We start from the raw sequence: 135,000 nt of genomic DNA on the forward strand, positions 1-135,000 counted from the left end.
GTGTTTAGAAACTTGTGTACGTTTCTCTTAACTATATGCTCAGGTGCATATTTACACTGTATATTTTGGAATGCTTAAATATATATATATATATATATATATATATATATATATATATATATATATTTATATGTGTAAATATATATATATATTTATATATATATATATATATATATATATATATATATATATATATATATATATATATATATATAAATATATATATATATATATATATATATATATATATATATATAAATAAATATATGTATATATATGTATTGTTCTGGATTTCAGAATCCGGTCTGATGAATTCATCCATACATCCAGGTCCTCAGACAGTTATTTCCTTAAATGCATGTTCAGATTAGCCCCATCCCCATGTCTAATGGGATCTTCAATGTAATGCGTTGAAAATGGTAAAAGATAGATCCCCTCTCTTATGGGAAGCTTTTTTCTTTACGACAGACACGTTTAAACACATTTCTTTCACGAGCTCTAAAGCCCGCCCCCATTCTTCCTCAGCGGCAATCTTTCGTGACCTCCGACACCCGCCTTTTTTGAGAGCGAACAGGTCATCATGGTAACTGTGCGCCAGAGGGGTGGGGTGAGCTTACGGGGGACGGCACCCCACGGAGATGGACCGGAGATATAAAAACGAACGGGAGGTACGTTCTGGGGAGAGAAAAGCGTTCAGAGAGAAAAAGCATGGGGAGAAAAGCGTGAGGAGAGAAAAAGTTGTAGAGAAAAGCGTGAGAACAGAATGCGAAAGAGGAAAAAAAAGCAAAAGGAGGGAGGAAAAAGCAAAGGGTGAGAGAAGCGAGCAAGAAGCGGGTGTCTGACCAGCGCCGATGAGACAATTCGTCCTTCTATTCCAAGTGCTTTGGCAAATGAGTGTGTGGTTGTGAGCAGCACCGCCAACAAGTGAGACACCGGTCAGTCACCAACAACACCAGGGTCTAAACCCCCGACGGACGATCTGCGTGCCCTCCAGACTTCGACTGAGGTTCATGGCTGCCCCGTGAGAGGGTGCACGGCAAAGCTGGGTGCTGGCGACGGACGTGATACGCACGCATTGCAGGATGTTTGCGCTTCACGGATGACTTTCTGCTGAGCGAGACTATTCTTCCCCCCCCGCCCGCCCCCCCCCCCCCCGCCGCCTGAATGATCCGTTGGGTGCCCATGTCTGTGTTTAGCTGTAAGTTAGTCGACCCCTCGATAAGCATCTGCTCATTGTCTTTTTTCTGCCATTTTGATTGATTTTTGCTTTGAAATTCATTCTTTTCAGCAAATATAAAGTTCTTTTTATTTATTTATTTTATTATTAATAAATTATTTGTCGATTTCCAACCTCTCAGTGCTTGTCCTTTCCTTCCATTGGTCTGGCATTGTCCGAACCTAGATAGACTGGGAGGTAATTACCACAGATTTGACCAAAAATCGGCGGCACGCACCAGCGGTTAAAACGCTCGGCCGCCCTAATTAAAATCTAATCGAGATAACATTGTTGCTTTGCCGAGGGCGTGCTCCCCGCTCAGGTAACCACGTGACCTCGAGTTAAACGGAATAATTAGATGGTGGACACTGGAACTCGTGGTTGACTGGGTGGCGTTCATGGTTCTAAAACAACCCACCGTACCGCAACGTTAATTGTGAGCGGTGGCCACAGGTCCAGCTCTAACGAGGACAACCGGGCATTAATCCCCATGAATGACAAGCTGGTGTCTCGGTACCCGTGGCCGCCACTATATATATATATATATATATATATATATATATATATATATATATATATATATATATATATATATATATATATATATATATATATATATATATATATATATATATATATATATATATATATATATATATATATATATACACACACACATATATCCCCTCTGCTCTTCCAACCAAATAAAGCTGCCTCAAGCATCCAAGAAAAGTTACATAAGATAAGCCCTTTGCTGTTTCAAACCCTACCTGGATTCCTCAACTGCTGCAGAAAGCTGCAGAAAATGTATGTAGCACATACATTAATTTTCTTTTTTCCAGTTTTTGCTTCTTGGAGTTTCCTTCTCCATGCATGCGTGTTTTGCATCTTGTTTTTGACTTATGTCCTGATCCTATCAGTGTTCCAGCTCTTCCAAGAGCCTCGACTATTGACACAGAAAAAATAATTCCCAATACTGTTTGCTGTGGTCATGCATCAGCTGCTGGATCAATTGCCAGACTAGTTTCATCACTCATTGCCAGTCATCAGCGACAGAATAGACAGAAACATGCACCACCGAGGCTCCGAAACATGTACTACCTTCATTGTCAACAGCAGTCAACAAATAAATGAAAACAAAACCCAATCACACCTCTCACCTGTAATTCGAGTTAACAACCAATCAGCTCTCACCATACCAATTATCATCAGGTGGCTGGGATCTATATAATTAATCCCCCCCTTCTCTTCTAACCAAAGAAAACTACCAAAAGCAAGCATGAAAAGCTACACAAGGTATGCTCTTTATGATCGACTTCATTCAAAGGCATCAGATTCGACATTTTGTCTAATGCCTTCATTTCACCAGTGAGTTTCAATTAGTTCTCACTACACCTGTAGCATCTCAACTCACCAGAATCCTGCACTATGGACATCTGCTAATGGGAAACATTTTGCTCCAGCTCAAACTATTTTAGAACTTGCTTGTGTAGAAAGGGTATTTGTTATTTTGCCCATTGTAAAGTATGTCCTCACCCTTTACTGGTTAATGAATACCTTCAAGCTCTTGTATAAGATGCATCACGTGCAAGAGTATAATATGTTTTTACTTTATCTGATTAATAATATTGTGATGGCCGCAGCAGCGGATAACTTTGAACCCACGTGTCTATAAAAGACCATGGATGCCATCGACAACACTCACCTCTGGCTGGATCTATGAGCCCAGGGTCAGTTTGCCATACCTGTGAGATGAATGAAGCAGAACTGTGTCAGTGACTCCGTGGCACCTACTTAATTGGCTGAGCGAACTGGTGCCACAGCCCATACTCTATGGGTTACAATTATGTGCTTGGACCAATCTTCCCTGGAGCACTATCCCTGATCAGATCAAAAAAGTCAAGACATGGTTTAAATCGTCCATATACTTTATTATAACACGAGCAATTGAGCAGGAAATGATGGAAAGAATGGTGGTTGGGAGAATTCTAATGGGAAATTGGCAGGAAGGATGGCAGTTGGGGAATTCAAATTTGAAAATGGTGGGATAATTTAAAGGAGGACAAAGCAAAGCATATCCAATAATTCACAGCATGCATACATTCCTTCTTTTCCCCTTGGCGAACATTCCTGCCCTCGGATACCTTAGTACCTTCACATTTAATGAATCCAGACAGCTGAAGGAAGAACAGATAGTTTTGGAAGAGGGGGAGAGAGATAGAGTGTGTGAGTGAGAAGTATGGGGACTACCACGTGCCCCGGCGCAACATCAGCAACATCGGTAGAGGCGACCATGCCCACTGTTCGGCAGTTGAGGCTCGCCTCCATTGCAGTCCCTCCTTTCTCCTGTGGCAGTGCCTGGTCTTATGTGGAGGCAGTGGAAGGTCCATACATCCTAACATGATGACCTGCGTGACTTTTGGTAATCTCATTCCGTCTGGTGAGAGCAGATATCTCCGAGGCAGCATGGCAATGAACATGGTGCCGAGAAGGCATGCCAGGTCCGTAGGTGTATCAGTGAATGAAAAAGCCATGGACAGTATGGAGGAAAGGGAAAAAAGTTAAAAAGCATGAAAGAACAAAAGGGAGAAGAGAGAGGAGGCAGAACAAGAAGAGGAAGAGGCCTTGTGGTCTGTGTTAAAGTATGCGAGTGGAAAAGTGTAACTTTCCGAGGAATGTAGCGAAGGTTGAAGCAAATGAAAGGCAAAGCGACTGGAAGGGCAAAAGAGATCCGTATACATTGACAGATCCAAGCAGACTGTGCAGACGAACTGCTCAGGCAACGACTAATGTCCTCCCCAAGCGAACGACGCAGACGAACTGATCTGCTGTGCATCTCCTTTTATTCGCTCTCTCCCCACCCCCACAATTGGGCCGGTATAGTGCATTCCCAACATTGGTGTGACCGTTGTGGGCTTTGCCACTCCTGCTGTGGCATACTGGATTGGCGAAGCCGGACCGCAGACACATCCCACCCTGGAAAGGGGGGAGGGGTTTGGCTCTTTGTTCTTATTCCTTGGCTCTTTATCTTTGCTTTGCCACGTTCACTCCATCATCGAACATTGAAGCACTTTGAGATTGGAAAGGTGTGTGGCAGGGCATTGGTTGTGGGATGCTGAGAAGAGAGAAGGTAGAGAGGGTGAAGGGATATTAGCTTCTGCTAACTCACACTCGCAATGCATATTTATCCCCATATATACGATCTAACTTACTGTAAATGTGAAACGGAACACTATGATATACCTGACTCTAAACTTACATGTATGTGCTTTCACTCACCCGGGAGGTACACAATGTCCTCTTCGGGCCCAAAACGGTCACAATATTGTACAGGGTGGCCACAAAGTGGGGGATCAATTCAATAATATTCAGTTATATTTGTCTGAATAATCACTGCCATTATCCAAACACACTTGCACGTTTTCTTTCATAACTTTCTGCATAGTGCTTCTGGAGATACCCAGTTCCTTGGTGTCAGTGCATCCTTTCCAAAACGTTAAACAAACGCATGCCTGATGTCTGTGACTGTTTGGTCAGTGTTCGTTTGTGCATTTACACCAAGACTACAAGCCTCTCCATTACTGTATGGACTTTCATTGTGAAAAATAAAAAAAAATTGTTTTTTTTAAAAAACATTCACTTTCATCCTGAAAAATGATGAAAAAATGAAAATTCACTTTCATCAGTTTGCCTTTGAAAAGCAGTAAGTATGCCAAAAAATTTATAATAAGTGGACCAAAACGACCTCTCACAATGACAGATTGGTCAGCCTTCTCTGTCATCATAAGCAAAGCAAGGCATTATACGAAGTTGCGTCTCATCTCTTCGATAATTTCCTGATTTCTTATTATTTGAAATGGCCACACATCGACTCAGGTTACATTTTTTATGTTTTTAAAGTATCAGCGTTTAACAAAGATTAAGGTATCACTTGATGTGCGTAACCTCATCCCATGTTTCTCTGCTGCCAAATCCATGCAGCTTCAAAGGATTCATCCTGGAAAGAAGATACAATGGGTATTATAAGCGCAGAAGCTAAACATTCGATAAAATACACTAAATATTTACATGACTCTGCAATTGCACGCGATTTCCTGTGCTCCGTCCATTAGTTAAATTTAAAAGTGACTCACACACTGAATGAAACCAACGACCCATTGAATGCCTATACTTCAGTGCATCTTTTCCACATTTTAATTGCAGTATTAATTGATACTAGCTGAAACCCCATCACAGACGGATTCCGTTCATTCAACCACCCTCACCAGCTCACACACACTCGAGGGACATGGACTGGACAGGGTGTGCTTGCCCCCGCCTACTCCATCCCCCGCCCCTGCCCCATTCAATCTGCTTACCCCCACCCAAAAATGTTGATTTAAACAACTGAACCAAGATTCAAAATATTAAATAATTCTGGCTGCCAGAGCATGTGCTCAATCATTTTGGAATTTAAAACATATTCCCCATGATTACTAGATCTCAATTGTGAAGTTTCACGTCGATTGATGAAGCAGTCCAAGATAAATATTTTTTTTCAAGATTTTCGTTCATTCCAATATTGCTTGCTGCCAGACCATGTGACCTATTGATTATTTGTGAACACCATGGTATCCACAAGGGTTGGGGAATATGTGGGTGAAGTTTCTCCTCGATCCGTCAGACACTTCTGCAGCAGAAGAAGATTAAGGTTTATTCTTCAAAAAATCAAACTGCCAAACCATGTGACCTATGACATGGTGGAGAACGTTTTTTCCTCATGGATAAGCAATAGGGTGTTCCACTTTTGCAAAAGTAGTTGCTGGAATGAAGCACTATGTGCCTATCGATTCCACTAGTGAAGTTAGGTGATCGACCAAAGTTTGAAATGTTTTCCGCCTTTTTTGACCGTGGGCCGGCATTTTGAAATTTCAGGAAAAATCCATATTTTTGGAAATAATATTGATTTTTGAATATTTTTTAAAATATATTTCTCTGTGTTTTGATGGCCGAATGCACTTCAGTAGGCACCAGTATGATAGTAAGTACCCGTAAATATTATTCACAACTTGTCCCAACATTTTGAGAAGGGGTTGCCATTTTGGAATTTCACTGAAAATCCCATATTTTGACAATAATTGCATGGCACATTGTTCGGCATTTACAGAATATCATTAGTAGCGTTTTCATAAAGAAATGAGAGCATGATCAATTAATTATGAGAACAACCAAATATGTTTTAAGCGACATGGTTTTCATATATGACAAAATAACAATCTAGCAAACAAGCAACCACACAGATATCTTATAGAGAACATATCGTTTGTTTTGTATAGTCTGGGTAAAGCTTCCTGTGCTCTTCCACGCACTGTAGCAATGCTTGATGTTGTTTCTCATCATTGCACATATGAATAAAGCCAGACACTAGCTTAATTCCTCTTTCAGCTAGATCATTTACGACACGCAAAGAATTAGCACTTTCGCAAAATTTCCTGTAACTAGCGAACTTGTCCCATATAGCCACAGGAGCCCTGACCATTGGTCTATCAAGGTTTATCTGCATGTACACAAAGAATAAAAAATATATATATATTTCATTAGATGTACACAAAATATACGATTTTCACTGAATTTCCAAAATGGCAACCCCTTCTCAAAATGTCGGGACAAGTTTGTGAATAATATTTACGGGTACTTACTATCAGAATGATGCCTAATGAAGTGCATTCGCCCATCTAAACAGAGAAATATATTTTTTTAAATATTCAAAAATCAATATTATTTCCAAAAATATGGATTTTTCCTGAAATTTTAAAATGCCGGCCCGTGGTCACAAAAGGTGGGAAAATTTTCAAACTGGTCGATCACCTAACTTCACTAGTGGAATCGATAGGCACATAGTGCTTCATTCCAGCAACTACTTTTGCAAAAGTGGAACACCCTAATAAGCAATCATGCCTGGAAAGTTTTGCCTCGATCCGAGAAAATTTTGAAGGAGTTTATGTTAAAAAATAAGGATTCCGAACCACATGACTGATGATGTCACCAATTTCACACACACGCACACACACATGCAAACACATTTTCATACCAATCAGATAAATCATTTGACATATGCAATGATGTCATAATGAAGCTACCGATGACATCATCAAAAAAAATCACATTTCCCATGTGGAGTACTTCACATGTGCCAAGTTTGAATTTTTTCAATGGAACGGTTTCAGATATAGAGGTCTGAAGTTTTCCTTTTTTTTTCCAACAAAGTTGCCACACAACATGGCTAATGACATCATAATTATTAAAACATTCTACATGAGTAGTCGCACCAATGGTGAAAATTTCGTGTCAATCGGAAAAGCAGTTGCAGAGAAAACAGAGAAAATTATCATGGACAGACAACCCGTAAACACTTCGTCAGCATAGGCAAAAATGAAGTTATTTTATGATGCAACACCTTGCAAGTACTAGGTCCCATGTTGCATCATCCCAATACTGTAAAGCCTAATTATGCTGTTTTTGGAAGATATTTAAACAGTATATATTTAGTAAACCCTCCAATATAGTGGGGGTTAGGTTCCTGGAAAATGTCACAATAGCTAAAACCATGATCGTGGAAACCAAGGGCCAATTGGGAGAGGGGGAGGTTAGGTTCTTGGATTTTGAGAAAATGTCGAGGAAGATCAACGGCAACCAGACATACACACATTACAATTGAAATACACACACACAGTATTATCATTGAAATAAACATGTAAATATAATAAGTACAGTGCAAATCAATGATCTTCACTTTTTTTTTAGAAGGGGGCCACTTTTGACGAGAAGACATCAGTGTTCGAGCCACCACACCGCCTGTCGGACTCCAAAATGGCTGCTGTTAGGCCCCGCCTGTACATACTCTTTTTGTTGTTGTTGTGGTTACTGGGCTACAAGCATAATTGTTTGCATGCTGTCATAGACTGATTTAGTGATGTTTTTTATGCTTCGCATTCGAACACTCATATGAAACCATTTGGTCAATTTGATAACATTTATGGTGGATTATGATGGGGTGTTTTCACATTTGTGGATTATCAGCTGCGTGCCAGGGGCCGCACTTAAGGCCACCAAGGGCCGCCAGTGGCTTGCAGGACACAGAATGAAGAGAACAGGGGTGTAAATTAACCCAAAACACAAGTGTGACCATTTAAATTTACGACAAAAACAGCGAGGTGGGTGAGGGTAAACATATATTACTGTTTGTACTATAAATAGACACAAGAATTAGCTCAGCGATGATGATGAAGCTGCTATAGTGGGGGGGGGGGAGGGTGGAGTTTAAAAGATGTGGATGAGGAACTTGCGATGGCTATTAGATCATCGGAAGCACGATGAAGGTGCCTGCTGCATTGCCACAAAGAAGAAGGATAAAACGATCCTTATCCACCTTGATCCAGAGCAGACCTTCCCTGCTTGGGCAGCAAGGTATGAGATGGCATCCTATTCCAAAATAATCCCATCTCTTTAGCCTTAAAAACCTGCTCTGGTATGAATCCCTTTGTCTCGATTCGATCCAAGAGCCATGGTTGAACTGGAGTCTTCGGCCCTGGGTGTCATGAAAAAGTTGGTAAATCTGCAATGCTTTCTCCCATACACAGTTCCACTCAAAGGCATTTTTTTCCGTTTGATCCTCAATACAAACATTAAACGTTTTTACCAACCTTTCGAATAGGATCATGGGGTTGGAACAAGCCTTTTGTGCTTTGCAAGCAGGAACACTTGCTCGGATATTTGACCCACGTTTACACACAGTTGATTCCTTGATCCTTTAATGGTGGCCCGAAGATGCCGCACTTTTACTTCTTGCCGATGTATCTAACAACTCGATTTATTTGGACAATGTCATAACTCATAACCTTTCTCTGTCCTTTTGGCACACTATGAATTTTGTCCATAGTTTTATGTTTGGGCGCCATATTTACCTCTGCCACCGAAGGTGAAAGAGGTTATGTTTCCATCCCTTTGTGTCTGTTTGTTACTTACGAAATCTAAAGATTTTGTAAGTATATTGATCACTTCCGTCCTCTGTTTGTGTGTTTGTTTGTGTGTGTGTGTGTTTGTGTGTTTGTTTGTAGACACGATAACTCGAGAACGGAAGAAGCTACCACTGTCAAGTTACACCATGTGATTCAGGAGGGTAATGGCTAGCGCTGATTAGATTGTTGTCAAAATCGGTCAAAGGTCAAGGTCACAGTGAGGTCAAACATTCAATTTTTGATGGTTTTGTACAGAATCATCGTAGAAACTTCTGGTTTGCGTCGCTACCTTCTCTAGAAACAGCTTTTATTAGACAAGGTGAGAGGTCAAGTTGACGATTTCGTAAGTACCAGTCTATGACTGCTTGTTACTTATGAAATCTAAAGATTTCATAAGTATATTGGTGACTTCCGTCATGTGTTTGTGTGTTTGTTTGTGTGTTTGTGTGTTTGTTTGTAGGCACGATAACTCGAGAACAGAAGAAGCTACCAATGTCAAATTACACCACGTGATTCAGGAGGGTGATGGCTCGTGCTGATTAGATTTTGGTCAAAATCGGTCAAAGGTCAAGGTCACAGTGAGGTCAAACATTCGATTTTTGATGGTTTGGTACAGAATAATCGTAGAAACTTCTGGTTTGCGTCGCTACCTTCTCTAAAGACAGCTTTTATTAGACAAGGTCAGAGGTCAAGTTGACGATTTCGTAAGTACCAGTCTATGACTGCTTGTTTGTTTGTCTGTTTGTTTGTGTGGAGGATATCTCAAAATGTTTTGGACGAATCCAGATAAAATTTTGTGGACCAGTTCAGTGTATGACAAGGACAAACTCATTAGATTTTTGTGAAGATCCAGATCCGGATATGACTACTTGAATTTTTTGTGATTCTTCACCATTGAAGAGATATTTCCAAAATCGATATGTAGAACGATATCTCAAAAAGTTGGTGACAGACTCGGATGAAACTTAGTGGACATGTTGGGTGTGTAATGAGGAATAATTGATTCAATTTTGGTAAAGATCCAAATCCACATCTGGACACGAGAATTATTTAATTTTTAAAGTGATTTTTTTCATCATTGAGAGATAGGGCCAAAAACGATATAGTACTGTATGTATAGCATGATACACTACATGGCCAAAAGTATGCGGACACCCCTTCTAATTCGTGTATTCGGCTATTTCAGCCACACCCATTGCTGACAGGTGTATAAAATCAAGCACACAGCCATGCAATCTCCATAGACAAACCTTGGCAGTGGAATGAGCCGTATTGAATAGCTCAGTGACTTTCAATGTAGCACCCTCATAGGATGCCACCTTTCTAACAAGTCAGTTCATCAAATTTCTGCCCTGCTGGAGCTGCCACGGTCAACTGTAAGTGCTGTTGTTGTGAAGTGGAAACGTGGAGGAGCAACAGCAGCTCAGCCGTGAAGTGGTCAGCCACACAAGCTCACAGAATGGGACCACCGAGTGTTGAAGCGTGTAGTGCGGAAAAATCGTCTGTCATCGGTTGCAACACTCACTAATGAGCTCCAAACTGTCTGTACAAGCAACATCTGCACAAGCACTGTTCGTCGAGAGCTTCATGAAATGGGTTTCCATGGCCGAGCAGCGACACACAAGCCTAAGTTTTCCATGCACAATGCTAAGCGTCAGCTGGAGTGGTGTTAAGCTCACCGCCATTGGACTCTGGAGCAATGGAAATGTGTTCTTTGGAGTGATGAATCACGCTTCACCATCTGGAAGTCCAAAGGATGAATCTGGATTTGGCGGATGCGAGGACGCGACCTGCCTGGGGCTGGTCTGGGGCTGTTTTTCATGATTCGAGCTCGGCCCCTTCGTTCCAGTGAAGGGAAATCTTAACGCTACAGCATACAATTACATTTTGGACGATTTTGTGCTTCCAACTTTGTGCTAACAGTTTGGTGAAGGCCCTTTCCTGTTTCAGCATGACAATGCCCCCGTGCACAAACGAGGTTCATACAGAAATGGTTTGACAAGATTGGTTTGGAAGAACTTGGCTGGCCTACACAGATCCCTGACCTCAACCCCATCAAACACCTTTTGGATGAATTGGAATGGCAACTGTGAGCCAGACCTAATTGCCCAACTTCAGTGCCTGACCTCACTACTGCTTATGTGGCTGAATGGAAGCAAAATGTCCCAACATCTAGTGTAAAACCTTCCCAGAAGAGAGGAGGTTGTTACAGCAGTATAGGGGTGTGGGGTGGGTGCGACCAACTCCATATTAATGCCCATGATTTTGGAATGAGATGTTGGACGAGCAGGTATCCATATACTTTTGGCGATGTAGTCTATTTCAAAAATGTATTGGGCCCGATATGATCTTGTGTATCAGGTATTACATGGCGGTGGTATGTGCTCTGCCGAGTGCCCTTCTAGTTAACTGTTGTGTCTACTAAATCTTGTAGATCTATGATTACACTATTACAGGATCTCCGTATGTGAAGAGGCAGTGCTAGGAGGTGGAGAGGCAGGGCGAAGAAGTGGAGAGGAAGCACGAGGGGGAGGGAAGCAGCGCGATGGGGTGGGGAGGCAGCGCGAGTGGGTGGGTACCCAGCACGAGGGGGTGGGGAGGCAGCACGAGGGGATTAGGAGCAGCACGAGGGGGTGGGGAAGCGTGATAAAACACAACCAAACTGCAACATTTTCTTTTCAGCTGGGTTCAATATAAAACCCGGTGGGGGCTTTGAAAAACCCATGCAATCCACCTGGCAAATTCAAGTCAGTCTTTAACAGTCCCCTAAACAGAGGAGGAGGGTGGAGGAACAGGGGGAGAGAGGCAGAGTGATAGAGATAGGGATGGGAGGGATATTGGGGTGACGTCCAGTTTAACGGAACACACAATGATGAATCGCCCTGCCTATGAAACACCAGGATGACAGTTTATAGCTGGGTTGAGATTGTAACCGAGGGTAGACAGCTTATAGTGAGTGTGGTTACATCTCAGTTATCCTGATGTGATGTTAACAATGCGTTTCATCCTTATTATTTATATTTATCTACGCCGATGTGATGGCTCATATAATGAAAGAATATCTCTACAAAAATGGGAAATTGCACATTTTCAGTGAGCCATCACCCGATACATCACAGAACAACATGGGGCCAACGCAGGCAAGTGGTCCCTGAACAGTGTACAAGTCGATCGACATTCAGTATTCAGTGACTGAATATTGTAGCGCGCTCGTGAAGTGGCTTAAGCACTCCGACTAAATGGTTGAAAAGGAATGGCTCATTTGAGAAGCAATTAGCAAGCTCCAAACCGTCACATTAAACATCCACCTCTCGAAGATGCCCAAAATATCAAATATGTTCGAATTGGACAAATATACACTATTTTAGCAGTCAGAAATGCTGCTAAGTTCAATTCTGGAACTTAAATTTTATAATTTGGCCTGGTTTAAGAGATTCTCGAAGTTATGGCATGTGCTGAAATGAAATAAAGCCACAAAGGCTGGCGTCTCCAGGCGTTTATAAGCACTGCATTTTCCACAAGCCATGTAATGACCCTTCTTTTCTATTGGTTGGCATTTTCTACAAGTTATGCAATGGCCCTTCTTTTCTATAGTTTGCCACATGGCACCTACCATATGAAGGGGCCTATTCTTTGCCGTGGCATTTTTTCTAAGAATGGAGTGGTTTCTCTGTATTACATATGGTATTCTATGTTTCAGTCAGTTTTCTTCTAGAATTAGAGCATCTGAAAAACATTTTTTCCAAAGTCCACTTTTGCAGTGTCCCTAATTTTTGCCATGTCCCTCATTATTTGGCTGTGGATAACCTTGAAGTCTCAACAAGTGTCTCTCTATTCATATTCAAAACTTAACAAACCTTCATTCAACATTTCATACGTTATGAGCCATTGTGTTTGACTATTTTACTACCAGAGTCAAAAAATTTCCTTCAAATTTTTGTGGTTCACCCCTATGAGCAAACACTAGCAAAAAACCAAACACGATGGCACTTACGCGGATTTTGTTTCGAAAGACACAAATAAGATGTATTAGCCGATGTGTGTTCCATGTTTCTGCTAGTTTCAATATATAGCGTTTGAGATATGAGTGCCAACACTGATTGAGTACTGCTCTCCCCTCTTGGCTGGTGCTCCTGCCTCTCACTTTTCTCGACTTCATGCTGTGGAAACCAAGGCATTTCGGATCATTGGTATCTCCCATGATGAGGCTGAGTCTTTGGGCCTCTCATTCTCTCACCGCAGGCAGGTCGGTGGTCTTTCTGTCTTCTACCGTCTCCTCTCCAGTCTCGCCCCCCCCCCCCACCGCTCTGTCTGCGATTTGACCCTCACCATATTTCCGCAGGGTACTCAAGGTCTGCCAACAATCCCCTTCTGGTAAAACTACCAAAATCACGAATCACTGCTCACCTTCACTCTTCCATTCCTCTTTTTTCCCGCCTTTGGAATAAACTCCCTCACTCTGTTCACCACCACCTATCGTCCCCCATCTAAATCCTCGATCTTTTCTACCCCCGTTAATCCACCCCAAACCCACCTCCTTCAAATTCCCTGCTTTCCTTCCTGAAAGTCCCTGTAATGTCAATCTTGTATACCCCATGTTCCCCACCCCATCCCACAGATCTCCTAATGTGGCTGTTCCCCACTGGTTTGTCCTTCCCACTCCCGCCCCTCTTGTCTCATGTGCGTTGTGTGTTAGCTCTCACACGAGCCTCGACAAGGTATACAAAAATAAAAACAAATAAAAAACACATTTCGGGTGGATCGACAAACACCAACGTTGATTTTGAGGGTTTTCATTAAAAACTCAAGAATGTGGAAATGGACGTTCCTGAAATTTGGAACATATTACTTCGACATAAAAAAGGATTTACTTCTGAAATTTGCAGCCGATTTTGTGCAGTAGAAGCCGAGAAACGGATTTTCAGAACCCTGTGTTGAAGTTTCTTTCAGGGAAACCATTCCATATCAGCGTGCAGAGATTGAAGCTTGCAGAGTACTCCAAGCAAGCACTCAAATGAAATGATTGAAGAAACTTTTGAAAACGAAACGTTTCATTTTTTTCTGTATCTATCGATGTTGAAGTGATGGGTCGTGTAATGACAGAAAATCATACAAAAAGGGGAAATGTCGAAACTGACGGCTGATTTTTGAAAGTTCTATAGGATAATATATATATATATATATATATATATATATATATATATATATATATATATATATATATATATAGTGTTACGAGTTCTGGCCCGCCCGGCGTGCGATTGGCCGCGTACCTCTAATGGCAGCCGCGTCACCCACCGGACGGACAATTCAGTCGTGACCCTCCTGGAACTACCGCCAGGAGCCAGTCATGGGTGGGGGTTTAACCTCACCACAACCCAGTCCGCATTCTACCCGCGTGAAATAGGGTGAATCGCCGAATGTCGATATACCTAAATACCCGCCCGGGTAACCTACCGAGGGGTTGCACCACGCCGCAGGTCGGCTTAGGACACGAACCGCTTCGTGGTTCGTTCCGTGCTACAGGGATAACCGAGCGGTGTTATCGCCGATCTCGACGGTTCAGATTATTTATCGGGTGTTTAAAACCCACTACTCATTCCACAATGCAAGATGGCATTTAAATGGGGTGAAAGGAGGACGCGACGAACGGGATACATTGCACACAAGGACAATTATTATAAAGCACATATTACACACACTACACAAGCAAGGAATCATGCACATATTTACAAGCAAGGCAAATAAAAAAGCAATACAACCGACTACAATGAGAATGTACATGCACTTAACAGGGACACGGCGCCACAGCATGCATACAAAAAAACAGGAAAACCCTCCTAATAGGCAGGGTGGTAGACGTAGTTCGTAAACTTTTATGGTCGTGGGCTGTGGATGACCGAAAAGGCCCACGAGACCATGCTGGTTACCTGCCCCCTCGAGGTGTGACGGTGGGCAGGTCGCGACGCCTTGTTCCCACGGCAGCTAGCGTAGCCACGCCTGCTCTCGGGCCTTTGCGATGATGTGGTCGGTGAGTTCTCTCCGGCATCCTTCGCCAGATGCGCAGATTCGCACCACACAGCTGGCAGGGCTGCGCCTCCCGTCTGCATCTCTGAGGCGTCGCCCGGACTCGCCACCGGCATGCGCCTTCACCGACAGGTCGCCCAACGCCAAGACGAGAGAGCCCAACCTCGACCACCAAGAGAGAACTCGAAGATGAAGCGAGAGGAAGACGTCCACCAAGAGAGTGAGTAGAATCCAACACGACCCCAACAGAGAGAGAGTGACGTCTATGACCCAGACAGAGAGAGTGACATCGACGACCCAAACAGAGAAAGAGGATGACGTCGACGACCCAGACAAAGAGAGTGACGTCGGTGACCCCAACAGAGAGAGTGAGCCTCGCGCGCAGTCCGCCTTATATAGTGCGGGGCTCCGCCATTCGCTCCTCCCCGTTTTCGGCTCCACCTTCCTTCGAGAAGGTTCCCGAAAAGGGGCGTTCCTCATTCCGACCGCTTCACCCCTCGCGTCTACCAATCGGGGGCGAGCCGCCCCACCCGCCTCCATCACACACCTCGGAGAAACAGGCGGAAAAAATCCGCGCGCCCATCGGAACTCCTCTGGTTTCCTTTTGCGTTCGACGGTTTTCAACACAGCTTGTTGTTTGCGTGGAGGTTTGTTCAAAATAACAATAGAAAAAGAAAAACGGCTATCTCAAAGAGTCGCAGCCCGGTGAACATGAAGTATCCCCTTTAAACAACGGTGGGGACCTATCTGCACATAAACTTAGCATCATAACTGATCTAAGGACCCTTTATGGTGTATTGCGAATTTCCACAGCCGTAACAATACATATATACATACATACACGCAGACACCACACACACACACACACACACACACACACACACACACACACACACACACACACACACACACACACACACACACACACACACACACACACGGCTGACAAGACAGCTGAGAGATATGAATGCATCCTCACCTCTGAACTTTCTCACCTTGCTTCAAATCACGGGCCAGCTATAAATAGTCACCTGGTTTTTCTACAGGCGTTGGTTAGTGGACATTAAATATCCCATGGTGTCATTAGCTAAAAGTGAGTGAGCTCTCATCAGCACCCTGAACAAAATCGAAATTCCTACATACTCAGTAGAGTATCCTGAGTCAGTGACATCCTGTTCCGGACTGTAACACCTCGCCAAATGAAACTGCCTCCGCAGCCTTATGTGCCTAATGGTGCGAGAAGGATAAAACATTATCCTTCCGATTAAAGTGTACATTTACAAATACAGAATAATTCGGCTTTACTGCACTAGGATCAGTTTGGTAAAGAAAAAAAAGTTTTAATTGTGACCTTTGATCAACTTGTGCAACATGACACTACTTGCTTGGTGTTGCATTCATGCATCAACATTGTCAAAACTTAATCTTCATGCAGTATCTTTGCCATTTTTCTCTGCTATTTTCCATGTCCTTCTCTGAGGAACACCGGCCTGCAGCACCGGAAGTTGCATCACAGTTATGATTAAGCTGACTCTTTCAATGACAGATTGGTATGCCTCCACCGCATCAAAATACAAAGCAAGTCAATCCAGCAGACTTCAAGACTCATCTCTTCTGTCGTTCTCTGATCTCTAATTATTGGTTTTCCTTCCATCCAAGTCATTGCACACTGGACATTCCACTTCTATCATGTCAACAATGTGTGGATGCTCTCAATCTGAAACGAGAGGTGAGGGAAATGTCACTGGACATCCTCCTTGCATTGGATACTCTGGCACCTCTTACCCTACTTTCCAAGTTATAAGATAATGTTTTCCAAGTGCCCCCCTAGACTTGCAATAAGATTTCCTCCACGATCACAGGTATCAGGTTTCTTTGAATGTGATACAGAATAGTGATGATGATGCCTCGACACAATTGAAATGACTGTTGACTTCATAATTTTAACTTTTTCAACTTCTGGCTCCTTTTCCTATTACTACTGTATTGTCTTAAATGCAATATGGATCTTTCCCTACTTGGATCTCAGATGGAAGAACATGGTTGATTGTTTAAATTTTGCCATTGCGCATATGACATTTGATGGTCAACAACTGTCAAATTTACTTGCTAGCTATGTTTCGAAGTACAGTTGTTTTCCATTATATTTGATTAATATTGATGTTATATACCATGCGTGTTTCACAACATATCAGCAGCATATATCTCCTTCAAAATGACAATGTTCGAGTGTGCATTGTTCTGCTCGAAGCACAAAGTGGCCTTTACAATACTGCATGGGATGCATGGCGTTTGAGTGGGAGCATTCATGCACAAATAGAAATGGAATTAATCTGTGTTCATGTCGCTAGAGGCAACAAGATCCAGAGCAACTTGTGCTTGCGCAATGTGCTGCTGAAATTGCGTGGGTGACTTTTGGAAAACTGAGAGGCAACGTCACCGGAAGATGAGCGATGCGTCATGAAAGGCTCTGAAACAAGTTTATGAGATGAGCCAGAGGGGAAAAGGGTAGGATGGGGAATCATTTAATTGGCATTCCTATGCACGTTTTGCATCGATTTTCTCATCAAACAATTTATATAGGTCAGACATCAAACAGGCTGACGTCAAAAAAAAAGTATGAACATAAATTGAAATTACAACAAAGGGATTTAGCTTGACGCTACTTTATTATTACCAGCAAGGCATTTACTCTTGACATCAGGAGTTATGTCAAAATATAAGTGTGCTGACATATAGTTTAGGTTCCATAAATTTTAGTTAAACAAATGCTGGAATATTCCTATGACTAACATATATATATATATATATATATATATATATATATATATATATATATATATATATATATATACATATACAATTTATACATACATCAGACACACCTGACTTTTATGGTGTACATCACCGCAGATTATGTCTCACACGATAAACCGCATAATCCACACAGAACAACCATCCATCTGCCACAGACCATTCAACCAGAAGGCAGGTTATGTGATCGGCAGGAAAATCGAAGCATGTGGAGTGTGACCAGCACTCTGCCGATCCCCATTGGTCACAATCAACACTATCTTCATATATGTATGTAAAGATGGAAAATCCAGATGCAACTAAACGTTGTTATTGTTATTGTTATGTGTGCCGTTTCAAGTACACTGGATCTGATGAAGAGTAAATCAAACTTAGGGCACAAATAACTCCAATATGGTGCCCCATACTATGATCAAGTTCACTTCCATTGCGTGCAAGGGTATTCAGTCCTTTCAGTAGGACCGACTGGAGTTACATTTGCTGTTATAATCCTCGCAAAGACCGACACAATCATTTGATTATTTTCCATCCAGCTGAACAAAAAGCAACGTCTTTGACAAATAGAATCAACAAACGAGCCAGTCTTCTGGCAAAGCGTGACCCGAGCAAAACTTGATTCCTTTTATGTTTTATTAACTAGTCTTTTGTTTCGTGGGATGATATCAGAATCTTCGAACTGAACACAACACACGTTAGCTCGGATTATGGTTATGGTGAGAGTTAAGGAGTGGATTGAGTCAGGGTTAGAGACAGGATTACGATTAGGGTCAGTGTTTATTTGCTGTATACAAAGTCGTGGCTCATGAAAGGCTAAACCACAGAACACGAGAAAAGAACAAAACAGAGTGGATAGTTTGGAAACAAAGCAACAGCAGGATAGGGAGATGCAACAGAGGGACACTTAAAGAATGGGCGAAAAGGGGGGAATAAGCTGGATATAAGCTCAAATGACAAAGAAGGCTGAAAGAAAAAGAAAGAGAAAAACATGGGGATGAAATAGCAATGGAACAATTAAACCAAAAGGTGAGTTGTGGGAGAGGAGAGTAAGTGGTGGGTTTGGTGAGGGTTAATGAAGATAGAAACGTTCATACTTTTGGGTGGGGGGGATGAACTGAGAAGGTGAACAGCCATATTGAAGCTGTGAAGGGAAGACTGAGATTGAACAGACTGAAAAGGTTAGTTCCAAATGAAACAAAAGATGAACACAAGAGTGGTGGTGAGCAGTGAGCATGAATTTTGGGAGTTTCACCACAAGTGGGTTACTGGAAGAATATGTGCACCGCAGATATACCTTAGTGGGGAATGAGATGGGGGTGGGGTGGGGGGCAGGTGACAATAGAGATGGCAGAGGGTGAAACACGAGAAAGGAGGTGGTAGACTACAGAGGACATTAACCTGCCTGGGATGCGGGAGTAACAGGTGCAGAGATTTGGCTTGATCACAGGATGTTCCAATGATTATAAGGCCTTGGGCTCTATATAATCAAGGTGTGAGGCAGGTGCACCAGCTCAAAGGGAAGAGCAATAGTCCATAAAACCAAGGATGAAGGCCTTGTATGTTGTTAGAAGTTCAGATTTGCCAAGCAAAGACTTGGCATGATGGAAAATGCCCGGTCATCAGTTGGCTTTGGAGGCCAACTCTGATGTATGGTTTTCAAAGAGAAATTGTGGCTCATTGTGAGGCCCAAATGTTGGAGGACCTGAATGTGGTCAGGGTTATAGTTCACAACAGTTCACATGAGGCCCTGTGGTTCCAGCATTGTGCTCATTTATTACCCCGTGCATGCGAAGCGTAAAGCGTGGTTCTGCAATTGGTTCACTTTATCTGTCTGTCTGTCTGTCTACAGTCATCGGTTTATGATTCAGGAACTAACTTAATTTCAATTGAATGTTATATTTTGAATACAAATCGGAACATGACTCGGGACATGAACCTGCAATTCAGGAGTACTCTCTGCATTGGGCAAAATGTATTTTATTTCAATTGAATTATATATTTGAACATTGAAAAACACAAATCGCGTTCTTGGCACTTTCAAAAACTTTTCATATACTAGTAGAACCAAATATTACAGCATTTTATATCATCTTGACCAATCAAATTTTCCACTCGCTCTCTCACACAAAATGGCGGATCGCAGGAAATATAGATCGTGCTCGGAAACGCAATAAATAAGTGTTTGTAAGACCATTCGCATGTACTTTTTTAATCTCAAGATGGTGTTTGGTGTCCTATGAACTCTCTTGTTAAGAAAGCTTTGTTTGTTCAAAAGGAAGTTATTTATAACATAGTCATCACTCAACCATCTGCATTCACCAACAGTGACAATTAAAAGGAAGGGGGAAAGGTCCACAATTTCACTTGCATTCCTCGCTTGCCTAAAGGTGTTACTGAAACCGGACACTCTTTCCCCACTGTTGTATGCGAAAGGAATGCGCATTAGGGCACTCGCTTTGAAGTCAGACTTAGTAATGTGTGAAACACACCGCAGCATGGCACAACCCCACCCTTTAATCCCACATCGTCAGTCCCCTCGTTTTTCATCCAACTGTATGAGCTTGAAACAAACGATCATGGTCCCAAGATGTCTGAATCAAGCAAGCAGAGTTTTGTTTCATTTTCTTTCAAAAGATCTCAATTTCAAGGAAAAGTGTTATCATGCCCAAGTATTGCACATTCCACCGGGACACATTTCTGCACATAGATGGAGAACATAGAACCTACTGAACTGGCAGGATGGCCTTTGAGGTATGCACGCTCACCACTGAGTCATATCGCTTTGGTTCTAAATCTTGGCCCAGCTTCAAACTGTCATCCTGGGTGAGGTATCAATGCGTGTACAGTCCCTCGGATTGACATTAAACTGGGTGTTTCATCTGCCAGAATTGTTTGGTGGACATCAAAGATCCCACCTTTTCCTTCGCAAAGAATAGGCGAGCGATTGCTGGCACCCTGGCCAAATTCGAAATTCCTGCCTCAACCCTGCAGAGGGCGTAGCATCAGTGGCATCACCACCCTCTTTCAGCCAAGAATTCCGCTTCCAGCCATGTGCTGTCTCGTTAAGCAGAAGAAGAATAAAAATCGATCCTACAAGGGGTGTTAAAAATTATCTAAGAATGAGATATTCACAACTGTCCCAAAAATGCTAATGTTGTATTTTCATTTATAATTACAAGTGTAGCTCCTACACGACCTGCTTAAGTATACAATATCCAGTGAAATCAATTTACATATTAGGGACACAAAGTGGATAAATGTTGTGCCCCATCCACTAAAGCATATCTATCATGTATGTGGTTCTTAAGAGGTGTGATATGTGGGGTTATGTTTCCAGGAGATTCTGTTTTGTCCCTTCTCCTTCCATCCACCTTTCATTTTTTCAGTTCCATTATCGTTTCATCCCCGGTTTCCCCTTGCTGTTCTTTCAGCCCCCTCATTGGTGTTATTGAGCTTATATCCAGTTTTATTCAAAGCCCTACGTCCTCCTTCCCCTCCCCTCATTTTATCATTCTTTCCCTCATCCATTCTTCCTCCAAGTGTCCCTCTGCATTGTGTTCATCTACCCTGCAGTCGGTGTGTTTCTCCAGGTTTCCATTATGTTCTGATCAGTTCAGTTCTTTTTTTGTTACATTCTTTTCCATGTTCTAGTTCTTCCACGAGCCTCTACTCTATATACAAAATAAGCCTATAATCAAGTGATCTTTTTCCCCCTTGTAATGTGGACTTAACCATACTCGGTTGCGTAATAGTTAGTGTCCACTCTGAGTCTGGGATGTCGGTGGTTGAAACACCAGCCAAGTCCTTCTAAAGACTTTAAAAAATGGTTCATGATGCTTCTTTTCTTTTGACACCCAGCATTTAAAAGGATAGAGCATGGATAGACAATGGCAAACCAGCCAGTATAATCCATGCCTAGAAACTGCTTTCGAAGCACCATATGCTCGGGAGTATGATGCAGCACATCAAATCAAATCAACTTGGCCTCGTGTTCATAGGACAATCAGCGTTTACATTTCGATTTCCCGAATTTCTAAGTTGTTTCCGAAAAGAATCCAGGTGTGCCAAAAATAACATTGGAAAGTTCGAGAGGAGGCTTTGTGACACATGCACCTAATAATATAATCATTGAGTGATATTTCTGTGCTGTTCTTTTTTTCGAAATTTCCCGAAGGCACGCACATCATCTGTTCCTTTTGATGTGAACATACGTCATGAATGCTGTGTTTCATATGCTGTCATGCTTTGACTGCACAACACACAGCAACCATTATAAAATACATTCATCACAAATCCTATCCTGACTTGCGATCTTCTCCACCCCCATGAACTCTACTTAGCCCAACCCTCTTACTTGCAGGTTACTGTGTTAATTTCAGGTTTCCCCCCCCCCCTCTCTTTTCCCTAACTTGTGTCCACCCGTTGTCCTGCTGCCCAACTGTCAGTATGTTGCTTTTTTCTAACCTTTTGTCACCTTGCTCTTCCATGAGCCTATATCCTGCACAAAAAAATGAATACGAAATGATTGTAAAAGGAACTTTTGAACATTTATAAAAAGTTTTACATCATCAAAAGAAGTTCTTAAGGCATCGTTGTTGTTTTTTTTCCTGTTTTTAAGCCATTGACTTTGCTATTGCATAACATTGTGGTTTCTCTGTTTTGGTAATCTGTAATTGTTTGCTAATGATTTCAAGTTGAAAAGTCAATCTGATAGCATCTCTTTGCAATTGCTTCACATTTTGATAAGAATGGCCAAAAACGATTCTCTATTCTGAGCTCCAAATATATCCATTTAACTAAACTTATGTATTTGTTTGTACAGTCTTCTCCTCTGGTTAAACTGGGCGGAATGGGGGGGGGGGGGTGATCCTGTCTTAATAGGGCATCAGTTATAATTTTTAGATGGAAATGTGACAAATTTGTGAAGCCTTATATGAATTTTTTCCATATATATTATACTCTAGTGATGTTGATGTCAAGACGAATGGAATAGCTTGAAGACAAAGTATACCATGTGTACAATAGGGAGATAGCAAACAAATGAGACTTAAATCTCTCTCATTTTGTTCATACTGTTGAGGAAATGACTTCTATGGGATAATAATGTATGTATTAGAATAGTTATGACCTCCACCACCGAAGGTGGAGGTGCTTATGTTTTCACCGCTTTCTGTCTGTTTGTTTGTTTGTTTGTCTGTTTGTTTGTGTGCAGGATATCTCAAAAAGCTGTGGACAGATCCAGATGAAATCTTGTGGACCGGTTAGATGTTTGACATGGACGAACTGATTAGATTTTGGTGAAGATCCGGATCTGGCCCCGTCTACTAGAATTTTTAAATACATCTTCACCATTGAGAGATAGGGCTTGGGCTAAACTTATATTTAGCACGATATCTCTAAAAGGTGTTGACGGATTCGGACGAAACTTTGTGGCCAAGTTGGGTGTGTGGTAAGGACAAATTCATTCGATTTTGGTGAAGATCCGAATCCGGATCTGGATACGGGAATTATTGAATTTTTTAAGTGATTATTCACCATTGAGAGATCTGGCCAAAAAAACGATATATGACGTGATATTTCAAAAATGTATTGGGCCCGATATGTTCTCGTGGATCAGGCATTGCGTGGCGAAGGTAGATGCTCTCCCGAGTGCCCTTCCAGATTTTATATGTTTCTTCATTATGATTTTTTTAAAGCAAATATTGAAACAAATTTCTGATGTTCCTTAAATCTTCTTGCTCTTTATTTCAAATCGATTTTCTATGTATTTATTTTAAAATGTCATTTAATATTTATCTTGCATAACAACGATGCTGCAATGGTCAAAGGTCTTCAAGATCATTTCGCCGTCGGGCAGGTAGGGGACGAGAATATCCATATCCACACAGGTAATTTCTGTGCGAATTGACTTCTCAAACATATGGCCATGGCAAATTTGCCTGACATAATTGGCCAAGCAAGCCCTCAAGCAATCCACAATTGGAGGCACTTAATGTGCAGACCCAATCTACCCATCTAATGGATTATTTTCCCAATTTGCTGAACGCAATGGAGCCCCCTTGGCCGATGACAACGTCTCTTCTTCTTCTTCTTTTGGCTGTTCCCGTTAGGGGTCACCACAGCGGATCATCCGTTATGATCCGCATCGGTTTTACGCCGGATGCCCTTCCTGACGCAACCCTCGTCGCCTCTTACGACACAGGGATATGGTACACCTATTCTAACCAGGGCATACCAATACACTGGTACTCACTTCACCGACCTCAGAAGGATAACAGGGTGAGTCAACCTCCTGGTGTGTATTAATTCAAGCGGCCAATGGGGCTTGAACTCAGGACCTTTTGGATCCCAATCCGCTACCCTAACCACTACGCCAACACCAGGCTTGGCCGATGACAACACAAGTTCTCATTTAAATAACGGGATTTCTGAAACAAAATGGGGTGGGGATAAAGAATAAGACACGGCCTCAAGCAGCGATCAATGATGGTAACAAATTAATAATATAGTCCACAAAAGATGTCACTTGCAAAATCCTTCACTTCTGGTTGCTGCATGTGTTGGTTTGATCAGCAGTTGCTACTTCCACTTCGTTAATGCTCAGTTTTCCTTACCGGATTTGTCCTGTGATATTCTGTTATATTTTCATCAAATTTCCGTTTTGAATCACACCTTCTTGTGCTGTATTGTCGAATCCTTGTCCACGTGGAACAGGCCCACTCCGAGGGAAGCCACCATGCAAATTTTTTGAAGCTACTTTCCTCTTTTAGCTTATTTTCTCCCAAGAATTGTCTCTTCAACCTTCTCCTCAACTTTATTCTATTCCTCCTTATTACTTCAAAAAAAAAAAAACTAGCAGGGACTCGCAGAACAGAGTTCCACGGCAAACCCTCCCTTTATTTAGGCGGTGTATAGGCAATGAAACACTGCCTCGCATGCTCCCAGAAGTTTATGGTTACTGCTAACAACTCAGCATTAATTTTAGTCATCCACACACTTATTGGGAAAAAAGAATATGATGAAACTTGTTTTATGTTCCCAGGGATCAGACATTGAAGCCAAAATATATGATAAATTGCAAAATTAAAGTATCAATGATTGTGAATGAAAGTGACAATCATGAAAAAAACTGTGTTGTTTTATACTTTTCACGAAAACAAACGTTGTAGTGGGGAAACTTAGCATAACAATTGTGCATTTTGTGAGGAAAGCACCAAATTTGGAACACTAGTAGCCTATCATATTATGAACAGATTTGGATATTGGGCCATCTCAAATTTTTGATGGCAGTGGAAAATGGCTGCCACAGCAATCAGCGGCTGAATTTGAGATGGCCCAATATCCAAATCTGTTCATAATATGATAGGCTACTAGTGTGCCAAATTTGGCGCTTTCATCACAAAATACACAATTGTTATGCTATATTTAGCTAAGTTGCCCCACTTTTGTGAATTAGCGTTCTCAGGTTATCACCTTTGCTTTCATTTGCATAATTTTTGCTTTGTGATGCCGAACAATCGTGATAATCAGTAAAAAAAAAATTTCCTGAAATAAAAAGTTTTATTTCAGAGGTGGATCAAGGGGGAGGAAAGGGAAGAATTGGGGGCCCTGGGAATTTGTGTAGCCTACGTTTGTTGCAATAAACTATAAAAGGTTTTGTTTACTGAGCCAAAATGGTCCATTTAAAAAAAAATTTAAGCAACATTTTCTTTGGAGCTGTCTTCTTTTCTTTCATTTTCTTCATTTTCTTTGGAGCTTTGGATTAACCCTCCAAATGTTACTCTGGATCTGCCCCTGAGTTTGCACGATCTCACTATAAACAATGCTACAGCTTAGTCGGCCTGCAGCATGTTCAGCCCCTCTCATTATTTACAATTCACTCTGGTTGGCAAAGATGCGCAGGTTGAGTGGGTCTCCTACTCTACTCTAATCATAGCAACGTACAGCTGTCCAAGTGTAAAATCACTGGTGGGAAGCAGGACTCCACACTACCACATGATAGTCATTGCAACGGCCAGCCTGACCGGAAACTGTCATCGGCAGGATTGGAAAGGAAAATCCGTGTCAGATGGAGAAGGAATAATTCTAGGAATAAGGAGAACAGACCCGACACTCACCGCAGTGCATCTGCGCCTCAAAAAGATGATTAGTGACCTTGGTTTAGATGTAACATGTTGGACCGTTACAGTGGCCATTGTGAGGATTGAGATTTCACAACAGCATGAATGTTGGGACGAGTGTTAATCTTCAGTGACATCTCATGCGGTGGCAGATCTGAATGATTTATTGAGTTAAGAAAAATATTAGAGATCTTTCAATCCTGACAAATCTCTACCTCTATCTCTTTCTCTCTTCAAAAGGACCGTCTGGCAAATCCTCCCATCAACTTTGTCAACAATCCTCTTGAATAACTTCAATCACTCAAGCCCCTGGGTCTCACTATCAGCCATGATCCTTCTTGAGCAAACGACATTTCGAAGATGGCCTCCAAAGCCAGTCGTGAACTTGGCATCCTCTGCGTACAAACTCCTTCCTTGCCACACTTGAACACAACACCTAGAATTTATCGACACCTTGATGGAATACTGCTCTCCCCTCTGTGCTTCCCCTACCACATACCTTGCTCAGTTTGACATCATGGAAACCAAGGCCTTTAAATTCATCAAAGGAATCTCCCGCATTAAAGCAAAGTCTATGGGCCGATCACGTTCCCATTGATAGATTGTTGGTCTCCGTTTTCTACTTCCTCTTTTTCATCTTGCACTCTCTGCTCTTTCCATGCTATGGCCCCCTTCAGGGGTTTCTACAGGGTGGACTGAAAGCTGCTTTACCCCTGCCATATTGCTCACACCTCCATCCTTTCCCCTTTGCTCTCCATGCAGTGGTATGCAGCAACACTCATCCCCTGACATGGGATTTAGTAGAAAGTCAGCTGGCATTTCAGACACGAGTTGTTACAGTGTCGAAGAGCAGTTGGTTGCTTGTGTTTTTTTGGTGCATGAAAGTACACACACAGGCTAAGCAATTGCTCAAGTACGGACAGCTTTTGTGGAACACCTTGGGAAACCTTCTGCACCAAAGCAAACATTGTTAAAGTGGGGGAAACGGGCTTTTGAAACAGGAAGTGTGGATGGCAATAAGCGCTGTGGAAGAACGGAAACAAGAAACACATGCGCTGTTGTGTTGTTGTCAGTTGACCAATCGCCACGAAAGACAACAAGAAAGAGAGCCAGTGAATTTGGCATACTCACATGAAAAATGATCTTCAGTTGAAACCTTGGCGTCCATCATTTGTGAATGAACTGAGTGATGCTGACGTGGATCGGCGGTGTGCATCACTGACGACAGATCCATTGGTGCATGGAGAATAATAGAGTGCATACAGATACAATGACTGATTAATTATTGTGAGTACCAAGTTTTTTGGTGTACAAGACGATACTTCCTCCCAGAAGTCCAGGCCTCAACTTATACTCAGGATCGACTTATCTATGTTTTAAGACATTAAATTGTATGAATGAAAAAAATGGCAAAGTGTGATATTTTCTGAAATTAATTGTATAACTGTTAATTTTAAAATACACTGCAGCAGGTTTCCACTTAATATCATGGGATGCATTCCTAGAAATTGCGACGTTAAGCACAATGACGTTAAGCAGATGCGATATTCCCATAGATGTAATGGTATAATTTGGGGACGCGTTCCCAGAGCACAGAGACAAATATTAAACAAATCAATAAAAAACACAAATAATCAAACACACAAATGGATAATTAAATAAACTGCTAAAAGGATGGTCACCAAAATGTATAGCCAAGATTATTTGTCGGGACTGGAGAGGTGCAGGTGTGAAATGGAGGGGTTACAGGAAGGGAGAGGCAAGCCTTCGCATCTCGGACAAACTGTTCAAATCATTTGTAGGCAGGGAAGGCAAGGGGGAGGTAAGCCTGGAATGATATGGCACCTCCCTTGACCTGATGGGGCTTTCGGGTGAGTCACACGGCAAATCTGGAATCGAGAAATCTCCGATCGAGCTATCGAACAAGCCACGTGACAAATCCGAATCAGGTAAGTCATCATTGAGGTGTAGTGAGGTGCTGCGAGATGGTGCAATCAAAATGCTGGAAAATACGAATATTTGTATGAAGACAAATCTTGTGTTGAGAAAACCAAGAAGGCTAATTGTGGCTGCAAAGCAAGGTGGACAAACATTGAGTGCTTGTATTATGTTACATGTGTCCGGTGTTCAAGTTTATTAAGGAGTGCGACAAAATGTAATATGCGATGAGTAATAGACAAGTCCATTAACCCGACTGACAGTTTTGCTAACTACCATAGTTGAGAAAGCTTCAGCTTATAATCCAAATCGACTTACCGATGAATGAAGGAAAGAAAATTGGAAACTAAAACGGCACTCGGTAGAGAGCATACCTCCACCATGCTGAAAGGTTTATGTTTTGTATCCCAATAATGAGCCGGATCTGCATTCAGACCTTAACCAATATCTAAACAGCTTGTTCTCATTACCTATCCAAATTGTACACCAAGTTTTGTCATAATCCATCCACAACTTCTTGAGATATTGCGCTACATATCGTTTTTGGCAACATCTTTCAATGGTGAATAATCACTTAAAAAAATTAAAATATATCAGATCTGGATCTTCACCAAATTCGAATCAATATGTTCTTGTCACACACCAAACTTGTCAACCAAGTTTCGTCTGAATCCATCCATAATTTTTTCAGATATCATGTAATTTGTCGTTTTTGGCCCACTCTCAATAGTGAAGAACCACTTAAAAAGTTATAGTATCCGAATCCGAATCTTGAAAATCGAAAAATTTCCTTTCTGTCACACACCCAACCCATGTACCAAATTTTGTCTGAATTAGTCTATAACTTTTTGAGATATCCTGCTTAGAGACAGACAAGCAAACAGCAGACAAACAGGATTGACAAGCCGGTAGGCGGCCATGGGTCACCGAGCATCCGATGACCTTTGACCCCTGATCTGAGTTAATCTAGTACTAAGTACTTACGAAATTGCAATCGAATCGGTTAACCTGTGTATGAGTAAGGGGGCTTTGAATGGTCATTTTGCCCGAACAATGCACTAATTGACCTTTGACCCCTGACTTAGCCGAGATAGGTCAATATGTCCTGAAGCAAAGTTGTAGTACCCATTGAGTACTCTGTACCTATAAACTTTCATTCGTATCGGTTAACCCGTGTAGGAGCAAGGGGGATTTGAATGGTCATTTTGCCCGAAAAATGCACTCATTGACCTTTGACCCCTGACCTAGCCGAGATAGGTCAATATGTACTGAAGCAAAGTTGTAGTACTCATTACGTTCTATGAGCATGCAAAGATTCATTCGATTCGGTTCAACTGTCTTGGAGCTAGTGTACTTTGAATTTTCAGCGGGAATGCTCAATGGCTCTTGGACACCCAAGTTGAGAGGGTTACCATTTGGAAACTATAAGATAGAGAAAAAAATGGATGTCATATAGCGGATAAAGAATCACCTTAAAATTATGCATACCAAATCTCATCGAGTTCCATCTACTGATAACTACTCAGTATCCATTTGAATGAAAAGTACCGAAAATGCGGTTTGAAATCGGAAATCCCCAAAGTTCGAGGGGGTGCTGTGGGTGAACAAAGATATAAATCGAAAATCTGGCTCGATCGTTTGTGCACAATGCATTCCAGATGATTACTGTGAATTTTCATGACCATCCGACCATAACCCGAGGAGGAGTAGCATTTGGCACGAAGGCACCTCCAGCTTTTGCATATTATCAATTTTTGCACTAATTGACCTTTGACCCCTGACCTAAGTGAAATCGGTCAATATGTCCTGAGGAAAAGTTGTAGTACTCATTGAGTACCATGAACCTGCAAAGTTTCATTGATATTGATGCACTCACCTGGTCGCTCGGGGGCCTTCAATTTTCGCCAATTTTCGTGCATACCCTAATTGTAGGGGGTGCTGCAGCTAAAGTATTCCAGATATCACAAAAATCGGAATATATTTGATAGAGCCTCACCTGTAGATCATTCGTGCCAAATTTAATAGCCCTACATGGGATAATGGCTTTCGGAATTGATTTCGCGTGAACGGTACCGATTTTGAAAGTTTTTCGGTTGTTGCTAGGGAACCAAAGCGTCCCGAGCAACCATCACAATTTCCAAAGCACTAGGTCATAACATGTACCTACCACCCGAGTTTGGTCAAAATCCGCCCATGTTTACTACCAATTATGCTGATGACAAACAAACATCCAAACAAACAGACAGAATTACTGACAATAAGGGTCACCTATTTTGGCAACCCAAAAACATAACCTCTGTCCACCTTGGCGGAGGTAAAGATGTGAAGTGGAAGCATTATCCCATAGGATAGAGTAGTACTCTATTAAGCTATGGACAATCGGCTATGAGTAGTTCTGATATTATTTTTTTATGAATGACTTGGAAAAATAGAAGATTCTCTGAGTTAGCCTTGAAAAAAATGTCTACCCAGGAGAGGTTATAGATGGTGGTAAAGTTGAGAAGTTCAAGAGATTGAACCACTTCCATTAACTAAATGTAGAAATATAAAGCTAGGTTGGCTTGCTGACCCATCAAGTGGGACAGAGCAAAATGCAAGATTTGCCTGGATTCAAAGGAAAGTTCCAAGTGTTTCACCAGCATTCGATTCGGTGAAATATATGTGAAGTAATGTGTAGCCATCTGTAAAGAGGAAAATAGCAAATTGAAGAGCACCTGTGAAGTCCTTCAAGTATACGAGGAGCAGCAATTGTCCTGAGAAACTGTCATGGAGCACTCGTCTCGACTAAAAGAGAACATGAGCGGATTCCGTTGAGAGCTATGAGCTGACTGCATGACAATGTCAGTAATTGAGGAAATATCAAATAAGGTTCCCTTGGTTTCCAAAAGCAAAAGAGTTGGCAACAGGAAAAAGAGCAATCAGAGATTGCAGACCCTCACCAGGACTTGCTTTGTGTGGTGTTTGTGCACTGTTCTATGATGTGATTAATAAGGGACATAACCATAATTGCCACTTTATAACTGCTGGCAGTGATGACCAGGTACCAAGACGTCCCACCTTGATGCAACCCTGCTTTGATCAGACACCTGATACTGACCCATGACGTTTATTATTATTCAATTGAATTCAGAATGGGATTGATAAATTCAATTCAAATCAAATGGAAAACCCAATAGGTACAGTGGAAGACCAAATCAAATAGGCATTGAAGGAATCAGAAGGAACCCAAACAAGCAAAAAGCAAAGATGGACACATCAGGAGGAATCTGGAAAGGATTTGGGTTTCCGCTGCAACTCCTCTACCCTCAAACCCATCCAGGTGCAGCCAAGTGAGCCTTATTCCCAAATAATAATAATAATAATAATAATAATAATAATAATAATAATAATAATAATATAAGCAAAAGTAACCCAGGTTCAAAAAATATAATAATTCTGGCTGTTGGACCATGTGTCCGATCAGGTTGAAAATGAAAATATATTCCACATCACGATGAGATCATAACTGTAAAGTTTCACGTTGATTGATGAAGCGGTTCAAAACAAAGAGTCTTTTAAAGATTTTCACTGAATCCAAAATGGCTGCCAGACCATGTAACATCAATTATTCATGAATAACCTGGTATTCCCAAGGCTTGGGAAACATTTGTGTGAAGTTTCCCTCTATCTGTCCAGCTGTTCTGGAGAACATTTTTATAGGTTTTAGGGAAAATCCAAGATGGCTGCCAAACCATGTGATCTTTGACATCATGTGTATGAACATTTTGTTCCTCATGGAGAGATGGTCATACCTGTAAACTTTCACCTCAATATGTTTGCCATTTCAGAGAAGAATATTTTTGAAGGATTTTTTTAAAAAATCAATGTGGTTACCGAATCATGTGACTGATGACGTCATCAATATTTTTTTCTGTCGACCAATTTATCCTTAGATGACCTCAAAATTTTTTCAAACTGATCGGATGTAGCGTTATACATATGCAATTATGACGTCAAAACAAAGGCACCCATAACGTCATAAAAAACACACTTATTCCCCATGAGGAGTACTTGCCATGTGCCAAGTTTCAATTTTTTCCCCTTGGTGTGGTTTCAGAGATACAGAGGTCCAATGTTTTTCCATTTTTTCCAACATGGCTGCCACATCACGTGACCTATGATATCATAATTATCATTAAAACATAATTTTTAAACCCATTTTGCAATGCTTGTTCATCTTCCATTATTAATCGTTCTCTCTTTTTTTCAACTTCAGTGCAACTTCATCCCACCTCCTGAAATCTACCTCCTCCTAACTCTTTCCCTGTTATACTCCCACCTTACTCCTCTCATCTTGTTCCCCCATCCTACCTCCTCTCTGTATCATCTCTCCACTGTCCTCTGCCTTACTAACAGCTCCCCCTCTGGTATCCCAAACTGGATGGTTTTCAAACATTTGTGGACTCCGCTCCAACCAAACAAATATCTCACTCATTTCAGTATTCTCCTCAATATCTCAAGCATGGTCTCTCTTTCCTCTCATCACAACTCCCCCTCTTCATACCCCCTCAAATTTTGTTCCTCCCTCCACGCACTCCCATCTTTACCATACCACTACCCAGTCTCATCCTTCTCCTCTCCCCAACCCTCCCTTCTCCCTCCTCCCACATGACTGTGCCTGCTCTCATCATCTCCCCTCTCCCTCAAAGCTTCCCTCTCACCCCTCCCTCTCGATCTCCATTCAGCTACCTCCTCCCTCTTCAAAGGAAAACTTCACTCTCCCCCCCCCCACCTAAGCTTCCCCTCACACATTTCTCCCTCAATTCTCCCTCCTCACTCTTCCCCTTCAAATCTCTCCCCTCACCCTTCCCCTTCAAATCTCTACCCTCACCTTTCCCCTTCAAATCTCTACCCTCACCCTTTCCCTTCAAATCTCTACCCTCACCCTTCGCCTTCAAATCTCTCACCTCCCCCCTCACCCTTCTCAAACCTGCCCCCCTCATTCTACCTCTCAAATCTCATCACACCTCCTCCTCTTCCCACACTCCCAATTTTTGAACAAATCCCCACCTGCTCCCATATTCACAATACCTCTACCCAGTCTCATCTTTCCCCTCTCCTGCCTCTCACATGGCCATGCCTGCACTTATTGTCTCCCTCAAAGCTTCCCTCTCACCCATCCCTCGCAAATCAACTGCCTCCTCCCTCTTAGAAGCAAACTTCTCTCTCTTCACCCTCCAAGCTTCCCCCATTACCCCTCCCTTTCAAAATCTCCCCTCCCTCCCCTTCTTAAAGCTGCCCCTCTCACATCCATAAAGCTGCCTCCTTCCCCCACCCTCTCCGATCTCCCACTTCCCTTTCTCCCCCTCTCTTATTACTCCCCATTGCTACTCATCCCTTCACCCCATAGCCCATTATCATCCTACCCACCAGACCCTCTCCTCTAGCTCTTCTTCAATCTCCTACACAATGTCTACAACTATCACGACCTCTGCCTCTCCTCCCTCATGCTACCCTCCCCCTCCCCTCCCCTCTCCTGCACTCAAAGCCACCTCTCCTCCCTCCTCCTTAACAGTGTGGACCTCAAACATCCGGGGCCTTCGCTCTAACCTGACTGATCTCTCCATACAGGTTGCCACTGACAAACCAGACATAATGTGCTTATCAGAAACTTTCTTCCTTCAAGATGTCTCTGCCTCCTTAGTATCTTTCCCCAGTTACTTCCTCCTCCGGTATGACAGACCTGAGCCTCGTCCTGGCGGCGGAGTTGCTCACTTTATCAAAAAACTATTCATCAATCTCCATGCACTGCCTTCACTCCCCCACACACCCAGGAATACCTCTGGCTGCGACTTCCGCTCCACTCCCACCTCTTGTTACCTCCGCCACCGAAGGTGAAGGAGGTTATGTTTTCACCCCTTTCTGTGTGTTTGTTTGTGTGCAGGATATCTCAAAGTTGTGGATGGATCCAGATGAAATTGTGTAGACAGGTTCCGTGTGTGATGAGGGCTAACTGATCAGATTTTAGTGAATATCCGGATCTGGATCCAGCTCCGAGAATTTTTTCAGTGATTCTTCACCATTGAGAGATGAGGCCAAAAACGATATTTAGCACAAAATCTAAGAAAGTTGTGGACGGATTCAGATGAAACTTGGTGCGCATAATGGGAGCATGTCTGGTGTTGGCTTAATGGTTCGGGTGGTGGGCTTGGGATCCTCGGATCCTGATTTCAAATCCCACTCGGCTGTTGAATTAATACCAGGTGGAGTTGACACTGCCTGTCATCCTTCTGAGGTTGGCAAAATGAGAGTTAGGTTGCTGTTATCCTGTGTTGGAGTGGTGACCCGTCCAGATTTGTGCCCAATAGCCAACTTATATCCTCTCATCCAAACTCTCTCTTCCTCATATGTGGTGACGTCAATTGCCATCATGCCAGTTGGTTGGGTGTGGGTACCCCTCTCACCTGCCAAAGCACTTCAGCAAAGGACTTCTGTGATAATCTGTCAACTTCCCAACCCAGATCTCAGCCAAAGGTACTCCATCTCTTCTGGATTTGATTTTGACCAATTTTCCAGAAAATGTCTGCTGCTCTTCTTCTGCCCCAATGGGCTCATCTGACCACATGCTTGTTGACGTTGTCAACTCTCTGGCTATTATTGGAGAACCACGTCAGCGCCGACGAGTCTGGCATTTCACTCAGGCTGACGGGCAGGGTCTTCAAGCAGCCATCAAACTTCTAGACTGGTCTCCCATTTCTCCTCTCACCAACATCAACTCATCCTGGGACTTTTTTCAAAGAAATTTGTTTTCTCTGATGCACAGATTTATCCCATCTCGACTTCAATTGTCAACAACAATCTCGACCAACAATCTCCTTGAAGAAGTCCTTTCATTCCAGCTTTTGGGCCTCACTATATGCCACGATCTTTCCTGGGTAAGCCACATCTCAAAGCAGGCCTCCAAAGCCCGTCGCCAACTGGGAATCCTACGTCATGCAGGCATTCCTTGGTACACCTGAGCTTCTAACCACTGATTGCTTGAGATTCAATGCATCCCTCTATTGTTGGAATAGAAGCAAGAGCACATCCAAAGTTGATTGGTTCAGACAGAATCTGAAGCTATGGTAGAGATAAGGCTATTTGAGAAAAGGAAAGACTTTATTTCGGCTGTGATGACGGATTCCGTGACTTTATTTGAAATTAAAACTAAGCTTACTTCCTTGAAATTGAGAGTATCTCTGTTTATACTCATTATTGTGTATTGGAAAGCCTGGTGTTGGCTTTGTGGTTCGGATAGCGGGGGTTGTGATCTTTGGGTCCTGAGTTTGAGCCCCGTCGGCCACTGAATTAACACCAGGTGGGGTTGACTCAGCCTGTCATCCATCCAAGGTTGGCGAAATGAGTACCAGTGAACTGGTAATAGGAGCATTGCATCAGTGGCGCCCCCATACTCGGCAGCAGTGACGATGCACCGTTGATCATAGCCAGTTGAAGATATGAAATCATGCCACCACAATAAGTGGAAGTATTAAAAAAATATTTTTTTATTAATTGTGTATTGAAGTGATCTCGGCAGTCTTAAAAACAGGTGGCAGTCACTGTCAATATTATTGCAGTTGACACCCCAGGTGATGAACAGGCTGAAAAGAACAGGTTATAAGAACTTTGGCACCAATGCAATCTGAGCCTGTCATCTTGGCAGAGTGAAGGCTGGCCATAACTTTTCGTACCATCTCCGAGGAAAGGTCAGAGTCCAGAAGGCAGTGGACATGAATGGGGTAATGTGCGGATGGATACAAAACCATCTTTCTAAATACCTGAAAGAAAAAAAGTGAATGGTGTCCTCGTTTGGCGATAAACTTTTCTTGCTGAAACAATTTCAGGAGGATTACCTTCATACAATAATATGTGTAAAATGCAGGATCGTCACGCTTTATAGGAGTGCCAGTTGATGTGAAGGAGGGCATGCGTGATACATGGGAGACAGACCGATTTACTTTTGGCATGCTCTTGTTGGTGGTCATGGATGCATGACAGATGGGAGATATTGGGGTTGTTGAAAATATGTTTGTTTGACTTTCTGTTCTCTTATAAAGCAGAGTTAAAAGTTCACTTAGATAATAAAAAAAACATTTGTCGAAAATTTATAAATCAATAGTTATTTTTCTGAACGCAAGCTCCACAACATGTCTTGATATTTTACAAAAGACTGTGTCATCGTTTCAAAATAGTCCGAAAATGATCTTCTTTCCTCTCATATCCTCGTTTTTCCTTCCACCCTCACACACAATCAAATCAAATTTTTTAAATGACAATTGTATAATAGTTAATCTTCCGACACTGTCATCATCTCTGCCACCGAAGGTGGACGGAGGTTATGTGTTCACCCGTTTCTTTGTCTGTCTGTTTGTCTATGAGTAGGATATCTCAAAAAGTTGTGAACGGATTCGGACGAAACTTGGTGGACAGGTTGGATGTGTGAAAAGAACTAATGGATTTGATTTTGGTTAAGATCTGGATCTGGATGCTGGAATTTTAAAGTGATTCTTCACCATTGAGAGAGTGTGCTGAAAACGAGACATAGCATGATCCGGACTATCAGTGGGATACGAAACGTAAACTGTTCAGCCTTAGCGGAAGACAGCATTAGGGGAAGACAGACAGGACAGTTACCAGTGCCCCCCCAACTGTCAGGGGGCCCTTCACCTTTTGAACCCTGAGTTCCTTGGACTTTTGGCTCCCCCATCCTGGGCTCCCTGGAGAAAAACTACTGAGAAGTTGAAAAAAAATATATTTCGATTTTCTGCCTGTAAAAACGTTTTTCTAGCCCTGTAATTAAAAAGAAATGATATTTTGAATCAAATACTCTCTTTCTTTCTTCTTTTTGAGTTTATCACCAAGACTCTACTTTGTGGTGCCAGTCAAACCAGGAATTACTTCCCGGATTTCCGATGCGTAAGAATTCTCCACAGTACCTGCACCAGTGTATTGTTTTTGCAACGTTTTGGCAAGTCCTTAACCTTTGCCCTCGGGTTCCTTTGCTTAGCCATAAGCTAGTTCTTTCTGCACACAACAAAACGATTGTTGGTAGTTGCATGTGGAGCCTTTTCTACATCATGATGAGCATTCCGTTTCAGTCGTCGCTTGTCGTGAATCTCTACTGAGCATCATTGACCAAATGCTGCCCCAGTAGATTGAACATCTCCTACAAGTTCCTGACATAGTTTCTCGATCAACAAATGGAGAGTGACTACTCTCTTGTTTGGTGGAGCATGGTGCTTTATGAAACCCATCAGTACCACATCAGTACCACTTTATGAAACCACATATAAGCATTATCGGCCTTCACTGGTTTTGGACAAGCAACAGGAATCTTCTTTCTTTTTTCAGTCCCATCATATCGCTGAACATGTTCAAGAGGGGAAGGCACATAGATTGATGTGATAAAATATATGGGCCGCTTGTCCTGCCAAACTATAACAGCAACAGTTCCATTGAATAGAAATTCCCATTCTCCAGTTTGTATTTCATTGTTTCTCATCATAAGTCTTTGGAAATTGCCTTCTGTTGGTCATAGTAGTTCCTCACATCCTTATCCCTTGTTTTATGATCAAATACTCAACCAGCTGAACTGAGGTGTAGAATCCGTCAGTGAACAGGGAATAATTATGTCCTGAGAATTTGTCAGCCATTCGGACAACCAAGTTCCCTGTAACCCAAAAGTTATCGATAGCTTCGCCATCGTCTCTCCTCCCAGTGCAAACTTCAGAATTTCAAATATACCTATTTTCAAGACCATACAGTAGAAAAGTCTTGATTCGACATAATTTGGCAGACAAGGATCAGCTTGTTCTTTATGTACTGTTTGAACGATAGTTTGTTTTTAGTGGGCATTATGCCCTCATCAAGTGAAAGTTCACAATCTGTACCAAAGTAATGCTTGAATTTCCCAATCAAATTATCGAACACTGGGCAGGTCTTGAATATTTTAGCAGTCTTGTCAAGCTGGATATCATCCTCATTCACCCAATGTAGGAGAGATCAGATTGCAAGGAACCGGTCTCTTGTCATGACCTTTGAAAAACCAGGCGTGGAATTAAGCGTAGCATCCTTCGACCGCCATTACTGCTCGGACCTGTCTTTATGTATCAACATTTCTATGGTGACTCAGAGCCCCAAAAGTGGCTTCAACTCTGCCAAAGTAAGAGGCTTTTGTTGGAAAGATTTTGCTGCACAATTGTTTGGTTTGGCTACAATCACACATTCAGCTTGGCGATTCGTCTCTGTGAGAAGTAAATCCAAACGAACATCATCCCAGAACAACCCAAAATAGTCAAGTGGAGTACTTTCCACATTTATTGCATTTGGTCAATTTTAGGCCCTGATTGCTCATTAGGTGTGAACTGGTGTTCATTGAAAGCTACTGAGGATCTTGTCCAACTTGGGTGGGAGTCAGGCCTTGGTCTATCCTTCCGCGTCCTCCGCCATGATCATGCCCTCGACTTCGGCCACAATCTCAATCAACACCTTTGGGAACTCCCCCAGCATTGTCCTCAGTACTGTCAGTTTCACTTTCCCCGTTTGAAAAGTCATTCTCTGACTCAAAATCACTCTCATTGCCATCATCATTACCATCATCATTACCATCATCATTACCATCATCATCATCATCTATACCTTCATCATCTGAGCTCAATACCTCATCAACTGACATCACATTTCGACTCATTTTGGAAAGAATTTTAGCGAGACACCTTCACGAACTTCTGTGAATCTCGTGGAACAACTTCCATGGATCATGCGCTTTGGCGTGTACACAAGGATGGACCGGCTCATCATTACCATCATCATCATCATCTATACCTTCATCATCTGAGCTCAATACCTCATCAACTGACATCACATTTCGACTCATTTTGGAAAGAATTTTAGCGAGACACCTTCACGAACTTCTGTGAATCTCGTGGAACAACTTCCATGGATCATGCGCTTTGGCGTGTACACAAGGATGGACCGGCTGGCTTGTTTAACAAAGCGTGTGCACGGAAAAAAAACCTTCTTCGCATTTTCACCTCTTTCTTCGAATGAGACTCTCATGGCATACATGCCAGGATGGGACAGGAAGTGATGGGAGAACCACCAAATCTTGTGCACAGCAAAAGCCCCCCTCACACTTCCTGACCTGTTCACGGCGACGCAGACCGAAGATCAAGTGCAATATAAGAGAGCCGCAAATTGCTCAGGACCCCTTCAATAACTGCACATTCTTTGCCAGGCAAGGTGAGCTTAAATCTCCGCAATGGGCTCACTCCGATCTGACAACTGGAATTTTTGAACTAGTTCTTCACCATTGCGAGATCGAGCTCAAAAACGATATATAGCACAATATCTCAAAAATCTATTTGGCCCGATATGTTCTCATGGATCAGACATTACGGGGCGAATGTTTGTGCTCTACCGAGAGCCCTTCGAGTTTAGTAATGCATTCCTTGGATGTACTGAAAAAGAGGACACAAAGTAAGGCTCCAGGCTTGGCTGAACATGACCGAGTTAGGAAGTTTCTTTCAAAGTTGTTGAGCTATGGGTCCAAGCATGAACTGTCAGCTTAGGCTGGGATTTTCTACTTTATAAAAACATAGAACTCTAATTTATACAATGACGACAATATGTTTTTGTCTGGGATCGTTGAACGTTAATGGGTGGATAGATGAGTCCCGGGTGCATCAGTTATTGTCTTTCTGTTTGAAGGAAAGACTTGGAGTAGCCTTTCTACAGGAGACCTTCATAAATCAAGAGGCTGTCTTCCAATGAAGAAGCCAATGGCAAGGATTGGCGTTTTTTAGTCATTTCACTGATGGATTCTGCAGAGTGGCTGCACTCTTCTCATCAGTTTTTCAACCTGAGAACCTTGTTATAAATGAGGTCAATTTAGGCCATTTAGTACATGGGAAAATACTTTTTCAATATGCCGTTACTAACTTCATAGTAACGGCATATTGAAAAAGAAAAAAAAGTGTTATGCGCCATGTGTTGGAGCTGAAAGAATGCGTTTCTTTTACCACTTGTGGAGATTTAAGTTCACCTTGCCTGGCAAAGAATTTGTAGTTATTGAAGGGGTCTTTAACTGCACTCTAAAATCCCTTCTTTGATCGAGTAGGTAAAGAGCCGCATGGTCCTGCTAGAGTGTTACAAAAAGTCATGACACTGTTAAACTCGAGAGACATTTTGGCATATACAGCATCGCACAGACACATCATTTATATACGCTAGTATCAGGGGTGGCCATTTCTCGCATTCCTGATCCGACAGAATCTCTGTCACGCTGTTGATGCAGGAATGTCAGTGACTGCAATATCAAACTTGCACATTTTACAGATTATAATCTGGTTTGGATAAAGCTTTCTGTGGAAAGACAAGGTGTGGCACTGGGTTTCAGCACTTCAACAATACCTGAGTTCAGGATGAAGCTTTTCTTTCAGTTTTTCATAGCTTGTGGCAATCTTGGATGAACAGAAAAGGAGATTTCTGCTCACTTGGACTCTGGTCGGATGTGGCGAAGGTATGGCTAAAATTGTTGAGCCAGGAATACTCATCTGAAATGAGTAAAACACTGAGGATAGAGATCAGGAGGCTCGAAGAGGAACTGTTGCATCTCGAGCGACAACTGACAATACTTACCCCTGCTGAATTGCATACTTTTGAAGAAAAGAACACCCTAAAAGCATGCAGAGGAACACCCAGGAATACATGTAGTCTCTTGTTTACAGTTACTTTTTGAAGTTGAATATGCTCTGAGCTATCTCAAAGCTTTGGAAAAGTGCAAAGTTTGAAATAAATCTATAACCAGTGTGCTGGAAGAAGACAGCTCTTTGCTCAATGCTTGTAGAAGTGTTCATGAATGAATTTGAGCATTTATTTGGAGAATAGCATGGACGCTGATGCTTGCAGCACTTTGTGGAATAGCCTTTCTGTGGCGACCCCAGAGGATTGAGAACGACTGGAGGCTCCTTTGTCTCTGGATGAAATGACAACTGCTCTCCATATTCTGTCGCTATATATGTCTCTTGAAGTTGATGCCCTGTCTTGCGAGTTATACAATAAATTATGGGTTTTGAATGCACTCAACTACCTCGAAGTGTAGCCCAGAAAGCAAGTGATACAGGACAAATGCCACTGTCTTGGTGTCGAGCAACCTTGGCTTTGATTTCTAAGGAAGGAGACTTGAGTGACATAAGAAACTACCATCCAGTGTCCTTGTTATGTCCTGCAAAATTATGGCAAAATTGTTATCAATTGTCTGGAACCTATGTTTCCAAAATTAGTGTTATCTGACCAGTCATATGCTACTGTTCCTGGAAGAACAATGCATGATAATATATCTCTGGTCCGGGACTTGACACATAATGCAGACATGACTCAATCTCAAAATGACTTCCTTTCTCTGGATCAAGAGAAAGCATTTGACCATATGAACCATGACAACCTCTTCAAGACCTTGTTGTCCTTGAGGTTAAATGTAGGCATGATCGGATGCTGTACATGAGTGCCTCATTAAAGTCAATGGTTCCTTGCTTGCACCTTTTCCTTTTGAGAGTGGAACAAGGCAAGGATGGGAAGCATTGAGAGTGGAATAAGGGAAGATGGGAAGAAACCATGGGCATCCCTGTCTGCCCAGCCCTATTCACCGTGCTTTGAGCTTTTTCTCTGCCTGATGGGAAGAAGGTTAACTGGCATTGTAGTGCCACACAATAATTATCTCTTCATTCTTTCTAAGTAGATTATGTTCTATTGTTTGCGGGAAGTGCAGTGGAAATGCAAACAGTTTACGACCATCAGCAATTCTACTCAGCAGCAACTGCAGCATCATCTGCTAAAATAAATTGGCGGAATAGCTATGGACTCCTGGTTGGACCCATGCTGGTTGAAGAAATATTCACGCTGTTTCAGCAATTGGATTGGAGTCACAATGAAAATACTTTTTGGGGGATTTATCTCTCTCTCTCTCTCTCTCTCTCTCTCTCTCTCTCTCTCTCTCTCTCTCTCTCTCTCTCTCTCTCTCTCTCTCTCTCTCTCTCTCTCTCTCTCTCTCTCTCTCTCTCTCTCTCTCTCTCTCTCTCTCTCTCTCTCTCTCTCTCTCTCTCTCTCTCTCTCTCTCTCTCTCTCTCTCTCTCTCTCTCTCTCTCTCTCTCTCTCTCTCTCTCTCTCTCTCTCTCTCTCTCTCTCTCTCTCTCTCTCTCTCTCTCTCTCTCTCTCTCTCTCTCTCTCTCTCTCTCTCTCTCTCTCTCTCTCTCTCTCTCTCTCTCTCTCTCTCTCTCTCTCTCTCTCTCTCTCTCTCTCTCTCTCTCTCTCTCTCTCTCTCTCTCTCTCTCTCTCTCTCTCTCTCTCTCTCTCTCTCTCTCTCTCTCTCTCTCTCTCTCTCTCTCTCTCTCTCTCTCTCTCTCTCTCTCTCTCTCTCTCTCTCTCTCTCTCTCTCTCTCTCTCTCTCTCTCTCTCTCTCTCTCTCTCTCTCTCTCTCTCTCTCTCTCTCTCTCTCTCTCTCTCTCTCTCTCTCTCTCTCTCTCTCTCTCTCTCTCTCTCTCTCTCTCTCTCTCTCTCTCTCTCTCTCTCTCTCTCTCTCTCTCTCTCTCTCTCTCTCTCTCTCTCTCTCTCTCTCTCTCTCTCTCTCTCTCTCTCTCTCTCTCTCTCTCTCTCTCTCTCTCTCTCTCTCTCTCTCTCTCTCTCTCTCTCTCTCTCTCTCTCTCTCTCTCTCTCTCTCTCTCTCTCTCTCTCTCTCTCTCTCTCTCTCTCTCTCTCTCTCTCTCTCTCTCTCTCTCTCTCTCTCAAATGCTCATCCATTCACAACTGGAGCACTTTAGAGGATAAAATACTGGTGAAGCTGAGAGACTGGGGTGGACTACAAAGGATCCTGTTCCTGCATGGGAGAACTTTTCCTGAAGCAATTTGTCATTCCAGAGCTGTTGGTTAAGCTTTCTAGCATATTTTTTCCTAATGAGTGTATGGCTAAGAGGCAGAGGAAGTTAGTTGTTGGACGGCTTGTGGAATGGTAAACATAGGGTACCCTTAGGAATCCTGAGTGTCTCTTGCTGAAGGTGAACAGGGTTTTCCCTGACTTTGTTGCCACTTTTACACCAACCAGGCTACAGACCATTCAGTGTTACCTTCATGTGAACCCAATACCTCAATGGTGCAAACTAGCATCATACTTTTTCAGTAAAGTCCTCAGTCTCAGGTTGAAAAGGCAAATATTCATTGTCATCTCCCAAAACCTTGCCAGTGACCCATTGCCTTATTGTTATCAGGAAATGTTGAATGGTCTGGTATCTAGTTGATATGAAAAGAGCAAATGGTCTTTGTCCAGGGAAAGACCGAGGCTAGAAGAGACATTTTTCTTCAATCCTTTCTGCTCATGATGCTTTTTCATCAATTTGTCTGTCCCATAAACTGTATCTTGTTGTGTTGAATCATTTAATTTGTTTCCAGAGTTAAGTCAGGCCTACTGGTGATAGTTGAGTCTGCTTCACCTCCATTCTTTGCCTTATTTTTGCTCCTTTTTATCCCATATATTGTTACTTCTGATCCTTCAGCTCAATCCATTTTCCTTCCTCCCTCAAAAATGCAATTGACAAATCTCTCTTTCTTCACTCGGAAAAAAGAAAACACCAACAACAACAACATCAGAAAATAAAAATCCAAACTGATCTTGTCTCAGTGCTCAGTTTCTCATTTCCCCATCCATTCTTCTCAATATCCCCAAATTGAATCTTCATGGAATAAAACGTTTATCTTCCTTAAAAGCTCTTCATAACATTAAAATATAAAATTAAAAATGCTTCCAAAATGTATTTTAAAATGCCGTACTCTGCTTTTAACTACATCAGGAACAAACCATTCATTCTGCTTCTTCATCAAAATCTCTTTCTTTTCTCCTTGACAAGGATTATTACCCAAAACCTCCTACCTCCCAAAAACATAGTTCATTCAGCCTCCTCTTTCACTTGCAGCGCAATTTAACTCCATGTCTTCTATCAAATACATTCTAACCACCACCCCAGCCATGAAGTCTGTCACAGCTGATCCAGTCTGGGAATCCTAAGGTGTTAATTTTACAGAGGTTTTTTGCACATGGCAAAAAATTTCCCCTTCACGTCCATTCATGATGTCAAATCACTCCATGTCAGTACCATCCCCCTATCTTCTCCTTCTCGTCCTGCCCGTTCTCAGGTTCCACTTCATCCTGCCCCCTCTCAGCTTCACCCCTGCCACTCCCCTCCTGGTTTCACCCCTGACCCCTCCCCCAACCGTCTTTGCCCCTCCCCACACCCTTCTAGATACCTGAACCCTGTCCTGGAGGCAACGTTGTGCTGTACATCAATGACTACATTTCTCACTCTCTGTGTACTGCTCTTACACATCCCAAACCCCAGGAATACCCCTGGCTGCAAATTCCCCTCTCCCACTTCATGTTGTCTGTGTGTTGTATCTTCTTCCCAAAAGTAATGACTCCATCTACATCTCTCTCAGATGACATGGACCAACTTTTAACCACTCATCCCAACTCTCTCTCTTCCTCATATGTAGTGACTTCAATTGTCGATGTGGAAAAAAAATAATTATATTCATGTATTCTCAATTGTAATTGTTGCTGGTACTTTATAAATTTATTTTTGTGCTAGTGTCAAATTGGCTGTCAGTAATGTTTCCCTTTACCCAAGAGTCTTTTGACCTACATATTGATAAAAGGAATGTCTTACTTTGAAATAGTATGACCTGGTTGATAACACTGCAAACTTTTGCCGCGATTGTGTCATTCTGTCCCTCCACCCAAAGTGGACACGTATTGCAGTTTTGAGTTATTTTGCCTCATGATTATCAGCTAATCCTATCATTGAGCTGCCAAATGTCTCACCCTCCCATTCTTTGGAATGGCAAATTGTATATAAGAAGAATTGTTTCGGGCTTCTGTTTCAGTGAAGTGCATTCGAATGTTTCAGTGAATCATTCAATGTTCTTCCTCCATATATACGAAATTCAAGATCCTCCTTTGGTATGCTGATCCAACTAGTGGAAATTGAGTTATTTTCCACCACATCACCATGCTAAGTCGCTGGGTGTTGGTAGCTCTCTCACCAGACATGGCACTTCTGCAAAGGACTTCTGTGGCAATGGGGCTGACTCAATCTGTGAACTTTCCCTCCTGGATTTGGTGATGACCAACTTCCCTGCCAATGTATCTTGCTCGTCCTCTGCCCCATTTGGCTCATATTATCATGTGCTTGTGTCAGTCAATATCTCTCTGGCCATTCTCAGTGAACAGCATCAGTGCCGACGAGTCTAGCAGTTCACTCAGGCAACCAGACAGGGACTGCAAGCAGCCATCACACTGGCCTCCTGTATCTACTGCCCTGATATTAATTCAGTCTGGGAAATCTTCCACAGAAACCTGCTCTCTCTTACACACAGATTCATCCCATCTCATCATCAGTTATCTTACACATCCTCCCACTCTTTGTACTCTGAATGCTGTGGTGAAGCAAATATCTCCTCCTAAAAGACAAACTCAACTGAAGGCAACCTCAGATCATTCCACAAAGCCACAACAAGTGTGTGTCTACTTTCAGAGGAGCTAGAAAACAACAGCTGTCCAATCCCAAGAATAAGCTTTCAAACTTGTCTCCCTCTTCTAAAACCTGGTGGCACCTTGTCAAGTCAGTCTCTGGTGTATGTTAACCTTCCATCCCTTCCCTCACTTCAAATGGCACCACAGCTGACTCTGCTCCTGAGAAGGCCGAATGCCTCAATTCTGTTTGCTTCAAAATCTTGTGTCCCTAACCCCTCGCTCTATCTCAATCTCTATCTTTATCTCTATCTCTCTCTATCTCTATCTATCTCTGTCTCTGTCTCTGTCTCTGTCTCTATCTCTGTCTCTATCTCTGTCTCTGTCTCTATCTCTGTCTCTATCTCTATCTCTCTCTCTGTCTCTCTCTCTCTCTCTCTCTCTCTCTCTCTCTCTCTCTCTCTCTCTCTCTCTCTCTCTCTCTCTCTCTCTCTCTCTCTCACTCTCTCTCTCTCTGTCTTTATCTCTGCCCAATCTCTCTCTCTCTCTCTCTCTCTCTCTCTCTCTCTCTCTCTCTCTCTCTCTCTCTCTCTCTCTCTCTCTCTCTCTCTCTCTCTCTCTCTCTCTCTCTCTCTCTCTCTCTCTCTCTCTCTCTCTCTCTCTCTCTCTCTCTCTCTCTCTCTCTCTCTCTCTCTCTCTCTCTCTCTCTCTCTCTCTCTCTCTCACTCTCTCTCTCTCTCTCTCTCTCTCTCTCTCTCTCTCTCTCTCTCTCTCTCTCTCTCTCTCTCTCTCTCTCTCTCTCTCTCTCACCCTCTCTCTATCACTATCTCTGCAGCCACCCTTCCCAGTCGTACCCAACTTCTCCTGAATTCTGTCTTTTGCACCTGAAAAGGTGGGGAAATTTTCTGGAAACTTACTCTGCACCTGGACTGGACAGCATCAGCTCCCTGTGTCCTAAAAAAATACCTCTGCTGCTCTTGCACATCTTCTCTCTCTGCTATTTTCACTTATTCATTTACCCCAGGTCATCTTCCATCTCCTTGGAAATCAGCCAATATCACAGCTTTACATTAAAAGTTGAAAAAACGGATCCTCTTATATATAAATTTGCTTACTTCCAATCATCAGAAAGGACATGGAATCCATCATTGCAATTGAAATGAAACCATTCCTTTTTTCAAACTAGGTAATTCTAACTTGGACCTGCTGCTTCCACTTCACCAACAATGGATGGGTCTCTCAATGTCAGACATGAGATCAGGACTATCTTTCTGGACATATCTCGAGCTTTTGATACAGTCTGGCATCCTGACCTGCTCTCCAAAGTGTCTGCCAATGGAATCCAAGGCCAACTCCACTCTTGGATTGCTGACTTCCTCCACTCTCAGAGCCAATGTGTGGCTCTCAATGGAATCTTTTCTTCTCCTCTTTCTGTCAAGGCTAGAGTACACCAAGGCCATGTTTTAGGCCCCATATTATTCCTGATCTTCATCAATGATCTCTATGACTCTCTGGAAAATCCTCTATCTCTTTGATGATGACTTTACTCTCCGCTGTGACATCCTTCATCTTTCAGACAGACATGCAGCAGCCTCATCCCTCTCCTCAAACCTTGAAAAAGCACAAACTGGTCAAATACTTGGAACATGTCTTTTAACCCTGAGAAATCCCATGCACTCACTCTCTGTCTCCTGAAGGACCGCACCACAAACCCTCCCATCTACTTTCGCAACAAACTTCTTGAAAAAAGTCCACTCAAACCATTGGGTCTCATGATTGAAAACAGCTGTTCACTACCATCTCAACTCATCCACCATCCAAAACTATTATCTTTACTACACCCATTAAACCACCCACCACCCACCACCCACCCCCCTCACAACGCCTTCCAAATTTTGCTTGCATATCCATCTTGTCCACCCCTCGCATTCTTCTCTACCCTTCAGCATTACCTTCATCCCTTGTTTGTTGTCTCCGTCAGTTTTCTCCCTCTGCCCTGCTGTTAGCATTTCTCTCTTCTCCTGTCGTTCCTTTTGTTATGTTGCGTGATCCTGATCCACGATGTGTTCTTTCTCTTCCACCAGCCTTGACTATGTAGACAAAAAATCCCCCCACTTCACCAGGCCGCAAATGCAAGCTTCCCTTTCTGTAAGGGTAAAACTCTTGTCGAAGGGTATATCCACAGTAGGGGATCTCTTTAACGATCAAAAGAATGGCATTCTCTCACCTAAGGAACTTACAGCAAAGATAGACTTTCAGATGATCAGAGTTCCTTTTAGGATACTCAAGGAGGTGAAGAACTCATTGCCTCCTGATTGCCTGGCTTTCCTGGAAAATTATTGTGAAGGTGACGAAGCTATGCAGCTTTTCCCCCATACTTCCATTGCTTTTATAATTAAACCATGAGAATTCGATCTCACCCAAACACCACCTGCACATTCAGCCGAGGTGTCCTTCTGTGAAATGTCAAGGAAGGAAATATATGCACTTAGAAATCCACTCACCTTGCTCGCACTCTGTTGTGCTTGCAAATGGGCTGGACACTTCCTGGCATGAGGTTCTCCTACTTCCCTTGCCTGTCCATCCAAGTTGGGAATCCGTTTATCTCTACCCAACATCATGGATGGTGGGAGACTTATGTTTGAAGATTGCTTCATAGGGCACTGAGTTCTGGAGCTCTCCTGAAACATTTCACAAACTTTCCTGTTGGATGTTGCTTCTGCAGTGAAACAGAAACCATCTTTTACATGTACTTGCAGTGCCTGTGTCTTCAACCATGTTTTTTTTTTTTTGCTGGTGAAAAACTGGCTATTACCCTTCTGGCTTCATTTTTATCCCCAACAAAAGTTGAAAGAAATCTTGAGAACAAATGATACACTTTTTAGGATCTCTGCACAAAATTCCTTGCTTTTACTTGTCTAACTATTATTATTATTATTATTATTTTTGCACATACTATATTTTGTTTCAGTCTTTCTCCCTTCTTATCTGTTTTTGTAGTGCTTTCTCTTTAAAAAAATAAAAATAAAAAATACTCTGCCTTGTCCATTGTCGGTCTAATCATGGACTTGCAGAGATGGAGAAGTCGAGCGACATTAAAAAGAAAAGTTGTGTCTGCATGAGCTTTCCTGCACCCTGAGCGCAAGCTTCTAAAGACATTCAAATAAAAACACGACTTTGACCTTTTTATTGACCCCAATTATTGGCACCTTGTTGGGTCAGCCAGGAAACGTTTTTGCATCAAGTATTTTATGGACCAGCAACTCAGACCTCATGTTCAACTGAAGGGAATGAAAATTGTAATAATTATGTGCAGGGTGGCCCCAATAACTCGCCTAATCTTCACGGAAGACACTATGGAACCTTTTTGGTTCATTCTGACACTATGGTTCAAACACTATGGAACCTTTGATTATGTTTGTATCATATCCTGATGCTGTGTGGACTATGGTTCCCCATTAATGGACCTCTGGTAGCTTGTGCTGTTGCTGCGTTTGAGCCTGGGGAGTAACTGCTGAAATCTATTAATCCGGGTTATTCCCAACATCTTTGTTCTTCTCACTTTTCTTTGTACTCTTTTACAATTCTCTTTATTCATTCTCATTCTTGCTTTTTCTTTTCTTTCATCTTTTTTTTTACTCTATATTCCTCTCTTTTGTAATCTATCTCTCTAAGGAGAAATAAATTCTTGCAGAATTTTTTCTCGAAGGCTCACTTGGCTGCACCGAGATGAATTTGAGGGTTGGGGAGTAGCGCCTGAAACCCGAATCCTATCCAGGTTCTTCCTAATGACTCCATCTTTGTTCTTTACTTCTTCGGGTTCCTTCTTATGACTCCAATGCAGTATTTGATTTTCCGTTTGATTGTCTTTTTTGAAAACAGATTCTAGTTTCAAAACGGAAGACTCAAACTGATGTTTACTTTTCAGCATTCGACTTATGTATGTATGTATGTGGTCACATACAAGTTTAATTAATTTTTTTCAATAATTATATTCATTTTCGTACTACACATACCATTTCCCTTTCCAAGCTGCTAAACGTCTACCACAAAATGTGGACAAGTAATGATATTAACAAAAACCATGTGAACTTTACACCCTCTATTGAGAATATTTGTACTAGTGGGGAAAATTAGCATAACAATTGTGCATTTGGTGAGGAAAGCACCAAATTTGGCACACTAGTAGCCTATCATATTATGAACAGATTTGGATATTGGGCCATCTAAAAAAATTTGATGGCAGTGGAAAATGGCTGCCACAGCCATCAGCGGCTGAATTTGAGATGGCCCAATATCCAAAATCTGTTCATAATATGGTAGGCTACTTGTGTGCCAAATTTGGTGCTTTCCTCACAAAATGCACAATTGTTATGCTATATTTAGCTAAGTTGCCCCACTATACACAAGGCTGGCCCAAGGTGTTTGCTGTTACATTTACTATCAGTCAAAAACTAAGAGGCAGAGTCGACACAAAGAAAAATTGTTTTCAGAAAATGTATTTAGAAAATACAATCGATAAATAAATATTACATTGATAACTGAATAAACAACAGAAAGCAGGATTTCTAGTTCAAAATAATTATTTGCATCAAATACTGATTCAAAAGGAGTACTCTTTCAAATACTGAAAACTAACTCTGTGTTTATTTCTATATGCAATTAAACAATGCCATCCATAAATGGAAACACAAAGTCAGAAATTAACTTGGCACATTATGATTGGGATAATGCACAAAGTTTTTATTTGATAACAGTTACCTATGTACAAACATCTTTCCGCTTTAAAAATCTCAAGAGCTCACAATCAGTGATTGTACTTTGTTATCTCCACGAGCAAATGTGGATGGAGGTTTTGGTTTTACCCATGTCGGTCTGTCTATGAGCAAGATATCTCAAAAAGTTGTTGACGGATTCGGACCAAACTTGGTGAACAGGTTGGATGTGTGACATGGAGGAATTGATTTAATTTTGATGAAAATCTAGTTCCGGATACTAGAATGTTTAAATGATTCTTCACCATTGAGAGATGGGGATAAAAACGATGCCGAGCATGATTTTTTTTTTTTTAAGTTGTGGGCGGACGACAACAAAACTTGGTGGATAAGTTGGTTAGGTGACAAGAACAAGCCAACGAGATTTTGCTTAAGGTCCAGATTCAGATCCAGCCAATCAGTGGGATCTAAAATTTAAACCGTTCAGCATGGCGGAGGTGTGTGCTCTACCGAGTGCCGTTCTCGTTTTTCCATTGGAATAGTTTTCATTACAATGGTTCATAATTATTCAACCAGCAAAGTGAACGATCATGATCAAGGTTTTACTCTTTGGATATGGATATGTATTTTGTGAGCTTACAAACTAAGGGTTTTTTTTCGATGTTACTTGATATGTTCTCCATCATCACCTCTTCACCTTTGATGAAGCAGACAACCTCTTATACTTGATCAGTCATAGTGGATTTGTTTGTTTTGTTTTCTAATGAAGGTTTTACAAGCATTGCTCAAATGTTATTGAAATGATGAGGATGTGAGCCTCTCTTCACATTTCCTTCCTTAAAAAAATGAGTTCTCAAACTGAATTCTGGATCTCAAAATAGATCCTGTTGTCTTGGCTGTGGAATGACAGAGGAACAGTTTTTAGAGCATATGTTACAATGACGATGGCGTCACCAGGCAGTCTCAGTTTGTGTCTTGAGAAGAGCGTCTTCTCGATGTTTGGTTTTCTCCAACTCGGCCTCAACATCGTAGTCATGTTCTCGTCTACACCTAGAGGTAAAGCAAAAGACAAAGAAGAAGGACAGATCAAATAAAACAATGAAGAATGAGAATATCACCATCACAAGCATATTTGTCAACAATACCATAGCAGAGTGCTTTTTGAAGATTTATTGATGCAGACAAGAATGTGATAAACAGGAGAGTTTTGCTTCTCACATTTGTATACAAGTAAGTTTCATGATATGTGAAAAGTTTTGGGTTTGTTTCAGGATATCTGGGGAAGTTGAGAAATATCAAATTTATATAAAATTCATACCTTGTGGCTAACAACACCAAGACAGCCAGCAAGAGGCTGAGAGAGGAAAGTGCAATAGCAGTGAGTGATAGAGTCGTGGAATTGCTCTGCAAACTTTTCTTAATTTTGAATGGGATCCTTTCATCACAACGTTCACCTTCAAAGTTGTTTTGACACCTGCAAAAAGACACATCCTTAAATTATGATTGAAGTCCAACATGTGTAAAAACATCATACAGGAAGTAATACAATATGAAAGACAAGAACATATGCTCATAATATAAAGTTTTCTTTCAATAAAAAATTGGCTGGATGTTTGGATGTTTGACATTCCTCTCTCACACCTCTCATATATCTCATGCATTGTCCTTTCCTTCCTTCATCTTTCTCCTCATATAAGAGGAGGTAGTGTGATTATGTTTGAGCTGTCTTGTTTGAATTCAATTCTCATCTCGATGGTGAACTGACAGATTGGTGCTTTACAGCCAGGGTGTTGCATAAATAAGTGTCCATCACTTGTGCAGAGGTTAATCTGAATGTCACTTCTGCTGGCATTCATTTTTGGATGTTAAAGATTCCCTTTTAATGATGAGTATAGCGAGTTATCACTCGCATCCAGTCCCACTTCCAAATTCCTGCACTAATCCACAAGGGGCACTGCATCTGTTGCACAACTACTGCATGCATAGCTAGGAATGAACAAACAAACCTTCTTCCTGGTGTTCTAAACTCTTCTCTCTTCCTATCTTTTGCCAATTTATTACCCCTCCACTCGCCACCCCACCGCACTTTCTGTGTGTAATTTGCCATTAATCCTATCATTACATAATTGTTTTCTGATTCCACAAATAAGATATAATCCATGATATGCAAACATATGTGTGTGTATATATATATATATATATATATATATATATATATATATATATACACAAAGTGCCAAGTTTTTCTTAAGTAGTTTCAACAAAAAAAATTAACAAGTGGGGGTCTACTTGTTACATTCCCACTGTTCTCAAATCAACAAACACAAGTAACCACTTCTCACTTCCCAAAACCTCTATCCCCCCCACCCCATATTCTACTCATCAAGGGGTCTGCACTATCCTTAAAAAAGTTGGTTATGACAAATTAAAGGGGTTAAAAAGATTATCCTTCCCCCTATTCCAAACCTCCTCCCCCCCTAATCAATTTCAACATCCATTAAAGCTAATAACTTGTTTTTTGGTTGTTTTAGTTGTTCGACATGTGTGGATGTCATTACTTAATCCATTACAGAGACCCCCCCACCCCCACTCATGCCAAATCCCAATAAATTGAATAATCCATAAAAGGTTATAATTTAATTCCCCCCCCCCCATAAATCCCCCATTAGGCAAGCCAGATTTGGTAGCACTAGGGCTGATGTGAGGAGCCAGACCCAGATTTTGAGAAACCCTCCTTCCCTCCTCCCCGCACCACCTACCCCCTATTTTACTCCCCATTGTGTGGACTAAATTTGGTTGTGATCACATACGCCATCACTATTATCCCCCCCTCCGCCCTCCTCCCAAACCCCCCTCCCCTCACCACATTCAACACTCTCCCCATGGGGCCCCCATTGCATCTGCTAAGCTTGCTGGCCAACAATATTCTGTTCTCAAGATATACAAGGTATAAGGAAAAGGACAGACGAAAAATGGAGTGTGACAAAAAGGGCAGCTTTGTGTTTGTGTCAGATTTGCATGATGCGAGACTTGTTAGCAAACATGCCACAGGTGGACCAAAAACTCGTTTATCAATCCACCATGAGTCCTCCAACCTCTTTCTAGTTTTCCACTAACAGTTACAGCAGTTTTATATGGAACATATGCTCTTCCATGGACTCCAAAAGAACATAAATAAACACATTGCTGAAAATAAACAGAGCAAACAGCCTGCCAGATAGAATGATGACGTCACTGTAATGAAACCACACCCACAGCAAAACATGTCAGCTTCAGGTTTGTATACTCACAGGCAACTTGGCATTTTCATCTTCCTCCTGTATATACACGTCCCATTAACACAGTAATCTTTGTATTCTTCTTTGCATTTCGATTTTCTTTTCTTGCCTCCTTGCCTCCTCTCTTTGTGACCCTTCCTCCTCCTCCTCCTCCTCTTATTCTTCTCCTTCTCTGGCTTTGGCTCCTTTTCTCCTCTGGACTGCAATGCCTGTACAGGAGCCATAGGGTACTCCGTAGGCGACAGCACTCCTTCATCCTCGCTCATTGTGCTCACGAGAAATCCATTTTCTCCTTCTGCGCTGCCTTGTTCAAGCAGTTCCAGCTCTTCGAGGTCTGTACTCGTTTCCAGAGAAACTTCCGTGCTGTGCACATCCCATGGGATGAGGAGCACTGCATGCCCACAGGGAAGGGTGTGGTACAGGTGAGAAGGGGAGGAAAGGAGGAAAACATTCACTTTGAAATTTCTTTGACGTTCATACAGTCAGTACTGCAACTTGGTTTATCCAGTAAGTGCTAATACGTGGCCATTCAAGAAAAGAGTGTTAAAAAATACAGCATATAGAGGGACAATCCTAAACATGTGACCATCCAGAATGAAAAATAGCACAACGCAGAAATGAGCATTATTAATATTGCATGAAACTGGTGCTTCAAATGTATACGAGAGTCAAAAGCATCCCGGAAAGAATAATCGTGACTTTCAAGCAGGATGTCGAGAAGAGATTTTGATTTTTTTTTACATTTTCGAAACTTCATAGTATAAAAGTTCCAGCAAGCACTACTCACTACTCGTAGTTCGACCTCGAAAGCTCACCTGCCATGGCAAGTGGTATAACCATTGACCAAGAGAACTTCATTGTAACACGTGTAAAATTCTGCAGATATTTGATACCAGTTGTGTCGCCTCCCAGTGTGCTCAGCACAGTTGCTCTGTGATTGTTGCCGAGAGTCGGAGCTTTAAAGGCACAGCTAGGTTGCAGGGGTGGAGGTGAAGACACCAGTGCAGGGAGGGGTAGTGTATTGTTCCGGGGGAAAACTGACGTGACTATCCGGCTGAACCAACTGGGTCCGGCTATTTATCACCAACTGGGTCCCATGTCATTCTTAACTTTCCTGTAAATGTACTGTGGCTTGCGCATCTCAAGTTGTCTTTGTGGTCAGAAATGCGAACCACTCACAAAGTCAGGACACCGGTAGAACAATGGTAATGTCACTGGGCTAGCGCTTGAGAGGTTATTGATTTTAATCCTGCTGAAGAAAAGAGTAAAAAAAAAGGTTTTTGAGTCTAATCTTCTGAAAAACTGACTTCCCCTCAGCAGAATTGCCTTGTCAATGTTTAATTGTCCATAAAAACCTTGTTGGCTCATCACTGTTATTCAGGGAAGGGTCAACCTACCTCTCCCCACCAGGTCTGCTCTACATTGAACACCAGTCCACGCAGTTTGTGTTTGACTGTGAATCCAGCGGGCATCTTGGGTGCTGACATTCCTCTTATAAAAAGGATGCCATACAAAGGTGACAGGTATGGTATATCTCCAATATAATAACAGCGTCACAGTCTTTCGAAATACCAGGGTGACAGGTTATACTCTGGATTGCGATCACATCCAGACAAGCAGATCAAAGGCAAGTGTGTCACTTGTGAATTACCTGCCATCCTCTGTCACGCCATAGCAACCAGGACTGCCAGGATGACCTGGAGGCCCGCATACTCACCTGAAAGCTGTCTAGCCTGGGTTTGAATCTCAGCTCAGCTATAAACTATTATCATGGTGTTTCACAGGTGGGGTAATTCAGCGACGTGTGTGCCATCCCTCGGATGAACGTTAAACTGGACGTCCCATCTAAAGGCATCATTTGGTGGATGTAAAAGATCCCACTGTGTCCTTCTGCGAAGAGTAGACAAGCTATCGCCGGCACCATGGCCAAATTCCAAATTCCCGCCCTGATCTACAGGGCCACTGCGCCAGCGGTGTCGCTGCACTCCCAGCAATTATGCAAACCAGCAGCCACAGGCTACACATGAAATGAATCATTGAGTATAGCAACCAGAATATTGTTCTTGTTATTGATCTTAATCAAAGACTTGATTAAGTAAAAATAAAGAAAAAAAAACAGGAATCAAAATAGAAGTAGCAGAAAAAAAGAGAGATCCACAGGGTATTCACATGGATCACTACTTTAAAATTGTCGTCTGTAATGACCACATTGATCCATCTATTTTAACGTTCATCGTAAAAGGAGACCATTGATTAATTGCAAAGCATGTTCTGCGACTAAGACTTGGGGGTTGGGGGCACAAGAAAAGGGAAAACTTTTTACAAAACCAACTGAAAAATAAAAGGATCCACAAAACATCACCAAAAGGAAAAGTTGCCCGAGTCGACACAGTTGTTAGAATTGACAGTTGTCAGATTTTCAGACAATTGAAGGTTGCCTGGGGTTCAGTGATATTAGAACAGAAACACATCGCACGCAACTTCGTCCTCAAAATATGATCTTGAATAATCTGGATCTGGATCTGGAACAAACTCATCCACTAAGTTTTGACATAATTCATCCACAACCTTTTGAAATATCATGGTATCCATCGTTTTTATGCCTGGTGTTGACTTAATGGTTAGGGTGGTGGGCTTAGGATCCTCAGTTCAAATCTCACTTGGCTGTTTAATTAATACCAGGTGGGGTTGACTCTGCCTGTCATCCTTCTGAGGTTGGCAAAATGAGTTCCAGCTTGCTGGTATCCTGTGTCGGAGTGGTGACCTGTCCAGGATTGTGTCCAAGAGCCAAAGAGACTGCTGATGCAGAACCAATGCTCTTCACAGAGTATGGTCCCAATGGAATGGAACATTGTTTTTGGTGCCATCTCTCACTCAATAGTGAAGATTTACTAACGAAATTGAAAATTTTACGGATTTCCCCCAACATCTAATCATTTTGTCCTTGTTACACACCCAACCCGTCCACCAGGTCTCGTCCGAATCCGTCCACAACTTTTTGAGATATCCTGCTCCCAGACTGACAGACAGAGATAGGGTGAAAACATGACCTTCGTTCAACAGTCATGATCGTTCAACACAGTAGTTTGATTTAACACAGCAGTGGAATTGGCTCTCTGTGTCCTTGTCTCGTTGTCTTTACTTCAGTCTATTAGATGTGCTGCCCATCACTACCTCATATACTCACCCATGCACATCCATGATCCCTTCCACACACAATCGTTCGCATTCTGTTCCTCTTCAGTGTGTTGTTCCTCATTTATCTATTAATCCTCCTTACCTCCTTGGAGGTGTCAATCTCCTCCATGCCCGTGATTAGCTTGTAAACCTGCTTCCATTTATTGTTTAGCTCCTCCAAGAACCATATAGTATAAAATAAACAGCTGAATTGGCTCACCTATTTGTTCTGTGCACGACCATAGTACAAAGTTGGCCATCCATCATGCGGAGTAAGTTAACAACTATTCTTAGGGAGACCACAACATTTTTTTTTTTAAGCTTATTAACTGTTGTCAGTGAGAAGTAAAGTTTTTGAGTGCAAAAAGTATAAAGCTCGTGATGAAGTTTGGTGGAAATACCTTGGGGTGTCACAATTATAGTGAAGGTGGTCAGGTAAGGTCAGGTCAGGTCAGGTATGGGAGCATGCGCCAGAGCAGCGCGTTGCTGCGTCCACTTTTCGCCGGAACTCCAGGGACCTCCATCTGGCCATCCCCCAGGCAGATTCCTGGCCCAACCCTTCTCCTTGAGATGCCGATAAACCTGATGCAACCATGAGGAATGTGGTCGGCCTGTTGGCCTCCTCCACTCATGAGGCTCCCTCGCGTCAGGATCAGCATCAGGAAAACGAGCCACATGTCCATATAGCCACGGCTGATGTTCACCGACTATGCAGGTAACAAATCTCATTTAAGTCTCTCCAAGAAACCGCTCATTGGACACAAAATCTGACCAGTGATAGCCAAGGATTCTCCAAAGAGACCTGCTACCAAAGGAATTAAGTCTCCATCTCAGATCCCTGGTCAGAGTCCAAGTCTCACATCCATAGAGCAAGACTGGAAGCACCAAGGACCTGAAGACTGGGACTTTCGTCCTCCCGCACAGGTACCGGCAGCGCCACCCCCCATGATCCAGTGAATCCATGACTCCCCAGGCCCGACCCAGATGTCCATTGACCTCTGACTCACAGACATCAGAAACATGAATATCACTGCCAAGGTAAGTGAATCTCTCCACGACCTCAACATCCTCACCACAAACAGGCACAGACAGGACAGCAGCATACAACATGTCATTGAGAGCCTGGATCTTAGTTTTGACCCAGGAAACCCATAACCCCAGCAGCCCCGACTCCTCATTCAGCACCTCGAGTGCCCCAAAAAGGATATCGATAGTCTACGCAAAGATGACTGCATCATCTGCGAAATCAAGGTCAGAGATCTTGAGATTCCCAAATGATGCACCACAGCTTGATCTCTCTGACTTCCTCCCAAGAATCCAATCCATACAAGTGCTGAAAAGGGTGGGGACCAGTACACACCCCTGACAAACTCCAGTAACAACTGGAAAGGTCAGAGATGGTACCACCACATTTCACAGCACTCTCAGTGCCAGAGTAGAGTTCAAACATCAGATCGGTCAGTTTTGGTGGCACCCCACGAAGACCAAGAATCCTCCAGAGGGAATCCCAATTCACTGAATCAATCGCCTTACAGAGATCAACATAGTCTGCAAGCAGCTCCTGCTGAAACTCTCGTCTGCGTTCGGTGAGGACCCGAAGAGCAAGGATACGGTCAATCGTTGACCTCTTTGGTGTAAAGCCTGACTGCTCTGGACACTGGTGCGCAAGAAGTTGGTGGCAAACCCCATCAATAATTATCTGAGCAAAGACCTTGCCCAGCAATGAGAGCAGCGTCACATCTTGCTAGTTGTTGCAGTCTTGGCGATCACAATTCCCTTTCCAGAGAGAGATAACAAGGCCCTTCTTCCAGTTGGTTGGAATGATGTCTGTGTTCCAAGCAGAGCACAGAACTGCATGCAATGACACGAGTGTAGCATTTTCCCCAGCCTTGAGAAGTTCAGCATGGATGCCACAGATCCCTGGAGCTTGATCCCATTTCAACCGGTTCACTGCAGCCTGTTTCCACAAACGAAGGTGGACCACAGTTGATGGAGGGTCGGCAACAGTGATTGTAACACCCCTGACATCCAAGTCAACAGCTGGTGGATCAGCCTGATACAACCGTTCAAAGTAATCGGCCCAGCGGGCCTTCACTTTGGACTCTTCTGTCAAGGGCCTACCACCCTCTGCTCTAACTGCAGTACACTGAGGGATGGGCTTGGATGAATGCAATGCGTGGATTCCCCTGTTATCAGGACGAGAATCACTTGACCACAGGTGATGCTCTACACCCTCACAGATTCCTCGCACATAGGCCTCCTTGTCCACCCTTAGCCCACAAACAGTTTTATGCCTCAACTCCCTGAACAGCTCAGCTCTGCCATTCAGCCTGGCCAAGTGACTCTGGTCAATGGTATCCAGTGTACCTTGAGAGACAAAATTATTCCGTTCCCTATGGTGAGTTCAAAGACATCCACCGGCAACAACAAGGACAGTGGTATTGAAGGCACTCCACAATTCTTCAGGATCTCCCAAAGCAGCCAGATCCCCCAAATCTCCACTCAGATTGTTCGCAAACTCCTCAACGACCCTCTCATCCTTGAGCTTGCGAACATCCAGCCGAGGCCTAGATGGTACCATTCTCTTGGATTTAAGGTGCAACTTGAGAGTTGCTACAGCAAGCCGGTGGTCAGTATTGAGGAACGTAGCACTCCGGTATACCCTCAAGTTCTGGATCATCCTCCAGCGACCATAAACGATTACATGGTCAATCTCCTTTGCCAGACAACCAGCGATGGAAGACCAAGTCCAGCGATGAGCTTGGTGGCGGTGAAACCATGAAACAGCCACCCTAAGTCCATGACTTCTTTCAAAGTCAAGGAACTTAGTGCTATTCATGTTCACAGTTCCAGACCCATGAGGACCAATACACGTCTCATAACCGTCCCTATCAGCTCCAGTCAAAGCATTAAAATCCCGCAAGATGAGAAGTGTATCTCGTCTGAGGCACTGATCAACCACAGACTCGAGCGTGGCATCGAATGCGTCCTTCACGGTGAGATGACTTGCCTCAGTCAGAGCATCAGGCTACGGACATGTCTGAAGCAATGATGGATTCCATAACCTTGCTGATGATTGGGAGAAGGCTGATTGGTCTGTAGTTACAGGGATCTGTTTTTGCACCTTTTTTATGCAGGGCAGTGATGTTAGCAGATTTCCAAGCAGATGGCAGATGACCTTGGGAAAATGAGAGGGTGAATAGAACAGAGAGAGGGTGAGCAAGAGCAGAAGAGCAGGCTTTGAGGACACGTGGGCTGATGCCGTCTGGACCGGTTGCAGAATCTGACTCGAGGTTTGAAAGCAAGCTCTCCACCTTGTCAGGAGAAAGGATACAGAGTCCAGGGACAGTTGGGTGCGACTGGGTAAAGTGGGTAGAGATAGTGATGGGTTTGGGACACAAGATTTAGCTGCAAACACCGAGTTTAGACATTCAGCTTTATCACGTGTGGAATCAGCAGTGCGGCCATTTGAGGTAAGGGAGGGGATGGAGGGGGAACATACACCAGAAACAGATTTGATTAAACGCCACCAGGATTTTGAGGAGGGAGAGAGGTTTGAGAGTTCAGACTTGAGATGAGAAAGATGTTGTTTTCTGGCTCTCCTGAGGGTAGATACACACTTGTTCCGAGCTTTGTGGAAAGAACTGAGATTGCCCTCAGTTGGGTTTGCTTTCCATGAGGCAAAGGCAAGTTGTTTCAGGACAACTGCCTCACCACAAGCTTCAGTAAACCAAGGGCGGGAGGAAGGGTAAGACAACTGAACACGAGAGGGGATAAATAGCATAAACAGAGACCAGGGAAATGCCACCCAAGGAGTAACGAATCCTTAGTGTCATTATATGCTCGTAGACCGGTGTTACCTCAATTATCTTTGGAATCAGCTTATTGGACACAGCTACTGCAACTCCTTTGGCATGGTAACCATCAGTGCGGCCAGACCACTAGTTTGTGTAACCACCCGCTATGATCTCGCCACAATCCGGCCTTCGAACCTCAGAGAGAGCTGCAATACCGATGTCCAAACGCTTGAGCAAAGATGATAACAGAGACAGGAGATCATCCTCTCTTTGGGATAGGACATTCCAGGCACCCACCCAAAGTGACTGCCTCAGGTTAACCCAAGGAGACTACCATCTGGTGGACGACACCTCAGCACGACCCCAACACACTCTCCCGCAATTTAACCCGGGATGTTACCCTGTGGTTTCCCTCCTATCATCAAAGATTGGGGGTCCCAAAGGCTTTGCCCCAATCCGGTCATCTGGTGAGCTGCTCTGCGAAGGGAAACTGCACAGGAGGTACTCCCACGGAGTTGGTTTTCAGATTTTTTTATGCTTCGAGAATGTTTTGTGGAATGAAGGTTTTTATGGTGGCCGGAGTGCAAATCCTGCCACCAACCTCCTAATAAGAAGTAACCCAACTGCAAGAGGACGTCTAGATATGGATGGCCATTGGCTCACAAGGAGCTCCTCCGCCCTTTAACACCCTCCTCACCACAAAACTTGGTGGGGGAGACAGTTTAGTCGCTGACAACCCGACCATGGAAGAGGTTAGTACAGGTTTACATGGTACCTGTAGCAAGTCCCAGATCTGATATGGCATGACCTGACCTGACAAAGACGGTCAGCTTAGTTAACCCACCGAGCTGTCTGTAAGTGAAGGAATCATACCTCCATGGGTTTTTATTTAAATCTACACAGCATCACAGTGATTGGAATCCATCACTTGATGAGTGTTTTCCAATTTCGGTTGTGATTTCCAAGGGAAAAGCATGAAGTGTATTCATTTCCAAAGCTAATTAATTTTCCAAATTTCACAAAATGATGTATCAACAAATATGATTGATAAATTCAAAAAAGGTAATTAATATGATTCATATATTCAATGACAGTGTGTATTTGTCTGTCCCCCTTCATGAGGACGATTTGAGTAGGGTTTTGAAGGCCAATCTTTTAACATGACTGTGTGTTCATGATGTTCTATTTTTCCTGATTAAAAAAAAAACTCGAAAAACCTTTTTCATGAAAGAGTAATTACGTCTCTTCGATTGGAAATGTAGATGGTGACTTGCAATCAGGCCTCAAGGACGGTGGACAGAAGCGTTTAAAAAAATAACAAAAAAATACAAGGCGTAGAGAGGTGAAATGTGCTGCACATGATGTGCAACATGCACAGAGTAAAACGAGTATTCATGTACGTCCATAGGATAACTGATAAATAAAGAAAATAAAAGCACACCTGACATTAGGCCGAGGCTTCAAATTTTTGGCATGCTCATGGGGCTGTACCTTCAAAAAGCACCATCCCAGAAGATAAAGCAAAATAGAGTAACATTTGTACATGCCATTTTAAATTTCTTAATCGACTTCAGCAGCAGTTCCGACTGCTAAAAGAGTGTTCATTCATCCAATTCGGGCATTGTTTGACATTCCAGACATCTCTGAGTGTTGTTGGCTTTATTTAGCTTCCACTCATGTGATCACCTCCTGAATCTCTTAACTTGAGCCAAATTTCAAAACTTAAACTGCAAAATTTACCTTGGCAGCACTTCCAACTGCGAAACAAAAAGTGTTCATTTGTCCAATTCGCACATTGTTTGACATGGCCGATGTGAATTGGAGAAATTAACACTTTTCTTTTTAGCAGTCAGAAATGCAGCTAAGATCAATTCTGCGTTTTAAATTTTGAAACCTGGCTCAGGTGAAGATATTCTAGAACTGATCATATTTCAGCTGTAATGCTTATAAACATCCAAAGAGTTGTATTCGCACATTGTTTGACACTCCAGATGGTGGTTATCTCCAGACATATCTGGATGCTGGTTATTTCCAGACGGCGGTTATCTCCAGACGTGTCCGGGCGGTGTTTATCTCTGGACGATGTTTATCTCCGGATGTGTCCAGCTGGTGTTTATCTCCAGGCAATGTTTGTCTCCAGACATGACTGGGTGGTGTTTATCTCCATTTATTGTATGACTGGTAGAAAATATATTTTGGACATTATTTTGTTTCCATCTTCATTGTTATTCCATGCAAAATCATTTTGTTGAGACAGTATGAATCATAATTAACACTCCACCACACGTCTGCCTTCCCTTCCACTCACCTCATGCTGCCTTTCCTTTTCCCCACCCCTCATCACTCCCCCCTCCTTCCTTGCCCCCACACCACTCCTCACTCCCCTCCCCCTCTCTTCATCCCCCTCCCTTCTCTCTCTACCCCCTCCTCCCCCCTTTCTCTCCCACCCGCTCTCTTCACCCTCTTCCCCCCCCTCTCTCTTTGTATTCCTGTCAGCGAAGCGACGGGTGGTATTTGCTGGTATTATTATAAAGTACAGTTCCATCTCTGCAACTCATGTTGTAACAAAGACCCATGCCTGTTGCAACATGTGTGCATTTCCTACCCAGAACCATGAACTGGCTTTGGGTATGCAATAATTAAATGAGCCTAGTATGGCTACATTAAGAGCATGTGCTCAAATGGATCTCATCAGGTGCAAATTATCGGTTTTTATAAATGTTGGTATCTGAAGAAGGATGTTCACATTAAACATGCAAACCAACTGGTCAATTTGGTTGTAGTGCAGAAACAGCTGCCCAGAAATCAACCCCACTATGTTATAGCAAGCAGTATACCTTTGTGTCAAGGAACCTCAAAGGACACCAGACAACTTGCTATCCGCAGTACAGGCAGGAATTTGGAATTTAGCCAGAATATCAGGAACAACTCACCTACTCTTAGAAAAAGACAGCGTGATTTATAACGTCCACTAATTAATGCTAGCAGATGGAACACCCAGTTTAACGTCTTTCAGAGGGACAGCACACACAATGATGCGTCGTCCTGCCTGTGAAATGCCAGAGGGACAGTTAAAGTTGGCCCATGATTCAAACTCAAGTTAGACAGCTCTGAAACCAGTGTGTATTCCTCGTGGCTATCCTGCCAGCCCTGAGTTTTTATGTACATGCAGAGACACTCATGGAAGAGCTGAATGACGAAAGATAAATGTCAACAAAAGGCCAATGGAATGTTGTAGATATCTACACAGGGCACTGTTACTCATCAATCATTGAACTTTGGTCAAGTTTAGTGGAAAATGGACAGAGATAAGGAGTACATGGAAATATTGAGAATCGGACAAACAAAGTCAGAGTAGGAAGAACGCAAGTACATATGAAGAACAACATGAGGTGGTACTGAGTCACCACCTTAGACTGAAGGGAAAAACAGTGTCAGAGTCAGTAATACAGGCAAGTAATTCCATATGGATGTAAAGGATGAAACAAATGTGTATTTGTGAGTGGAAAACGTACATGTTGTTGAGTGATCCAGGTGCAAGTCCTTACGTGGCTGGAGAATAAAATGCAAGACAATTCAGAACAAGGTTGGCTGAAGACAGGTGTACCTTTTGCATGCAAAGTAAACCATACTGTGCCCACTGAATCCTATTGTGGTCTATAAGGGATAATTTTTGTCGTTTTATCTGTCACCCCTCCTCCCCCCCCCCCCACCACCACTTCCTTTCTTCCCCAACTTAGAGTTGTTTCTTCCCCAACAACTCGTGTTGAGTAGTTTTATCCCCCTCATAAATTTTCTGGTTTTTCATCGCCTTCCATGCACTGCAGGATTCATCAAGGCTCGGTTAATTTTGTGGGGTAAAAGGAAAAGAGAGCCTGACAAGTTGTATTTCTTGAGGAATGTAGAGATCTTGTTCTTACACCTCCTGCTGCCAAATGCCAATCACTTAGCCTCTGATTGTGATCAGAGACACAAGGTAAATCCAATGAATCCTCCCCAAAACAAAAGAGTTGTATTCATTGCATGATGCATGATGACCAACCCCATTATTTTCCTCCCATCTTGTCTCCCTTGAGCATTTGCAGTCTACTACTCGATATGGTTGGTATCTCACAGACAGGAAGTTGAGTATCGTGGTCTGCTTCTTGCTCACCATGGGCAGCTTTGTGACCTTGAAGTGTTTTACCATTTTTTGTTCTGCTTCTCCTTTTCCCATTCACCTCTCAGCTGAAGTCCTGACCAAAATACACCTCTCCTCTCCCCCTCTCCTCCCCCCACCCCTCCGACCAAATTACATTCATGCAAAAAGAAATCCTTACCTTGTTACTGTGTCCGATTCCAAGCTTAATGCTCACCTCCATTATTTTATCCCCTCTTTACTTTCCCTTGTAACTGCTTTCCTGGGTCTGTTTCATAATGTTCCCTCTGGGCATTCAAGTCTGCTGCCCACTGCTACCTTATAGTGATTAATATTTCTCCCTCTGAGCTTTTCTACATCCAATGAGACATTGTTGCCTTTTGCCCCTACAAATGTTGTCCGCAGGCTGCGGTGAATTTCTGGAAAACATTCCAGTTTTTTCCCCCTTTCACCTCATTTTATCTATTAATCCTCTCCCTCTGTTAGTGTGTTCATCCATGAGATTTGAAACGTATTTAAAAAAAACAATATGTTATATTTTGTGATGAGCTCCGTGGTGCCAAGGAAAGACTGTTCACAACTGAGAATACCAATTCACTATCTGACTTTTGAAAACAGCTTTTAAATGTAGCTAGCTGAGGATGCCTGATAGTGAGGCCAGGAAGTCATGACACAGAGACCCAAGCAATTGTCGATGAAAATGGAAAACCAGTATCTTTGTGAGTAACCTCTGTAACAGACCAATTTGCAGTTTCCATCAGAGAGAAACCATAATTGTATTCGTGCTTGTTTGATTTAATCCCCCTAAAGTACAGTGTGACTCGTGTTATTGTAAATAACTGTGTGTCGTCTAATCTTGCAATAAAGTTCTTCAATTTTGTTAATCAGAGGTATTCTAGAAAACATATATTTCAACGCAATGTCACCGAACCATGTCAAGATACCATCGTGCATCAAGAAGTGCAAGAAGTCAACACAATTCACCCCGAGTGCAAGAGTTTTTTGTAATAGATGCACCTGCCCACCGAGTAATCCTCACTTGCATGACATATCATGTTGGTTGCATAAAGGGGACCTTGACTGCACGTAGTTACTGAGAACTTTAGGTAACAAGCCTGAACGCGTGATAGTGTCCTGTCACAACACCTGCACCTTCTGGCAGAAACTACAAGGACGTTTCATCCACTCCAAAGATTGATGTGACAATGGAATAGCACAATAGAATGGTTTTGAAAAAAGGCAAAGTAAAGTTGTTGTCTTTTATTCAAAAAAAATATTCATTATTTACAATAATTTCATAAATAGACATTGAAAACAAAACAAGAAAAAAACATCCTTTTAGTTTTTGTGAAAAGTAACAGTGATTTGCATTGAATACCAATACATGCACATTGCACTCCAACAAGCATCTCTACTTCAATAGGAGCACTCCGTAGGCAAACACGATAATGCTTTGAACATGACATTTGTTAGCATTAGTGTGATAGTATGCAGGTAGCATTGATTGAGGTACACAATCTTGAGTCAATCAATGCATTGTTACAATGTAGCAAATATATTCACACCAGGAACAGATACAGCAATGGGGTTTGAAGGTCTATAGGCCCATACTTTTTTATTTCACTAAAAATTCAAACATATCTCCCCCCTCTTACACTCTGTGAATTTGTTATTTCCTTCACTGCCCACTTCCCCCAGCCTCCTAACTTCCCGAGAAATGTTCAGAGTCCATGCAGTCAATTATTACCTTTATGGCATCACCCGAGACTAAAGTTTTGGAAAAAGAAAGGAAAGCTGCCGTAAAATAGAACTTAACATTATTCTGATAAGAAAACAAACACTGGAACGTTTTTAAAGAGCAGCTATAGTTTCCAATTCTACCTCGTCCTTATTTGCCTTTGACAGTTACAAATGTTGGTGGTTTTTCTAAAAAAAAATTTATTTAATGAGCCTTGTAAGTGGAGTTGTTTTTTGGGTTTTTTCCCCATTTTTGGACAAGAACTCGACAATGGCAAATAAAAGAAGTCATATCCTGCACGAACATGTCAGTTAAGTGTTTATTAACTTATATTTTGTTGTGACCAGTCTAAAAAGTGGTGATTATGCATTCCATTATGCATGCATTCGAGACAGGGTGCATCAGAAAAGGATTTGTCGAACAAGGGCTGGATTAAGACCTTTAGAGGCCCTAAGCACTGAAAAGATTATGGTACCCCATATATATGTATATATATATATGTATATATATATATATATATATATATATATATATATATATATATATATATATATATAATCCAAAATAAAAACAATACTAAACCGTAAAATGAAATTTTATTTTTCGAAATTAAACAAAACTTACGGTAAGATTTATTTACAGTAAACGCTACGTCATCAGTATTACTTTGCATTAAAAAAAATGTGTAAAAAAAATTATATTCTTGGATATGTATTTTTTTTTCATTTAATGTGTGGGCCCCCTTTTTGTGGGCCTTGGTTCAGCTGCAACATTTTCACCATGGTCCATTGTAAATCTGGCACTGGAAAAAAAACTCTGTGGGGCCCCTCTTCACTTGAGGCCATAAGCACATGCTTATTTTGCTTAATGGTTAATCCAGGGCTGTGTAGAACAAACACATAACTATCAAGCAGTGCACTTCCTGGGGTTCAACCTTTCTGATCGAAAGCTTTCGGACATACTGTACTGATACACAGACTTGCAGATATACTGATACATAGCAGCTTGCGAAGGCTGACAGGGTAACCGAGTAGTTGTGTACCCACATTTAAAATGTCTAGTCTAGATTTGATACTCACTTAACTACAAACTGCCACCTTTGACATTCACTGGGAAGGGGCATCACCCGTTGTACGGAACGTTAGGCTGGGTGAACGTCTGCTGGCATTCTCAGGTAGACATTCAAGAAACTCGTACTAATCTGTCTTTTGCACGAGTAGACCATTGTTTTATAACTGCCTCCATGAGGTGCTCTGCAGCTGTATCATATGCCAATGGAAATGAAAAGTCCTTGTTGTTGTTTTGTATGCAGCCGGTAGCTGCTGGTTGCATCATTTTCTGGAGGCACAACTGTGCCTCTGATGCAGTGCCCCCGTTACCAGCAAACTGGTACTTACTCATTTTGCCAACCTCAGAAGGCTGACAGGCTGAGTCAACCCACCTGGTGTTATTTAATGGGAGCAGTGGCTTGAACTAAAGACCCTAAGATCTTAAGCCAGACACCGTAACTGTTACGTCAACACCAAGCTTATGAAAAGTCCTTTGCTCCCTGGATAATTTGGAGGCTATCCACCCCCCCCCCAAAAAAAAAAAGAAAGATAAATCTGCCAGCGATCCAACTTTCCTTCCCAATTGTACTTCATTTTCAAAAGTTAATTTAACATTCAATAACCTATGTTTTGCTGTAGTAATATAAGGAGCTCAGTCCAAATGATGCTGATGCAATCAGTAATTTTGTCAAATACAGAACAATGTTGCTGCAAACTATAGTGAATAAAGTTTTCTGTTCGAGGACACAAACAATAGGCACGAAGAACTAATGCAATGTATTAAATAAGGTGGTGTAACAGATGCTGAATCAACAGCAGTAAGCCTCCAAAAAAATAATTCGACAACCTTCAAAATCTTTATTTTATTTCAATTTAATTATATACTTGAACACTGAAGAACACAAATCACCTCCTTGGCACCTTCAAAAACCTTCCATTTAGCAGTACTTGGATACAATATTATGGCATTTTTTTTGTCTCGACCAATCAAATTTTCAACTCGCATACCCTTCCCATGTCCTTTTTTCTTAATACTGCATGGGGTAAGGTGGTCTATGAACTGTCTAGTTTAAATATATATATATATATATATATATATATATATATATACCTTTTTGTCACAAAACCCAAAGTTATTTGATTGTTCGATGTCCGAGCAACAGGCGGGTTTAGCCCCAATTTGCGTTTATTTTTAAAAAATATAGCACAAGTGACACACGCAGAACTCTGGCATGATCATGTACACAGAAAACATACTGATGACTGGCTTTTCTTGTCGCCTTTCTCTCGCTGGCTTGTCATTTACAAGCCAGGTTCCCATCTCCGATAGGTACGTCAATGTCTCACCTCAAATGAGCAATTTTTTTATAACGTGTATTGGTAGAAACGGTATTTCAGCATAAATATTCAGTGAGAAAACATTGCAGTGGGTGGAGCTCTTAACCTTGGTAACCCTATTCAATTCCACCAGCTAAGATTTCCAATTAATGCATATTATGCACCTCTGAAGTATTGCTTTGGAGCAAGGTTGAAATTATGGAAGCTCGACTGGCGAATGGATTTCAGCACATTTTGAGCCTATCGGCTGACCAAAGATCACCAATGTCCTCTCTGTGCCAATTGACCGCCGCAAGTCACCTCTCCCTCTCCAGATCACTTCTTTAGCCCAAACCCACCCCCTTCTCTCTATACTCCCCATAGCTTTGCTTTCGATAATTTCCATTCACTATTTCTCACAGCATTTCATTCTGGTTTCCCATTTGATGATTCATAGATCAGTCGTTTCAGTTTTCGTTTCCAACATCAGTTTCGCTTGGAGATATCAGTTTCAATTCGTCATTGCAACTAGTGATGTGACACGAATGGTATGCAAAATAGGTCGTCAAAAATGATTTCAGGTGGATATTTTCCCATTTTATAAGGGGTATAAAAGTATCTTAAAGGTCTTAGACTCTTTTTATCTTAAAAAGCTTTATCTTAAATCTTTATTTTATCTTTATCTTAAAAATCTTAAAAAGTCTTAGTCATTAGACTCTTTTTATCTTAAAAAGCATAAAAAGAGTCTAATGGTCTAAGAGTCTAAAGTATCAAAGGGGTCTAAAGCGTCGAATGGATCTAAAGTGTCTTAAGGCTCCTAAAGGCGTAAAAAGTGTGGACCGAACCAGGAACTACTACATCTTGTCAGTGATAACTTCATACTCGCAGTGATAGCTGAGCTCACGTGTTACCAACGTAGACCCTCTATCACAATTTGTTCTCCAGCAAATAAATAATATACACATATGCAAAAATATGCCTGGTGTTGGCTTAATGGCTAGTGTTGTGGGCTTGGGATCCTAGAATCCTAAGTTCAAATCCTGATTAGCTGTTGAATTAATATCAGGTGGGGTTGACTCTGCCTGTCATCCTGAGGTCGGCAAAATGAGTACCAGCTTGCCGGTATCCTGTGTCGGAGTGGCGACCTGTCCAGGATTGCGCCCAAAAGCCCAGGAGACTGCTTCGGCAGCAACAACGCTCTGCACAGAGTATGGTCCCAATGGATGGATGGATTGATGGTATGCAAGTGTTAACCTCACTCTGAACCAACACACTGCCAAACAGTCACTTGTAAAGAACTTCCAACATGAATGCTTATTTTTCTGGACCAAAGTGTTTTTTCCCAATTTTTGGGATCTGATGCAGTGTGTGTGTGTGTGTGTGTGTGTGTGTGTGTGTGTGTGTGTGTGTGTGTGTGTGTGTGTGTGTGTGTGTGTGTGTGTGTGTGTGTGTGTGTGCGTGTGTGCGTGTGTGTTGGTATGCACTTCCGAGTCAAATACGATCATTCACACATGAACACCTGGAAGCTTCGGTGTTGAATATTCCCCAAATATTGCAACTTCAATCAAATTCCATTTCCAAATGTTGATTTCTGAGCAAATGATAAATGTACATCGAGTTTTTACAAAGTCACTGAGCATTGTACCAAAATATAATGGCATTCCCATACAGTCTCAGTTTGTGACTACAGAAGAGCAGTCTTTTGAAGTTTACTCTTCTTGAGGTCTGCCACCACATTGTAGTTGTGTTCTGTTCGGCATCTGCAATGGTTTGAGTTTTGTAGTTATGGTAAAGTGTAGGCAAAGCAAAAGATGAATGGTTGCTACCATTGCCATTATAACGACAAGTATAACCAGTTTCGAAGCTTAAATATAAATGATTTAACATCTCAGCATGATGTTTGCCACGTGTGATTTCAGGGGACAGTTTTCATATAAATTGAGGGTTTCAAGCTTATTAATGTTCATGCAAATACACACCTTGTAGTCAGCAGGATTGAAACAGATAGCAGGAGGCTTAGAGCAGCAAGTGCAATTGCAGTGAGTGGGAGAATTGTGGAATTTCGTAGTATGCCTTTGTTATCCAGAGGCTTTGTTGCTTTCAATATGGGTTTTATGGAACATCGTTCTCCTGTGAAGCCATTGTCACAGCTGTCGGAAGATATAGATTAGAATTCCAGCACATATAATACGACTATACTTTATTAAACATCATCAGAAAAACGAATGGCATGAATGTAGAGGCGAATTTCCTTCTCTATCTGTACTGTGACAATTATCTCAAATAAGGACATCAATCGGTCGGTCGCATGTCCAATTTGAAGTACAAAACTTGCTATGGTAATGGAATCACTTCCAATGTATGGAGATGATGAGACGTTACTCTTGAAACATGTGATTCCATTCCCAATTCAAACTTTAGTGGAAGGAGTTTTGTGATCAGTTACGGTAAGCAAGCATTTTTCACCACTGACTGGTTCAAGCAGAAAATTTGTCAGTTCAACAAAAGTTATACACAATGAAATTACAATGAGTAACACCGAAAGGAACATTTACTGGCTTTTTTTACTCACAAGCAAATCGCCTTGTTCAGCTTCCAAAAGTATCGACACGTGCCGGAAACACAATAATGTTTGAACTTTCCGGTACACATCCTCATCATTTTATTGTGTCGAATATTCACTCCTCTGTCATTCGTTTCTTCCCTTGTGTTGCTCTCCTCCTTGTAGTTCACCTCCTCTTCTCTCCTGGACTGCATGTTTGGAAAAGAAGTTGAAAATTGCTCACTGGGTAAATGTAGCCCTCCTCCACTGCTTGCTTCGACTTCCAAACCTCCGCTTCCTTCCTCTGTGCTGCCCTCGTCCATCCACCCCAGTTCTCCCAATTTCTCAGGTACCGTCCGATCTTCCAGAGCAGTATCTGTGCTCTGCACATCCGCCAAGCTGAACAGTACTAAGTATTCAATAAACAGGGTAAGAAGGTGACAAGTTGAGAAAAATGATTGTCATGCTTAAAATTCAAAACTCGACTCGACAATGTTCTACCTATGAGCTTCGAGCAAAACACGATATCAACATTAAAATACTTGGCTCAACCACAACATACCAGCTAGACAAGGAATAAAGGTTCAAAGTTATGGGAAATTTTTTTTTATCATTCGATTGTTTTGTATTTCAATTGGTTATAAAACATGGACTCTTAGATATTGATTCCAGTTAGGTTTCTTCGACACGAAAGACACGGAATCATGAGACTTTCACGATACGTGGCTTTCACACGTGAGACACGCAGAGCTCACCTGCCAGAACAATCGCCAGAATAAAACACCTGGAGTACGCCATTGTGTTGCTTGAACGATTTTTTTCAATGTCCAGCCAAATAGCGTTTCCTTGCTCTCCACCTCCTCAGCCCAATTGCTCACATTTGTACTTGAGATTCAGTGCTTTTAAAGCCAAACGCAGCGAAGGGGAGGTGTGTGCGTGTGTGTGAAGGTGAGGGTGTGGTTTTCGTTCCAGAAGGAGAATAATTAACAAGGGGGTAAATTTCATGAGCACCTTCAATTGCTTTGCCTTCCTGCCATGTTCTAATCTGTCAGCATTAATTTACCAGATATTTCCTGCATTGTCCTCGATGCCAGGGCTTTTGTGCTGATACTATTAGAAATTTTAAAAAAAAGAAAGCGAGACATTGCCATTCCAGCAAATCCCTCCTTCTGAAACTCCCAAATTTCATGTTTACTGCACACCTCCATTCCATTGCGACTCTTTTCTCCCACCTGTGGGATCTCCTTCAATTTGTTCAACCCCCTCTTCCGTCCACAATTTCAAGATGGCATTACATCACCATCTCAGGTCATCCTCCATCCCTTATCATGATATTTGCTATCTTCATTAACCCTTGCCAAACCCTACGCTTCTATCTGCAGGTTACTACATTTCTTTCCATCCCTTCTCTCCTCCTCCTGCTCATACGTCCCTCATTGCATCCATGTATTGTGTCACCGCCTCAAATATGGAAGTGCAGTGCCTTCAACCTTATACCTTCTATCACCTCACTCTTCCATAATCCTATATATTTTGTATACAAAAGATGCACTCAATAATTTGTCCAACTGCAAGTAATTTACGTTTTTGAGGACCATCTCAAGTTGGACCCCCGCTCCTGATATAACTTGGTGAAGAATCTACAAGGGTGTGGAATGTATTTTGAGAATTTAATGAAATCAATTCGGTCATGACAACTGCGTTATCAAGTACTTAATAGGTACTGTACCTAAACGGATTGATATTGGGAGTTTTCTTTTTTTTTTTTTAAGATTCCTGAAATCTCTGGCATATTTTTCTATCCATTCACACACCATATTTAACAGGGATAGGTAAACCTGTTTGGCTGGAAAGGCACCAACAGTCAGACCTAAAAAGAGTTAAGCATCATTACGTAAGCTGCATGAATGGGAGGTGTACCTTAATTTGAACAAGATCAAAGTAGGCACATACCATTGACTTAATTTTATTGACTAAACAGCCCCACAAAAATTTCAACATCATAAAAAGACTGAATGTGCAGAATATGCTTCTAATTTAAGCCTAGTGTTGTATCACTTGGTGTCACGTCACAATCAGGTGGATTTAATAAAGACGAACTGCCATGGTGAAAGTCATTCACTTCACAATAAAAGTCCCTTCATGCCCATTCAAGGAGTCCATATGCAACTCAATCTATTCGTTCAGATAAACTGGTGAAATTATTCATCAAGACAGTCTCTCAGGTTTACCTCCGATAGACACAAGTGGTACAACGAAGTCCAATAATAAATTGGGAAGCAGACCTTCACAAAGGCTAGTGTTGATCTACATCGGCAGACACGTACGAGAATGGATGGACTCGAGCAAGGAGAAGTTGGTCTTTCAGAAGTCAACCTTTTGTCGAAGCAGGAGAGCTTTCTCTGCAAATCCAACGAAGGGTTAACACCAGAAATAGCTTCTCCTTGCTTCCTCCAACAATTTTTATAATTCGATGAACGTTCTGTTGATTCCTTGCATGATTAAGAGATACCGTAGATTTCCCAGCAGTTGGGTATATCTCGCAAATAAATGTATGAAGTTAGTTCACTTTTTGATATGAATGAATGGTTGTAATGTTGTTGTTCTTCTTTCGGTTGCTCCCATTAGGGGTCACCACAGCGGATCATCCGTTATGATACTGATTTGGCACAGGTTTTATGCCGGATGCCCTTCCTGACGCAACCCTGGTCGCCTCTTACGACACAGGGATAAGGATTGGGTTTCGCCATGATTCCGGGCTGCCCTACACCCTCTCATAGCGCAGCCCAGCGCAGAGCTCCCGTCCTCAAACGATCCTCCAACCCAAGCCTCCGAGTCGCCGGATTACAGGCGCACGCCACTACGCCAGGTGAATGAATGGTTGTCAGAAACTTGTATTATTCCGAAAACGCAAGAGTGCACATCTAGGCAAGACGAGCAGTCTGCGTAAGAATTATCGACATCATGTATGACCTAGAAAACTGCCAAGGAATTAAGAACACAGCACGAAACTATTAGGGCACTCAGTAGAGCACATACCTCCACCAGGCAGATTAGTTTACGGTTTGTATCCCAATGATAGGCTGGATCTGGATTCGGGCCTGAACTAAATTTTAATTGGCTTGTTCTTGTCACCTTCCCAATTCATCCACGAAGTTTCATTCGAATCGGTCCAAAACTTTTTGAGATATTGTGCTGTATATTTGTCCCCACCGTAATTCCACAGGGCGCTCAAGATCCACCAACAAGCCCCTTCTGGTAAAACTACCAAATCACGAATCACTGCTCACCTTCACTCTTTCATTCCACTTTTTTCCCGCCTTTGGAATACATTCCCTCACTCTGTTCAATCCCATTCTTCCCTCCAGGCCTTCAAAACAGCTGTTCACCACCACCTCTTATCCAGTGTGACCACTCCTTGGCTTTTTTTTCACAAGATCTTGGCTATTCGTTGTTCACCTTGACGTCTTGGTTTTCTATTATCATCGCTTTTCCGAAACCTTGTGAATTATTGGCTTTTTTCATTGGCTTACCTTGGCATTTATGAAAATGAGGAGTGGTCACACTGCTCTTATCGCCTCCCATCCAAATCCTCGATCTTTTCTACCCCCGTTAATCCACCCCAAACCCACCTCCTTCAAATTTCCTGATTTCGTTCCTGAAAGTCCCTGTAATGTCAATGTTGTGTGCCCCGTGTTCCCCGCCCCATCCCTCTCCCTTCCACAGATCTCCTAATGTCTCTGTTCCCCACTGTTTGGTCCTTCTCTCTCCCACCCCTCTTGTCTCATGCCCCTCTTGCTGTGTGTTGTGTGTTAGCTCTCATACGAGCCTCGACAAGGTATACAAAAAAAAAAGATGTCGTTTCGCCCGATCACTCAATGGTGAAGAATCAGCTTAAAAATTCTCTGATCTGGATGTTGATCTTTACTAAAATCAAATCAATTCTTCCTTGGAACACTCCCAAGCTCTCCACCAAATTTCGTCCGAAATGTCTTCCACAACTTTTTGAGATATTTTGTTCACAAACAAACAAACAAACATACATATTGATATGGGTGAAAACATAACCTCCATCCACCTTTAGTGGGTGGGAGTAACTAAACAGAATATGCACAGAGCAAACACGAAATAACAAGTATACAACATGACAGAACATGAAAATGATAAACAATAGTTTGGTCCATCGTGACCATGTTGCACTCCCGAATTTATTTCTTCTGCAGCTGTTAAACAACGATCTTGATGTTTTACTAAAGTCTAAATAGGCCGATCTTGATCGTGTGACTATTTGTAACAGGATAAGCGCACACCATGACAGTCAAGAGAATGAACACACAAAGGAAAACTGAATAGAAATGATAGAATTTCCTCTGTAAATGATGCAGGAGACAAAACACCCACCCCACCAATCTTCTCCCACTCCTCTCTCCAGAATTATAATAGTTTTGAAAGTTGAGACTTTTTATTACAGTTGTCATATTTCCTCTGTGGTGACATGATAGCTCGAGAGGTTGTCCAAACACTTTGAACTCCTTATGGCGGAGATGTTGTCGCCTCACGGTCTGGTCTATTCCACAGCGAATGGTAGATTTGGGGTTTAGGAAGAGAATTAGGCTAGGGATCAGGATGTGCATCGGTCATCAGCCACAAAAAAATCTGTACAATGTACTGTAAAAGATGGCATGCACACAAGAAAGGACAAAATAAATAAATAAAATTTCCTATTGGGCCATTCCATTGTGAGAATTGGGCTGATGGAACAGCTCAGAGTGGGCATGCTCACCTTTGAAGTATCTAATATGGGTTCGACTCCATGCCCAACGATAAACTGCTGTCGGTGTGGTGCTTCCTGCGCAGGGTGTTGCGTCAACAATGAAACTTCTGCTATTATTTGTTTCTGGGGCTGAATCATCCTATGGTGTACCTTTCAAAAGGGATAAGGAATTGCGTACTGGTATCAAGGTGAATTCAAAATTCCTGACCAAGGCCCTGATAAGTAAGTAATACTGTGATTGCGTCACGAGCTTTACGGATGTATATTCTCTGCTATGGAAACATTTAACAATTGTTAAGACTTGTCAGTAGGTGTCAGAACTCACAATGTCCCAAAGGAATGTGGAGACATTTGCCGATTGTTCAGACTTGTCGGTTGGCGTCACAATGTCTCAATGGAACATGGGAAAAAAAATAAAACTATCCTAACTGGAGCAGCAATTTCTCAGAAGATAGTATCTGTCATTTCACACACACACACACACACACACACACACACACACACACACACACACACACACACACACACACACACACACACACACACCTATATATAGGCACCTCCGTATTTACGTCATAGGTGCGTTCCTGGAAAACATTGTTTAAATCAAAATAATGCAAATTGAACTTCAAAATCCCATTGACTTTAAAATGTATCAAATGTGGAATATGTTCCTAACAGAAAAAAATTGAGTGGAAATTTTTCAAAGAGTAAATTAATTAAAATATTATTGCAATAAAATACAATATATTGGGGTCTGGTTGTCTTCTTTTTCCCTTTGCAGCACAAGGCTGCGAGTAGCATCATTGACTGAGGATGTGGTACTGCTGCTGATGCAGTGCCCCTGTAGGTTAGAGCAGTAATTTGCAATTTGGCCAGGATGCCAGGGATAGCTCTCCTATTCTTCGCAAAGGACACGGCTTAGGGATCTTTGATGTCCACCTACTAATTCTGGTCAATGTGATGCCTAGTTTAACATCCATCTGAGGAATGGCGAGCACATTGATTAATCACGCTGCCTGTGAAACACCAGAGTGATAGTTTGTCGCTGGGTTGACATTCAAACCCAGGCTAGAGAGCTTAGAGTGAGTGTGCATACCTCTCGGCCATCCCGCTGTGGTAGTTTTGCTTTGTAGCGACTGAAAACATTTTTCAATTCTCTCTTGAACTCGTACGCTTTACTCATTCTAATCCTAATTTATTTTGCCTTCCAAACTCTAGCAATTTCCCCACAGATAACCAAACCGAGCCATGGTCGCCACACCAACTGCTCATGCCGTGGGAGCTTTCTCCTGCTTAAAAAATTGTTGCACTGAATGAAGTTACATACTACGGGCATATTCCTTAATCTTTTCCTCACTCAATATAATTGGTAGAACAGTAGAAAAAGTAATTTAATTATTTGGCAATTTCATATGTTCTTGTGTAAATATGGAGAAGATGAAAGCATAGCCTTTCTTAAATAAATATGCGTAAACGCTTAGTTTTAACAATTGGTAGTTTATTAACATTTTCATATTTCACTTCAGATTTCAACACTTATGTTGTCCTCAAATCTGAAATCAAATTTCAATTATATACTTTAATTTGTCCATGAGAGTAGATCATGCTTACAAGGCAAGGCATTTTTTGTAGGCCGAATTAAAATGGCGGCTAAGACCCATGTGAGGTAAAGATTGGCTGACCAAGGATAAGCCTGTCATGAAGGAAAGCCATTAATTATCTTCAAAAGGGGTGTATAAATTTACCCAAATACTCAGTTTCCAGTCATGTACTCTGTGGGAGTTCCTCAGTATGCCTGCAAAGTTTCAGGCCGTGAGATTTCATGATCTTGGAGTTTTGGAGGAGACACGCACACTCTCTCCATTCAAGACATGAACAGTGTGGATGGCGGGTCGGTGAGCTAGATTCATGGACCAGTTGAAGAAGACCAGATTGGCCACCAGAGCAGAGATGGTGCCATACCAAAAATTCGAAAAAGTTGCGTCAACGGCACATACATTCCGAAATAGAAATAAAATAAAAGATGACAGTGGTGGACAGAAGACAAGCAGAAGAATGTTTGAGGAGTATGGGAGCCGAGTGCTCACCAGAGGGTGGACAGAGGGATGGTGGGAAAATGGCTGCAATGGCGTGGGGACGGACTGTGCAATGAAGCAAGGGTTTCAAATCCAGAGTGTCACTGGGGGACCCAGCGGCAATGGTGAGGTGAGATAGAGAGGGGAGGCAGGGGGTGGGTGGGGGGGGGGAGACACAGAACCACCCTAATTGGGTGGGGAAACAGACCCGACTTACAGTCCTCGGCCGAGTGAAAACACCTGCATGGATGGAGGGGATTAAGTGGGAATGGCGGATGATAACAGGCAGAAGGATGGAGGGGAACAGAGGGGTGAAGGAGAGAAGGATGATGAGTATGATGAGCAACAGCAAAGACTGAAAGAAGAGCTGGCAAACAAAATAGTGGAGATGAGATTGACACCATTCAGGAAAAGACCACAACTGTATAAGACAGAAAACAAGCGATGGACAAAATGCTGGTTGGAATAACCAACAAAGCACTCAAGAGAGGAGGAGATTGGGACCATACTCTGTGCAGAGGGTTGGTGCTGTTTAAGCAGTCTCCTTGGCTATTGGGCACAATCCTGGACGGGTCCCCACTCCGACACAGGATACCAACATGCTGGCACTCATTTTGCCGACCTCGGAAGGTCGGTATTAATGGTATTAATGGTATTAATTCAACAGCTAAGCAGGATTTGGACTCAGGACCCTAGGATCGAAAGCCTGCCACCCTAAACATTAAGTCAACACCAGGCATACTCAAGAGATTGGTACCAAAATCATCCACATTAAAGGAACTCAACACTGAGCTTTGCAGAGGCACTGCTCATACAAGAAAAAGTAACAAGGAAAACAACACTGCAAGAAGAGTAAAACCAGTCCACACCACCATGGAAACAGAGGCTTGAGATGCAAAAGGAGCAATTGAAAAAGAAACAGGACAAATAAAGCAATTTATAAGGGGAAATCGAAGCTCATGAAGAGAAATAAAAAAAACAATTGCAAAAATGTCAAACTTTAAAATTTCAGATGCAGATGGAATTCCAAACTTCTGGTTAAAGCAAGTTGATGCTCAACACAATCACTATGCTCGAGCATTCAAAAAGCTTATCCCAAGGGGAGGACACCCTGGTTGAGTGGCTCAAGAAGGTAACACCTTCCTCATTCCAAGATCTGAAGAAACCCAACTACCTCACAAGTATAGACTAATAAAATGTCGACCAACAACGCAAAACTTTCCTTCACTCTCTGAAGATATCTGGATAAAATCACAAGCTGATCCAACACATGGAACATGTCTTTCAATACTGCCAAATCTCATACTCTCACCATGTCTCTCCGAAAGGACCATCTGGAACCCCCCCCCCCCCCCCACAATCTACTTTCGCAACAATCCTCTTGAATAAGTTCTTTCATTCAAGCTTCTGGGTCTCACTATCTGCCATGATCTATCCTGGGAAAGTCACATTTCCAAGCTGGCCGCCAAAGCCAGTTGCCGACTGGGCATCCTCCGTCATGCAACGTCCTTCCTTGGCACACCTGAACTCCGAACCACATACAAAGCTTTCATCCCGAGCCTGGAGTACTGCTCTCTCCTCTGGGCTGTTGCTCCCATCTCTCATCTTTCTCAGCTTCATGCTGTGCAAACCAAGGCATTTAAGATCATTGTTATCTTCCGCGATAAGGCTGAATCTTTGGGTCTCTCACTCTCTCACCACAGGCAGGCCGGTGGTGTTTCTGTCTTCTACCATTTCCTCTCCGGCCTCGCCCCTCCTGCTCTGTCTGCGATATGTCCCATATTTCCGCAGGGCAATCAAGGTCCACCAGCAACCCCCTTCTGATAAAACTACCAAAATCAAGAATCACTGCTCACCTTCACTCTTTCATTCCTCTTTTGTCCTGCCTTTGGAACAAACTGCCACACTCTCTTCAATCCCACTCTTCCCTCCAGGTCTTCAAATCAGCTGTTCCCAACCATCTCTTTTCTTACCCCGTTAATCCACCCCAAACACACCTCCTTCAAATTCCCTGCTTTTCTTCCTGAAAGTCCCTGTCATGTAAGGACCTGAAAGTATTTGTGGTGTCCATCTTGTTTACCCTTTGTACCCTGCTCTATCCCTCTCCCTTCCACAGATCTCCTAATGTCTCTTTTCCCCCACTGCTTTGTCCTTCTCTCTCCTGCTCCTCTTATTTCCTACTCCCCTTGTTTTACGTTCTGTGTGTTTGCTCTCATACGAGCCTCGACATTGTATACAAAAAAAGATTTAAAAATAAAATAAAATAAATACAAGAGTGCTGAAAAACTACTTGATACTGAAAACTGCCACCAATATCAACAATATAATCATTTTTGAACACTATATATACACATCTGGAATGCATCCACATTTATTACACCTGAAGGAAAAATGTCCAGTCATGTTTCTACGCAACATTGATCCTACCATGGGTCACTGCACTGGAACACCCTATGTGGTTACTCGGATGCACGACCATGTCATTGAAGCAACCATTTCTGCAGGAGTTCATGCTGGTCAACAGATCTGCATTCCACGGATTCCGATCTCCCTCTCAGACACCACCTTTCCATTCAAGATGCAGCGCCACCAGTTCCCAATCAGACCACCTTTTTGCCATGACTGCAAACAAGTCCCAAGGACAGACACTTTCAAAGATTGGAATCTTCCTTCCTAAGAACTTCTTCTCTCATGGTCAACTATGTATATATTGCTCTGAGCAGTGTTGGACAGAAAGAAAATATCACAATCCGAACCAAGAATGGCAATTTTCAAGACAAAGATGGTGCCTGCATCAACAATGTAGTTTACCATGAAATTCTGTCTTAAGATGTAGATGCCCCACATGTACGCTTCACTTTGAGTTGTTAATTTAATACCAAAACCCTGAGTAAATTACGAAAGAGATTCCGGTCGACAGGTTGGTAAAGTTATTATAACTTTTTATTGTGAGGACATTACAGGTATTTCTGATTGCTTACTATAATTAATGGACTGGTGTTTGTTGGATTCGCTATATCTTCTTCTTCTTGTTCTTTCGGCTGCTCCCGTTAGGGGTCGCCACAGCGGATCATCCATATGATCCGCATAGTGATTTGGCACATGTTTTACACTGGATGACCTTCCTGACGCAACCCTGATCGCCTCTTGCGACACAGGGATCTAGCACACCTATTTAAACCAGGGCATACACCGGGCGAGTACACTGGTACTCCTTTCGCCGACCTCGGAAGGATGACAGGCTGAGTCAACCCCCTGGTGTATTAATTCAGTGGCCCAACGGGGCTTGAACTCAGGACCTTTTGGATCCCAAGCCGCTGCCCTAACCACTGCGCCAACACCAGGCTATCGGATTCGATATGTATATATATATATATATATATATATATATATATATATATATATATATATATATATATATATATATATATATATATATATATATATATATTCGATATATATATATATATATATATTCGATATATATATATATATATATTCGATATATATATATATATATATATATATATATATATATATATATATATATATATATATATATATATATATATATATATATATATATATATGCAACCACGTACTACATATGCAACCACGTACTATATATGATATATATATATATATATATATATATATATATATATATATATATATATATATATATATATATATATATATATATATATATATATATATATATATTGTTGTGGTTACCAAATTCGCAAACCACCATTCAGGTCCCTTAGGTGAGATATCTCGGTAAGTATATGTGTAGTTAGGCCCAAACCCATTGTCTAGAGGGAATAAATGTCATTCATGCGTGCTGCGACTATTCAGGATAGCCGTTTTTCTTTTACTATCTTTATTTTGGACCAACCGCCATGATTACCACCGCCAACCGCGTCTCAACAGTCATCACAACATCAACCACCCACCGCGGCGCCGCTTCACCACAGCAGCCACGACCTTTGCCGTCAACCCTCGCAACCGTCGCATCGCCACCGTTCTTGCGCCGCTTGTGGGTGCCGGTGTTGGACTCGTGCAGGGCGCGCGCCGAACAGCGTGTACAAAACCACGGACTTTCCGCTCCAAAAACGGATCAAAAACGACTCACGCCCACTTTTGTTCCGTCCAATCGGTGAGCGAGGGGCGATTTGGCCCCGCCTCCAGGGCGTTGGAGGGCGGTCGCTATATGCAAATTCATGGATCAAAAAGCATTCACGCCCACTTTTTCTCGGGCCAATGGGGAGCGAGGTGAAAGGTCGAAGGCAGGGGGTCAAAGGCGAAGCCACGGGGCTTATATAAGCGACCGCGTTCGTCAGTAGAGTTGAGTTGGGAGTTCGCAGGGGGAGTTCGCAGGAGGAAGAGTTCGGAGTTGGAGTCGGAGCGAAGAGGACGGAGCTGTGGAGAGGCGGCGGCGGTGAAGGCAGACGAGGGGGTGTTCGCGTCGGTGCCGGGAGCTGCACACCAGGGAGGCCGACGGCGTGACCTGGTCGAGGTGGAGACGCTCGTCGCGGGACCCGAGACAGAGTAAAAATCCTCCTTTCCCCGAGCATCAGCAACCCCCTCCTGTTTCCCCCTGCGCTGAGATAGTGCGACCAAGGGGGCCCCTTTTCCCACCCCCTACCAGACACTGTCCGCGAGGCCCGCGGAGTTGAGGCACCACCGCCGCTCTGCGTCTCATCACCAGACGGGTAGGCCCGACACGGTCTCGGCCCCAGGCCCGCCTACCCCCTCATCCTGGAGGGTGGTTCTTTTTTCTTTTGCTTTGGGAATGTGTGTTGTCAGCGCCGTCTGTGAAGTAAAATTGTATAAGTGTTGCCGTGTGCTCGCGTAGTCGGTATTAGATCTGCATTGTCGCATTTGCTTTTTGTCTTCTTCTTTTCTATGTGCTTTTGGTGGAATTGTATATGTGTGCTTTCCGTTCATCGCGAATAAATGTGCTTTATGTTGAACTGTTTTTCCCGCTTTGCTTCGTCATTTCTTTCATTGAATCCCCATCTTGCTTCACGTAAAGGGTTGGTCCTGGGCTAAGACGCCCGATAATTAATCGAACCGTCGAGGCCGACGAATAACACCGCTCGGTTATCCCGATAGTACGGAACGGGTCGCTTAAGTGGCCCGTGTCCTAAGTCGACCTGCGGCGAGGTGCGATCGCCCGGTCTACCCTCCATGTGGGTACTTAGGTAGGTCGAATTTGGCGAGCAACCCTATCCCACGCGGGGGCCGATTGGCTCGATCGCGGTGAGACCGAAAGGTCCACCCGTGACTGGTTCCCGGCGTTAGTCCGAGAGGGTCACGACTGGATTGTCCGTCCGGTGGGCGACGTGCCGCGATTCGAGTTACGTGGCCGTCAGCACGCCGGCGGGCGCGAATCCGTAACAATATATATTGCATTTATAGCGAATCCAACAAACACCGGTCCATGAATTATAGTAAGCAATCAGAAATACCTGTAATACCTGTAATACACACATACACACAGACAGACAGACGGAAAACCCGACAATAAGGGATATACGTACAAATACATATATATATATATATATATATATATATATATATATATATATATATATATATATATATATATATATATATATATATATTGCATTTATAGCGAATCCAACAAACACCGGTCCATGAATTATAGTAAGCAATCAGAAATACCTGTAATACCTGTAATACACACATAAACACAGACAGACAGACGGAAAACCCGACAATAAGGGATATACATATATATATATATATATATATATATATATATATATATATATATATATATATATATATATATATATATATATATATATATATATATATATATATATATATATATATATATATATATATATATATATATATATATATATATATATATATATATATATATATATATATATATATATATATATATATATATATATATATATATATATATATCTTCTTCTTCTTTCGGCTGTTCCCTTTAGGGGTCGCCACAGCGGATCATCCGTATGATCCGCATAGTGATTTGGCACATGTTTTCCGCCGGATGCCCTTCCTGACGCAACCCTGGTCGCCTCTTACGACACAGGGATAATATAATATATCCCTTATTGTCAGGTTTTCCGTCTGTCTGTCTGTGTGTATGTGTGTCTGCAACGCGAGGCTCCACAGCACGAACCAGCAAACCAATTTCGATGAAACTTTGCCAACATGTAGAATATATACTGGGAATGTGTGCGTTTGAATTTCGTTGCCTAGCAAGCACCCGTTGCTGTGCAGCAGCCGAAAAACCGCGTACAGTATTTTCAATACTTGTCCTTCAGTTTTGAATGTGGAGAAACGAGACTTCGGAATTAAACACGTCGAGATATTTGGAAAATTTTACTTGAGCCGATTTTTGATTGAGGTTTTATTTTTAAAATGGCAGTCCTTCAAAAATCGGGTGTCTATTCACCGTCATTTTTTATGAGGGGCTTCGGAAAGTGGGCGGAGCTAAGGGAAAGTGGACGTGGTTAATGAAAAGTGGGAGTGGCGTAGGAAAGTGGGCGTGGCTCACGAAAAGTGGGCGTGGCTTATGAAAAATATTGTGTGGCTCAGGAGGTGTGATCAAACAAGAGCATTGAGAGAAGTTTATCGGGTTTTCCGTGTGTGTGTGTGTGTGTGTGTGTGTGTGTGTGTGTCTGCAATGCGAGGCTCCACAGCACAAACCAGCAAACCGATTATTTTTCAAATGGTGGTCCTTCAAAAATAGGGTGTCTATTTCCCGTCATTTTTTTATGAGGAGTGCCAGTTGGCAAAATACGCAATAGGAAAAATCTTGCCAGGCAGAGGAACAATTGTATGTGAACCAATACGTCTTGGCAATGAATTTTCGTCGGTGGATCGGTCAGAATGAAAAGCATCGTATCCAGCGCTTCGATCCTAGCGAATCCCTCGTCGCCTACCGGCTTGTTTGTTTGTTAGTCTTGCTACTAATCCTCCAGTTCAGCGCCGATTACATCCACACTTGCAATATAGCATCAACATGACAACAATTAGTGCATAGGAGTGTTTATATCTTTGCTAGTGGTCTTGGGTGGGCGGTCACAAATTCTCGATGTAAATATGTGTCATGTTGCAGCACTCCAGGTGACAGAGTGCATTTCAAGTTCCCACCATGTACAATAAAAAAACTACAACGTTAATTGGATTCTCTATATATGCTAGATATCTCTTATTGTCGGGTTTTCTGTGTGTGTGTGTGTGTGTGTGTGTGTGTGTGTGTGTGTGTGTGTGTGTGTGTGTGTGTGTGTGTGTGTGTGTGTGTGTGTGTGTGTGTGTGTGTGTGTGTGTGTGTGTGTGTCTGCAATGCGAGGCTCCACAGCACGAACCAGCAAACCGATTTCGATGAAACTTTGCCAACAAGTGCCATATGGTCTGGGAATGTGCGCGTTTGAATTTCGTTGCCTAGCAACCACCCGTTGCTGTGCAGCGTCCGAAAAACTGCGTACAGTATTTTCAATACTTGTCCTTCAGTTTTGAATGTGGAGAAACGAGACTTCAGAATTAAACACTTCGAGATATTCAGGAAATTTTACTGGAGCCGATTTTTGATTGAAGTTTTATTTTTCAAATGGTAGTCCTTCAAAAATTGGGTGTCTATTCACCGTCGTTTTTTATGAGGGGCGAAGGAAAGTGGGCGGAGCTTAGGGAAAGTGAACGTGGTTGATGAAAAGTGGGAGTTGCGTAGGAAAGTGGGCGTGGCTTATGAAAAATATTGTGTGGCTCAGGATGTGTGGTCAAACAAGAGCATTGAGAGAAGTTTATTGGGTTTTCCATCTGTGTGTGTTTTTGTGTGTGTGTGTGTGTGTGTGTGTGTGTGTGTGTGTGTGTGTGTGTGTGTGTGTATGTGTGTGTGTGTGTGTCTGCAATGCGAGGCTCCACAGCACAAACCAGCAAACCGATTATTTTTCAAATGGTAGTCCTTCAAAAATAGTGTGTCTATTTACCGTCATTTTTTATGAGTGCCAGTTGGCAAAATACGCAATTTTAGGAAAAATCTTGCCAGGCAGAGGAACAATTGTATGTGAACCAATACGTCTTGGCAATGAATCTTTGTCGGTGGATCGGTCAGAATGAAAGCATCGTATCCAGCACTTCGATCCTAGCGAATCCCTCGTCGCCTACCAGCATGTTCCTGTCTTTGTGTCACGGTACCTTTTGCCTCGCTATTTAATGTCTGCCCTATAAGTATTTCTGCTGTATAAACCTAAAAAATATTTCATATGCTTTGTTGGTGGGGAACAAAGGGCCGGGGGTGGAGTGGATGCAAATTCTCTTTGCCACCTATTTACCGTGCGTAGCACCAGTAACTTATTCTTGTAAAAATGCACAGAAGTACTGACTCTAATAGTTTGTATCCCATAACTTCACTGCAGCCTCTTCCTGTATGTAACGGGTGTTTCCGCTGGTGCAAACAATTTGGTGATGAGTGATATGAAGGGCTCATGAGCAAATGGCTTGCATATTTACAGTCTATATTTTCTATGCTTATTGAACATATTGAGCTGTGTGTGTGTGTGTGTGTGTGTGTGTGTGTGTGTGTGTGTGTGTGTGTGTGTGTGTGTGTGTGTGTGTGTGTGTGTGTGTGTGTGTGTGTGTGTGTGTGTGTGTGTGTGTGTGTGTGTGTGTGTGTGTGTGTCGTCAATTTTCTCAAGAGATGGTAGAACGGATCTTCGTCAAACTTTCAGAGGTTCGTCAGTGAGTGCCAAGGAATGTTTAGACCAAAAAAAAATTATATATTTTTTTTATATTTGAAAAAAAAGTCGATTTTTGTGGGGGGAATAAAAAAAAAAATCGCTGTATCATGCCTCAGCCTTTTTGATGAATGACAGTTATATTCAAGTGCACATATACATAAATAAAAAACAATTACCAGACATTTAAATACAAATAAAACTTTACAGGAAGCGGTTGAAATTGGTGGTACTTCTTCTTTCACCTGAAAGTCGTCAAACTTAACTCAGAAACACCAATGACACATTCACCAGTATCTATTTGACAAATAGCATTTAATCCAAAAAATAGAAAAAAAATAACAAATTCATTTCGTTAAAATGCCAACAGGAATAGACCACCACCGGACAACGTCGGGTACCCATCGGGCAACACTGGGTATCCACCGGGCAACACCGGGTACCCACCGGGCAATGTTGGGTAACCCTGCTCGTATAATTAAATATACAACAGTCAAAGTGTGCTCTCATTACTATGATTATTTTGTAATAAACAAATTGCAAATTACTAAGATTACTTCGTAATTTGCAATATTTAAAACATATCAATATTTATGCACATCATCGTTTCAGAAACATATACAGTACATAGGAATCACAATTGTAATTGCTCCCTTTCTAATGGTTGAAGTCTGGTCTCTTTCGACTGTTTTAAAAGACTATGTCCAGAACAGACATGAAAATAGCACACAAAACTAGATATCTGCGATCACAAGACGATTGCCAAGGGTAATTAAACCTCTCCCGACTTACCTTTGGTGATCGCCCGCGACTTATCCTTGGCTCACGATCCAACGATGGCACATTTTGTTTGGACCACCATATGACCTTGACCTTCAAATATGTAGGTGTAGAGTGTGAATTAAGAAAATGGGTCTCCATCTACAATCTATCGATAAAACCTGACATGATCAAAATCGGAGGAACATTATTGAAGTTATCATGAAAAAGGACGCCGCGTTAATTAGGGTAGGTCAAGGACACCAATCAAACATCAGGTGCAAAAGTTCAGTGCAAGTGCAATAGATTGTTATGACGCAAGAACATATTGGAATCCATCGATTTACTTCACCGAGAAACCTTATCAGTCTTCAGAATTAGTGATTATTATGCTGTTAAAGGAAATTCATAGCAAAATAAAGACGAATTCGAATTCTCTTACCAACTAACTAATTTACCAACAAATTCACTTACAAACAGAAACTGGGACTCCTTTCTGATGCTTCGACTTTCTTTTCATGCACATGTGAGATGTACAAAACAATGCTCTGACAATGCCTTGTGTGAGTGGAAGCACGAAGATTCGCGGGTGGTCTATTATCTCAGTGTCGCTGGTTTGCACATATATCAGAAGCAAAAACTATTATATCCACAAATGATTCCATCAATTCCGTCCAAAAAATAATTTCCTTTTCGTCCATCGACATCACAGAATGCTTCAAAATACCGTATTGGAAATTAACAAATTGTCCCACAAATTAGTAAAACCAGGGGTGTGTTCAGTTACCAAGCAGCAAGCTTGCACTTGCCAAGCCAGCCGTTCCCTTATCAGCAACTCTAACCCAAACCCGAACCGAACCCCAACAGCTTGGTTTTGTTGGAGTACTTGCTTTAGTGCGTAAGCCACTTGGTGAGTGCTCTGCAAGAAACTTAGGAATCAGTTACACCCCATAAGTGAAAATTAATGCAACCACAAATTATTCCGTCATTTACGTCCAACTAATAATTAATTTCTCTTTTGTTCACATCAATGAGAAAACTTCATTATTTTCGAAATGGAACCTCAGACTCCTTACTAAAACTATAATTCATACGTGGCTAGTTGGAGGTGAGGAACAATGGGTTGGTCGGAATCGAAAGCAGGTTTTATTAATCGCCGTTGGACTTAGTTCGAAATGGGGGCTTATGCATTTGGTCCCGATTTCCATATCTGTGCGTGCGTGTGTACATCTGCAACAGGCCCGTCGCTAAGGGGGGGGGCATTTGGGTGCAATGCCCCCCCATGGCGCATCTGGTGCCCCCCACTTGTACGCCACCCATGTATGCCCTGTTGCACCCTGTGAACAACTTAGTGTTTAAGGATGAGCGCCCACTGTGAACTTGCTGTTTAAGAGTTCACCTGTGTGAACTAAAACCCTTATTCCAGATGTTCAACGTGGTGAATAATGAGGCCTTCTTGGATAAACTGTTCTTTAATAATATCCTTGTTTGAATAACAGTCAAGAGATAAGTGTGCGCTTCCCAGAGCATCTCCAAAAGCAATTGGCAAGACAATACAGTCCAAAACCACAAGATAAAAGATAATAACGCAAGCACCAACACCAGCACCAACGCCAGCAGCCAAGACCTCGTGTCGAATGTCGATGTTGTGGGTGGTTATATATATATATATATATATATATATATATATATATATATATATATATATATATATATATATATATATATATATATATATATATATATATATATATATCGTGGATCATTTAGTTTTAAGGAATAGCCAATCAGCGTATTCGATATGGAGACCCTATTGAGCAGGTTACCTGATTGGTTGTAAGTTAGGTATAAATGTAATATAGTCATAATATGATAATATGATTAAGGAAAAGACATAAATTTACATTATTAAAGATGAAGTGCACGTGCACCACGTGACCTTCACAACCCGTCAACCCTCCATCTTACAAAAGTAATTTTATAATAAAAATTAAAAATATGTGTGTTTGGAATCATGCTTACATTTGAAATGATGCAGATAAAACCTGTTTTTGATGGATGGATCATTTAATAAATAAAACCATCAACCGTGAAATCTCGCGAGACTCGAGATTAGTGACGCGAGTCGCGAGATTAGTGACGCGAGTCACGAGGGCAGAATCACAGAGCACGAGCTCGCAGCAGGAGAAAAAGACGTGGATGATGGATAAACGAAAATGGCTCAGAAAAGGAAAAAATGCAAGCGACGAAAATGAAGAAGATGATGAAAGACATGTTGTGGGAGGAGTTGGAGGAGGAGGAGGAGGAAAAGACGATTATGTCGATGAAATACCGACAGAAGCTGGCCAAGCCAGCAACGTCAGCCCTGCGGCTGTAGCCCCAGCGCAGGAGCCGAGTTTCCACGCTCGGCGGCGGCCTCGGGGTCGGGTGTGACCGTCAAGCCGCTTCCCGATGATCTTGGAAGTGAGAGATCTAATCACGTTGTTCTCCAGCGGTACCCTGGCCATCTGTTGCAGAACAAGAGTCGCTCGTTTGTGTCCTCGTGGTACCAGACTAATGAATGGCTGGAATACAGTGTGCAGACAGATGCAGCATTCTGCTATCCATGTAGGAAGTTTAACACCGCACGTGGCCCAGTGGACTCTACTTTCACAGTGCGAGGAGACCGGAATTGGAAACATGCCGTTGAGAAGGCAGGGAGTTTCACAAACACGCAACTTCAAAGGAACATTTAACTTGTGTTTTAAGGTGGAAGGAGAATGAGATTTCCACACTCCTCAATGCTGACCAGCTAAATAGAAACCGGTACTATGTGTCTGCTCTTATCGATGTTGTGGGATTTCTTTCCGAAAATCAGATACGTTTTAGAGGGAGTCTTGATAATTTTGAAGATATGTCAGACGGGCACAGTGGGCTCTTCCTCTCACTTTTAAACTACACACTCAAAAAAAGACACCGAGCTAGCCGAAATAATTAAGCATATCCCACGAAACGCAAGCTATACTAGTCCGGAAATGCAGAATGAACTGATCTGCACATTGAGTAATGTTGTGACGGATGCCATCGTGGAAGAAGTAGGCACATCGTGGTTTACCATCAAGGTGGATGGGACGAGGGACCCCACTGAATGTGAGAACATATCAATCATCATTCGCTTTATATCGGCATCAAATGAAGCAACAGAGCGTCTACTCACAATAGCTACAGCCGACGATGGAGATGCAAAAACATCGACAGACCTAATAATTGCAGAGCTGATAAAAACAGGACTTGACACGTCAAAAATATTAAGTCAGGTGTAGGACGGGGCTTCGGTACTGGCTGGGAAGCACGGTGGGGTGCAAAACTTGTTGCAAGAGATATTGGAAAGAGAAATCCCCTATGTGCACTGCTTGAATCACCAACTCCATCTGGTAGTTATCCACGCACTGGCAGCAGAGAAAGCTGTCACTGATTTCCTCGAGGTTTGTTGTTGCCTGTACAAATTCTTCAGAAAGCCCACTGTTGCTGCACAGTATAAAGGTGAGCGGTTAAAACTTCTTGAGCAAAGGTGGACAGGACATTTAGCCACCGTGTCTGTGTTCATAGGATCTTTTAAGGATATCACATCCTTACTGTCGGAGATTGATGCAGAGTGCGCCTACGGTGAAGAGATGAGGATGGAGGATATTGGGCTTTTGTGGGAAGTCTCTGGGCCTGCCTTCATGTTCATTGCTATCTTTGTACAAAAACTGCTGATGTTGTTCGATGGCCCTAACAGACTCTTGCAAGCAGAGGACATGGACTTGCGAACGGGGTTGGAACTGGTGGCGAGTGATACAGAGTGCGTGAAGAAACTCCGCTCTGAAGGTGAGTTCACTGATCTGTGGAACAAGGCCAACGATGCTCGCACTTCTACACCTGCACCACCAAAACGGAGACGCACAATGCATAAGAACTTGGAACAGTTTGTAGTTTTGGAGACTCCAGGACAAAACAACGACAATGACAAGACGGAACTGCAGAGGGTTTTTTACAGCGCAATTGACACTGTGTTTGGTGAGATCGCTCAGTGCTTCAGTGAGCGCAACACACAACTCGCCCGTTCACTCGCTGCCTTGAATCCTGAAAATGGCACGTTTTTGGATCCCCACTTGCTCCAGCACATCATGACATTAACAAAGTCAACCATCAGTGAAACAGAGTGTGTGGTTGCAAAACAGTTTATTCGCTCACAGACAGAAAAGCAGCCAAACGAGAGATGGACAACACAAAAACTCCTCTCAACATACCACAAAACGCTGGAAGCCATGCCAAGTGTAGTGACTGCTATGAGACTTGCACTAACATTTGGTGCGTCCACTGCCATGTGTGAAAACTCATTCTCAACATTGAGGAATGTCTTCACTGACCATCGATGGTCCATGCACCATGCACGCAAGGCACAACTGGTACAGCTGGCCTTCAAGAGAGACCTCACACGTAAATGCCTGAAGGAATGGAAGGAGAAGGTCCTCAGAAGATTCCACACCGAGACACGTCGCCTGCAGCTCTTCTGACAGCGAGTGCAGCGATATAAAAACTATACGAGGAGTTCAGATTGTTTGTGTGTGACTGCTGGTGATGCGTGTGTGGTTGTGGTTGCAGTGTGGTTGTGGTCAGCACCCGTCGTGGTCGGCTGCTTTGTACTTCTGATGTTTAAGTTAAATGTTGTGTTTGGTGCTTTGCATATCCCATATCTAGTGCTTTGTGCATAACCTTACCTCTGTGTAATTGACTGCTTTAAATGCGGACCTTGTGGTATCTTCAGGCTGGTCGTATTTGCTGTTGATAGTTTAACGTGATGATCGCAGGTCATAGCCTTCTTATTTCAAAGTGCACTGATTCTGGTGCCAACCTCCCCCGTTTAGTCATTATATCTCTGGTATATTAATTTTCTAATGCCAATTCTTCACAACACCTTGTATAAGTGCACCTGAATTGGTGCCAATTGTCGAATCATTGAATATCTGCATTGTGAATGTGCCAGTTTGTTGCGGCTCTCCTGCATTCGAATAATTTTAGGCCAAAAACATCGGAACATATTTAATCTTGATGAGATCAATTTGGTTCGTATGCGACGGCAACCTCAGTATAGATGTGTCAATGCTGCATGAATACAATAGTATACCGGGTTATCAAAAATATTAAATATAATAATTGTGCCCCCCTCATCCAGTTCATATGCCCCCATTAATACTGAGCCCTGGCTACGGGCCTGACCTGCAACCATATCTCGGACATGTATGGACAGATTTTATCTGTCTGGCTGACTGTTTACTGACCGGGATACATTCAGTCGTTACTTAAGGTGTTTTTAGCTCGCCTGTTCGAACACCAGAGAGCGATAGCGATACCCCCGGCGTGAGCGTCAAGGTCAGCGTGAGCATGAGCGTGAGCAAGAAAATGTTAAAGTTTTTGGTGCAAGTTATTTTTTCCTTTCTAATGTTTTTATCTACCACACTATTTTTTATACGCCCGATATATATATATATATATATATATATATATATATATATATATATATATATATATATATATATATATATATATATATATATATATATATATATATATATATATATATATATATATATATATATATATATATATATATATATATATATATATATATATATATATATATATATATATATATATATATATATATATATATATATATATATATATATATATATATATATATATATATATATATATATATATATATATATATATATATATATATATATATATATATATATATATATATATATATATATATATATATATGTATATGTATATATATATATGTATATGTATATGTATATATATATATGTATGTATATGTATATATATATATATGTATATATATATATATATATGTATATATGTATATATATTGTTGCGGATTCGCGCCCGCCGGCGTGCTGACGGCCACGTAACTCGAATCGCGGCACGTCGCCCACCGGAGGGACAATCCAGTCGTGACCCTCTCGGACTAACGCCGGGAACCAGTCACGGGTGGACCTTTCGGTCTCACCGCGATCGAGCCAATCAGCCCCCGCGTGGGATAGGGTTGCTCGCCGGGTCGACCTACCTAAGTACCCACGCGGAGGGTAGACCGGGCGATCGCACCTCGCCGCAGGTCGACTTCGGACACGGGCCACTTCAGCGACCCGTTCCGTACTATCAGAATAACCGAGCGGTGTTATCGTCGACCTCGACGGTTCGATTAATTATCGGGCGTATTCAGCCCACTACCAACCCTTTACGTGAAGCAAGATGGGGATTCAATGGGAGAAATGACGAAGCGAAGCGGGAGAACAGTTCAATAATAAAGCACATTTATTCGCGGCACACGGGAAGCACACATATACAATTCCACCAAAAGCACACAGAAAAAACACAATTCCATTTACACAAAAAGCAAATATAAAAGTGAAAACACAGTGCAGAGCTAATACCGACTACCGAGCACACGGCAACACTTATACAATTCTACTTCACAGACGGCGCCGACAACACATACCCAAAACCAAGGAAAAGAAATACCCTCAAGGATGAGGCGGGCCTGAGGCCGAGACCGGGTCGCGCCTACCCGTCTGGTGATGAGACGCGGAGCGGCGATGGCGCCCCAACCCCGCGGGCCTCGCGGAGGGTGTCTGGTAGGGGGTGGGAAAGGGGCCCCCTTGGTCGCACTATCTCAGCGCGGGGGGAAACAGGAGGGGGTTGCTGATGCTCGGGGTATAGAGGATCTTTATTATCCCTGGTGTGCGTCTCCACCTCGGCCAGGTCGCGCTGTCGGCCTCCCTCGGGTGCAGCTCCCTGCACGACGCGAGCACCCCCTCGTCTGGTGTCGCCGCCTTTCCACAGCTCGTCCCCTCCGTTCCGACTCCAACGCACACGACGAGCAGCTCCACCGCCCGCGAAGTCTTGACCCTCTGCTTCCGACTCTCCTACTCTCCGCCTCTGGACTCTCCGACTCTGGACTCTTCTTTGGACTCTCCTACCCTCCTCTTCTTGACTCTCCGACCGACTCTCCTGACTGACGAACACGGTCCTTTTATCCCCCCGTAGCTTCGCCTTTGACCCCCTCCCTTTGACCTTTCACCTCGCTCCCCATTGGCCCGAGAAAAAGTGGGCGTGAAGGCTTTTTGATCCACAAATTTGCATATATCGATCGTCCTGGAGGCGGGGCCAAATCGCCCCTCGCTCACCGATTGGACGGCAAAAAGTGGGCGTGTGTCGTTTTTGATCCGTTTTTGAAGCACAAAATCCGTGATTTTGTACACGCTGTTCGACGCGCGCCCTGCACGAGTCCAACACCGGTACCCACAGCGGGGCAAGAACGGTGGCGATGCTACGGTTGCGAGGTGTGACGTGAAGGTCGTGGCGGTTGTGGTGAAGCGGCGTTGTGGTTGGTGGTTGATGTTGTGGTTGTGGTGGTAATCATGGCGGTTGGTCCAAAATAAAGATAGTAAAAGAAAAACGGCTATCCTGAAGAGTCGCAGCACGCATAAATGACATGTATTCCCACTAGACAACGGGTTTGGGCCTAACTACACATGTACTTACCGAGATACCTCACCTAAGGGACCTGAATGGTGGTTTGCTAATTTGGTAACCACAACACTACCCCCTCCCCTTTTTACAGACTCGTCCCGAGTCGTAAAATTTTCGTGTGCCATCATGTGTAGTTTTCCCCTAGTACATTTTACCTACGGATCCCTGAGTGCGACATTCATGGTATTTGTGTCCCCAAAATAAATAACCTGAGGGCTGCGTAACTATCTAAACAAACTCACTCACACGGACGACTTAAATAAAATTGCCGGCGCTAGACAGACATGCCGGGGGCGCACTCATATTTACAGTACATCTTAACCTTAACTTACAAATTTTACACTAAACCATGGCCCAGGATCACTGAACTCTGCAAAAGAAAAGCAGTTAGCAGGGAGCCAGGCTGCCCACATGCAGTCTCTGGCTCAAAACAATGCAGGTGACAGGGAACGTGGCTGGCTGCTCACACGCAGTCCAAGGCCTTCCCTTTTGAACTGAACTCAGTGAACCACAACGGTGCTTGGGCTGCACAAACGCAGTCTCCGTGCCAGCTCAAGTGGCACACGCAATGAGCACAACGAATGGATGGATGAATGGATGGACCGAATGCAGTGAACCACAACGGTGCATGGGCTGCACAAACGCAGTCTCCGTGCCAGCTCAAGTGGCACACGCAATGAACACAACGAATGGATGGATGAATGGATGGACGCAAACACGGTGCACGGGCCGCCACTGCAGGCCCGTGTTGTAGCTGCCAACAGGGCAGTTCTTGCAGCTTGCAAACTGTTGCTTTGATCCTGGCGCACATGGCAATGAACAGGGGGGGGCAAAGCAAAATTGAACGGGGCTGGTGAACGTGGGCAGTGGGCATGGCATGGCAAAGGCAGCAGGAAAACACAGCCCGCAGATGAACTGGCCGGCACAGGCCTCGAAGTACCACAGCTGCAGACGATCCGGCCGGCACAGGCCTTGCAGCAACACAACAGCTGCCGATGAAGTTAGCCGGCCTCTGCCTTGCAGCAAAACACGGCCAGCCGATGAAGTTGGCCAGCCTTTGCCGTTCAGTGGAGGTTGGTGGAGGGAGTGTGGTGGTGCTGGCCACTTGGAAGGCGGGCTCGGACCTACCTACCTGTCTCCCTCCCAACCTATCGCCTTTGCCTGTCACTGTACATACCCACTCCCTTAATTTGTCAAACCCCAATTTAGCCCCAACTTATTTTTTTGTTGTTTTTATTTTTACTCCCCCACTATAAATCGTCCCCTAACCCCCTTTATCGTCCTTGTTCGGCTACCCTATCCTGTCACCTAGCCTACTCCCAACCCCTACGTTCCCTTCCCGGAGGGGAATAAGGGAGAGCTAACGTCCTGCGTCGAGGCCCAACGAAGCCTCAGAATGGCCTCCCCAGAGTTTGGCGATCTTAACACCAAGTGGGTCCAGCGGCCCACAACGACAGCGAGGGGATGGATGGTGCGGAGGGGTACACTTCCTAATCTACCCTATCCATTTAACCATTAAACTACCCCGGGGCTTTCAACAAGCGCCTCTCGCTTAAACTATTGCTTCTAACAACCCAGATTCCCGTCGCCTGTGTTGGTGTCCTCACAATTTCGGGCCTCGCCCCCCAATTTTCTCTCCGTGCCCTCACACGGTCTCCTGGCTGGGACACGTGGCTCCCTTTGGCAGGCACGACCCTCTGCCGAATCTCCCGCTATGGCACCCCCGGGCACTACACTGCCTCCGAGCCTACCAGCTCCCTAACACCGGGAGTGCCCCCCATGGCTCCTCCCCTGAAACGCACACGTGGCAGGCCGGCCTCCCGGGCCCCTTTCCGAGGGTCACCCATGCCCACAACACTGCCCACGCGGCTAATGGCGCCCCGGGCCCCCGCACCAAGCAGGCGCACCCGTGCCCACTACGCTATCCCGGCCCCCCATGGGCCCTTGGCCTACCACGGCCGACTAGCCTGGTGCCCGGGGTACCCACTCAGCGATACTCACCTTTCGCAGCCACGCTCCCAAGCCTGTCAACAGGGCTCCTGCACCCCTCCAAATGGGTCTCGAGCCTACTTTCCCACCAACAGCAAAACGACCTCCATTTTTCAATTTGACTAACCCCCTAACTCACTTTATACTGACCCCGGGGTCCCTTGGGCGGGAGTCACTCCTCCCCCCAATCACTCATCGCACCATGCATTCCCCATTCACTCCACACACACAGACCCGCTGGCCTCACTCACTCACCAAGCACATGCCTCACAACTCACCAACAACTCTTCAACACACACACCACTGAACTCTGCCATCCTCCTAACTACATCCCCTAACTAACTCGTGCTCCCACGTCGTCCCTTAAACTACAGCACGTTCCTTTTAACCTACGTAGCTAAGCTACGTCCCCTCTACACATCCACAAGTCTGTCACTGTCTCCAAATAAATCATTTTATTTCCCAACCTAAATCTGGCTACAATCCCTCTAACTAATCCATTCCACGGACTCCATGAGGACTTACCCCTGCCCCATGAAGTCGGTCTAACTAAGCTAACCCTTCCCCCTAACTAGTTTCCATCCTGTGCCCCGGGTAAGGGGGTCTTTCACCCCTTGCCCAGGAATCCTGTGCACCCGAAAGTGAGGCTTGCTTTTCCTTTTTTTTTTTTTCATGCGCAGCACCTGCGCGGCAACTCGCGCACTTTGCACCTGCCCGTGACGTCATGCAGCTGCACGTGTTCCTCGTCCCTCCTTGGACGGTGCCATCCGGCAGAGATACCCCTCCTGCCGGATTCCAACCCCACGTGCAGCCATGACGTCACCGTGCGCAGAAAAAAAAACAAGCCCCACGTCTCGAGGGGTTCCCCACGCGAACACATGTGCTTTGCCCGTTGGAGCTTAACACACACGATCGCGTGGAGAACCCGTCCGGTCCAAATCCATTTACCTGCCTAAACTTTGTCCGTCCGCGGGATCGGCAAATCCACCGCGTGCGTTTCCGGACCGGGACTTCACTCTCGCAAGCGAGCACGTGGCGGTCTCGTGCGTTGCACAGCACGAACCTCGTGCTCACGGCTGGGTGAACCCGGCACGGTCCCCGAAACAACTACAGCCGCTACTCGGCTTTCTCTCCTCTGTCGCCGTCTCCGTGTCCATTCCACACACGCTAACCTGCGTGTTACGACGCACACAGTCCACTCCATCACATTCACACCGGGAGACGCGGCTGCGTGCTCCCGCATGCCAACCGACATCTCCCTCACATACCGCTCTCTCACACACACGGTCTCCCTTGCACTCGGCCGTTCACTCACGCGTGCCTCACTACTCACACAAACCATACTACTCACACACGCGGGGGCACTCAACCGCTGTGCCTCATCCACACACCGTGCCTCACTCATACACGCGGGGGAACTCAACCGCGGTGCCTCATCCACACACGCGGGGGCACTCACCCGCGGTGCCTCATCCACACACGCGGGGGCACTCACCCGCGGTGCCTCACCCACACTCTCGTGCGTTGCACAGCACGAACCTCGTGCTCACGGCTGGGTGAACCCGGCACGGTCCCCGAAACAACTACAGCCGCTACTCGGCTTTCTCTCCTCTGTCGCCGTCTCCGTGTCCATTCCACACACGCTAACCTGCGTGTTACGACGCACACAGTCCACTCCATCACATTCACACCGGGAGACGCGGCTGCGTGCTCCCGCATGCCAACCGACATCTCCCTCACATACCGCTCTCTCACACAAACGGTCTCCCTTGCACTCGGCCGTTCACTCACGCGTGCCTCACTACTCACACAAACCATACTACTCACACACGCGGGGGCACTCAACCGCTGTGCCTCATCCACACACCGTGCCTCACTCATACACGCGGGGGAACTCAACCGCGGTGCCTCATCCACACACGCGGGGGCACTCACCCGCGGTGCCTCATCCACACACGCGGGGGCACTCACCCGCGGTGCCTCACCCACACTCCGTGCCTCATCCACACACGGCGTGCTGGGAAGCACGTATTCCGGCACAATCGCCACCTCACCACTCACACACGGGGTCGCTTCCACACACGGGGCCGCACTCACACCTTGCACCACACACACAGGGACAACCACACTGGGGATTTGTGTCCCCACAAGGGTCTCCGGGGCCTCTATACCCCCCAAGCTCTCCAAGCACCCGTTCGCAGCACTCGTCCCCTCAACCTCGCAAAGCACGACCGAACTCACCTGGTCGTGACTCGCCTCAAGGGGGCAGACTCCCTCCCCTCGTTCCTGGAGGAGGCCATCCAGCTGCTCGCACTGGGTCTCTACCCAGTCCGCCAGCTCACCCCCATTATCCTCCACTACCTCTGTGTGTGTGTGTGTGTGTGCGTCACTTACCCCGTCTTCATCGTGCAGTCTCTCCTCTATTTTTTCTGTCTCCCGTGTCTCTATACATTTATAAGTTTCTGTCGTCGTCACCTCGTGTCTCGTCTCACACGTTTTAGTCTCCCCATTTAATTTTTCCCTCTTGGTCACCATCGATTCCTCTGTCACGACCCTCGCCCAACACGCCCCCCGAATTATTTTTTTACCCGTCTCCACCGCGGGCCTGTCAGCCGTTGCACCCCCTCCCAGCTCGTTTGCTCCCACACGTGGAGTCGCCATTCTTATCTCCCCGGTCACGGCCTTCATGCCCGCCTGCAGGCTTCGGCCCATGTTCTGCGTCTCACCCCGCAGCTTTTTCGTTTCTTCCTTCAATTGCTGTGTACTCGCATCGATCTTTTCGTTCATGCTTTTTATTTTCGCATTCATTTGTGCCAGCATGGTGAATAGCTGGGCCATGTCGGATGCACTCAGCTGAGCCGTTTCGGCAAGGGTTGGGGAAGGGTTTTGGTGGAGGGGGGAAGGGGAGGTGTCATACACCGCGGCCGCTGCCGCACCCATTTCGGGCTCTGGGTTCAGTTGGGCGAGTCCGTGTTCCTGCACAATCAACATTTCCTGCTCGGGGATTCCATCCTGGACCATGGATCCTACACATTCTACATCCATTTCTAATACCCCCGGCTCCCGCTCGCCTTGAGACGCCATCTTGCTTCTCGTGAAGGGTTAATTTGCTCGCTCGTAATTTGGAGGGAATCGGGGGTCGCTTCTCTCACCCCTGGACCGATTCCCGTGAATTTCGCTGGAGACAGGAGAGCCTGTTGTCCCGCTCTCCAATACCAGTGCCGCGAGGAGGGCGATGAATTTGTATCGCACGACCTGACACCAGTGTTGCGGATTCGCGCCCGCCGGCATGCTGACGGCCACGTAACTCGAATCGCGGCACGTCGCCCACCGGACGGACAATCCAGTCGTGATCCTCTCGGACTAACGCCGGGAACCAGTCACGGGTGGACCTTTCGGTCTCACCGCGATCGAGCCAATCAGCCCCCGCGTGGGATAGGGTTGCTCGCCGGGTCGACCTACCTAAGTACCCACGCGGAGGGTAGACCGGGCGATCGCACCTCGCCGCAGGTCGACTTCGGACACGGGCCACTTAAGCGACCCGTTCCGTACTATCAGAATAACCGAGCGGTGTTATCGTCGACCTCGACGGTTCGATTAATTATCGGGCGTATTCAGCCCACTACCAACCCTTTACGTGAAGCAAGATGGGGATTCAATGGGAGAAATGACGAAGCGAAGCGGGAGAACAGTTCAATAATAAAGCACATTTATTCGCGGCACACGGGAAGCACACATATACAATTCCACCAAAAGCACACAGAAAAAACACAATTCCATTTACACAAAAAGCAAATATAAAAGTGAAAACACAGTGCAGAGCTAATACCAACTACCGAGCACACGGCAACACTTATACAATTCTACTTCACAGACGGCGCCGACAACACATACCCAAAACCAAGGAAAAGAAATACCCTCAAGGATGAGGCGGGCCTGAGGCCGAGACCGGGTCGCGCCTACCCGTCTGGTGATGAGACGCGGAGCGGCGATGGCGCCCCAACCCCGCGGGCCTCGCGGAGGGTGTCTGGTAGGGGGTGGGAAAGGGGCCCCCTTGGTCGCACTATCTCAGCGCGGGGGGAAACAGGAGGGGGTTGCTGATGCTCGGGGTATAGAGGATCTTTATTATCCCTGGTGTGCGTCTCCACCTCGGCCAGGTCGCGCTGTCGGCCTCCCTCGGGTGCAGCTCCCTGCACGACGCGAGCACCCCCTCGTCTGGTGTCGCCGCCTTTCCACAGCTCGTCCCCTCCGTTCCGACTCCAACGCACACGACGAGCAGCTCCACCGCCCGCGAAGTCTTGACCCTCTGCTTCCGACTCTCCTACTCTCCGCCTCTGGACTCTCTGACTCTGGACTCTTCTTTGGACTCTCCTACCCTCCTCTTCTTGACTCTCCGACCGACTCTCCTGACTGACGAACACGGTCCTTTTATCCCCCCGTAGCTTCGCCTTTGACCCCCTCCCTTTGACCTTTCACCTCGCTCCCCATTGGCCCGAGAAAAAGTGGGCGTGAAGGCTTTTTGATCCACAAATTTGCATATATCGATCGTCCTGGAGGCGGGGCCAAATCGCCCCTCGCTCACCGATTGGACGGCAAAAAGTGGGCGTGTGTCGTTTTTGATCCGTTTTTGAAGCACAAAATCCGTGATTTTGTACACGCTGTTCGACGCGCGCCCTGCACGAGTCCAACACCGGTACCCACAGCGGGGCAAGAACGGTGGCGATGCTACGGTTGCGAGGTGTGACGTGAAGGTCGTGGCGGTTGTGGTGAAGCGGCGTTGTGGTTGGTGGTTGATGTTGTGGTTGTGGTGGTAATCATGGCGGTTGGTCCAAAATAAAGATAGTAAAAGAAAAACGGCTATCCTGAAGAGTCGCAGCACGCATAAATGACATGTATTCCCACTAGACAACGGGTTTGGGCCTAACTACACATGTACTTACCGAGATACCTCACCTAAGGGACCTGAATGGTGGTTTGCGAATTTGGTACCACAACAATATATATGTATATATGTATATATATGTATATATGTATATATATATATATATATATATATATATATATATATATATATAGAAATGTATATATATATATATATATATATATATATATATATATATATATATATATATATATATATATATATATATATATATATATATATATATATATATATATATATATATATATATATATATATATATATATATATATATATATATATATATATATATATATATATATATATATATATATATATATATATATATATATATATATATATATATATATATATATATATATATATATATATATATATATATATGTATATATATATATATATATATATATATATATATATATATATATATATATATATATATATATATATATATATATATATATATATATATATATATATATATATATATATATATATATGTATATATGTATATATATATATATATATATATATATATATATATATATATATATATATATATATATATATATATATATATATATATATATATATATATATATATATATATATATATATATATATATATATATATATATATATATATATATATATATATATATATATATATATATATATATATATATATATATATATATATATATATATATATATATATATATATATATATATATGTATATATATATGTATATATATATATATATATATATATATATATATATATATATATATGTATATATATATATATATATATATGTATATATATATATATATATATATATATATATATATATATATATATATATATATATATATATATATATATATATGTATATATATATGTATATATATATATATATGTATATATATGTATATATATATATATATATATATATATATATATATATATATGTATATATATATATATATGTATGTATATATATATATATATATATATATATATATATATATATATATATATATATTCATATTCGGGGCGTATTATGTGATACCGGTCGTCCGTCCGTCCGTCCGTTACTGTCCGCACTCTAACTCCCAAAGTTTTCAACTTTCACGTTTCATATTTGGTACATAGGTACAGACTGTGGAGACGGTGTGTCGCGACATAAGTTTGTCATCTAAAGTGGTTGCCATGGCAACCAGGATGCTGTTTTCCATCCGTTCCTGTCCGCCCTCTAACTCCCAAAGTTTTCAACTTTCACGTTTCATATTTGGTACATAGGTACAGACTCTGGAGACGGTGTGTCCTGACATACGTTCGTCATCTAAAGTGGTTGCCATGGCAACCAGGATGCTGTTGTCCATGTAGTAGCACAATTTTGTATATACCTTCTTGTTCGGGCTTATATTGTGCTCACTTGCTCTCTTGTTACTGATTACAATATACAAATACATATATTGCTTTAGAATTATTTGGATTAGACCACTGCAAGGCTTTATAAAAAATATTAATTATTAGACTAGTCTTTTAAAAATGATAAATGTATAAACAGGCGAGCATTGGGTGGCTTTGACACCAACTCTGGTTTCATGTAAAGATCGCTAATCGTGGGGTACTTCAAACAACAAAAGTAATAACAATACTCATGATAATAGCATAATATTAATGTTATTACAAAACAATATTAATTCCTAATAATATCCACTTTCCCAAAGGGGTTTTTCCTCCTTGGACAAACGCCGCATTGACGTGTATAAATCGCTTATCGTGGGTCAAACCTACCAGAGGTAAAAATATAAACCACAAACATGCATGATTGCCTTTTTAAACAGTCATAACTGCTGTTTAACATGAAACTGAAACAAAGCTGGGGGAATCCCGACATCGTTGAGGCATTCTATGCTCATTGCGTCCACCACAGACTAAGGGACACAAGCCTAGATCTAATGTAATCTACTGTATATACCTCCGAGGGGATAATAATATGACCCTTTCTTCCGCTAGCATCGCGAGTGGGTGTACTCGTAAATATAAAACCAGAGAGTTGGTGCCAAAGCCACCCAATGCTCACCTGTTTATACATTTATCGTTTCTAAAAGACTAGTCTTATGATATTTTTTATAAAGCATTGCAGTGAAGTCTAATCTAAATAATTTAAAAGCAATATATGTATTTCTATATTGCAATCAGTAAAAAATAGTGTGGTAGATAAAAACATTAGAAAGGAAATAACTTGCACCAAAAACTTTAACATTTTCACGCTCACGCTCACGTTGACGCTCACGCCGGGGGTATCGCTATAGTTCTCTGTTCTTCGAACAGGCGAGCTAAAAACGATAAATGTATAAACAGGCGAGCATTGGGTGGCTTTGACACCAACTCTCTGGTTAGCTCGCCTGTTCGTAGAACAGAGAGCTATAGCGATACCCCCGGCGTGAGCGTGAGCGTCAGCGTCAGCGTGAGCGTGAAAATGTTAAAGTTTTTGGTGCAAGTTATTTCCTTTCTAATGTTTTTATCTACCACACTATTTTTTTCTGATTACAATATACAAATACATATATTGCTTTAAAATTATTTGGATCAGACTTCACTGCAATGCTTTATAAAAAATATTATTAGACTAGTCATTTAACCAGAGAATTGGTGCCAAAGCCACCCAATGCTCGCCTGTTTATACATTTATCGTTTTTAAAAGACTAGTGTAATAATTTTTTTTTATAAAGCATTGCAGTGAAGTATGATCCAAATAATTTTAAAGCAATATATGTATTTGTATATTGTAATCAGTAAAAAATAGTGTGGTAGATAAAAACATGAGAAAGGAAATAACTTGCACAAAAACTTAAACATTTTCACGCTCACGCTGACGCTCACACTCACGCCAGGGGTATCGCTATAGCTCTCTGTTCTTCGAACAGGCGAGCTAAAAAAAATGAAAAACACAGTGAAGCCATCCATCCGTGAAGCTGTCTGAACGATATGTCTATTAATTACGTACTGTTTGAATGTCAGTTGCACCCTGACAATACGTATTTCTGTTAATTACGTACTATTATAATGTACATTTAAACTTTTTGACCCTCTAGACTTCTGGGGCCCCATAGACCTCTTAAGACCCCAAGATCCCTAAAAACCTTTAAGACCCCCAAAACTATAAACCCCTAAGACCCTTCAAGACCCTTAAGACCCTTAAAGATGCCTAAAACATTGAAGACCCTTCGGACCCCAGACACTCCCTAAAACCACTGAAGATTCCAAAGTCCCTTAATTCCCCTTAAGACCCCAAAGACCCTTCAGACCTTTAAGACCCCAAAGACCCTAAAGACTCTTTAAGACCTCAAAGACCCTGAATAGCCCAAAAACCAGTAAAACCCCAAAGACTTGTCAGATCCCAAAACACTTAAGATGCATAAGACCCCAAAGACCATGAAGACCCTTTACACCCATTAGACCTCAAGATTCTTAAGACCCCCAAGATCCTTAAGGCCCCTTTTACCTTTAAGACCTTTTTTTACCCTTTAGACCCCTTAAGTCCCTTTTGAGCCCTTAGACATTAAAATCATTTTGACCTCTTACACCCTTGAGATAGATTAGACAGCTTGGACCCTTGACTATTTTGAGATTTAGACCACTTGAACCTTTTTAGAGTACAAATAAATTACAAATAAACATAAAATAGACATAAAATGTCATAGCCCCTGTTGTTTTTGTAATTTTGCTGAATGGAGTTAAAGAGCTAGCCCGTATTTATGTACAACTAAAATAGCCAGCAGTTTTTTGGCTGCCAGTCGGCCATCATTGATGAGATCACAAAATAAAGTGAGGTGCATGTGTGTGCCATCATGTGCTGTGCTTGTGCCATGTTTGAGTAAAATCGGACCATGCCTGTCGGAGAAATGGTTGCGGGACATATTTACATAACAAAATGGCCTCCAGTTGGCCATCATGGATCTGATGTTGAAAAGACATGATGTGCATATGGAAGCCATCATTCATTATCTGTGTGTCAAGTTTGAACGAGATTAGTAAATGCATATCCGAAAATGGTTGAGAACGTGTTCAACATCGGGGTTTGTACAAGTAAAATGGCCGCCAGTCGGCCATCTTGGATTTTTATCTCGAAAAAAAATGACGCACATATGTAAGCCATCACTCTTTACCTGAATGTCAAGTATGAACGAGATCGGTAAATGCATGTCCGAGAAATGGTTGAGGATGTGTTCGACACTGGGGGGTGGGTAGGGGGGGGGGGTTGCAACTAAAATGCTGCCAGTCGGCCATCTTTGATCGCATTGCGAAACAAAATTATGTGCTTATGTATAGCATCATTTGTTGTCTTTGTACCAAGTATGAATAAAATCGGTCCATAAATGTCCGAGATATGGTTGCACATGTGCACAGATATGAAAATTGAGACCAAATCTCTAAGCCCACGTTTTGGACAAAGTCCATCGGGGCTAATATTATCACCAACTTTACAAGTGCAAAATAAATGTTTATATTATGATTGGAGTAAATCATGACAACACAGTAACTTAGGTACAGTCATGATCCTCAGTTAAAACAAGCCTGTGCCTCTGCATAGCGATGTGTGAACGTGGTAAGGCGAGTGAGCATAGTGTGATGATCCACATTGGTCCTTCTATAAATCTGAAAATAATTGTATCTTTTTGGGAAGAGAGATATCTTAAGGAAACAGGAAGCAAGTACAACTAATAATTATATTGTGTATACAAAGACTCTTGTCTGACGTTTTAACCAGAGTTCTCTTCAGATTAGACTATACATGACATTTGCCAAGCCAAAAAAAAATTCATCGAGGGAAGGGAAGAGAGTCGGGAGGTCGGTGATGGAAGACGGGAAGGAGTAGGTGGGGTGGATTGGAGAGGAAGAAAGAGGGAGGGGAAAAGAAAGCTTTAAACAGGCTTTGCAAAAGTGTCATACATAGTTTTGGTTGAACACAAGACTGGTCAAAATATCAAATCTGAGACTGTTCCTGCGAACTGAATGTGTCTTCAGTTTCTTTAATGGGAGCCCCTCTCTCCTCCTCTCTCCTCGCTCCTACTCTCTCCTCATCTCCCACCCCAAGACAGGAATTTGGCAATTTTCCAGGTTGCTGGTGATAACTTGCCTAATCTTCATGAAAGACAATAGCATGGGACACTAACTAATCCTAGCAGACAAGTCCCTAACTTATTCGAGGGTTGTTGCACCTTGCGATGCAACGCCTTGCCTATGAACGACCAACCTGACTGTTTATAGCGGGGAGGGGGGAAGGGGAGGAATGGGGGTGGGGGTGGGAATCAAAATTAGACGAGACAGTTCAAAAAGCAACTGCCCTAAATCTACACCATCCTGTCAAACTGCAGAAAATACTCCATAATGGTCCTGCAGATCATACTCAAGGCTGCAACCTCTTCATATAAACCCCTTGATGTGTATAATGTTTCATAAAACCACTTATAACAACTGTGGACAATTAATTATTAGATAGTGAAAGCAAACATAGCTTCTTGGACTCTGTAACATAATATTAAGTCGCATGGTTTCTGTATTTTGTTTGGCAACCACGTGACTGTCGCTTTTATAATCCCCTCAAGAACTCCCTGAACGCATAACGAAATAACGAATATTTGTCAAAAGAATTCACCGACTGATCAAAGATTGTGACCGACCATGGCAATATAAAGTATATAACCAGGGTGATTGTTCAGTTGAGTCCCTGAGAAGTAACGCAGGCTGCACCAAATTTTGCAACTTTTGATAGTGATGATCAAAATTCTAGGTTCCAATTTAGAATCTCATTCAACTACCAGTGAACAAGGATTATTAGATTTAAAATGCATCAAACAGCAAAAGTTTACCGACGGATTACTTGAGTGCACGGACCACTGGAAGCTTGTACATGTTGCTGCGTTTGAGCCGGGGGAGTAACTGCTGAAATATATCTGTCTGGGTTCTTCCTGGTATTTTTGTTCCATTCACATTTCTTTCTAAAAAATTTTTTTTCAAAATTCTGTGTTTATTTATTTATTTACTTATTTGTTCGCAATTCTCTTTATTCATTCCAATTCTTGCTTTTTCTTCTCTTTCATATTTTACTTTGTTTTCCTCTCTTTCATTATCTATTTCTCTAAGGAGAAGTGAATTCTTGCAGAATTTTTTTCTGTCAGCCTCACTTGGCTGCACCTGGATATGTTTGAGGGTTGTGGAGTAGCGGCAGAAACCTAATTCCTATCCAGGTTCCTCCTGATGACTCCATCTTTGCTCTTTATTTCTTCGGGTTCCTTCTTGGTCTTCCATTTCATGAACTTTTTTTTGCTTCTGGATGGTCTACTTTTCAGGGAGATAGTTCATGATTTAAATTGCTGTAAAGTTAATGGAAAAAAGTTCCTTTAAAACTACCAGTCAGTGACTTTTGTCTCAGGCTAGGGACATACTGATCACCAATTTTTTTCAAGCAAATCAAGAACAACAAGCCTTGTTAGGTCTGATCCTTTAAGAATCATGTTTGCGGAACCTGAGTCACAGAGTCAGAGGAAGGGTGTTTTGCAGAGCACCCTTCCTGGCCAGGTGAGTTACCAAAATATAGTTTTATCGAATACCTGTAAAATGGTGGGATTGTTTTTGGTTATTTTGCCTCTTGTACTGACTCCTCGTACTCCCTTCCTTACTATAGCAAAATAAGACAAACCTTCTGATAAATGTTTTTCGTTTTATTCACACCGGGCATGTGCAAAGCCAGGTCAACACGAAAGTGACACCTGTGACATGAAATGAACACTACGTTTTACAGCCACAATGGCAATGTTGTAGCTACATGTGTAGGGAATGTAGAATACCTTGACCTAATCCAAGCCATGCGTGACTTTGCACCATGCCCGAACAAAAGCTCCCTCCATGGGAGTGTCCCTTTTTAAAAGGATGAGTCCGACTTTTTGAAAATTCTTCTGTCAGGCACCTTGCCCATTCTTGTGGGATTTATGATGACTCCAAATTTCATTTTCATTACTATCATAATTGCTCTTGTCAAACCATCCACTGGTATTAGACAAATTCATTTTTCCTTTTTACAATGAAATATTTCCTTTGTTTCTGTGGGTTGCATAGTTTACCACTCCCACAACCCAAAGAGATTGCTAAACCTTATGATGTCTGGGGTAATTTGTCTGTTATTTCCGAATTGTCTTTGTCCTTCCGGAGTAATAATCCTTATGCATGTCTTCCATGAGCCTTAGTCAGTGCACAAAAAGCAAGTTTCTTGTTTCGGTGTGGCTTGCATACGACACTCCACACCTTATAAAAACATTAATAGTTTAAACTCTCCACGTTTGTGCATAATGAAGTTCTTGTGATGAGCTTTACCATTAATTTTGTATACAGAGTCGAGGCTTGTAGAAGAACAGGAACACTGAACGCACAGGATGCAACAAAACAAAAGGAACAGCAGAGAAAGGGGGAAACACCAACAGCAGAGTTGAAGGTCAAGATAAGGAGGCAGACTTGGACAAACAATGGGTATGGGGAGGAATGAGGGGAAGGGAAGGACGCATGTGGTGGACAAGATCAATTCAGAAGGAAACTCTCACGAAGGAAAAACTGGAAATTTGGAAGGTGGGCTTGCGGGTGAGGGTGGGTTTACAAGGGTAGAAAGGATCATGGTTTTGGATGGGGGATGATCAGAGATGGTGGTGAAGAACTGTCTTGAAAACCTGGAGGGAAGAATGAGATTTAAAAGAATATGGAAGTTGATTCCAAAGGTGGGAAAAAGAGGAATGAAAGAGTGGAGGTGTATAGTGATCCTGGATTTAGTTAGTTTCACCAGAACGGGGTTGATGGTGGACCGTGTGAGTCCTGCAGAAACCTGGTGAGGGATAAGGGTTTGTTACAAAGAATTGACAAAGCAGAGAGTGTAAGACCACAAAGGAGGTGATCGAAGACAGACACCACGGACCTGTCTGTGATGGGAAAGTGATAGGTGCGTAAACTCAGCTTCATTGTGAGAGATTCCAATTATGGTAAATTCCTTGGTAGTTTCACAGCTTCAAGCTGAGTAAGCTGTGAGGCAGGGGTGCCAGCTCAGAGGGGAGAGCAGTACGCCATCATGCTGCAGATGAAGGCCTTGGAGGTGGATAGGAGTTCATGTGTCACAAGGAAGGATTTTGTTCATTGGAGGATGCCCAGTCAGCTGCTTGCTTTGGAGGCTAATTTTGAAACGTGATTTGCCCAAGAAAGATCATGGCTGATAGTGAGACCCAGGAGTTTCAATGACTGAACATCCTCAAGAGGATTATTAAGAAAGTAGATGAGAAGGTTGCCACACGGTCCTTTCGGAGTGAGAGTGAGAGTGTGAGATTTGTTTGGATTGAAAGACATATTCCAAGTGTTTGATCAGCTGGTTTATTTTGTCAAGATTGAAGAGAGGGAGGAGGTGGCAACCTGCCTGTCTGAAGAATGAGGAATATCAGAGCAGAGGGTGGAGTCGTCAGCAAATATATAAAGAGGATTTTTCGAGACAGAGGGATTATTGATGAAGACGAGGAATAGAAGTGGGTCCAGAATGGCCCTGATCTCATAAGGATAACAGTTTATACATGGGCTGAGGTTCAAACCCAGGCTCTTGCCAGTCTAAAGTTTTAGCAGATATGTGAAAATAATGGTGCAATACTTGGAAATCAATTGATATGTAAAGTGGATATCATTTTTCTTCATCAAGCCATGATTAGAAATACTTTTTTTAGAAGCCTGATTATACAAGTGTCAACTTTCCCGTTTTTAATGGGAGAGGGGAGGTGGCAGAAGTGTAAAGTTTCAATAAGGTTCCTATCTGTCAGCTGTAAAATTTCTATATATCAGCTGTACAGTTTACATAAGTCATTCAATATCCATTTATCACAAAATCTTGGACTGAAATCCATATTGAAACGAGAAGGGCACTCGATAGAGTGCATACCTCTGCCCCATAATGCCTGATCTACGAGAACATATCTGGCCCAATATATTTTTGAAATGTTTTTGATTGCTATCTCTCAATGGTGAAGAATAACTTCAAAAATTAGATCCGGATCTGGATCTTCACCAAAATTGAATCATCTCTTCCTTGTCACAGACCCAAAATGTACAAAAGGTTTCGCCTGAATTTGTCTACAACTTTTTGAGATATCGTCCTTTATATCATTTTTGGCCCTATCTCTCAATGGTAAAAAAATCACTTTAAAAATTCTCATAGCAGGATCCGCATCCGGATCTTCACCAAAATCTAAACAGTTCGTTCTTGTCACACACCCATTCTGTCCACCAAGTTTCGTCCGAATCCGTCCATAACTTTTTGAGATATCGTGCTATACATGGTTTTTGGTACTATCTCTCAATGGTGAAGAATCACTTTAAAAATTCTAGTCGTCGGATCCGGATCCGTATCTTCATCAAAATCAAATCAGTTCATCCTTGTCACACACTCAACCTTTCCACAAAATTTCATCTGGATGCGTCCACAACTTTTTGGAGGTACCCTGTACACAAACAAACAACAGACAAATAAACAAGCAGTCATAGACTGGTACTTACAAAATCGTCAACTTGACCTCTGACCTTGTCTAATAAAAGCTGTCTCTAGAGAAGGTAGCGACGCAATCCAGAAGTTTCTACGATGATTCTGTACCAAACCATCAAAAATCATAACGTCGAGTGAAGCAAAAATCTCCGTTTCTCCACGCAATTATTTTGTTATTTTATCAGTCATAAAACCGTAATATTCGGCCATCCACCAACAATCTTTACATAATCCGATGGCTCAGCGAGTCAGGCATGCGACTATAACCTTTATTGGGATAAAAAATGACTTTGAAACACCATCTTTATCGAAAACACCGTCAGCGCGCACACGGAAAACCTTTACCTGACTCAACGACGCGTCTGCTTAAGCGCACTGCATCACATGACGACCCGTGACGCGTCGAGTGAAATATTTTTTTATACAATCTTAAAACGTCTCCAAAACATCCGATTTTTACCAGAATTTCGACAACCGAGTTTTAAGCGTCCTAAGCGATCGCAAAAACCGAAGACAAAATTAAAATCGAAGTTTAAACGAACTCGTAACATCGAGCGAAGCAACTCCATTTCTCCACATGAATTTACGGAATTATGTTTGACGTAACTGTGATCTTGACCTTTGACCGATTTTGACCAAAATCTAATCAGCGCTAGCCAGCAGCCTCCTGAATCACGTGGTGTAATTTGACATGGGTAGCTTCTTCCGTTCTCAAGTTATCGTGCCTACAAACAAACACACAAACAAACAAACACACAAACAGAAATGGAAGTGATCAATATACTTACGAAATCTTTAGATTTCGTAAGTAACAAGCAGTCATAGACTGGTACTTACGAAATCGTCAACTTGACCTCTGACCTTGTCTAATAAAAGCGGTCTCTAGAGAAGGTAGCGACGCAAACCAGAAGTTTCTACAATGATTCTGTACCAAACCATCAAAAATCGAATGTTTGACCTCACTGTGACCTTGACCTTTGACCGATTTTGACCAAAATCTAATCAGCGCTAGCCATCACCGTCCTGAATCACGTGGTATAATTTGACATTGGTAGCTTCTTCCGTTCTCGAGTTATCGTGCCTACAAACAAACACACAAGCAGTCATAGACTTGTACTTACGAAATCGTCAACTTGACCTCTGACCTTGTCTAATAAAAGCTGTCTCTAGAGAAGGTAGCAACACAAACCAGAAGTTTATTCGATGATTCTGTAGCAAACCATCAAAAATCGTAACGTCGACCGAAGCAAAAATCTCCATTTCTCCACGCAATTATTTAATATTATTTTGTCAAAGTCACAAAACCGTAATATTCGGCCATCCACCAACAATCTTTACATAATCCGATGGCTTAGCGAGTCAGGCATGCAACGATAACCTTTATTGGGATAAAAAATGACTTTTAAACACCATCTTTATCGAAAACACCGTCAGCGCGCACACGCAAAACCTTTACGTGATTAACGACGTGTCTGCTCGAGCGCGCTGCACCACGTGATGAGCCGTGATGCGGCGAGTGAAATATTTTTTATACAATCTTAAAACGTCTCCAAAACGTGCGATTTTTACCAGAATTTCGACAACCGAGTTTTAAGCATCCTAATCGATCGCAAAAACCGAAGACAAAATTAAAATCGAAGTTAAAACGAACTCGTAACGTCGACCGAAGCAAAAATCTCCGTTTCTCCACATTAATTTACAGAATTATGTTTGATCTCACTGTGACCTTGACCTTTGACCGATTTTGACCAAAATGTAATCAGCGCTAGCCATCACCCTCCTGAATCACCTGATGTAATTTGACATTGGTAGCTTCTTCCGTTCTCGAGTTATCGTGCCTACAAACAAACACACAGACACACACAAACAAACAAACACACAAACAGATGACGGAAGTCATCAATATACTTACGAAATCTTTAGATTTCGTAAGTAACACAGACAGAAAGGGGTGAAAACATAACCTCCTTCACCTTCGGTGGTGTTAAAAGGGTCAGTGTACTCGTTTATCGTGAGTCGATAATGAATCGTTGGCATCTGTGATTATTCAACATTTCCTGAACTCAAGTTGTTCTGTGATCACGAAAAAGCAAGCTTGCTTGTATATTAAATGTCATACAAGAGCGACCAAGTTGGAGGTAAATGTGAGAATTAAACTCAATCAGGTTTTATCGGAGCAGGTGTGTTCGACACCAGGGTCAGAATACGAGGCTAAATAGATGCAAGGTCCAAAACTGATTTGGCTTTTTGAGTAAAGTGTAGCAAGATGATCCTGGAAGGAAAGGGCATTTACATACTGTAAACATAATTTCATGCCTCTGTGCTTTTGGCTTTGATGGTGATGGAATTGGCAGGCAGATGGTGCTTTGAAGACCATCCTGCAACGTGACAACCTATTTGAGGTGCCACTTTGGGGAAAGGGAACTTTGCTGGGACGAAAGAAAGGGGTAAGCAAGAGAAGTTAGGTATCGGTTGGAAATCTCTGTCTGTCTGTCTGTCTGTCTGTCTGTCTGTCTGTCTGTCTGTCTGTCTGTCTGTCTCTGTCTGTCTGTCTCTCTCGCTCTCGCTCTTACTTATGCATGACCACATCTTAAGAGCTACAAACTCCATACCAGGGTACAGAAAGAACTTTGTGTGGGAAGTATCATGGACTATGTCGCCATGGCCATACATGTCGCAAACTGAGGTCAAAGTGACCAATGTATAAATTTTTGGCAAACTGGATGACCAATTGGTCTCGTATTGAAAAGACCGGATTTTTTGAGTGCAACAAAATTCATCTTTTTAAAGTCCATGAAATTATTTAGATTTGAAAGATTAACTGAAACTTTTCCCTTCACTGGCAATGGGCACTTCTGCTTGTTTATGAATAATTTCAATCGTTTTCTTGTGATTCTACTTTTGCATTATGCGACGCATGCAATCACGGGAAAGTTGAGGGGTGTAAATTGAGAACGGGTCCATGTTATAGTATTGTGTACACGTGGTTGGAGGCTTCATTGAGAACATGATGATTTGGAAAAGCAAGGGAAGGGAGAATGCAGAGTGTGGGAGTGTAGGAAGGTCAGTGAGAGAAGCAAATAATTGGCAACAGCAAAGGAAATAATTGAGGAAGCAAAGCAAGAGAAATGAGGAGATAGGAGTAAATCGAGTGAAAAGAAAGGATCTTGTGGAGGGTTATGTGTCATTGATCAAATATCTGTCATATTTGTGAATTTAATAAAGATGTGATTCACAAGTTTTGTTGAAAAAGAAGGGGAAAAAGACAATAACAGGGAGATGGGAAGTAAGGATGTTGATGAAGAGCAGGAGGAAAAAGAAGAGTAGGTCAGTAATATATAAAGAAAAGCGAAAAATAAAGGAGATACATATCAGAAGTTTTCGGGTAGAGGTTGGGGGAGGGGGGGGAGTAGGGGTTGCAATTTTTGACTTTTTCATAGCAGGATGGTCTTGAAGTGGGCCAAAATGTAGTCACACTCACCTTTGAGTGGTCTCGTCTGGGTTTGAATCTCGAACCAAATATAAACTGTCACCCTGGTGTTTTGGATGCAGAGCGATGTATCAAGTGTGTGCGTCCATTGGAAGGATGTTAAGAAGGAGGATCTGTGTTAGTTGTCCCTCAATTTTTGGAATGTACTTTTAAAATCAAATATACATAGAGATTCGCTTCCCCAACCACAGAACGATAAATTAGGGAACTGTAACACGTTACCAGTTATTAGATACTCAGCAAACCACTCCAAGTTCAGTCTCATCCCCATTTTAACCACCATTTTGAATAAGCAGTAGATTTTTCACACACAACGATTTGAGACTCTCACTACTCTTGAGTTTTTTTTCATTCATGTTAAATTTTCCTGTCCTGGCTCTTTGACATTTTTCACTGTAGTTGCGGGGCATGGGGGGAGTGGGGGCAGGAGGGTGGTCACTTTTTTCTCTTTATGGCTGTCTGGTTAAAAATTCTCCATATATTACTATGTGTCACATGCTTGCTTTTATTCTCTTGCATATTTGGATGAGGTTTTTGCGTTTAATATGAGCTCGGTGTTTATCGTTTTGTTTAATAAACCTGTGATATTTCCTTGGTTTTATGCTAATGACATCTTAATTTCATTCTAATATTTAATGGTTCGGTTTCTTTTTTTTTATTTTATTACTTACGAAATCTAAAGACTTCGTAAGCATATTGATGACTTCCGTCATCCGTTTGTGTGTTTGTGTGTTTGTTTGTTTGTGTGTTTGTGTGTTTGTGTGTTTGCTTGTTTGTAGGCACGATAACTCGAGAACGGAAGAAGCTACCAATGTCAAATTACACCACGTGATTCAGGAGCGTAATGGCTAGTGCTGATTAGATTTTGGTAAAAATCGGTCAAAGGTCAAAGTCACAGTGAGGTCAAACATTCGATTTTTGATGGTTTGGAACAGAATCATCGTAGAAACTTCTGGTTTGCGTCGCTACCTTCTCCAGAGACAGCTTTTATTAGACAAGGTCAGAAGTCAAGTTGACGATTTCGTAAGTACCAGTCTATGACTGCTTGTTTGTTTATTCATAGATATTTGTAAATTAACTATAATTCAGCTGACGGCTGTGAAAATATTTTTAATGAAATAAAGCATTGTTACCTCCGCAACTGAAGGTGGAAAGGGGTTATGTTTTCATCCCTGTCTGTCTGTCTGTTTGTGTGCAGGATATCTCAAAGTTGTGGACAGATTCGGATGAAATTTGGTGGACATGTTCAGTGTGTATCAAGGATGAACTGATTAGATTTTGGTGAAGATCTGAATCCAGATCTTTAATTGCCCTTTCTAGTTATTGGTGGACATTAGAGACACTATTGTGTCTGCCTCGACGAGATGAGCTATTACCAACACCCTGGCAAATTCCAACTTCCTGCCACATTCGAACATTAGGCTCATCCTGCCCTCAAGCAGAAGCCTTTCCTCTGACCAACCCAACAATGTGTGAATAATTGGGGCCTTTGGTGAAGAAGAAGATCTTTTTGTCCAAATTGTAGACTCATTGAATGATGAGAACCAGGATAAAGTCAACATTTTTATCAAGAAAGTTGAACAATCATTCCAAGCGTTTTATAATTATTAAAATTGTTGTTCAGGAAATAGGGCTGACAGGATTGCCAAAACTTGCACACACTCGCCTCCAAGCTGTCGAGCCTGAGTAGGAATCCCGACTCAACTATAAACTGTTATCCTGGTGTTTTGTCAATGTGTGTGCCATCCCACGGATGGATGTTAAACCAGGCGTCCAGTCTGCTGGCATTAGCTGGTGGAGGTTATTCCAAATTCCTGCCCAAACAACTTTGTGGAGCGTCAGGCCTGGCCAGCCAAATCCTTTCCCCCCAGGTCAACCCCACAATAATTTGGAAATAATTGTGGCCTTTAAAGAAGAATTGTTCAGGAAATCAGAAACAACACCATGGCATTTTTTACACTGCATATGTACTACACAGCAGGAAAGTTTATTTTCAAATGGATTTGTGAAAAGTTCACAATTCGTCGGTATAAATAACCTCATATACAAAATGAAACATCGGAGGCACGTGGAGCACAAAATACAATAAGGCAAAAATAAATAAATATTAACTAAAAATGTGAATATAAATAGTGTGTTTATCATTATTATCATTATCATTATGACCAATATTTTCAAACAACCACCATCGTCATCGAGATGTGGCAGGCAGATCGACCTCCTCTCTAATAGGATACTGTGGGTGGTTTGCGCAGAGCGATGGCCCCGTGTCAAGACATGATGAGACCTCGATGCGCTGACGAGCGACGGCGACGTAAGGAGACTGTTCAGCATCTCGCCTTGTTCCTTCATGCCCGATAGTGTCAGTAGCATCATGATGCGACTTGTCCTTCTTGGATGTTATGCTGAGAAGGGGGAAGCAAGTGGTTGACAGAATGAAACAAGGGAAGCAAGTCATGGCAACCCATTCAAAACCAGAGGCTTTTGCCATTTCATTGGCATCCGAGAGGGTTTTAAACAAAATGTTCCTTTCGGTTCCCTCACTCCTCGGCACTTTTAGTTATTAATGGGGTTCGTAGCTTCTTAAAGGGGGACTAGAATTAATCTCTAGTATTATTGTTTAAAAAGGTCCATCATGGAGTGGGACGTATGAACTTACCCCATCATGGTCCTCATATTACGTGTTGGACTTGCTTCCATTTCTCCCTCGCCAACACAAAGTCGATTTCATCTTCTCTGGAATCCGAGCGCCTGCGGGAGAGGGAGAGATGTCAAGAGGGAGGAACATACCTTGATTAGCTACCTGAACATGCCGTCCCATCAATGAACGTATCACGGACGAGATTGCCACAACACCTTTCACTTCCACCCGTGGACATTCGCTCGGACAGACATTTCAATGTTAGCCGCGAGTAGAAAAGAGAGCAAGTCGAGGAAACGTACCGGCGCCGGATGAAGATGACGAGGCACGAAACGAGGAAGGACATGCAGGACACTGTGAGCGCCGCTATAGACAACACCAGCGGGTTGGGCATGCCGTCCTTGGGATCGCTGGAGCGCAGCAAGTGGCGTTGATCACACCGGACTCCTTCGTAGCCAGAATGGCACCGGCACGACATGATGGCTTCGTCTCTCACTACACCCAAGATCATAACGCACTCGCCATTGTGGCAGAACGATTGCCTCTCTGCCGAGCACGGCTGCTCGTTGTGGCCAAACTTCGTGCTGTGCATCGCTCGAGGTTCCGACATCTGGCTGATCGGCTTCGTCGCCGTACTCGCGTTGTATCCACCAGTGCTTCCCTCGCAACCTTTAAGAAGAGCTGGGACGGAGTCGGAGAGAAGAAGAATAAATAAATAAATAAATAATGACAAATTAAGGTCATACGTGAGTGGTTTGCTGTTCTGTGGCGGAGAGAGTAGAAAACACAGGTGTTGGCAATTGCACACAGGTATTATTCGTGTACGTGCAGGTGTGGATGGGGGACGGGACCGGGCGAGCCTCGGCACGTGCCTTCGTTTCCCCGAAACAACCCGTCCCTCTCTCTCCCAGTGTGCGGAACACGTCCTGCTTACCAGCCATCGTTATTGTCACCACAAAGCAAATCGCGATCAGACACTTCATTCTGATGAAGCTCGTGTTGCTCGTTCGGCGCTCGCACTCCAACACAGGACCCGCTCTCTCCCCATGGCCTGTTATAGCAGCATCCGCGGGAGGGGCTTCATCGCGCCGCAAAGCGGTGACTAAGTTCCGGTCATTTTTATGACTTTCAGTGAGTGTCAGTCATGTCGTGCCTCCGTCAGAGATGTAAAAGGATTGTATGTATGGTTTCCAAAATTCCAAACACACGTTTCTCGAGGTCGATCGTGCGCCACTCATTGGTTTGATTATATCCATTCATTCATTCATTCATCCATTTCTCCTCGTCGCTTGACGTCGTTGTGAGCGTCTACGAAGTCAACTGTGTTGACAAATGACATTCCCCGCGAACCGACGGATCGACACTCATCCTTATCTATCACCCAGAGGTCACATGTATCACCTGGATTTTGGTTTTCCCTGGAGTTCCGCGACGTTTCCCTAATAAGGACAACATGGAGGAGCTGACCTGGGGTGCATCTCATGACGTTTCGAAACGGTGTTTCCTGTTCAGTAACACAGAATGTTTTGAAAGTGTTCGTTTGAACAATATGTGGTTATAATATTATTGCTACACTGATTTATATCCCGTAGTTCCATTATGCGCGGGAAATGTGACATTATATAAATGATAGTCTTGTCTGTTCGCCTGGTGTTGGCTTAACGGTTAAGATCTTTGTGGGGTCTTGAGTTCAAGTCCCAGTCGTGACGTTGAATAAACACCAGGTGGGTGGACTCAGCCTGTCATCCTTCCGAGGTCGGCAAAATGAGAACCAGCTTGCTGTGAATAGGGGCACTGCAACAGCGGCACAGCCACACCCCCAGAAAATAATGCAACCAAGCAGTAGCTGCTTTCGAATAAATCAATAAATCTCGTTTGTTGATTCCATTTGATTGAATTATTTTCAAATATCGGGACGAATCGATGAATCTAATCGATGAAGGGAGACGTAAAAACATAATTCCACAAACGAGGGACAAATACGGAGCAAAACGTGCCAACGGTGTTTATTTTTTTCAATATGTACAAATAATATAATACAGTGGATAATTATTGTAAGTATATATATATATATATATATATATATATATATATATATATATATATATATATATATATATATATATATATATATATATTATCCCTGTGTCGTAAGAGGCGACCAGGGTTGCGTCAGGAAGGGCATCCGGCGTAAAACATGTGCCAAATCACGATGCGGATTATAACGGATGATCCGCTGTGGCGACCCCTAACGGGAGCAGCCGAAAGAAGAAGAAGAAGAGATATATATATATATATATATATATATATATATATATATATATATATATATATATATATATATATATATATATATATATATATATATATATATATATATATATATATATATATATATATATATATATATATATATATATATATATATATATATATATATATATATATATATATGTATATATATATATATATATATATATATATATATATATATATATATATATATATATATATATATATATATATATATATATATATATATATATATATATATATATATATATATATATATATATATATATATATATATATATATATATATATATATATATATATATATATATATATATATATATATATATATATATATATATATATATATATATATATATATATATATATATATATATATATATATATATATATATATATATATATATATATATATATATATATATATATATATATATATATATATATATATATATATATATATATATATATATATATATATATATATATATATATATATATATATATATATATATATATATATATATATATATATATATATATATATATATATATATATATATATATATATATATATATATATATATATATATATATATATATATATATATATATATATATATATATATATATATATATATATATATATATATATATATATATATATATATATATATATATATATATATATATATATATATATATATATATATATATATATATATATATATATATATATATATATATATATATATATATATATATATATATATATATATATATATATATATATATATATACTTTAGTAATATATATATATATATATATATATATATATATATATATATATATATATATATATATATATACTTTAAAAATATATATATATATATATATATATATATATATATATATATATATATATATATATATATACTGTATCGATCTTCTATCTATCTATATATTACTAAAACTCTCATCATGTATGTATGTATGTTCCCGAAATACAACCAAAATGGTACACGATGGCTCAAAAATTTTCAGGCCACCTTACTCACTATTCTCCTGCGGTGCCCAGTATCAAGTTTCGTTAAAATCGGGCAACAAAAAAATTATTTCACAATCAATTCCCGATTCAGTCAAGTACTCTTTGGGATAATTTGATTCATGCAAACAACCTCAGCGGTATAGTTCGCCAGAGCTATCTTTTTTTTTTTTTCTTGAAATGATTTATGAAAAAATCGCAAACATTTAGTATAGACAAAGAACAATATATATTTTAAGCATTAAATATACAACGCCATTTTGATCTGATACTTCCGTGTTCATTAATAACTAAATTTGTGTTTAGAAGATTATGTACAATAATTTCTTCGACTTTCTTTTCTCCGTTTTTTTTGCACATTGACGTGCAATATCAAGTTTCGTTCAAATCGGGCAACGGAAATAAGTATTAAAAAATTAATTCCGATTCAGTCAAGTACTCTTTGGGATTATTTGATCAATGCAAACAACCTCCGCGACATAGTTCGCTGGAGCTATCTTTTTTATTTTCTTTTACTTTTTTTTGAAATGATTTTTTTCTCAACCGCTTTCACAACGGGACCCCGACGGGTTAATGGGCCGTCTCGTATATACATATATACATATATATATATATATATATATATATATATATATATATATATATATATATATATATATATATATATATATCGAGATCAGGGTCTGCAATCAAGCAATGACTACACCAATCGTCGTAGAGAAGAGCTTTTAATACGCATCAAAAGTGTACACGAGAGTAGAAAGGCACAGAATACCTACAGTATACCAGCTCAGTCAAACTCTGGCCTGCAAGCAGTTTGGTTTACTTTATATATACTTTTCCTGCTCATCTGTTTTCCTGATTTCCCCAACTTCCATCAGCTTTATATTTCCTTTCTAAGATATCGTTTTTTTTGAAAATAACAACACCCCAGCAAATATTCTCTCCTGGCCTGACAAAGCATTTATCTTTTCACAAGCAAGAAGATCTGTTATTGATCAGACAGATTTTATCACAATATATATATTATCGTCTCATTCTACTACAAGATGTTCCCTTTTGAACTATACCAAAACAGTGCTGATTTATGATTGGGCTTCTCCGAGCCCAAGGCTTAAAGAATGTTGTTACAAGGGCCAACAAGAAAGCCAGATGTTCAGCTGCACGACAAAGAGACAGAGACAGAGAGAGACAGAGAGAGAGAGAGACAGAGACAGACAGAGAGAGAGAGAGAGAGAGAGAGAGAGAGAGAGAGAGAGAGAGAGAGAGAGAGAGAGAGAGAGAGAGAGAGAGAGAGAGAGAGAGAGATAGAGAGATAGCCGACTTGCTTTGATTACCAACAGTCAAAAATGGTAGCTTACTGAGAGCATCTTAAATGCCTTGGCTTCCTCACTTAAATGCTACATTCAATTTTAAGAAAAGGTAATCCTATTAAAATGGCTGTTCTCATCTTGGGAGCTGTTCAACAGCTCCACATTTGCCCCTCCACATTAGTGGAAAAGGAACACCACAATTATAATAATTTTTTAGAGATGGAATCTTGATGGAGCGGCAAGGTGGTAAAAGGGAGTCTCCTCCAGAAGTGGCACACTTTTATGAGTAGCTCCAAGTGGGCCATAACGTCACGAAAGCTCCGCCCGCACTTTCTAGCTTCATAGAAAAGCCCCCCCTCTACCATCCCGACCAGCCCACCAATACCCCACCCCTCTATAGAATAGTGGATACATTTCAACAATTATAACTTGAATATACGTCATGAGGAACCAAAAATTACCTTTCAAAAACAACTCACACAAAAATTATTTCACACACACAAAAGATACATATATTTTTTAACTAACAATGGTTCTTTATGAACAAGAATATAATTTTTTATAAACAAGTCAGAATTAGCAAACAAGAATATAATTTTTTTTTATACAACAACAAGTAAGAATATATATCGTGTTCTTTATGAACCAACAAAAAGAATATCAGCAAACAAGAATATAATTTTATAAACAAGAATATATTTTTTGCTATATATCGTGTTCTTTATGAACCAACAAAAAGAATATAATTTTATAAACTGCAAGCCAGAGTGAAAGAAAAATTTTAAAGAAAAGTCCCAACATTTTCCAACAAGGCAATGTTTAGATAACATTTCTTTCCATCTCCGTCATCGGTACAAGCAATTCGAGACACTCATCCAATGTGAGTTTAAGCAGAGTGTTTACTCCCGAAAGCACTAGTGTCTGTACTTTCATATTTCCCAAAAAAATAATACCACCATCACGGTGTCTCGACTAAATTTTTAAACTAGGTTCTTCATTTTCTGGGTTTTCTGGGTTTTCAGAGATGGTTGGTCCAGGGGAACTTCATGCACCACCATTGTGTCACTGTGGTAAATTTTCTCACACACACACACACACACACACACACACACCATTACTTTTATGCCATGATGACAATAACATTGAATATCATAAGGCCAACGATCAATATGTGGAATATCCATGTTCCCCCTTCACCAAACACTTCCATTACCCATGATCTGAACCCTTCTTCCTTAAAATAGTCATGGTACTCTGCAGTTACCTTCCTTAGGTGTTCCGCTAGGTCACAGAAATATACCATTTAATGATTTCTGGGATTCTGCAAGATTATTTATTCGTATCCTTATCTCTATCCTTGTCCCAGTTATCCCTTCATAGAACAATATGCCTTGTTCCAGGCGTACAATGCCTTTGTCCCCTTCATCCCGTGGCACACGAGATGCATAATTGTATAAAAGGGCCCTATAAGTGTTTTCCCATATACGCCTTCCTAATGCAATTGATCCCAATGTTTACCTTTTTTTTTTTTCTTCCCTGTGCACCCTGTCACAACCCATTCCTTGTTTCCCCTACCATTGACCTACCAAACATTCTGATCTCTATGACATTCCCAAAATGTCCTCACTATCTGTTATTGTCCATATTATCATGATTATAGACATGCTAATCAAACACTGCCACATCTGTCATAAACCTCCAGCAACATTCTTTCTCTTTTCGATTTTCTGTATCCTTTTGCAATGAGATGCGTGAATCCATGATTGGCTTACCTTTTCTTGACAGCTCCTTGGGTAACCAATAATACCTGAAAAAGTCCAGTCCACTGCATCTTTAGAACGTTCCTCCATTCGAACACCCTGTTGTCAAACTCTTTCACAATATTTATTCGCATCACAAGAGTTAATATTCATTTATACATGTCCATATATTTTACAGACATTCTACCAATAATTATATGTACTGTTTGGCCTTGCCCTTAAATTGGCGACCAGGATCCCAGAGCCCTGAGCTCAAGTTTAATTTACCACTAAACGAACCCCAGAGGGCTAACTCAGCCTGTCACTCATTTAAGACTGGCAAGAAAAATGAACATCAGTACACTGGTAATAGGGACACCGCATCAGCAGCACAGTCATGCTCCAACCAGTGATGCAACCAACAGCCCAAAGGCAGCACACACCACAAACATTTGATAATACATAGCTGCTTCCAAAACTTTCGATTTTACAAATTTTCGATTTTCTCCCACCTCTGCAAGTTCTTGAGTGTACCATATTCTCAGCACCTCCTTCTACATCATCCCCCTTTTTGCTCGTGCAGCTCATTTTTATGAGCCAAAGCGAGCAAAACTTTTGGGTAACCACTTTGTTGTGGGGGCTGGGTATCAGCAGCAAGCACGACTGCTGGAGGGAGCACGAAGCACGAGTGTAGTCAACATCTGGGCCGCATTGAAATCGGCCGTGCCGAGGGTGCTGTGTAAATTTTCGAAGCAGTTCATCCTGGCCTTGTAAGTTTGCAAGTACACATGTGCAAATGGACAAGACCATTGTGTGCTGGACCCTGAGTAAATTCCACAATGTGCCAACCCTCTACAGCCCCCTGCACCTCCGAAGAGTCTGGAGGTATGGCTGACCTTTGAGCTGTGCAGCCTCGGTTCAAATCTCAACGCAGCTCTAAAACTGCCATCCTGGTGTTTCACATGCATTGCGAGATCTGCTAACATCGGTTCGTGAACATTAAAGATCCCACGATGCTTTTTGCAAAGAGTTCGCAAGTTATTGCAGGCACCCTGAACATTAAGCTACAAAACTGCTGCTCGAACGTGCAGGGGCACAGCTGCTGTCAGGATGGGCATGGGTCGGGACTTGAGTCGTCAGTTGTGTGCAGTACGTGGCGACAGATTAGTATCAATTGTCACAAGGACGTGTTCGTGCAAATGATGCAGTGTCCCTCCACCGATACACACATTGGAATAAATAATCTCACCGACCTGGGAGGAATGACAGGCTGAGTCAACCTCAGGAACCAGGGATACTGAGAGTCAGGAGTCGCTCAGAGCCACAAACAATAGACAGTGTGCTCTGACGGTTTGAAAGAGGAAATGCAAATCGTGCAAGTGAGGTGCGAAGTGTGTGTTGGGATTTACTTTACGCTCATGTAAAAGATAATTGAGAATTTGGCAGATTGTAAAAACAATTACCATCACATGTTTGAATGAAGAATGAGTTAAAATCGCAAATGTGGCTGTGGACATAATTACATACGCAACTCAGCCGGGAACAGAGGAAAATATTTTATTTTATTTTGGGCAGCACCAAATGCTTTGCAGAAGTGTGGTCCAAATGGATGAATGGATGATATCTGATTATGCAGTGTTGGTTGACTCACTGCTGGAGTAAAATGTGGTAATCGAAAGATGTCCGGACATAACTGTCAAGGTATGTAGTGTACACTGAGAATAACATCTTGTAGTCCGGTGGTTGGGCCAGGGAACCTTGCAATGTTTGGTAACATTCATCTTTTCAATTTTTTTGATAGATCTTAGGGTCGAGATGAAATTTAGGCTGAGTGGCCACTTGTCACTGTCTTGGCTTTTTCAGAATCCAAGATGGCCACCATATACAATCAAACTATAAGTTCGGCTGCAACTCCTGTTCTAAGTACAGTAACATGATGAAATTGGTGTCTAACTATATGTTTTAGTTACCAAGGAAGTGGATTATGATGTTATTGGATAATTTGGTAACCATCTTGATGGCATAAATCCAATATGGCCACCAAAATTACCTGTAAAAATGCCAAAATCACACTAAATCTAATGTAATCGGTTGTAAATGCAGTTGAGTTAAGTTTCTGTACATATGTGTGCTTTGTGAAGCATAGACATGTATATTATGATTCTGAAGTCATTCGCAAATTTAGAAGCAATATTTATTTTGATAGCAATATCGATTTTAGGCAAAATATAAGAACAAAATGTAATTAGAATCGGACAATATTTATTGTATAATTCTCTCAGACATGACATTCACGTGACTCAAAAGTCGACATACATTTAAAGTATATGATACTCCCATTAATAATATTGATAATAATGATAATAATAATACAATAATTTGGCAACTTCACATTGCTCAATGTTTCAATGCTATGTCAATACAAATTATACTAAAAAAAATTAAGCAAAATTAACACCCCACAGGACAAAATATCTTATATCTCGGAACTATTCATCGTCCTCATCCTCGACATCCATTGCTCGGTCATTTGTCTCATCGCTGTCATCAGGGATGTCGGCATGATCTGTTGCACTCTCATTGATGTTGAATGGATTGGAACAGGTAGTACCACCACCACAGGTGCAGAACATTGTGCACGGAAGTTGGCGCCCCATACATCCACATCTCCCACCTCTACATGCTTGCTCAAATGTGCAGCCACATCTGACCAGCTTCAGAATGTGCTCCGGGGCATAGGGTACCCCGTCCTCCATATTCCGAGGGAAGAGACACTTGTTAGTGTCATCAGCTTCCCATCCGTGTTCCACTGCAGTGAGAGTTGGTGGATCCCCACTCAGGGCACTGTACCAGTGAGCAACTTGATGGTGTGCTCTTCGAACGTTCTGCTCAAACGCTTCTGTAGGTGGGGGCAAACTACACAGCTTAGGTGCTGCTGTTGATTTTCCAGTCTTCTGTGCCCATAGTTTCTGGTGGATCTTGGTCATCGAAGAGGTGGGAGTTGTAATGCCATAGCACGTACCCATGAAAGCTGTTGCTTGTTCGGTGACTTCAACGATATTTGCTAAGGGTTTACCAAGTTGATCCAGAGAGTAGCCTTTTTGAGCGGCCGCGATTGCTTTTGCTTTCCCAATTCCATAAGTCGCAGCAACTGAATCACAACCAGTCAAAGCATGAAGTGCTAAGAGCTCGGGTACGATTGCTGAATGTTTAAGAGCAGTTTCCTTCACGTCAATGCAAGACCGACCAATGATTGGAGACTGCATAGTTATTGAAGACTGGAGCTTCTCGCTCAAGTAGTAGTACACAAGTAACGCGAACACATCCGTGTCATCACATACCACCCGCACCCGTGATTCTGGATGGTATTTTGCCAAATGGATGGCCTGTTGTGTCAGGAGGATGTCAGGTTCTTCATGTGTTGATGCTAGGTCTAGACGAGGCGACTTATGACCCTTCGATACCTGCGTAGGTGTGTCGTTTTCCCCAGTAACCACCAACTGGTGGTCCTGTGTCGCATGCTGCAGGAAGTTGTCATCACTCAGGATTGATTCGCAAATCAGTGTGTTGAGTTGTTTTTTATTGGCTGAGTTCTTAAGTACTGCGTCCCAAGCCGGCAGTGGAGTTTTCCGTTCGAGTTGATGGACCCGGGTAGCGCTGGCTCGAGCTGATCTGGTGCTGCTTTTTGTAGAGTAGTCATAATAACGATCAAAACACAGGTGGACATCAGCTTCAAGCAGCCGCGCGTTGACCCAGACCTTGAACACCGAAATGAACGTGTCAACGGTTCCTTGGGATGGCCATTCCAATGTCCACAAAAGAGAGGAAACATCAATCACCATAGATTTTGGCCTTGTGATAAGGCGTTGTGAAACTTCGACTTGGAGGTTCTTTTTCAGTGTGGATTTTCCCGTTGCCACTCGCATCTGGCCATCAGCTTGAAACATCGAGGGCGGATATGCAGTTAGCTCTGTGGAGAGGACTTGTTCCTGATCGAGTTCGCGCTCGCTCACGAGAAGGCCAATCACCCGAGCATATATAGCCTCTTGATCCATGACGGGATTATCATCGATTGTTAGACGTTTCTTCTTTGCAGCGAAGGTTGTCACCTGTTTTGCGAGTGAGCTGTAAAAGCCCTCTGGCCATAATGCTTCGAACTGGATCAGCTGATCAGCTCCAATCTCCACTGCCTTGTCAACATTAACATTCCGTTGAGCTAGTTGACCATTTGAGATGTTGAGCAGACATCCTGCATCGTGGGTAGCTGGATCCAATGGGTCAATGCATGACTCTAGAGTAGCCTTCAGTGATTTACGATCATTGCCATCTCGACGAATGCGACTGGTAGATTCCTCCTTGTGGTTAAGCTGTACCTTCTCGTCAGTCCAGACATCTTCTAAAGGTCACCAGTCAGGGTCATGGTCGCATCCATACTGTACACCCATGTCGCTATCGTTTGAGGATTTTCTGTGTTGCCAATGATGCCACCCGGCCCATGCCCCTTCCTCATCCAGTTCGTTTCAATAAACATGTCGCTCCACTGTCCGTTGTAGACACCAGCAGTGTGGTGTAGTGACTGCTCTCCTCTGCAGAACTTGTCCAGAATATCTGGTCCCAACCAAGTCATGGAGCGTACGTAGTAGAGGCCATACCTTGCATAGTTGTACTTGTGGGCTGCGAACATGTATGGCAGCATTGATTCTGCTGTTTTGATGTGGAGTGGCCAGTCGCCTTCATGCATTGCCCGACAAAACATCATCATTAGAAATGTGGGTTTGATGACGTTGTACACCCACAGCTTTGTGGTACGACTTTGAGTGGCGATCTCATCAAGTAGTTTTTTCCAAATCATCCATGCTGGTCAGGTGTAGATTCTCCCTCACAAACACTGGTCGAAGCAGCTCCTCTGTGAGCAATCTCAGTGCCCGAACATTCTGTGGATATTTCTTTCCTTGCAACATCTTATCGACGGAGCCGAAGGACGTCATCAGAATCTCTTTCAGGCCGCTGTCTGCCATGAGAGTGCCAACGCAACCCACAAAATCCATGAGGAAATGCATCCCACCAAGAATCACCACTGTGTTGGTGAGCAGATCTGGTTGATGAAATGTGATGTCAATGGCGATATTATATATGGCCTGATCGCAGGTGATAATGAGAATATCCTGGTTGGATGCTCGGGTGACTTCGAATCCTCGGGTGATGGAAGTTAGGACAGTAGTTGGCTCCCCTGGCTTCATGTTTATGAGTGGAAGATATACCACAGCTCTCTTGGGTGCTGGGGTCATTCCTGACTCACGGCAGTGACGTGTATTGTACCCGTTGTACTCAGGAGTGTTTGCTTCAAAGAGCACGTCTTTGATGAAGTTAAAATCTAAATCTTTGGCTCTGCCAATTGAGATTGTTGTGGCTTGTACAAAGTCGTCTGACATGGCAAATCGGTTTGTAGCAGTAAATGGCATAGGAGGTTTCTTCGGTCCCGTATACTCAACGACTCGTGTCTCCCATGGGATAGGGTGCTTCATTTCTTCTTTCGTTAGGCGAGGGATCGATGTATCCAAACCTTCAAGGTGGTCAAGTTCAGTCTTCCACTGAGCTGCTAGCATTGCCATGTAATGACATTCGAGGCGGCAGTTTTGGGAACTGATCACAGCATCAAAGTTATCAATGATGATTTGCACAAGTCCACCCAGTCTGGCATCTCTGAGTCCGGCTAACTGCTGTGCTTTTGATGATTGAACACCCGCTGACCTTCTGAATCGTCGAACCTCATCGTAGGAACAAGAAACATTATACTTGTACAGTTCTGTGATGATCATCTTATGGTCACCAAGAAGTACACTTATGGCTATCTGTAATGGTGTCGGTTGAGACGTTACCACTGAGCTCACGATATTACCCACCTTGATGGATTGTAGTGAATTGTGGAAAGTAGGCTTGATAGCTGATAGTAGTTTCACCAACGTCTCACTAATACACTCTGAGGCTGATTCTCGATCAATGTGCTTAGTGTAGGATTTGAAGTCATCCTTAGCTGCCTTGGTCTCCTTCATGATCTGCTTGCCAACTTTCCGGATACATTCATCCATGTCGCCATTCTGATCATCATCCACAAGCCTGAGATTTGTGGCAACATGCTTCCTGAACACTAGTAACGTTGCCACTCCAGGGGAATGTAATGCCAACATATCTTCAGCGAAATGTTGGATGACGTTCTCAACAAGGACACGTCTGGACATGACAATCCACCCTTCTCTGCGTATACTGCTTCAACATCGAGCGAATTCCAAACTTTTGAGCGATCATAACCGACTACTTTGACAGTTTCAGTGAATGCTTGGTCATCAGCAGTACCTTTGCTATTGATCGTGGTAGTTCTCTGAGCATCACGATGGAAACTCATATTGCAACGGCGGTGATACATTGCATCTGCAGCGTGCAAATCTGATGGTGCTCCGATGATACGGTCACGGACTATTCTACCCAGTTCATCTCCACGTTTATCACAAAGGTCAAGTAGGTACTGCTTGTACGTCTCCCCATCAGCCATCTTGTCTGTGGTTACTCTCGACGCAGGGACTCTGTACTGTTGTGGCACCTTGGGATCATACTCATTCGGTAATATGCAAGGAGTTATGTCATGGCAGAACAAACAGTGCTTCTGAAAGTCAAAAACATCACCACCGGTACTCGAACGCAATCACTTGGAACCAGCGTTGGAGTGATCATCTGTCTCTTCCTCTGGCATAGCTTGGCCAATTTATTGAGAGTGGAAGGAGATACATATTTGGATACACAATTTTTGTGACATCTAACAGTAGATGATCCATCAGATAGTTCTTTTCGTAGTCTGATATCATCTTGCCGAAGATTACTAGCTTCCAATATTGTGCCGATTTGTGAAGACTGCATCAACTTCCCAACCCCACAGTTGTAAACTGTCTTGAAGAAGCATTCCTCGGCATCCTTGCTGTCTCCTGCTTCAGCCATATCATTACTCACATCAGAACCTACAACAAAAACAAAGATCGTTAAAAGTTATCGATATATTGGTGTATTTCACATTGGAAGCACCATGATATTTACGTCTTGAGTAGGTGGCACCAGGTGGCTTTTAAACGGCATCATTACTTCACAATCAGATTATATAACATGTCAAGCACATGTGTAACCAGCAGGATCATTGTTCAACTGCATTCACAATCGATTATGTTAGTTTCTAGTGTGATTTTTTTTGTGATTTTGGCATTTTTCAGGTATTTTTGGCGGCCATATTGGATTTGTGCTACAAAGATGGCCAGCAAATGACCCAATAATATCATAATCCACCTACTTGGTCTCTAAAACATAGATTTAGACACCAATATCATCCTTTTGCTGTACTTAGAACAGGATTTACAACCTAATTTATATTTTGATTATATTTGGTGGCCATCTTGGATTCTGCAAAAGCCAAGGCAGTGACAAGTGGCCACTCACCCTAAAATTGATCTCGACACCAATATCTATCAAAATAAGCCAAAAAACGATTGTTACCAAACATTGCAAGGTTCACTAGAAATATGCTGCTCTGCCACCGGACTATTGGAAAGTGATTCTGTGCTAATTGCGGTATGCAATCTAGCCGAGGGTGAAAGCATATTCCTGATATGTGTATACTGTACAGATGGCACAATGTAGGGGAACTGTGGAAATAAGAGGATATTTAATGTCGCAAAGTGTGCTAGTCAAGAATAGTTAAATCGATAATAATATATTGAGCACATATGAAGAAAAAAACTACAACAACGACATCCTCCCTGGCAACCTTCCACCATTGGCCTTTTCGATGAGCATACGTGCCGAGCGCCTGTGGGGTGGTTATTTGGCAACCAACGCTACCTAACTACCTAGTGATTGCAGCGGTATCGAGTTGCAGGTTCAAGTACCATCGAGCCGGATTGTCAAGGATTGCACGAGGCAGGAAGGTCCAAGGAAGCTTCTCACCTCCAGCTCACCTTCCCTCCGAGGGGGGAGTATCAATGAAGACTCAACGGGGTCCCTTTTGGGGGGGGTGTGTCTGGTGGGGGCCAGTCCTTAAGCAGCACCTGTATGGGTGCTTGTGTATAAATTTCCATTTATTTTATATTCTAATGACTCTGCCCTTAAGTGCTTCTTATGGACTTCATGATGGTGCCCAGGGAGCCACTGGGTTGTCTAGACCGCCTGGAGAAGCGGGAGGCAGTGGAACTGTTGGTGGTTCAGGTCCTATCGGAGCTCCAGGCCCAAGTGGTCATGATGGCATGATTGGCCCTCAGGGCAATGCTGGAGACAGGGGTCTGCAAGGGGAGTCTGCAACACCAGGACGCCAAGGGGCGATTGGGATAATTGCACCATCAGGATCGTCTGGGTCAGCGGGTGAGCAAGTGGTGGGTGCAGGTGAGCACATGCATCTGTGGTGAAGGTAGTGGTGTGAACCCATGGGTCAGTTCGGGCAGGCAGAATTCACATCTTTGTTTACGTAAAGATCTGAATTTGTTGTCTTCTGGCGTCAGCATCGGTTGGTATTTTAAAAACGCGTTTTTCATATCATAGCAGCCACCGTACCTGGGAAGGTTCTCTGTGCATTGTATTGTCATAATGGTAGACGGTGGGGCTATGTACCCTCTCTGATGACGACCAACTTATGAATGGGAAAGAAGGGTGCGGTCGGTGGAACTAACTCTACTGCTCCCTCGAGCGGTCGTGCTTGCTGCTGATACCCAGCCCCCACAACAAAGTGGTGACCGAAAAGGTTTGCTCGTTTTGGCTCATAAAAATGAGCTGCACGACAAAGAGACAGAGAGAGAGAGAGAGAGAGAGAGAGAGAGAGAGAGAGAGAGAGAGAGAGAGAGAGAGAGAGAGAGAGAGAGAGAGAGAGAGAGAGAGAGAGAGAGAGAGAGAGAGAGAGAGAGAGAGAGAGAGATATAGCCGACTTGCTTTGATTACCAACAGTCAAAAATGGTAGCTTACTGAGAGCATCTTAAATGCTTTGGCTTCCTCACTTAAATGCTACATTCAATTTTAAGAAAAGGTAATCCTATTAAAATGGCTGTTCTCATCTTGGGAGCTGTTCAACAGCTCCATATATATATATATATATATATATATATATATATATATATATATATATATATATATATATATATATATACATATACATGGGGCTGCCAAAGTAGGTATACAGTAATGATATACTGGTACATTCCTTACTGCATACCTACTTTTTCAGCCCCCTGTATATTGTTGCGGCCACGGGTACCGAGATATCAGTTTGTCATTTAGGGAGATTAATCCCCGGTTGTCCTTGGAAAAGCCGGACCTGGGGCCACCGCTCACAATTAACGTTGTGGTATGGTGAGTCATTTTAGAACAACGAACGCCACCCAGTTAACCACGAGTTCCAGTGTCCATGGTCGAATTATGCCGTTTAACTTGAGGTCACGTGGTTACCTGAACGGGGAGCTCGCCCTCGGCAAAGCACCAATCTTATCTTGATTAGATCTTATTTCGGGCGGCCGTGCATTATAACCGCTGGTGCATGCCGACGATTTTTGGTCAAATCTGTGGTAATTATCTCCCAGTCTATCGAGGTTCGGACAATGCTAGACCAATGGTAGGAAAGGACAAACACGGACAGGTTGAAAGTCAACATATCATTTATTAATAAGAAAATAAATAAATAAAAATAACTTTTTATTTCCTGAGGGAAATATGTGAATAAATTCCAAAGCAATCGAAATGAATAGTTAATCAGGCAAAATCAATCAAGATGACAGGAAAGAGACAGAGAGCAGATGTTTATCGGGGGTTGACTTACTTACAACTAAACACAGACAAGGGGACCCAGCAGATCATTCGGGGGGGGGGGGGGAGAAGAGTCGTCTCACTCACCAGAGAGAAGTCGTCCATGAAGTGAAAACGTCCTGAAATGTGTGTGTGTGCATGTCTTGTCCATCGCCAGAACCTAGCCTTGCCGTGCACCCACTCGCCAATAGCCTTTAATGCCATTCAATGTCTGGGGGGCACCGAGATCGTCTGTCGTGGCTTTAGACCCTGGTGCTGTGACACGGGCAGCTCCTCACACTTCACGAAACTGGTGACGTCCAGTGATCCACACGGTCCATTGGTAACTGACCCGCACCTTACTCGATGGTGACCGACCCATGCCTCACTCGTTGGTGACTGACCCGTGCCTGACTCGTCGACGCTGCTCACACCCACTCGTTCTTCCCTCATGCGCTTGCCCACTTCTTGCTTGCTCGCACTTCCTTTCTGGCTCGCTTGCCCACTTCTTGCTCGTACTCTCTCGCACCCTTCTTCTCTGGCTCGCTTGCCCGCTTCTTGCTTGCTTCTTCCCTCACGAGTTTTCCTTTTCGCTTTCTTTCTCTGGCTCACTTGCCCGCTTCTTGCTCACTTCTCTTCTCGCGTGCTTCCTCTCTCGCTTTCTTTCCTTTTTAAATGGACCTCCAATTATTTTTATATATCGGCCCATCTCGGCAGGTGCAGAGTCCCCCCAAGCTCACCCCGCCCCACTTGCGCACCGATAACATGTCAACCCGCGTGCTCGAAAAATGGCGGGCCTCGGCGTTCGTGAAAG

General features: G+C 42.5%; 3 protein-coding genes, 1 long non-coding RNA gene and 1 pseudogene across 5 annotated transcripts; all 5 read right to left on the reverse strand.

Annotated features, from left to right (window-relative positions):
* Window positions 1-3,139: 3,139 nt before the first annotated feature.
* On the reverse strand, window positions 3,140-40,751 carry LOC147017977 (uncharacterized). Of its 2 annotated transcripts, none has more exons than XR_015062783.1 (3): window positions 40,539-40,751; window positions 5,148-5,213; window positions 3,140-4,331 (listed from the first exon to the last, which is right to left on the reverse strand). It is a non-coding gene; the product is annotated as an uncharacterized LOC147017977 (long non-coding RNA). The 2 variants fall into 2 exon arrangements; XR_015062782.1 differs by lacking the exon at window positions 40,539-40,751 and adding an exon at window positions 16,220-16,409.
* Window positions 40,752-50,125: 9,374 nt separating this feature from the next.
* LOC147017978 (uncharacterized) lies at window positions 50,126-54,609 on the reverse strand. The gene is made up of 4 exons (XM_085897116.1): window positions 54,451-54,609; window positions 53,648-54,026; window positions 51,676-51,831; window positions 50,126-51,407 (listed from the first exon to the last, which is right to left on the reverse strand). Exons 1-4 carry the CDS (start codon window positions 54,491-54,493, stop codon window positions 51,308-51,310), a joined length of 678 nt encoding a protein of 225 aa, XP_085753242.1. The 5' UTR covers window positions 54,494-54,609; the 3' UTR covers window positions 50,126-51,307.
* An 11,383-nt stretch (window positions 54,610-65,992) lies between these two features.
* On the reverse strand, window positions 65,993-72,303 carry LOC147017979 (uncharacterized). Its single transcript, XM_085897117.1, has 4 exons — window positions 72,149-72,303; window positions 71,424-71,802; window positions 70,831-71,001; window positions 65,993-70,611 (listed from the first exon to the last, which is right to left on the reverse strand). The coding sequence occupies exons 1-4, from the start codon at window positions 72,189-72,191 to the stop codon at window positions 70,536-70,538; spliced, it is 669 nt and encodes a 222-aa protein (XP_085753243.1). The 5' UTR covers window positions 72,192-72,303; the 3' UTR covers window positions 65,993-70,535.
* Window positions 72,304-117,278: 44,975 nt separating this feature from the next.
* LOC147017980 (epigen-like) lies at window positions 117,279-119,388 on the reverse strand. Its single transcript, XM_085897118.1, has 4 exons — window positions 118,907-119,388; window positions 118,275-118,653; window positions 117,991-118,082; window positions 117,279-117,736 (listed from the first exon to the last, which is right to left on the reverse strand). The coding sequence occupies exons 1-3, from the start codon at window positions 118,953-118,955 to the stop codon at window positions 118,004-118,006; spliced, it is 507 nt and encodes a 168-aa protein (XP_085753244.1). The 5' UTR covers window positions 118,956-119,388; the 3' UTR covers window positions 117,279-117,736; window positions 117,991-118,003.
* Window positions 119,389-129,211: 9,823 nt separating this feature from the next.
* Window positions 129,212-133,143, reverse strand: LOC147017981 (uncharacterized; annotated as a pseudogene).
* Between the last annotated feature and the right edge of the window lie 1,857 nt (window positions 133,144-135,000).

Source organism: Eptatretus burgeri, chromosome 10, assembly GCF_056783735.1.
Source record: "Eptatretus burgeri isolate ZD-2024b chromosome 10, Ebu_testis_v1, whole genome shotgun sequence".
NCBI classification, from domain to species: domain Eukaryota; kingdom Metazoa; phylum Chordata; class Myxini; order Myxiniformes; family Myxinidae; genus Eptatretus; species Eptatretus burgeri.

Bases quoted from the DNA above. Each gene is read 5' to 3' on its own strand.
- LOC147017980 (XM_085897118.1), bottom strand. From the start codon at position 118,955: ATGAAGTGTCTGATCGCGATTTGCTTTGTGGTGACAATAACGATGGCT. The intron at 118,654-118,906 runs GTAAGCAGGACG...ACTCCGTCCCAG, and splicing joins GGTGACAATAACGATGGCTG to CTCTTCTTAAAGGTTGCGAG. The intron at 118,083-118,274 runs GTACGTTTCCTC...CCTCTCCCGCAG, and splicing joins GTCATCTTCATCCGGCGCCG to GCGCTCGGATTCCAGAGAAG.
- LOC147017978 (XM_085897116.1), bottom strand. From the start codon at position 54,493: ATGAAGTTCTCTTGGTCAATGGTTATACCACTTGCCATGGCAG. The intron at 54,027-54,450 runs GTGAGCTTTCGA...GTGGGCATGCAG, and splicing joins TATACCACTTGCCATGGCAG to TGCTCCTCATCCCATGGGAT. The intron at 51,408-51,675 runs GTATGAATTTTA...CTTTACCTCTAG, and splicing joins TTGGTGTTGTTAGCCACAAG to GTGTAGACGAGAACATGACT.
- LOC147017979 (XM_085897117.1), bottom strand. From the start codon at position 72,191: ATGGCGTACTCCAGGTGTTTTATTCTGGCGATTGTTCTGGCAG. The intron at 71,002-71,423 runs GTGAGTAAAAAA...ATCTTCCGACAG, and splicing joins CTGAACAAGGCGATTTGCTT to CTGTGACAATGGCTTCACAG. The intron at 70,612-70,830 runs GTGTGTATTTGC...AAACCATTGCAG, and splicing joins TCAATCCTGCTGACTACAAG to ATGCCGAACAGAACACAACT.